At 41.2% G+C, this 144,179-nt stretch overlaps 1 protein-coding gene across 1 annotated transcript; it reads right to left on the bottom strand.

Moving 5' to 3' along the window:
* Window positions 1-52,930: 52,930 nt before the first annotated feature.
* On the bottom strand, window positions 52,931-141,937 carry LOC124776679 (cytochrome P450 9e2-like). Its single transcript, XM_047251782.1, has 7 exons — window positions 141,544-141,937; window positions 108,286-108,423; window positions 70,624-70,832; window positions 70,346-70,538; window positions 64,693-64,914; window positions 61,027-61,290; window positions 52,931-53,166 (listed from the first exon to the last, which is right to left on the bottom strand). Exons 1-7 carry the CDS (start codon window positions 141,935-141,937, stop codon window positions 52,931-52,933), a joined length of 1,656 nt encoding a protein of 551 aa, XP_047107738.1.
* Between the last annotated feature and the right edge of the window lie 2,242 nt (window positions 141,938-144,179).

Genomic DNA, 144,179 nt, shown 5'->3' with positions numbered 1-144,179 from the left:
GATATCCCTCATTTTGTTGCACAAAATTTGAACAGACTCTTGTACATTATTTGATGCATTAAACCTGTAGAAATTGGATAAAACATTTTTGGGTTGTTGGTTGCTATATGCAGCTTATCTCCTTTCCTGAAATTAGTCCTCTTTTTAGCTACATCTACCATGGAATTGAGTGCTTTTGTTATATAATCTGTTTTCTCACTAACAGTATCGAGTTTGGTAATGATAGCATCGTTAAAGACAATTTTATAGTCAACAGACCATGCTTTAAATTTTTCATTAAATTTCAATGTAATTTCTTTTATCTCAAATAAATTCTTTTCAGATGGCTCAGCTTCCTTTTCCTTATCAAATAATTTACTACAAAATGGATAAATTTGATCTAGCCTTACTACTTTTTCCTCTCTTGGTGGACGAGGCTTCTCAATAATATCATCATCAAATCTGTAAAAGTAATTTACATTTGGTACACGTTTTGGTCTTAATCTAGGTTTTTGAAATACATCTGGATGAAAATTAAACTCTTGTAATTCAATGGCATTAATTAACTCTGATTTCTTTAATGTACTGCACCCTTTAATACCAAGATCTTTAGCTTTATCTTTGAGCAACTTACTTTCAAATTTTCTAGAGTTCTTGTAGGAACTTGTGAATTATTTGAAATAATTAAGTTGATAAGACCATCCTTTCTAAGTGCACTATATTCTTGTAAATTATTCTTTTTGCAATAGTCACGAAGTTGAGCAAGTGTAAAATCTCTCAGAGAGTCTTTAATTTTTATATCTTTTGTTATAGAAAAATTTTCATTAGCTTTTGAAAAAATGGTTGTTGGTGGTGGTAAATTATTCGAAACAATTAAGTTGATAAGACCATCCTTTCCAAGTGCACTATATCCTTGTAAATTATACCTTCTGCAATAATCACGAACTTGAGTGACTGCAAACTTTCTCAGAAAGGCTTCCATTTATTAAAGATAAATTTTTAATAGATTTGAAAAAATTGAAGATTAACAGCAAAGATGACTTCTAATTTTTAGTAGACTTGCAAAATTGGAGAGCAGCAGCAAAGATAGTTCTAATTTATTAAAGATAAATTTTTAATAGATTTGAGAAATTGCAAAGATTGTTCTAACTTATTAAAGATAAATTTTTAATAGCTTTGAAAAATTGCAGAGATTGTTCTAATTTATTTTTAATACTCTAAGTATGTAGTTCATTTTTGATTTTTCTGTTTGTTTGCAAATGTTTTTGAGATCACTTTGAACTATTTCTTTTCCACCCTCACACACTATTTTTCTTTCTTGTCTATATTCTAGTTGACAAGTCTTACACTACTTGCAAGATTGTTACTAGATGTATGACTTACGTAAAAAGAGCCAAGATCTTTAATTTCTTGACAACCAATACATTTTTTAAAATGTATTACTCCTGTTGTTGTTGTTTGTAAAAATGAAAAAAAATCTGTCATATGCTTAAACATTGCCAAGGAACTCTTATAAGCAGATATAAACTGTTCAAAACATTCTTTTTTGTTATTGTATGTATTTTTTGTAATCGTTTTATGACATTCTTTACACATATATGAAACCTTATCCAATGAGTATCTGTGTTGATAAAAGTTATCAATTGATTTCCCTACTTCACAGTTTTTACACTTCTTGTGTGCTTCCATTTATTGAGATAAATTTTCATTAATAATTAAAATTTTTCCTTAATAAATGAATCCTCTTTTATGTTTGTGCATGATTGGTAGCTGTATAGATAAAATATTTACACTCATAATTTTCCTTCTCTCACAAGTATTTCTACTGATTGTTTTTTATTTTATTTATGAGTTTTTAGTACAATACACATTTCATGAAAAGGAAATTGTTATCTTTAATGACACTCTTAAGGAAGTTGCAGATGCCTGAAAAATTTTAATTTACTAATGTATTATTATTCTATGAAGATTTCTAATACTGAATGAATTGTTCACCTTAAGAGGCAATGAAAAATTTTGATTTACTAATGTATTTTCGTTCTATATAAATGGTCATTGTCACTGGTTCAGAATTAAACATTTGCGGATTCATTCAAGAAAGGTAGTATGAATTAAGTTTAGGAAGTTGGTTCAAAGACATTTGGGTTCCTTTGAGGATGTTTTGACCACAAATGATATTTTATGCTTTATTCACTACGAAATTTCCGGTCCTATGGTTGGAGGGCCTGAAATAAATAATAAAATTAAATCAAATTTTGTTAAATCTTTAACCACTTGAAATAATATAAATTTTCAACTATCTAAACTTTTACATACTTGGAATAACATAGATTTTCTGAAACATAAAAAATTTTAATTTACTAATGTATTTTCATTCTATGCTTCATATTTTTGATCTCGTTGAGAAAGGCAGGAAGGTTGCTTATAAGAAGTTTTTGTGATGCTTGATCAAGAAAATACTCTATGGTTCAAAGCTAAAGATGTTGCTGAAATATTAGAATTTACAAATCCTCAAAATGCAATTCGATATCATATCATTGCAAATTTTAATTTGAAGGAATCGTTCACCTTAAGAGGCAATGAAAAATATTTATGAATAAATTTTAACTGTGTCTGCTGTAGAATTTTAATTTACTAATGTATTTTAATTCTATATAAATGGAGGTAGTTATTGATCTAAAAATAATAAGCTCGCTTATAACAACCAAAGTATTTTTGTAATTATTGATGAAAATAATGACCCATGGTTTAAAGCTAAAGATGTTGCTGAATTATTAGACTGTAAAAAATGTAGGGATGCTATTAAACAACATGTGGATGATGAAGATAAACAAGGATTTAATGATTTCCCAGACACCATAAAACACGGCATTTACAGAAACAACTATATAAAATCGAAGATAGGCATCACAATTGTGAAGAGATAATAAGATTGAACTGTAATCCTAACTCAATAAATTTATATCAACGAATGAAAGAAAATTTGAGAATTGATTGCTATCGAAATTATTTCAATAATTTGGATAATTATACACAAAAAAAATTGGTTGATGATATAATGAATCTTCGTCAGACTGAATTGATGTAATTAATGTTTTTCATTCTATATAAATGCAGTCAATTGTAGATATGTTAAACAACTAGCTTACTTACATCAATAAGCAACTTGTCAAGATTATTGATGAATAAAATAATCCATGGTTTAAAGCTAAAGATGTTGCACAGATATTAAAATATAAAGACACAGATCATGCAATTAGAAAGAATGTAGATACCGATGATACTAATTTCTTAGAAAATTTGAGACCCGTCCGCCAGACAGGGTTAACTTATAATGAAAAAAGAACTATATTCATTAATGAATCAGGATTATATTCATTAATTTTATCTTCTAAAAAAAAGAAACGAAACCATTTAAAAGATGGGTTACTCAAGAAGTTTTACCATCATACCAAAAATTCAGCGATAACAGTTAAATAAAAGGAGCAACTCACCATCGACTTTCAAAACAAACTCGCGATAGAGTCAACTGAGAAAGAAGAATTAAAAGAGGAAAACAAAAGACTCGAACAATTCAACATGAACATGAAGATCTTTATCGACAAAGTCAATCAGAAAACAAAAAATGGTTACATCTGTATAGTTACTTCAAAAAGATATTCTTTAACCAACAATTTTAAAGTGGGAAAAACAGAGATCTTGTCTATTCAAAATTCGAATTTCAATTCTTCACACAACGAGCAAGATAAATTTTATATCTGCTTCTACGATAAAGTGTATGATGTTAATAAAACAGAAAAGATTATTTACGAGTTACTGGATGACTTCAGAGATAAAAAGAATAAGGAAATCTTCGTTTTACATTACACGCCACTGCTTGAGATTGTTAAATTGACGATTAAAAACATAAATGAGCCTTTCGACTACATTAATGATTTAACTAAAAATCACTTAGAGCAAGTGTATTCTTTAGACCCAATAACGCCTGAAGAAATAGAATTATTTGATGAAAAAGAATTGAAAGAAATATTCAATCAAGCTCTTGACGATTGCGTAAAAGAAAATAATTTAAGTTTAACTAGATCAGAATTGTTGGGTCAAGTAAAAGTTGAACATCACATTAACATTGCAAAGATTTGGAACTGCTTTAAAGAACTAAAGCAATGGGAAAGCAATAAAGAACTGATTACACATAAAGAAGTTAAAATTACAGTCACTTATTAATCGATCTAAAAAGTCAGTACTGTTTTATAAAGTATTCATAAACAATACAAATTTCATCACCATTGAGATTGTATAAATAATTCACACTTTCATCTGTTAATTGATTTATGAATGTAGAAATTACATAATAATCATCATGATAACATACAGATAGGAAGAATGAAAGTGTGAGTTACCTCATTCGTACTATTTGGTACAGTTATATAGAAAAATTTTTATAGATTTGTGATCAACTGACTATTACTTTATATTTATTTACCCAACTGTTGTGCGAGTTATCAAAACCTAACTATTAAACATAAACTTTATCTCCTTTCTTTCTTAAAACTTTTTCAACTAAGTATACATCTGGATTTTCGTTTTCTGTAGTTCTTCTTCATAAAAATTTCCTTTTATATCTTTTAATTTATACGTGATTGGATTAGAATGAGTCACATCTTGTATTTCAAAAATTTCTGTACACCAGTTAGCAGTGTAACCTTTCTCAAATAATCCTTTCAGTTTGCTTATTCTAACTTTAGCACCAATAGAATACTTTGCTTTAGCTGGATACATAACCATTGCATTAGGCTCATAATTTTTCTCATTAACTTCTATTGCCTTCATTTTTATAGTTCGATGTTTTATGTTATTATATTTATCAACTAATTTTGAGCCAATGTCTTTGCACTTGTAATTTCCTTGAATAGAAAATTGTTTCCACATATTTTCTTTTAATGTCCTGTTGAATTTTTCAACAACAGATGCTTTTAATTCTGAAAAAGTTCAATAATGATTAATGTTATATTTCCTCATTAGTTCTTTAAATTCTTTGTTATAAAATTCTTTACCATTATCTGTCCGCAGATTTTTTGGTCGCCTGGAGCTGAATTCTTTTTCGAATGCATCAGCCACATTCTTAGCTGCTTTGTCTTTAACTGGAACAGCCCAGACAAATTTCGAAAATAAATCGATAACAGTCAATAAATATTTATATCCTTTGTTTATTTTAGAAATTCCTTTCATCTTGCCCGAATCCATTTCTACTAAGCCGGTTTGCCATAAATCATCTATACCGAGAGAAATTACATTTATTCATGTAAAATTTTTTCTCATTAGTTTATGTAATTCATTAATAATTTCTTCATGAATATTATATAGACCTTTACCTACAATTTTTTTTTTGACGCATTTACTTTTCTTCTTTTTACAAACTGTGGAAAGACCTTCAATTCTTTCTCTTCCATTTTCTGTGGTTAATCTTTATGGATTATGTGTATCAGTAAATTTTTACACTTCAAGCAATAAATGTGATAGTCATGTGAAGTGTGGTTGTTCGTTTATACAGATAAAAAATTTATTAAAGTTTAAATTAATCGAATTTTTTCAATACTTCTAGATCATTACCTACTTTTGTGTCCAAGCTTTTTTTATTTTCGGATTCTAAAGATTTAACGTAACTTTCTACTGAATCAATTTTATTTAAAGCATTAATAAGATTTCTTTTAAAATCTTTTATTTCTTTATTATTATGTGCCATAACACCATCTATAATACCATTTCTTTCCTTTAAGTCTAAAACAAGCTTGTTACATTTTTCTTTATTAACATAGTTATTAAATTGCGTTAAAACACTTGTGTATTCTGGTTTTGTAACAAAATTTAATAGTTCATTAACAAAATATTGTTTGTTAGCTACATCTTTTACATCACTTGGATCATTTACATTAGCAAGTCTTCTGCCTTTAAAACCAATATAACCTTTAGTTACCTTAAAAATAGCATTAAATTCTTTTTGAAATTGTTTAATTGCATTAGTTGTCTTTGGATCAAATTGTTTAATCATATTTCCAATTTTTTCTTAATCGAATGTAGATGTATTAACTACATGTTCACTTTGATGTAATTATTTCCAAAAATGTCCATTTATTAAATCTAAAATATCATAAAATTATAATTTTCACAAATCAATTTTCTGTATTGTAATATAATTCGCTTTTTCCTAAGTAGTTAACTAATTGTTTTGGTATATTACCGCCAAATGAATCAAAAACCACTTTTGCATTTTTATTTTTGTAATAACAAATCCAATGTGTACCAGGATTATCAGATGTATCTAAATTTACTATGCCACATTCAATTTTAAATGGCTTATTTGGTAATTCATCAATCATATATATGGCACAAAACGTTTAATTTTTAGTTGTTTAGTAAGTTCCTCTATATCAAAATTACTTAATGCACTAGGATATTTATTAATTACTTTTTCGAATTTTTTTATTCCAGTTCCTGCTTTCTTTTCCATTTCTAAATATCATTTTTTTTCTTCTAATTCTTTATCAGCTTTCTTTTTGTTTATAACTGCATTTGCAATTGCTGCAGATCCATCAGCTAAAGAACCAATTGTTGCTAAATGTGGTAATGCAGCTAATAATAATGGTAAAAATCCGCCTTCATGTTGTGTTAAACCTTGACAATCTTTCTTTTTTGTTAAGTATTCAATAAATTTTTAACAACAGGAATAGCTAATGTTACAAGAAAATTCAACCAACTTTCGTTTCCTTTTTCCTGTTTTTGAACATCTGTTAAAAATGGTTCAATTGCATTTAATTGTTCGTTATTTAACTTTAATTTAATTGACTTTGGTTTTGTTTTGCCACTAGGTAGCAAAGTACAATGATGTAAAATTGTTCATTTATATAGATTAAAAATTTAATAAGGATTTAACTCCCCATCCATTGTCATCCACCCCTAAGCCCATTCCTAATTTACGTTTTCCATACATTACTCCTCTAACTGCTGTTGCTGCAACTTTTTCTTCTAAAGAAGCATCAATTGCATGCATTCTTTCTTTTGCAGCTAATTGAAGTTCTTTATCAGCTATATGTCTTTTTTCTAAATCTTTATTATCTCTATAAGCAATGTCATGTCTTTTGCAAGCTTCATCTAACGGATTTATTCCTTCATCTCCTTTAGCAAATCTTTCTTCAAGTTTAGTGAATGGTCCACAGTAATTATATTCTGGTAAATGCATCTCAGGCATTGGAACATTATTTAAAACCCAATTGACTAATCCTTTACCATGTTTTCCAAAATGTGTGAGGAAGATTATTCAAAATTTTAATGAAGTATGGAATTCCTTTTGGATTGTTGACAACGAAATCACTAAATTTATTAGTCAGCATTTGCATTATTCCAACTTTTTCATTGTGATAATTCTTATTTCCAGATAGTTCTTCACCATGAATTACAGCTAATCTATCAATTAATTGTCTAACATCATTCATCCAAACACATTCAATTGGTTTTTCTGTATATTTTTTAACTAAGCCTTCGCCAGTTTTTTCATCTGAATCTGATATGCCTTTTTTTTAAAAAAAATAAAGTTCAACAATCTCTTTTATCAAATGTTTATATTCATTACCTTTACTTGATCTTATTTTATTTGGATTATTGTCAGGATATAATGCTCCTGATTCAATCAATACAACTGCTTAATTTGACAGATCAGAACTTGTGAATAGTGTGTTCATATCAGCCATAGTTATTCGTTTTTTAGTTAAAAGATTCATTAATCCATCAGTTCCTTCATATGTTCTATTACCAATTGTTAATTTATCGCCTTCAAATTTTACAGGCAATCTACCAACAAATATAAAGGTACCAACAGGCTTTAATGCAAAAACTTTATCTTCACTATGATTAATGTATTCTAACATTCTTTCACTTATGTTTATTTTTTAATGTCTTTCTTCATCATAATTTTCTAACAACTTTGTTATTTCTGATCCGCTTAATGTATAATTTATTTTACCACTTTCATCATGTTTAATTGCTGGAACATCATTAAATTCAACAAAATAATAAGGAACCTTTTGTTTTTCAACTTCTCTATTTTCTTCAATTGCTTTCAAAACATTGTCACCAAAGCCTTCAATTCCTGATTTGACTTGTTCAATGACATCGATAACTGGTTGATCTTTTTTAAATTTTTCATACACTGTTCTTGGTTGTTTTTTCCATTTTCTAAACTCTTCTTGTAACTGTTCTTTTGCTCTCCTGTTCTGTCTAGCCTTTTTAACGATTTCTGGATCGTATTTTGCAAACATTTATTTAAGAATAAAAAACATTAATTAAAAAAGAAATGTTGTATTTTAGTTCTAAATTTACCTTCATTTGATTTTCTATTCATGTCTATTGTGAAAAATCCAAACTTATCATTCAAACATTTACTACACATTTCTTTAAAATTATCAAACTTAAAATGTCCACCAACAAACTCATGATAAATATGATTTAAATTTGTATCATCCTGTCTAAATATATTTTAAAAGTTTAAATTATCTCTAACTGTTTTGGTATTTTTGAATAAGTTTGAGCTAAGTAAAAACAATCTATACCTTTGTGTCTTCCTCTAGTGAAATATTCTCTAACAATGTCCTGATTCTCAAGAATAAAATCATTAAATATAGCAACCGAATTGTCTAGGCATTGATCTAATGGGACAATTTCTTCATTATTTCTGATGAATGTAGCTATTTTTCCTTCAATTTTTTCACATCCTTTCATAAATTCCAAGTATTTTGACTGATCTAAGCTTTTTGGATAAACATTTAAATCATTAATTTTATTCCAATTTAACCATAATGGAGCTAAAATATAATTATCAATCATTAATGTAGTCTTTCCACAACCACTTGGTCCAATTATTGCACATCTAATAGAATTTGGTAAAAGTTTACCATGTTCAATTTTCCACTTCTTTTCTGGAAGTCTTATTTTTGGTTCCCAATCTGCTTTGCTCATTTATTAATAAAAATTTTTAATAGTAAAGGTGTAGATTATATCAATTAAGTGGTAAGTCATCTGTTCTAAAAAAAAAGGTTAACTGTTTCAATAAGGGAACTGTTTTATTAGTTGGTTTTTATTCAACTTTCCTGACTCCAAATATTAGATTGAGAATTAATAAACTTTATTGTGATAGTGAAGTGATAGACATTCCTGTAGGTCAGTATAGTTTGAAAAACTTGAAAAAATTTATTCATTCGAAGAAGCCAAATATCCACATAAAGGCAGATGAAATTTTAAACAGAATTGTTATTGAAAGTGATCTAAAAGTGTATATGGATATAAAAGATACTATTGGAAGTGTGCTTGGATTTAGTAATCAAGTTGTTCAAGCTAAAGAAAAAGCTATTGCTAAAGAAATTCCTAAAATTATTCCGTTTGAATTAATAAATATAAATTTCAATCTTGCTGATGGAATGTATGTAAATCATACTGATCATTTTCACAGAGAAACTAATATCATTGCTTCATTCAAGCCTAATGCAGAATTTGGTGGACCAGTAATTCATGAACCGAATTATCCTGCGAATATTCCTATTTTTGATCCAGTTCAGGACTGTAACTGATGAAAACGATAATTTGATTGACTTTAATGGTGCTTGTGTAACAGTTATTTTAGAAATTTCTTAACATTTTTTATTCCTAAATAAATCATGAACAAAGTCGAAAGTTATCAGTTTTATTCATTCCCTGTGAATGAAAAGACTAACAATAATTAGAATCTCCCCAACAAGAACACAGAGATTAATATAAATATTGGAGATCGTTGGGTTCATCCAAATCATGCTCAATTGTACCTGAATTTCAGTATTATTCTAACTGATGGCAAAGATTATCCAACTTATGATGGAAAATCCAATAAAAAATTAATCGATAATTATGTAGAAAAAATGTTTGATGCTATCACCATAAAGAAAGGTAACAATATTTTATCTAGAATGGAATTTCCATTTATTTCTTCATCGGCTCTTATATGATTGACTTCAACTATAGCCAATGAGTTAACCATGGATGGTCATATTCTTAGTAATGGAAAGATAAAAAGTAAGAAAAATGGTCTTTATCCATTAGAATAATTCAGTGGATTTTTTAAAGATTATAAAGAAACAATGTGGGAAGGACACTTAACAGTTATTTTTACATGGTTATCAAGTGTTTTACTGTATGATTAAATGATGATGGCGTCCTCTTGGGTAAAATATTCTGGAGGCAAAATAGTCCCCCATTCGGATCTCCGGGCGGGGACTACTCAAGAGGATGTCGTTATCAGGAGAAAGAAAACTGGCGTTCTACAGATCGGAGCGTGGAATGTCAGGTCCCTTAATCGGGCAGGTAGGTTAGAAAATTTGAAAAGGGAAATGGATAGGTTAAAGTTAGATATAGTGGGAATTAGTGACGTTCGGTGGCAGGAGGAACAAGACTTCTGGTCAGGTGACTACAGGGTTATAAACACAAAGTCAAATAGGGGTAATGCAGGAGTAGGCTTAATAATGAATAAAAAAATAGGAGTGTGGGTTAGCTACTACAAACAGCATAGTGAACACATTATTGTGGCCAAGATAGATACGAAGCCCACACCTACTACAGTAGTACAAGTTTATATGCCAACTATCTCTGCAGATGATGAAGAAATAGATGAAGTGTATGACGAGATAAAAGAAATTATTCAGGTAGTGAAGGGAGACGAAAATTTAAGTGTCATAGGTGACTGCAATTCGAGAGTAGGAAAAGGTAGAGAAGGAAACATAGTAGGTGAATATGGATTGGGGGGAAGGAATGAAAGAGGAAGCCGCCTTGTAGAATTTTGCACAGAGCATAACTTAATCGTAGCTAACACTTGGTTCAAGAATCATAAAAGAAGGGTGTATACCTGGAAGAATCCTGGAGATACTAAAAGGTATCAGATAGATTATATAATGGTAAGACAGAGATTTGGGAACCAGGTTTTAAATTGTAAGACATTTCCAGGGGCAGATATGGACTCTGACCACAATCTATTGGATATGACCTGTAGATTAAAACTGAAGAAACTGCAAAAAGGTGGCAATTTAAGGAGATGGGACCTGGATAAACTGAAAGAACCAGAGGTTGTACAGAGTTTCAGGGAGAGCATAAGGGAACAATTGACAGGAATGGGGGAAAGAAATACAGTAGAAGAAGAATGGGTAGCTTTGAGGGATGAAGTAGTGAAGGCAGCAGAGGATCAAGTAGGTAAAAAGACGAGGGCTAGTAGAAATCCTTGGGTAACAGAAGAAATATTGAATTTAATTGATGAAAGGAGAAAATATAAAAATGCAGTAAATGAAGCAGGCAAAAAGGAATACAAACGTCTCAAAAATGAGATCGACAGGAAGTGCAAAATGGCTAAGCAGGGATGGCTAGAGGACAAATGTAAGGATGTAGAGGCTTATCTCACTAGGGGTAAGATAGATACTGCCTACAGGAAAATTAAAGAGATCTTTGGAGAGAAGAGAACCACTTGTATGAATATCAAGACCTCAGATGGAAACCCAGTTCTAAGCAAAGAAGGGAAAGCAGAAAGGTGGAAGGAGTATATAGAGGGTCTATACACGGGCGATGCACTTGAGGACAACATTATGGAAATGGAAGAGGATGTAGATGAAGATGAAATGGGAGATACGATACTGCGTGAAGAGTTTGACAGAGCACTGAAAGACCTGAGTCGAAACAAGGCCCCCGGAGTAGACAAAGTTCCATTGGAACTACTGACTGCCTTGGGAGAGCCAGTCCTGACAAAACTCTACCATCTGGTGAGCAAGATGTATGAAACAGGCGAAATACCCTCAGACTTCAAGAAGAATATAATAATTCCAATCCCAAAGAAAGCAGGTGTTGACAGATGTGAGAATTACCGAACAATCTGTTTAATAAGTCACAGCTGCAAAATATTAACACGAATTCTTTACAGACGAATGGAAAAACTAGTAGAATCCGACCTCGGGGAAGATCAGTTTGGATTCCGTAGAAATACTGGAACACGTGAGGCAATACTGACCTTATGACTTATCTTAGAAGAAAGATTAAGGAAAGGCAAACCTACGTTTCTAGCATTTGTAGACTTAGAGAAAGCTTTTGACAATGTTGACTGGAATACTCTCTTTCTAATTCTAAAGGTGGCAGGGGTAAAATACAGGGAGCGAAAGGGTATTTACAATTTGTACAGAAACCAGATGGCGGTTATACGAGTCGAGGGACATGAAAGGGAAGCAGTGGTTGGGAAGGGAGTAAGACAGGGTTGTAGCCTCTCCCCGATGTTATTCAATCTGTATATTGAGCAAGCAGTAAAGGAAACAAAAGAAAAATTCGGAGTAGGTATTAAAATCCATGGAGAAGAAATAAAAACTTTGAGGTTCGCCGATGACATTGTAATTCTGTCAGAGACAGCAAAGGACTTGGAAGAACAGTTGAATGGAATGGATGGTGTCTTGAAGGGAGGATATAAGATGAACATCAACGAAAGCAAAACGAAGATAATGGAATGTAGTCGAATTAAGTTGGGTGATGTTGAGGGTATTAGATTAGGAAATGAGACACTTAATGTAGTAAAGGAGTTTTGCTGTTTGGGGAGCAAAATAACTGATGATGGTCGAAGTAGAGAGGATATAAAATGTAGACTGGCAATGGCAAGGAAAGCATTTCTGAAGAAGAGAAATTTGTTAACATCGAGTATAGATTTAAATGTCAGGAAGTCATTTCTGAAAGTATTTGTATGGAGTGTAGCCATGTATGGAAGTGAAACATGGACGGTGAATAGTTTGGACACGAAGAGAATAGAAGCTTTCGAAATGTGGTGCTACAGAAGAATGCTGAAGATTAGATGGGTAGATCACATAACTAATGAGGAGGTACTGCATAGGATTGGGGAGAAGAGGAGTTTGTGGCACAACTTGACCAGAAGAAGGGATCGGGTGGTAGAACATGTTCTGAGGCATCAAGGGATCACCAATTTAGTATTTGAGGGCAGCGTGGAGGGTAAAAATCGTAGGGGGAGACCAAGAGATGAATACACTAAGCAGATTCAGAAGGATGTAGGTTGCAGTAGGTACTGGGAGATGAAGAAGCTTGCACAGGATAGAGTAGCATGGAGAGCTGCATCAAACCAGGCTCAGGACTGAAGACCACAACAACAACATCAAGTGTTGGAGATTGTATTCTTTGTTGGTCCGATACAAATGCTGCTGGTGTTGAAGATGTGACCACACTGCCAAAAGAAGGTAAAATTGTTGTAGAATCAATGGAAATTCGTGTTCCTTTTGTTAAATTTGAACGAGAATATTTGCTTGAATTAGAACAAGACAGACTTAAAAATACAAAAATTTTCATATCTTTCTTTGAACCACAGATTGTAGAGATTGCTGGATTAGATGAAAAAAGAAATTTTGAGTTAGATATTAAAAATTTCTATAGCTCTGCAGAATTTGATGTGCCTTATTTCATCTTTGTTGTTTTCTAGACAAAAAGGAAAAATAATCAGCTCACTGACTCTTCCTTATTAGATCATCTATATTAAAAATGGGAGAAACGAGATTTTTCCTCAAGAAATGTGGAATCTAGATCTGCCAAATAATTATTTAAAAGCTTATGATGCTTTCTTAGGTTTTAAGAGAACTACACAATTGAATGGTGATGTTAATGTGAGTCCATTCAGCTTTATTGAAAATTATCCTATCTATGTTATAAATATACCTGCAAGAATGAATGTATTAGCTACACAGAAAACTGCAATGAAGTCGTGTGCAAATTTTACTGAAAAAAATTCCGAAAGCTACGCTTATGTATGTAGTCATGTATGGTAAAAAGAATTTGACATATGATTCACAGCATAGAATTTTAGTAGAAAATTTTTAAAAATTTTCATGGTTTGAATCCATTTATAAAAAATTTTAGTAGCTAGTGTGCGCAGTCTAGCAGACAATGATGGATGCGTTAAAAAAATATCTACAACTGCGCTCAAGTGGCCCACTTACTACTGGTGTGAGAGGCTAGAGAGAGAGGTTGCTCAGCAGCGAGGCCGAATATGAGTGGCAGAATGGCACACAGTGTTTGATGTTCATAAATGTTTATAAATTGAGTGATTTAATTAGTAAATTCCAGCATTTAAGAACGCAGATGTTATCATTTAGTAGTTTTCACAATAACGCAAGTGGACAACAATGAGTCTCATGACAAGGAAGAAAGATATACATTATGCTAAAATAATAAAAATATAACTTCACCTACAGCATATGCGAATAATATAGTTCACTGCAAAACTGGGAGGAGGTTAGAAGCGTTATGCCTAGATATTTGATTTATTCAAGCAGCACACCACTACTGATGTATTCGAACGTTACAGGATTATTTCTGCTACTTGTTGGCATAAACCTACATTTTTCTACACTTAGAACAAGCTGCCATTCAACTCACGAACCTGAAGTTCTATCTTGTATCTTCCTGCAGTTACTCTTCGACGACAGCTTCATATGCACCACAGCGTCATTAGCAAACAGACGTGAACTACTGCTCATCCTGTCAATCAGATCATTTATCCATTTATGTTTATACGGAATTAGTGTGGTCCTATACCCTTCTCTTGGGCACTCTGGACGATACCGTTGTCTCTGATGAATACTCACCTTTGAGGAAGACTTACTGGGTTCTATTATTTACATATTCTTCGAGCCATTCACATTCCTGGGACCCTACGGCGTAATACATATGTTAGGACCTTCGTCAAGAGTCTGATGTTGGGCACCATGTCAAATGCTTTCCAGAAATGTGAGAGTATAGAATCTGCCTGGTGCCCTCAATTGGAAATTGGTGGTAAGTCCCTATGGAAGCAAACTGCTGAGGTCATCGGTCCCTAGGCTTACACATTTCCTAATCTAATTCAAAGTAAATTACTCTAAGGACAACATACACACTCATGCTCGAAGGAGGAGTCTAACCTCCGACGGGGAGAACCACATGAACCATGGCAACATTCCCTAGACAGCGCTGCTACACCGAGTGCTGTTGTCCTCCATCCATGGCTTGTAGGATATCATGTGAGGAGATAACACAATGAAGATTGTTATAAATTATACATGTACCACAGTACACGAACAGTACCAAGAATAAGTTCAATAAAAAGTGTTTGGTAACAGTAGATAAATAGAGAAATGAACATTCACGAAGTACTGCACTGAGGAGAGGTATCGACGTCTGTCGGTGAGACCTGATATGAAGTCGGCGTTCCAAAACATCCGAGAGGTGTTCTATAGGATTCAGTTCAGGGCTCTGTGCAGGTCAGTCCATAACAGGGATGTTATTATCGTGTAACCACTGCGACAGAGGCCGTGCATTATGAACAGGTGCTCTATCATGTTATAACATGCAATCTCGATCCCCGAATTGCTCTTCAACAGTGGGAAGGAAGAAGGTGCTTAAAACATCAATGTAGGCCTGTGCTGTAATAGTGCCATACAAAACATCAAGGGGTGCGAGTTCCTTCATGAAAAACACGACCACTCCGAATTCTACTGCTAGCACTACAGACGCTGGCAGATGGCGTTCATCGGGCACTCGCCATACCCACACCCTGACATCGGATCGCCATTTGTGTACCGTGATTCGTCACTCTACACAACGTTTTTCCACTATTCAATCGTCCAATGTTTAAGCTTCTTACACCAAGCGAGGCATCATTTGCCATTTACCAGTGTGATGTGTGGCTTATGAGCAGCCGCTCAATCATGAAATCCACGTTTTCTCACTTCACCGCGCGACTGCTGCGGTCGCAGGTTCGAATCCTGCCTCGGGCATGGGTGTGTGTGATGTCCTTAGGTTAGTTAAGTTTAAGTAGTTCTAAGTTCTAGGGGACTGATGACGTCAGAAGTTAAGTCCCATAGCGCTCAGAGCCATTTCTCACTTCCCGCCTAACTGTCATAGTACTTGCAGTGGATCCTGATGCAGTGTGGAATTCCTGTGTGATGGTATGGATAGATGTCTGCCTATTACACATTAGACCCTCTTCAACTGTTGGTGGTCTCTGTCAGTCAACAGACAAGGTCGGCCTGTACGCTTTTGTGCTGTATATGTCCCTTCACGTTTCCACTTCACTATCACATCGGAAACTGTGGATATAGGGATGTTTAGGAGTGTGGAAATCTCTCGTACAGACGTCTGACGCTAGTGACACCCAATCACCTGACCACGTTCGAAGTCTGTGAGTTCGCAAACGGCCCCATTCTGCTCTCTCAAAATGTCTAATGACTACTGAGGTCGCTGACATGGAAAACCTGGCAGTAGGTGGCTGCACAATGCCCGTAATATGAAGAACGTATGTTTTAGGCGGTGTCCGGATACTTTTGATCACATAGTGTACGTCGATTGAAAACGACGTAACGGCGTAGACTTCCACATTTGGTGTCATCATGGTTTAAATCTTTTTGGGTGCTGTACCGCCTCTTGGTAAACAAATTTAAGTGCTTGGAAGCGTATTTCACTAGGGGAAAGATAGATAACGCGTACAGGAAAATTGAAGTGGCTTTTGGACAAAAACGAAGCAGTGTATGAATATCAAGAGCTCAGATGGAAAACCATTCCTAAGAAAGAAGGGAAAGCTGAAACGTGGATCGAGTGAAGTCTAAACAAGAGAGATGGACTTGAAGGCAATATTATCGAAATAGAAGAGGAGCAGATGAGAATAAGGCGGGGGTTATGATACTGCGAAAAAAGTTTGACAAATCACTGAAAGAGCTAATTCGAAGCAAGGCCCCATGGGTTGACGACATTGCATTAGAACTACTAACAGCATTGGCAGAGCCAACCATGACAAAACTCTTCCATGTAGCGTGCAAGATGTACGAGACAGGCGAAATACCCTTAAATTTCAAGAAAAATCTAATAATCACAACTCCAAAAAGAGTAGGTTCAATAAGTGATGGTTTCAAAACACTAACAAGAATTCTGTACAGATAAATGGAAAAACTGGTAGAAGTCGACGTCGGGGAACATCAGTATGGATTTCGGAGAAATGATCGTACTAAAAATCTTAGATTAAGGAAAGGAAAACTTACGTTTCTAGCATTTGTAGACATAGAGAGAGTTTTTGACAATGTTGACTGGAATACTCTCTTTCAAATTCTGAAGGTGGCATGGGTAAAATGCAGGGAGCGAAAGGCTACTTACAGTTTGTACAGACACCAGATGGCAGTTATGAGGGTTGAGGGGCATGAAAGGGAAGCAGTGGTTGGGAAGGGAGTGAGACCGGGTTGTAGCCTATACCCGAGGTTATTTGATACGTGCATTGCACAAGAGTAAAGGAAACAAAAGAAAAATTTAAGTTAAAGAAAAGGAACAAAAACTTTGATTCGCCGATGACAATGCAATTCTATCAGAGACTGCAAAGGACTTGGAAGAGCAATTGAACGGAGTAAAGAGTATCTTAAAAGGAGGAAATGAGATGAACATCACCAAAAGCAAGACAAGGATAACGGATTGTATTCGAATTAAATCAGGTGATGCTGAGGTAATTTGATCAGGAAAGGAAACATTTTAATTATCAGATGATTTTTGTTATTTGGGCAGCAAACTAAGTGGTGATAGATGAAGTACAATGTATGTAAAATATATACTGTTGATGGCAAGAAAAGTGTTTCTGAAGAAAAGAAATTTGTTAACATCAAATGTAGATTTGAGTCAGGAAGACTTTCCTGAAAGTTTTCGTGTGCAGTGTAGCTATGTATGAAAATGAAACATGAACGATAAACATTTAGACAAGAACAGAAGCTTTTAAAATATTGTGATGCAAAAGAATGCTGAAGATTAGACGACTAGATGGCGTAATTTGTAAGAAGATTCTGAATAGAAATGGAGAGAAAAGAAATTTTGTGGCACAACCTGACATGAAGGAGGGGTCTGTTAATAGAACACATTCGGTGACATCACGGGATCACCAATTTAGTATTGGAGGGAAACATAGGGGGAGGGGGGAGGGCGAAAATTGTACAGGAAGACGGACAGTTCAGCACAGTAAGCAGATTCTGAAGGAACTAAGTGGCAGCAGTTATTCGGAAATGAAGAAGCTTTCACAGGATAGAGTAGCATGGAGAATTACATCAGATCAGTCTTCAGACTGAATACCAAAACAACAACGTCCACGTATTTGTGTAAAATACTTTAATTGTAAACTATTCGGCCATATTTCAACAGCCATCCTCAGAGCAAGACTGCTTTTGGAGAAGGCGAGCTGACTCTGTTTACTGAAAGTAGTCACTCTGTTTTACTGAAAGTAGTCCATATCAGTACATCACATCTGTGAAACTTTATTGGCCCTAGAATACAGAAGACTATTCATGACGAAAGGGAGAAGGTATGAATTTAGCTATTCGTGATCTGTCCGCCTTGTCAGTGATTGGCTACAGTCTGCAAATCACTGCTTGGTTTCTGGCGGGCACGTTTCTTCCTGATGTGGGACATGACTCACAGTTCCTCTCCAGGGTGGAAGGGAACAGTCTGAAAGCCGTTCAAGAGTGTTGCAGGAAGGATGCGCTGGGAAATAATCGTTGAGAAACTATTCTATACCCTGCGCCGTTTCTGAGTTATTTAACGTTGAAGTTAGTTAATCAAGTCGTAGCGCGCAGAAATTGAAGCTCTTGCTCGTGCTAAAATGCGGTAATGCACAGACATCTGCGAGTCTGTGTGTTACCACTTGTTGTTACCAGATAAAATGCGCTCCCGTCGGAAATGATTATTTTAAGCTAGGTGAGGAAACCAAATAAAGGACAAGAATGGAGACAACGCCTCTGGCATGCTGTTTGAATTTGCGCGCACGAAGATCTGACTGACTAACTTCAATGCTAAGTAATTTGGAAATGGGGCGACGAATCGGATTTTTTCTTCACAATAATTTATCAGCACAGCCTTACCTGCAACACCCTTGCAAGGTTTCAGACTGTTTCTGACCGTCCTATGTACACTGAAGCGCCAAAGAAACTTGTAAAGGCATGTGCATGCAAATACAGAGATATGTAAACAGGCAGAATACGGCGCTGCGGTCGGCGACCCCTATATATGACAACAAGTGTCTGGCGCAGTTGCTACATCGGTTACTGCTGCTACAATGGCAGGTTATCAAGATTTAAATGAGTCTTAACGTGGTGTTATAGTCGACGCACCAGCGATGGCACAAAGCATCTCCGAGGTAGTGATGAAGTGGGTTTTCCCACGTACTACCATTTCACGAGTGTACCGTGAATACCAGGAATCCGGTAAAACATCAAATCTCCAACATTCTGCGACCGGAAAAAGATACTGCAAGAATGGGACCAACGACTGCTGAAAGGAAACGTTCAATGTGATAGAAGTCGCGAGCTAACATCCCATAGATGTTCGGGCTCACATGCCGTTCCTCTTAGTCGAAATGCCTTGTCTCAAACTCGTCTAGGTGTTGAACCGCACGTCTTGTATTACACGCCCTAAATTAGACACTTGTGACCCTTTGGTTAAATTGTCTGGCTGATGGCAAGTTTGCGAAATACAAAGTTAATATAACATCTAGTAACTCTAATAATAATAGCGGGGACTAAATTAACGTCCCATAAATGATGTAGGCCACTCAGTTGCGATTTGGTTAGAATAATGTTTATTCAGAAAGCAAATTAATAGCGAAAGTGGTCGTATTTAGAATTACTATTACTCTCGAGCGCATATCCATTTGACACAGTTCGATCATTCACAATGTCATCACGAAATACAAGTCCAATAGTCCACCTCGTTAACTACGCGAGAAGGCGCGCGGCTGCTCACTGCTCAGGGACTAAGTCCCGCGATACCGCACAACGCGAAATTTTCCGAGTCGTCTCACTTCCTAGCTGCCTAAAGAGCGAAAGACCGACCACCTTCACGTCTCCACCAGCTCTGGACCCTTTGGTGTCTAGACCCGAACTGTCCATCCCCGGCTGCGTTTTCTGGGCGCCAAATATCCTCACTCAGCTGACTAGGGCAGTTGCCTTTCCTGATGCCGTCCATCTGACTGGCTACACCTTATTCTGTGTTATTTTACATTTAATACATTTAAATAAGCGCTTTATAAATAACATAACAATAATATCCATTACATAACATACATTTTATTCTTTTACATAAAACCAGTACAACTTCCTTCTTAGCTTTGAATGCCACGGCCAGCAGCCTTGCACTAATGCGCTTTCTGATAGATAGATAAATAAATAAAGAACTAACGCAACAATTATGCACTAATCTTTATAACAAATATTCTATTACCTAATGATTCAGTAAGGTGGCATGCTGTCATCGTTCAGTGTGTTTTGTGTGGAGGAAATGATGATGTGATGCTTCCTGAAAATTCTGATAATTTAAATTTACTATATCTTCTAAACAAATAACGTCACAGAGTTGATATTTACAAGGTTTATCATTTTAATGATGCGCTTCTATATGAAATGTCGATCGTTTGATCGGCCAAAGCCTTCAGATTTTAGCATTCAGGTCTCTGTTACAAAACTTGTTAATTTCATTTCAACAGTAAATCCTAAACTATTGTAGATATGATCAGTATTCAAGATTTATTGGGATCACCATTAAAATTTATGAAGGCTAGTAGATTAAAATTACTGTAGCGTCATTCCCTGAATTACTACAGAATTAAATAGTTTACATAAATGTTTCCCTTTATTGCCAATCTTTGATCCGCCATATTTAACACTGCTACGCCTCCCTGGCCACAAACAGTTTCCGCGGGGTTTCCCTATGACGTGGGTCCTCGTCTGTCTCTCTCCCACACTACAGCGCTTAGGCCTCATTCAGCACAACAGCCACCTGTGAGTTTCCCCACCTCGTGGCGAGTCTGCGCTCTTCGTGGCACGCAGTCCTGGACGACAGGGTTCGTTTCACATTTCCTTAAGGCTCACACTTTCAGCCATAAACTTAAATGAGAGCGAAATCCTCTTTAACTCACAAAATGCAACCCTTCCTCAAGATGCTGCAGATTTCAATGTTGGGCCATCAAGAAGTGCCAGCATGCTAAGTATTCAACGAAACATCATCGATATGGGCTTTTGTAGCTGAAGTCTCACTCGTGTACCCTTATGACTGGACGACACAGAGTTTTACGCTTCACCTGGGCCTGTCAACGCACTATATATGTATGAATAGTGCTAATATTAATGTTACTGAAGTTTTTAGTTCTACTAGTGCAACTACATTTACAGGTACAAAATTTCTTTTTTTTTATCTGTTCTGAAACAGAAACTCGTCCAGGGAATAGAAGGAGTTGTCTAAAAGAAACGCTTTTAAGCTAGATTTAAAACTTGATCTGCTACCTACCAGACACTTTATGTTGTTAAGCAAATGATCAAAGATTTTTGTTCCTGAATAATGTACTCCTTTTTGAGCAACTGACAGCTTCAATAACGCGTAGGAGAGGTCATTTTTCCCTCTAGTGTCGTACATCTGAACATCACTGTTCTAAGGGAATTGAGATGGATTATTTATAACGAATTTCAATAGCGAATATATGCAATCAGATGATGCAGTTAAAATACCTAACTGCTTGAACAGGTGGCTACATGACGTCCTCCGCTACGGTCGCAGGTTCGAATCCTGCCTCGGGCATGGATGTGTGTGATGTCCTTAGGTTAGTTAGGTTTAAGTAGTTCTAAGTTCTAGGGGACTTATGACCACAGCAGTTGAGTCCCATAGTGCTCAGAGCCATTTGAGCCACATGACGTCCTTGGCTGAACACCACTAATTATTCTCACTGCTCTCTTTTGTGCAAACAATACATTATGTCTGAGTGGTGAGTTACCCTAGAAAACTCTTCCGTACGACGTTATTGAGTGGAAATAGCAAAGTACGTTAGGAGGCTGATCTGTTTATTACCAAGACTAGCGACTATACGGAGAGCGAAAGAAGCTGAACTTAATTGTTTGAGAAGCTCAGGAATATGCTTCTTCCAGTTCAAGCTGTCATCAATGTGAACATCCAAAAATTAGGAGAAATCTACCTCGTTAACTGAGCCCTGTTCATATGCTACATCAATTGTTGGTTTGACTCTATTTGGTGTACAGAACTGGATATGGTGAATGTTTTCAAAATTAAGGGAGAGTCCATTTTCTGAGAACCACTCAATAATTCTTTGAAAGACATCCTTAACAATATCTTCAGCTGCTTTCTCTGGAATGGGATTTATTATAACACTCGTGTCATCTGCAAAAAGTACTAGTTCTGCTTGCTGAACGTTAAGTGAGAGGTCATTCACTTGAATAAGGAACTGCAGAAGACCCAAAAGTGATAACTCCACATTCACTAGAATTTACCACCCTCCCAACATTATTTGTCTTATTCAGAACAACTTTTTGCATTCTGTTCGTTAAGTATGATTCAAACCAGCTGTGTGTAAAGCCTTCAATTCCATAAAACCTGAGTTTTTCTAAGAGTGTGACATGATACACATAGTCAAGTGCCTTAGAAAGATCACAAAAAATACCAACTGGCGGTAATTTGTTATTTAGGGCTTGTACTATTTGATGGGTAAATGTGTAGATCGCATTCTCAGTCGAGTAACTCTTCTGGAATCCGAGCTGTGACATGCTGAGTAAATTATTTTCACTTAAATGTGTGACTACTCTTGAATACATAACTTTTTCGAATATTATAGAAAATTAAGTCAGCAATAAGATTGGTCTATAATTATTTAAGTCCCTCTTGTCCCCTTTCTTATAAATAGGTTTGACAATTGCATATTTCAATCTGTCTAGAAAAATTCTCTGTGCCAGTGAAGCATTACGTATATCACTAAGGACTCCACTTATTAAATTAGAATAACACTTCAAAATTATGTTAGAGACTCCATCAACACCACATGAGCTCTTGATTTTAAGTATATTTATAATTCCTTCAATTTCAGTGGGGGATGTTGGTGCTATTTCTAAAGGCCTAAAGTCCTGGGGAATGACAACGTTACCATATTCTTTTGCTTCGTCAATGGAACCCTTTAACCATATTTTTGCTGCTACTTTCAGAAAGTGATTGCTAAAAATACTTGCAACTTGTGAATTATCACTCACAACATCATCATTTAGCTTTATTGCTATGGTGTGCTGTGCACTGTCAGGCTGCCCCAACTCCCGTTTGACAATATTCCATATAGTTTTGATCTTATTAACCACATTATTAATTTCTGTCAGAACACATAACCTTCTCGACTTGTTAATGACTTTCCTTAAAATATTACAGTATTTTTTGTAGTAAGCAAGTAACGTCGGATCCTGACTTATTCTGGCCTATCCATATATTTCCCTCTTCCTCTTACACGATATCTTAATTCCCTTAGTAATCCATGGCTAACTTAACTTTGTTATGACTTTTATGGATAACGTTTCTGGAAAGCAACTCTCAAATATTGAGACAAATTTACGGCGGAATAAATTGAATTTGGCATCAGCATCATTTTTTGTGTATACTTCATCCCATTCTACCTCTTCTAGGGTGCTCTTAAAAGTCTGTACCCTGTTCGCATCAATAAGCCTCCCTGCCTTGTATGAAGCAGCCTGAAGCCTGTAAGGTGCTATATGTGTTATTTCCATTAACTGTGCATCATGATCAGATAGCCCATTAACAACTGGGTACACATTAATTGATTCTGCTTGAGCACTGTCTAGGACAACGTTATCGATAAGTGACCTATCCACCTGCAGACGAGCTGGAAAATTTACAACAGATACTTGATTGAAACAACCAAACAATGATTCTAGCTCATTTTTACTATCAGTATCTTTTAAGAAATCTACATAAATATCACCACAAACCACTAACTGCTTCTTTTTGTCAGACATGTAGCGCAATAGTGCCTCTAGAGTTTTCATGAATAGCTGAAAGTTATCTTGAAGGGATCGATATGCTTCTCATTTACGGAGAATGGCAACGAAATTCAGTGAGAGGTAGAGACTTATACGCTGAAAGATATCCTCAATGTACTCACCCTACATGTCGTACATTTACGTATGTGTATGATAAATTGAGAACAACTGGATTTTAACGTATCGGAAACATATCCAGCAAGGAAAGTTACTAACGAGGAAATGGAAATTGGTACTCTTGCCATCTACATCTACGTGGATACCCTGCAAATCACATTTAAGTGTCCGGCATAGGGTTCATCGAAACACCTTCACAATTCTCTAGTATTCCAATCTCGTATAGCGCGCAGAAAGAACGAACACCTATATCTTTCCGTACGAGCTCTGCTTTCCCTTATTTTATCGTGGTTATCGTTTCTCTCTATATAGGTTGGTGCCAACATAATATTTCCGCATTCGGTGGTTCGGGATCCTTGTTTTAGTTCGCCAGGGAATCTGGCATGAGCCAGAGTAGTGCTTCCATGTTCTGCATCTCCACAAATATCATCCTTACTATATCAGTATCCATCAAGAATTAACTGGTAGGGATTGTATGCGTCGCATTGAATTCTCCCGATGCGCTCAACTTCAGATTCAGAAGGATGACACATTTATTAATTTGATTTAATGTACTGACAGGGCTACTTTCACGAATCATGGAAATGTTAATTTCCATAAAATGCATTACTGGGCAACTGAAAATCCATGTGGGCTGCGGCAAGTTGCACAATAAAAACCGTGGTCGGTGAATGAATGAAGTGGAATTCTGGAGGACGGAATTATAGGCCCCTATTTCATCGAAGGAAATCCTAATGATAGAAAGTACACCACATTCCTGCAAGAAACATAAGGTCCGTTATTGGAAGAAATACCTTTAGGAACAAGGAATAGAATGTGGTATCAACACGATGGCACTTTTTCGCTGAAGGCTACAAATGAGTTGCAGAGACAATTCCTAAATCGTTGGCTTGGACGAGGAAGAGATGTGTCGTGGCCGGCTCGTTCACCAGACTTGATGCCCCTGGATTTTTTTGCTGTCGGAATTCGTAAAAATAGTTATTAGAGACGTTCCAGCTACACCTTAAGATATGCGCGAGAGAATTGTCAGAACACATGCTTCGATAAGTGCCGATGTGATAAGGAATACCACTCAATCCATGAAAAGGAGATTGCAGCACTGCACTGGTACCAATGGTCATCACTTCGAACACCTTCTGAAAATGGACCTTCATGCCGCGTTTGTTACCTTCGTTGACTTTCAAAAACCTTACTGTCACACATAAATGGATTCGTCTCGATAGCTGCTATCAGAAAATATGTACCAAACTATAGCATACCATTTAATAAAACAAAGTTGACCTTCATACCTCTGAAGCGACCCCATCCAGCATCAAAAAGCCATCATCATATTGTGGCCTCCATTGTCCCATACACCGTTTGTCCCACAAACGTTTCACCTCCTGTCATACTTTCGGAGCTGTTCCTGGTGGCAATAGTTAGTGACTCACCTTGTATACTGGTTTTCTTTGTCTATTAATGCGTGTATGTCACAGTAGTGCCCTAAGAAATTTCATTGCTGTCGCCTGTATATGGCTGGGGTCTTTCTGTCTTAATATCCGAGTTTCTAAAAATACCACCACTTGCAAAGTAGATTAGAAATTAGATTAATAATGTTGCTCACGCAGCATATGTTCGCTTTATCGGGCAAAAACTAAGTTATTGATTGTGGATGGTATCGTCAGAATAGAATCCATCAGTGGCAGCAGCAACGCAGCGTTTATCGATACCAGCACTGCAGTAACTTCTTTGGTGTGGCAGCTATATTTCCGTATCATGGTGTGTGTGGGGCAGTTGGTCGGTTGCGGCGGAGCAGCGAGGAAGTCTCTGCGGCGTGTGGTCACGTGGGGGCCGCTGGCGGCGTGCACGCACAGTCGGAGTAGTGTGGTACTAGCTGGGAGAGCTGCTCAGTTCGTCCCCCACTTCACCAGCGTACTGGAGTTGAGTAATCAGTGAACCTGTCACGAGAGCTCGACCGTTGTGACATCTCTTCATTGATTTCTTTTGTTGCTTCCTGGACTGTCCCCACAAGCAGCAACTTGATAGTATGTTGGATTGGGCAAATTCTGCAGCTGTCTCCTTGAAATGATTATAATTTATTAGGGAAGTGCACCAGCGGTATCATCTGCCTTGTGGTCGTTAACGTTCTGGTTACCTGCCCTGGTCGTTAGCCTCGTTTTGAGCCAGTGTGTTTTCCTCGCCGTGTTGATCCCATCTGGCACGGCATGTAGTTCGGCTGCTTGGTGTTGTTCTCCTTTTTTTTATTTTTTTTTTGGTGTTTTTTGTGCCTTGACTATGTTATATGCCAATTATTAAAATATAATCCTCCTGTGGTCCTCGCCTTCGCCGATAATTTTGGTTGTCTTGCTGTTGGTCAGGTGGAAGGGAATTGATTTGGTGGTTGGTTGGTTTGTCGGCCGTCCATAGGTCGTGCTGCAACCCGATTGTTTAGTGTTACGCTTGGCTGTCTGTCTCACCTAAACTGAAGTTAGAGTATCCTCCCCAGGCCGACCCTTGGTACACTTCTGAGCACCACTGTTTGTTGTTAGTGATTGTCATTTTATTTGGTCACAGGTACTATACCAGGCCTTCAGCCATGTATTAATGTTGTCTGTTTTATGTTTAGTATATGGCCTTCAGCAGAACTTCACAGCCACTTTAAGATTAGGCCTTCACCCATGTTTCATTTAAAATTCTTGTTGCTCTGTATTTAGGCCTTCAGCCGAGTTTGTTTCAGAATCTGTGGCTTTAATATGTAAATCCTTTCCTGTAAAGTTTCCCTTCTAATTATCTGGAATTGTTGAAACTGCCTTCAGCCGTGTTCTGCAAATGTTTGTTTTTAGGTTGTCTTTATTTATTCTTGAGTAATTGTTTGGGCCTTCAGCCGATAAGATACTTCAAGTTTTCGTAAGATGTTTTTCTGTTGTACTGTGTAAAAGCTTATCTTTAAAGCCTCTCTTTTATTATGGGAAGAACATTTTTTTATTGGGCCTTCAGCCGAAGAATTAACTTGAATTTTCCTTAATATGACCTTTAGCTGGAATTTGTAAATGCTTGGCTCTTAAAGAATTAGCTGATCTAAAGTATAATTTCGGCCTTTTAGCCTAGAAGATATCGCAATTTTGCTTAAGTAAGGCCTACAGCTGTTACTTTAAATCCTGGTGTTTTAAAAGCAATCATTCAACCTTATTCTAGAGAAGTTACTTGGGCCCTCAGCCGTGAATTGATCTTTGTTGTATTAAGGAGAAAACTGTGCACTGGTTTGAGCAATAAAGTTGTGTGTGTTCTTGTATAACTAACCGTAATTGACCTTGGCCCCTTTCCACAACGTGATCCGTTGTGTCCTGCAAAACCAGATTTCAGTTAGTTTTATGAATATTTCTATTGTTTTCATATAGAGCGTGATTCTTTACAACAAACTTCGTAAGAGAGTAAATGTACAGAGAGACGGTTGATAGTATGTGTCACTCTTTGAACAGTTGTCTACATAAAGTTCAGGGGTGGACACCAGACTGTTTCCTTAGAGCAAGTTTCTGGGCGACGAATTCTTAGTGCCTATGTGTCCGGATTTACACCAGAAATCACTCCATAAGATATCTATGGATGGAGGTATAAATAGTAAGGCAGTTTTCTAATACTTTCCTCACGACTATCAGCAAAAACACATAGAGCAAATGTTGCTGAACTCAAGTGTTTAAGATCTATAATATATTTCATCTTCCGATCAGTATACGTATTCAGTAATTCTGGACAGTCTGTTTTAGATATTTCTTTTACTCCTGATGCTGCATTGTTGTAGATAATATATATTTCATATATATTTCCTTGTGCCATCATTACAAAAGAGGACGATTGCTGAATTCTGCGGAACGCATGTAATATTTTGCCCCATTCAGAGAAGATTCATTATGAGGACTGTATCTGCTATCTGATCCTTTTGCTTCCTATCAGTTAAATTTGAACTGTAGCTCTTACTCATACCTGAGAAGCCATCAACCTTAAATCTCCCCCACAAAATTTACTCATTTTCCAATCCGTATGCAGCATTCCCCCTCCACAAGAGGTTGGGATGAGGAGGCAGCAGGAAGCAGAGTCCCAACAACTTCATAACAACCCATTCTCGTTGTGCACGGTGGGTTCGGTATTGTTTGCAACTCGTTACACAGTATGTGGTCATGAAAGATGTTGTACACCATGATACGGCATCTGCCAGGACTCACAGAGAACCTTCCTTGCCCTCCTCAACCAAAAACAACACAATCTGGCGAAACATCAACAGCTGTGCCGAAAACACCTTGAGGCAGGTGGTGAACTACTGTCTTATCTAGGGTCTTGAATGCAGATATGCACTTCTGATGCGGGGTTCAGGAGACATCATTCCATCACAGACGACCTGACGCCCCTGGAGGTGGCTTTTATTTTATTTGTTGGGTCATCAGTCTTTTGGCTGGTTTGAAGCAGCCCGCCACGAATTCCTATCCTGTGCCAACCTCTTCATCTCAGAGTAGCACTTGCAACCTACGTCCTCAATTACTTGCTGGATGTGTTCCCATCTCTGTCTTCCTCTAAGAGTTTTTGCCCTCTACAGCTCCCTCCACCCCATGGAAGTCATTCCCTCATTCCCATATTCTAATAGTCCCAAAGCCCATGTTTCATTACCATACAATTCTCTGCTCCAAACGTACATTCTCAGGAATTTCTTCCTCAAATTAAATCCAGTGTTTGACAGTAGTAGATTTCTCTTGGCTAGGAATGCCCTTTTTGCTGCCCTCCTTGCTGCCTAGGTGGCAGAATTCCTTAACTTCATCTACTTCGAGATCATCACTCTTGATGTTAAATTTCTAGCTGTTTTCATTTCTGCAACTTTTCATTACTTTCGTATTTCTTCGTTTTACTTTCAATCCATATTCTGTACTCATTAGACTGTTCATTCCGCTCGGCAAATCCTGTAATTCTTCTTCACTCTCACTGAGGATAGCGATGCCATAAGCGAATCTTCTAGTTAATGGAATTTTGTTTTCCCTTGAACCTTCCTATTGTTTCCATCATTTCTACTTCGGCGTATAAACTAAGCAGTAGGGGCAAAAGGCTACATCCCTGTCTCACCCCCTTTCTAATCCGAGAAGTTCGTTCTTGGTCTTCCACTCTTAATATTCCTTCTTGCCTCTTGTACATGTTGTATATTACCCTTGTCTCCCTATAGCTTATCTCTATATTCCCCAGAACTTCGAATATCTTGCACAATTTCACATTGTCGAACGCTCTGTCTAAGTTGGCAATCCTACGAACGGATCTTGATTTTTCTTCAGTCTTGCTTCCATTATCAACCGCCTCTCTTGTGCCTTTATCTTTCATAAAATTAAACTGATCGTCATCTTAAAAAACTCCCATTTTATTTTCTGTTCTTCTGTATATTATTCTCGTGAATAATTTGAATTAATGTGTTGTTAAGCTGACTGTGAGATAAATCTCGCGCTTGTCAGCTTTTTCTGTCTTCATAACTGTGTGGATGATATTTTTCACAAAAGTCAGATGGTATATCGCCAGACTCATGCGTTCTACACACAAACGTGAATAATCGTTTTGTTGCTACATCCCCCAATGATTTTAGAAATTCTGATGCTATATTATCTATACCTTCTGTCTTATTTAAACTTATGTCTTCCAAAGCTGTCTTAAATTCTGATTCTAATACTGGATCCCTGTCTCTTCTACATCGACTCCTGTTTCTTCTTCCATCATATCAGACAAATCTTTCCCCTCATAGAGTCCTCCAGTGTACACTTTCCACCTCTCTCTCCTCTGCATTTAAGAGTGGAATTTCCATTGCATCCTTAATGTTACCAACCTTGCTCTTAATGTCACTGAAGGTTGTTTTGACTTTCTTGCATACTGAGTCTGTCCTCCTGAAATCATTTCTTTTTTGATTAATTCACATTTTTCATGCAGCCATTTCGTCTTAGCTTCCCTGCTGTTCCTATTGTCACTTCTCAGCGACTTCTGTTTCTGTATTCCTGAATTTTCCTGGACATTTTTGTATTTCTTTTTTTTATTGATCAACTGAAGTATTTCTTACGTTACCCATGTTTTCTTCACAGTTACCTTCTTTGTTCCTATGTTTTCTTTCCAGCACCCATGACTGCCCTTTCTATAGGCTTCCCATGTCTCTTTAAGTGAACTGCCTGGTGAGCTGCTCCTTGTCGCAGGACATGGAGTGTCAGAGAACTTCAAACGTACCTCTTCATTCCTTATACTTTCGTATTGATTGTTCCTGACTAATCTCTTAAACTTCAGCCTACTCTTTATCACTACTACATTTTGATCTGAGTCTACAACTGCTCCCAGTTCAAATCAAGACATGACCTCAGTACAGTAAGATAGGACAAACACTTTGAAATATCAGCTATTGAATTAACATGGCATCATATCACCAAGAAATTAATCATTTTGAGTGTGTATAGATCTCCCAGTTGTAGTGTGGACACTTTTTTCAATAAATTAACAGAAATTCTACATAAAGTCTAAAGTACAAAGGTCAACATAATTCTGTGTGGGGATATTCACATCAACACTAGTATCATAAATGAATCCAGCAGCACCTTTATAAACATACGTCGAAGTTTTGGCATGTCCCTATTGGTCAATATTGCAACAAGGATTTCTTCAATGACTGCAATAGTAATTGATCATGTGGCCACAAATATGGACAGGGATAAATGCGATGTAGCTGTAAAAGATTTCGGACTATCAGACCATCTCCGTCAAATAACAACTGTAAAATCTGGCATCGAATCATTCCCTAAACTACGAGCCTACAAACGGCATCTATCAGAAATCAAATTAAAAGATTTTTCAAAGGACAAGAGAAAAAAAAGCTGGGATGAAGTGTATAAGGAAACCAATGTGAATATGAAATTCTCTAAATTCTCCATATTGTTTAAATTGAACTTTGAAAAGGCATTTCCAAAAGTATGCCTGTCTGTATCAACATCTCAGAAAACAGGTGGATAGCAGCAGGTATTAATAAGTCCTCCCAATCACATAAACACCTCAGTTCCATAAAAAATATTCACAATGATCCAGAAATTTTTTATCATAGATACAAAAAGATCTATAGGAAAGTGCTGATTGCTGCACAAAGATATTTAATGACAAAGTAATATATAATGCAGAGAGTAAAAGCAAATCAGTATGGGATGTTATAAAAAAGGAAATGGGGAGACGCAAACAAATACAGAATAACTTACTGCTGCGGAAGGGGATACAGTAATAAATGACCCACAACACTTAGAAAACAAGGTAAACGAGCATTTTTAAGTACTGCAGAGAAGTTACAGCACATCAGGCACATTTCTAGAGTAGTTAAAACAGCAAGAGTTGTATCTTTGCTTAAGAAAGGTAATGCAGAAGACAGAAAATTACCAGTCCACTTCTCTGCTGTGAGCTCTCTCAAAAATAATAGAAGCAATTATGAAAGACAGATTACTGAATTAGCTGAATAAATACAATCTTTTAAGTGAATAACTGTTTGGTTTCTGAAGTGGCAAAAATATGGGTTCAGCCATAGTAGAATTCACAAAAGTTGTACAAGATGCTCTTGATAAAGATGAGTGTGTCACAGGCACATTTTTGGATCTTTCTAAGGCGTTTGATACAGTCGACCATAAGATTCTATTAAATAAATTAGAAGCATTAGCAATAAGAGGAGTAACTAATGACTGGTTTCAATCATACCTAACAGACAGGGTACAAAGAGTAGTGATACCACATGCTTCAAATAGATCTAAACATTTAGTAAAACACCTATCATAATCAAAACACATTAATATAGAGGTTCCAGAAGTTTGCATATTTGGACCAATACTGTTTCTGATATACATCAATGACTTTCCCAAAAGTGTTACTCATAGTGAAAAAATTCTCTTTGTTGATGACAGCAATATTATAGTCACTGACAAAACAAGAGAACTCTTTGCTGAGGAAGCAAATGAAACTCTCAAGGAAGTTTGATTGGTCAATTACCAATAAAGTGACATTGAACCTAAAGAAAAGTAATGCCATGTATTTTAGTTTGAATAGGATAAATGACAGTGTTAAATTAAATGTAGATGGCACCTCTATAGACTGTGTAACAAATGAAGAATTTCTAGGAATGAATATTGATTCTCAGTTGAAGTGGTGTAAACACACAAAGATACCTGCAAACAGAATGTCATCAGCATGTTATGCCCTAAGAATCCCATCATCAGTATGTGAGATTCAGTGTCTTTTAGTTACACATTATTCATATGTACACTCAGTTCTTAGCTGTGGCATTCTCTTTCGGGGAACAAACGCATAAAATATGAACACAATTTTCAAACTCCAGAAAAGAGCCATAAATATAATAATAAGAAATACTAGTCAGGCTCATTGTAAAGATCTGTTCAAAACATTGGGGATTTTAACTGCTCCTTGTGAATACATTTACCAGCCAGTTGTGTACATCAGAAATAAGATTGGTAATTACGGCACAAACAGCTCTGTCCATGACCATGCAACAAGAGATAGACTCAACTTACATTTACTCAGAAAAAATAAACATAAAACTCAAAACAACATTTTCTACCAAGGAATAAAACTGTATAATAAATTACCAAAAGAGATTAAAGTAATTGGAAAAATACACTTATTTAAAAAACAGCTAAAATGCCCTGTTATGCAATACATTTTATACATTGATGGATTACTTAGATAAAACAGAGTAGGGGTTTGATAAGAAAAGTTATACAAATAAATAATAATAATAATGATTATAAAACATCCAACATTCCACGTAACACCTTCACTTTATGTTTCCTTCTTCCTTCCTAGAAATACTTACCCCCAAGCTATGCATAGCACAATACTAACACCTTTTCCTCTTTCTGAGCTCAACATCTCACTCATTATGGAGGGATGCTGACTCAGTTTTTCAGGATAGCAAATGGGAAGTTGCGGTACAGAAAATGACCCAGAGATCACCAGTGTGTGTGTGTGTGTGTGTGTGTGTGTGTGTGTGTGTGTGTGTGTGTGTGTGTGTGTGTGTGTGTGAGTGAGTGACATTGTGTTAGTGTGTAGTGAGTGAAGTGTTATGAAACAATGTGTGTATAATGTGTGCAGTGACTGATAGTGAGATATGAGTGTACAGTGTGTCATTACATTATTTAATAAGTTATTTCTAAACAAATTATTGTATCCCAGGAGTAAGTCTAATGACTGTCTCTAACTAGAATTCTGTAAATATATGAGTATATGAATTAGCTTATTTTAAATTGATCTAAACCCATAAAAACTTTGATATGTCCTACATGCTTGTAATAAGAGATCTATGGATTAATAAAGCTACTACTAGTAATACATGGAATCTAACTGACCTTTTCCAAGTATACCTCCTCCTCATGTGATTCTTGAACAAAGTATTCGCTATTACTAGCTGAATTTAACCGCAGAACTCAATTAGTCTTTCTCCTCTCTTGTTCCTAGTACCAAGCCCATATTCCCCGTAACACTTTCTTCCAATCCCTCCCCCACAAATGCATTCCAGTCCCCCATGACTATAAGATTTTCATCTCCGTTTACTTTCTCTAGCTCTTCATCATCGGCTTTTGACGTCAGGATTATACCTGAACAGTCGTTGTCGGTGTTGGTTTGCTGTCGATTCTGACAAGAATAACCTTACGAACTAAACTGTTCATAGTATCTGACTCTCTGGCCTACTTACCCATTCATAACGAATCCTACTCCCGTTATACCATTTCTGTTGCTGTTGGTATTACGCAATACTGATCTGACCAGAAATCATTTCAATTTCACTTTAATGACCCTTACTATATCTAGATTGAGCCTTTGCATTTCCCTATACACATTTTCTAGCTTCCCTGCCACGTTCAGACTTTTGACAACCCACTCGTAGAACGTTATTCTTTCCTTGGTTGTTATTAAAGCTTTGTCTCGTGGTAATTTCCCCCTTGGCAGCCGCCTCTCGAAGACCCGAATGAGGGACTATACCGGAATCTTTTGCCAATGGAGAGATCATCATGACACATTTTCATTTACAAGTCACATGTTTCTTTAATGCAGCGTTTTCCATTTCCTTCTGCATCCTCATGCCGTTTATCGTTGCTGATTCTTCCGCTTGCAGTGACAGTTTCCCACCCCAAGGGAAAAAGAGTGCCCCGAACCTCTGTCCGCGCCTCCGCCCTCTTTGACAAGGGCGTTGGTAGAACGAGGGTGACTCCTTAAGCTGGAAGTCTTCGGCCGCCAATGCTGATGATTTTTATTCAAAATCTAAGCGGGGAGTGGCTACAAATCTGAACCGGGGTTGTTTCAATTACTAACCCCTAGACCAATTGTGCAAACACTTAGCCAATGTGTTTTATAAGCTCGAGGAAACCTAGGATAGCACTTGGCTTCTGTCAAAGCCAACTTACGCCATATTTTGGACTATGCAGAATTGTATAGAGTTTCTAAAGAAATACCTTAGGTGTACAAGATGTGTAAAGGAAGCAATCACTTGAAACATAGAATTCTGTGTAGAGCAACGATGTTTGATCAAAGTTTGTTTAATGATTGGTGAACCCAAAGTGAATACTTTGCTGAAAGTCAGCAGGCATTCAAGGTGTAGTTCAGGAATACCTGCGGGAACATCATGGGGCAAATTTCATGTTCGACCTAATGAAGCACTTGTGCTATTTATCGTGTATTAAGAAACCACAAACGTGTGCTTTGCACCCACATGCGAATGACCGGACTGGCAAGGAACCCCTTGAGTGAGAGATTGCAAGATGTCTATGATGTTTACGGTTTTCGACGCCCCACATATTGTCACCCACGCAACCACAATATTGACTGCTAATGGCAACAGGAGCCAGGACCGGAGGTATTCATTGGTGAGCATAGCAAGAGGCTACAGAGAGTAGCTGACGTGTTTCGTCGATGAGTAACTCACAACGGTGCTACAGTGTTACTGTTGTCGATGCAAAGCAGAGCAATGGCAACGATAAACAATGGGAACATTGTCTTACATATACAATAATAGTATCCAAGAAAAAAACGAAGGAATTTCGCAAAATGAGAAAGACGTGGGAGATGAAATACTAATAAAATTATGAGCAGCCGACCGGTTGCAATGGATAAAGAAAGTCTTTACCTAAGTTTCGACAAATATAAATTTGTCTTCTTCAGAAGGTAGCAATTTTACATTAGTAAGGACTAATGTACCATCGCCGTTTTTACAATTGTCGGCATAGATCCATTTGTCAAAAATGAAAGATGCCCTAAAATTAGGGTTTGTCACGTAAATACAAAATAGTTCATGGATCTTGCAGAGTCGGTTGTGAGCCATCCTCCACCTTTTATTATTAATCATTGAATTCCTTGTGTTTATTGATGAAGTTCAACCAGCGATATTTTTCTGCCTTGTGGCCGCTAACGACCCAGTTACCCGCCCTGAGGTTAGTGTATTTTCGCAGCAGTGTACCTTTCCTCGCCTTGTTGCTGCTGTCCGGTAAGGCGTCTAGTCTGACACCCTCCTTGATTGTGGTTCGGATGTTTGCTTCTTTTGGACTACTTTGGTCGTAATGGGTCCTTCTGCTTCTGGATATTCTAACATCAGATTCAGAAGACGCAGTGCTGTCCGCCACTTCCCCCTTCCCTGGGTTATTCCATCGTTGTGTTGGTTATCAGACGTTAGGCAGATGTTGCAAGAGTTTAAACTGTCACTAGTTTGAGTTTCCATCTTGTTAAGTGAGAAAACTCCTGACTGCCAGTCTCATCGTTTACGAAATTGAGCGACTTTACCAGCTCGACCCTTGGAGCACTGTCTGAGGCCCATTCCTCTGTTGATTTGATCAGATTGTGATGATTGTCAACAAGGCCTTAGCCGTGAATGCAGTTTGTCTTAAGAACTTTTAATTAGATAGTCTTAACAGTCAAATTTGATAGTTGTTCCTTATTGTAAACATTATGTGCAATTTGTTCCAAATAAAGTGTACGTGATTGAAAAAAATATAAACCTGAGCAACTAACGGTAACTGAGCAAGGCGCTGTCCACACCTTTTCCTGCCTTCCCTGAGTAAACACGTCTCAAGTGAGTTCCTTTTCTGATACAAATGGATAATCATCCATCTTTTGAAGTAGTCCTTCCATATAGCGATAATATTACATGATGGATTTCTGTGTTTCTATACCAGCGCTCTGTGACACAAACCACTGTATACTTTAAAGATTGGAGCTCAACTTCAAATTACTGTATTTTAATTATCTGTTGATTCCATATTTCGATGATGGATTGTTAAGTCTGTGAAAACTCTCATTACGCTTTCTCCGATGGTATATTTTCTTTATACGTAGTTAGCGTGCAGTTTGGTATGTCAGAATTTGCGTTGTGAGTACTTAGCACAGAAATTTTTAGACTGTGGTGGAAACTCTTTATGCAGGGGAACATGTCCGGATTCATCCTAAACAGGACTTGCTTATCGTACCCACGATGCACGCCTCATATTTTACTGAATAAGTTGTACCAAACGTCGCTGCCCAGACTTAATTATGTGAGGGCCATACTTAATGGAACGTCATCTATCAGTGGTCTCGACTGGTAACGGGGCAGCATGCTCCAAATCGACAGCCAATCGAGCATTGATGATTCTTTTTGCAAATCTGTGCCCAAAATGTTACATTTATTTACGTTTATGGCCAACTACCAATCCCTGCATCAATCCTCTATCCTATACCTGTCTTTCTCCATTTCGCTACAGTTTTCAGACGTTGAAACTCTCTCGTAGGCAAGAGAATCGCTTCCAAACATCCTCAAGCAACTTCCTTTTGGCACTTTTCATTATTTTGGGTCGATTGCCAATTTTTCACCATGTAGATATCTTATAAAATCGTTTTGCATTTGGTTTCGATCTTCTGATGACCTCACTAGAAGATAGAACGACAGCATTATCTGCAAACAAAATAAGACTGTTCTCAGATTGTCGCATAAATCTTTTATGTACATAAGAAATAGTAGAGGGTCTGTAAGACTACCTTGGGGAACGCCAGAAATAAATTCTGTTTTACTCGATGACTTTCCTTCATTGCTACGAACTGACCTCTGCAACAGGAAATCACGAATCAAGTCGCATAACTGAGATGATATTCCATAAGCAGCCAATTTGATTACAAGCCGCTTATGAACAACGCTGTCAAAAGCCGTCTGGAAATCTGAAAATACAGAATTGATTTAAGATCCCCTTTTTACTTCTTGCGAATAAAGAGTTCATTGTGTGTCACAAGAACGATGTTTCCTAAATCAGTGTTGACTGTGTCTCAACGCACCGTTCTCTTCAGGTAATTCACAAAGTTCGAACATCCTCAAGGAGCTTCTGATGTGTTCCACTGGATCATCTATGTACTATTATCTGGTCGATTGCAGCTATTTTAATTCTCTACGTTCGTCGAATTATATCTCTTCCGGTGAATTTTCCGAGAAGAGGAAAAAAATTAGCATGTACTTACATTTTGGGAAATGATGCAGGGAGGGAAAGCCTAGGAAACACAGAGACACTTTCATTCATTACTCTTTTCCAGAGAGGGAACTGTCATAGGATGCATTGGCGGCACAAACCAACCACTTATGCTGAGGTGAAAAAAATCATGGGATACCTCCTAATATCGTGTAGGACCTCCTTTTGAACGGTTGTTGTTGTTGTGGTCTTCAGTCATGACTGGTTTGATGCAGCTCTCCATGCTACTCTATCCTGTGCAAGCTTCTTCATCTCCCAGTACTTACTGCAACCTACGTCCTTCTGAATCTGCTTAGTGTATTCATATCTTGGTCTCCCTCTATGATTTTTACCCTCCACACTGCCCTACAATGCTAAATTTGTGATCCCTTGATGCCTCAGAACATGTCCTACCAACCGGTCCCTTCTTCTTGTCAAGTTGTGCCACAAACTCCTCTTCTCCCCAATTCTATTCAATACCTCCTCATTAGTTATGTGATCTATCCATTTAATCTTCAGCATTCTTCTGTAGCACCACATTTCAAAAGCTTCTATTCTCTTCTTCTCTAAATTATTTATGGTCCATGTTTCACTTCCATACATGGCTACACTCCATACAAATACTTTCAGAAACGACTTCCTGACACTTAAATCTATACTCGATACTAACAAATTTCTCTTCTTCAGAAACGCTTTTCTTGCCATTGCCAGTCTACATTTTATATCCTCTCTACTTCGACCATCATCAGTTATTTTGCTCCCCAAATAGCAAAACTCCTTTACTACTTTCGACTGCTACGGTCGCAGGTTCGAATCCTGCCTCGGGCATGGATGTGTGTGATGTCCTTAGGTTAGTTAGGTTTAAGTAGTTCTAAGTTCTAGGAGACCTCAGTGTTAAGTCCCATAGTGCTCAGAGCCATTTGAACCATTTTTGAACCTTTACTACTTTAAGTGTCTCATTTCCTAATCTAATTCACTCAGCATCACCAGACTTAATTCGACTACATTCCATTATCCTCGTTTTGCTTTTGTCGATGTTAATCTTATATCCTTCTTTCAAGACACTGTCCATTCCGTTCAACTGCTCTTCCAAGTCCTTTGCTGTCTCTGACAGAATTACAATGTCATCGGCGAACCTCAAAGTTTTTATTTCTTCTCCATGGATTTTAATACCTACTCCGAATTTTTCTTTTGTTTCCTTTACTGCTTGCTCAATATACAGATTGAATAACATCGGGGAGAGGCTACAACCCTGTCTCACTCCCTTACCAACCACTCCTTCTCTTTCATGCCCCTCGACTCTTATAACTGCTATCTGCTTTCTGTGCAAATTGTAAATAGCCTTTCGCTCCCTGTATTTTACCCCTGCCACCTTTAAAATTTGAAAGAGAGTATTCCAGTTAACATTGTCAAAAGCTTTCTCTATGTCTACAAATGCTAGAAACGTAGGTTTGCCTTTCCTTAATCTTTCTTCTAAGATAAGTCGTAAGGTCAGTATTGCCTGACGTGTTCTAATATTTCTACGGAATCCAAACTGATCTTCCCCATGGTTGGCTTCTACTAGTTTTTCCATTCGTCTGTAAAGAATCAATCTTAGTATTTTGCACCTGTGGCTTATTAAACTGATGTTCGGTAATTTTCACATCTGTCAACACCTGCTTTCTTTGGGATTGGAATTATTATATTCTTCTTGAAGTCTGAGGGTATTTCGTCTGTCTCATACATCTTGCTCACCAGATGGTAGAGTTTTGTCAGGACTGGCTCTCCCAAGGCCGTCAGTAGTTCTAATGGAATGTTGTCTACTCCCAGGGCCTTGTTTCGACTCAGGTCTTTCAGTGCTCTGTCAAACTCTTCACGCAGTATCGTATCTCCCATTTCATCTTCATCTACATCCTCTTCCATTTCCAGAATATTGTCCTCAAGTACATTGCCCTTGTATAGACCCTCTATATACTCCTTCCACCTTTCTGCTTTCTCTTCTTTGCTTAGAACTGGGTTTCCACCTGAGCTCTTGATATTCATACAACTGGTTCCCTTTTCTCCAAAGGTCTCTTTAATTTTCCTGTAGGCAGTATCTATCTTACCCCTAGTGAGATAAGCCTCTACATCCTAACATTTGTCCTCTAGCCATCCTTGCTTAGCCATTTTGCACTTCCTGTCGACCTCATTTTTGAGACGTTTGTATTCCTTTTTGCCTGCTTCATTTACTGCATTTTTATATTTTCTCCTTTCATCAATTAAATTCAATATTTCTTCTGTTACCCAAGGATTTCTATTAGCCCTTGTCTTTTTACCTACTTGATCCTCTGCTGCCTTCACTACTTCATCCCTCAGAGCTACCCATTCTTCTTCTACTGTATTTCTTTCCCCCATTCCTGTCAATTGTTCCCTTATGCTCTCCCTGAAACTCTGTACAACCTCTGGTTTAATCAGTTTATCCAGATCCAATCTCCTTAAATTACCACCTTTTTGCAGTTTCTTCAGTTTTAATCTACAGTTCATAACCAATAGATTGTGGTCAGAGTCCACATCTGCCCCTGGAAATGTCTTACAATTTAATACCTGGTTCCTAAATCTCTGTATTACCATTATATAATCTATCTGATACCTTCTAGTATTTCCAAGATTCTTCCATGTATACAACCTTCTTTTATGATTCTTGAACCAAGTGTTAGCTATGATTAAGTTATGCTCTGTGCAAAATTGTACCAGATGTCTTCCTCTTTCATTTCTTCCCCCCCAACCCATATTCACCTACTATGTTTCCTTCTCTCCCTTTTCCTACTCTCGAATTCCAGTCACCCATGACTATTAAATTTTCGTCTCCCTTCACTACCTGAATAATTTCTTTTGTCTCATTATACATTTCATCAATTTCTTCATCATCTGCAGAGCTAATTGGCATATAAACTTGTACTATTGTAGTAGGTGTGGGCTTCGTGTCTATCTTGGCCACAATAATGCGTTCACTATGCTGTTTGTAGTAGCTTACCCGCACTCCTATTTTCTTATTCATTATCAAAGCTACTCCTGCATTATCCCTATTTGATTTTGTATTTATAACCCATTTGCTACTGAGCATCTCTCTTGCAGAGTCTTCCACTGGAGTTTTTTTATCATCTCCGTAACGCTTTCACGATTACCAAATGATGAAGTAACGAAGCACGCTGCTCTGCGTTGGATCTCTTCTATCAACCCTATCTGGTACGGATCCCACACCGGTAAGCAGTATTCAAGCAGTGGGCCAACAAGTGTACTGTAACCTACTTCCTTTGTTTTCGGACTGCATTTCCTTAGAGTACTTCCAATGAATCTCAGTCTGGCATCTGCTTTACCGACGATTAATTTTATATGGTCATTCCATCTTAAATCACCCCTCATGCCTACTCCCAGATAATTTATGGAATTAACTGCTTCCATTTGCTGACCTGCTATATTGTAGCTAAATGATAAAGGATCTTTCTTTCTATGTATTCGCAGCACATTACACTTGTCTACATTGAGATTCAATTGCCATTCCCTGCATCATGCGTCAATTCGTTGCACATCCTCCTGCATTAGAGTACAATTTTCCATTGTTAAAACCTCTCGATATACTACAACATCATCCGTAAATAGCGTCGGTGAACTTCCGATGTTATCCACAAGGTCATTTATATATATTGTGAATATCAACGGTTCTACGACACTCCCCTGTGGCACACCTGAAATCACTCTTACTTCGGAAGACTTTTTTCCTTTGAGAATCACATGCTGCGTTTTGTTATCTAGGAACTCTTCAATCCAATTACACAATTGGTCTGATAGTCCATATGCTCTTACTTTATTCATTAAACGACTGTGGGGAACTGTATCAAACGCCTTGCGGAAGTCAAGAAAAACGGCACCTAGCTGGGAACCCGTGTCTATTGCCCTCTGTGTCTCAAGGACAAATAGCGTGAGCTGGGTTCCACACGATCGTCTTTTTCAAATTCCATGCTGATTCCTACAGAGTAGATTTCTAGTCTCCGGAAAAGTCATTATACTCGAACATAATACGTGTTCCAAAATTCTACAACTGATCGACGTTAGAGATACAGGTCTATAGTTCTGCACATCTGTTCGACGTCCCTTCTTGAAAACGGGGATGACCTGTGCCCTTTTCCAATCCTTTGGAACGCTACGCTCTTCTAGAGACCTACGGTACACCGCTGCAAGAAGGGGGGCGCGTTCCTTCGCATACTCTGTGTAAAATCGAACTGGTATTCCATCAGGTCCAGCGGCCTTTCCTCTTTTGAGCGATTTTAATTGTTTTTCTATCCCTCTGTCATTTATTTCGATATCTACCATTTTGTCATCTGTGCGACAATCTAGAGAAGGAACTACAGTGCAGTCTTCCCCTGTGAAAGAGCTTTGGAAAAAGACATTTAGTATTTCGGCCGTTAGTCTGTCATCCTCTGTTTCAGTACCATTTTGGTCATTTGTCTGGGCATTTTGGTTTGATCCACCTACCGTTTTGACATTAGACCAAAATTTCTTAGGATTTTCTGCCAAGTCAGTACACAGAACTTTACTTTCGGATTCGTTGAACGTGTCTCGCATAGCCCTCCTCACACTACATTTCGCATCGTGAAATTTTTGTTTGTCTGCAAGGCTTTGGTAATGTTTATGTTTGCTGTGAAGTTCCCTTTGCTTCCGTAGCAGTTTTCTAACTCGGTTGTTGCACCACGGTGGCTCTTTTCCATCTCTTACGATCTTGCTTGGCACACACTCACCTAATGCATATTGTACGATGGTTTTGAACTTTGTCCACTGATGCTCAACACTATCTGTGCTTAAGATAAAACTTTTGTGTTGAGCTGTCAAGTACTCTGAAATCTGCTTTTTGTCACTTCTCCTAAACAGAAAAATCTTCCCGCCTTTTTTAATATTTCTGTGTACGGTTGAAATCACCGATGGTGTAACCGCTTTTTGATCGCTGATTCCGTGTTCTGCGTTAACTGTTTCATATAATTCGGGTCTGTTTGTCACCAGAAGGTCTAATACGTTATCGCCACGAGTCGGTTCTCTGTTTAACTGCTCAAGGTAGTTTTCAGATAATGCACTTAAAAAAATTTCACTGGAGTCTTTGTCCCTGCCACCTGTTATAAACGTTTGAATCTCCCAGTCTATATCTGGTAAAATAAAATCTCCACCCAAAACTATAACATGGTGGGGAAATCTACTCGAAATATTTTCCATATTTTCTTTCAGGTGCTCAGCCACAACAGCTGCTGAGCCAGAGGGCCTATAGAGACATTCAGTTACCATGTCTGAGTCTGCTGTAACCGTGACCTTCACCCAAATTATTTCACATTTCGGATCTCCGTCAATTTCTTTCGATACTATTGCACTTTTTATCGCTATAAAAACGCCTCCCCCTTCACTCTCCAGCCTGTCTCTGCGGTATACATTCCAGTCTAAGTTTAGTATTTCATTACTGTTTACATCTGGTTTCAGCCAAATTTCCGTCCCTTCTACCATGTGGTTTATTAATGAGAGCAGTTCTGGGACCTTTCTATAGACGCTCCTGCAGTTTACTATTACCACATTAATATTGTTATTCCCTGTTGCATTTTGCCTACTGCTACCTTGTCGCGTGTCAGGAGGCGTCTTGTCGGGCCTATGGAGGGAATTCTCTAACATAACAACCCACATGTGCACTCCACATGTACTCCACTACCCTTGTAGCCGCTTCCTGCGTGTAGTGCACGCTTGACCTATTCAGGAAGACCGTAGATTTCTCCACCCGATAGCGGAGGTCGAGAAATTTGCACTCCAGATCTGCGCAGAATCGTCTGAGCCTCTGGTTTAAGCCTTTCATTCGGCTTCAAACCAGAGGACCACATTGGTTCTGGGAACGAGCTCAGATTCCACCCTGTGAGCGAGGCTTTCCGCCTTCACCAACTCCTGTATGAACTGAGGATGACCTCTGAACCCAGACAGCAGGAGTCATTGATGCCGACATGAGCAACAATTTGCAGTCGGGTGCACCCAGTGCTCTCTATCGCCGCTGGCAGGGCGTCCTCCATTTCTCGGATGAGACCTCCTGGCAAGCAGACAGAGTGAACACTGGCCTTCTTCCCCGACCTTTCCGCTATTTCCCTGAGGGTCTCCATCACCCGCCTAACGTTGGAGCTCCCAATAACTAATAAACCCCTCCCGCCGTGTGCCTGCTCGTACCTTGCTGAAGGAGCGGCCACATGTCCACTCACAGGCAGAGCGGGCGATGCCACACGGCCAGCCTCCACATTGTCCCTCCGCCTCGTGCGACGCGAACGCCATTGAATCCGCCATTGCCCTGGGGAGAGGGTAGCCCAATTGCAGCCGGTAGCCATGGTTAATTAATCTTGTAAAAGTTTGCATTAAGAAAAAGGATTCCTTATACGATGTAGTATAATGTTGTGCATTGTAAAATAGATAACTGTGTTATATACTATAATGGATCATTATGGGTATTTATGACAAATAAAAATAATAAAATCACACATAGAAAATGTCTCTGTACAGTGCTGACCTATTATTTATTTAGCGTATGGCAAGTACAAATCACGTTTATAGAGAAATAAGCTGCTACAATAACGTTATAACTTTGGTACTAAAAAACAAGACATAAAGAATTAAATACAGTTATGTCATGAACAACATATATATAATTACAAATTAACATTTAGGTTTTTAATACACTCCTGGAAATGGAAAAAAGAACACATTGACACCGGTGTGTCAGACCCACCATACTTGCTCCGGACACTGCGAGAGGGCTGTACAAGCAATGATCACACGCACGGCACAGCGGACACACCAGGAACCGCGGTGTTGGCCGTCGAATGGCGCTAGCTGCGCAGCATTTGTGCACCGCCGCCGTCAGTGTCAGCCAGTTTGCCGTGGCATACGGAGCTCCATCGCAGTCATTAACACTGGTAGCATGCCGCGACAGCGTGGACGTGAACCGTATGTGCAGTTGACGGACTTTGAGCGAGGGCGTATAGTGGGCATGCGGGAGGCCGGGTGGACGTACCGCCGAATTGCTCAACACATGGGGCGTGAGGTCTCCACAGTACATCGATGGTGTCGCCAGTGGTCGGCGGAAGGTGCACGTGCCCGTCGACCTGGGACCGGACCGCAGCGACGCACGGATGCACGCCAAGACCGTAGGATCCTACGCAGTGCCGTAGGGGACCGCACCGCCACTTCCCAGCAAATTAGGGACACTGTTGCTCCTGGGGTATCGGCGAGGACCATTCGCAACCGTCTCCATGAAGCTGGGCTACGGTCCCGCACACCGTTAGGCCGTCTTCCGCTCACGCCCCAACATCGTGCAGCCCGCCTCCAGTGGTGTCGCGACAGGCGTGAATGGAGGGACGAATGGAGACGTGTCGTCTTCAGCGATGAGAGTCGCTTCTGCCTTGGTGCCAATGATGGTCGTATGCGTGTTTGGCGCCGTGCAGGTGAGCGCCACAATCAGGACTGCATACGACCGAGGCACACAGGGCCAACACCCGGCATCATGGTGTGGGGAGCGATCTCCTACACTGGCCGTACACCACTGGTGATCGTCGAGGGGACACTGAATAGTGCACGGTACATCCAAACCGTCATCGAACCCATCGTTCTACCATTCCTAGACCGGCAAGGGAACTTGCTGTTCCAACAGGACAATGCACGTCCGCATGTATCCCGTGCCACCCACCGTGCTCTAGAAGGTGTAAGTCAACTACCCTGGCCAGCAAGATCTCCGGATCTGTCCCCCATTGAGCATGTTAGGGATTGGATGAAGCGTCGTCTCACGCGGTCTGCACGTCCAGCACGAACGCTGGTCCAACTGAGGCGCCAGGTGGAAATGGCATGGCAAGCCGTTCCACAGGACTACATCCAGCATCTCTACGATCGTTTCCATGGGAGAATAGCAGCCTGCATTGCTGCGAAAGGTGGATGTACACTGTACTAGTGCCGACATTGTGCATGCTCTGTTGCCTGTGTCTATGTGCCTGTGGTTCTGTCAGTGTGATCATGTGATGTATCTGACCCCAGGAATGTGTCAATAAAGTTTCCCCTTCCTGGGACAATGAATTCACGGTGTTCTTATTTCAATTTCCAGGAGTGTATATTGAACTGCACTTCGAGTCGCATCCAGGAAGTCCGTTGTTTGACCTGAGTAGACTCTCAGAGGGCGCTCTGCAATGATGTGCCGGATCGTCTGCTTCTCAGCGCCGCAGTCGCACTTTGGGGATGGTGCTCTTCCCCATTTGTGCAGAGAGTCCGCACATCGGCCATGGCCCGTCCTGATCCTGTTGAGGATGGTCTAGGTTTTACGTGGTAAGCCAAAGCCTGGAGGTCTGTTCGACGGTTTCAGTAAGGTGTTTACCTGTGGTGGTGCTGATTCTTCCCATTCCACTTTCCAGCGTTCTTCAAGACAGAAACCATTTTCCTCCAGATCTTTAGCCCCTATAAGAGGTGGATGCGTAGAGCGCAACCTATCTCTGTCAATGCCATTGCTCATAGCGTGAATCGGAAGTTGCGGGTTGTCTTGTATTTTTTTAAATTCTCTGAGAAGCTCATGTTCTCTTCCTAAGTGAGGTGGCGGTATGTGGCTCAGTACTGGTAGCCAGTGAATGGGGGTTGAGTTTATTGTACCTGAAATAATCCTCATAGTATGGTTCAGTACTGTGTCCACCATCTTGGTGCGAGCGCTCTTTTGCCAAACAGGGGAACAGTACTCTGCCGCAGAGTAGGCAAGTCCCAAAGCAGAGGCGGAGGAGCCCCAGCTGGTACCACATAGTTTCTGAATGATATTGTTTCTAGTACGGATGTTTGCAGCGGTGTTGATGAGGTGTTGTTTGTAGCTCAGAGTTCTATCTGATGTCACTCCCAAGTATTTTGGATTTTTATTATAAGGGAGAATATTGTTATCAAAATATATCTTAAGACGTCTGTTAGCCAATTTATTATTCAGGTGGAAACACGTAGCCTCAGTTTTAGTTGGACTAGGTTGTAGTCTCCATTCACGAAAGTACGTTCCCAGCAAGGACAAGTCGCTTGTCAAGACAGTCTCAGTATGCTCCATATCTCAATGTTGTGTAGCTATGGCCCAGTCATTTGCATATCCAAACTTTTCAGATTTTGTATTAGGCATATCGGCTATATACATGCTGAAAAGTAGCGGTGCCAGGACTGATCCTTGGGGCAAGCCATTATTGAGCTTCATTGTTTTGCTCCTATAATTTCCAAGTATCACCTGGAATGGTCTGCTGCAGAGCATCTCGTTGGTGAGGTTAGCCATTTTCAAACATGGCACGATGCGGAGTAGTTTTAAAATCAGGCCTTGCCTCCATACAGTATCATAAGCCGCTGTCAGGTCTATAAATGCCACTGATGTTTTTTCTTGTCTTTGGAAGCCTGCCTCGAGGACTTGGTCTGTGCAGCTCCTGTTTGGCCGGAAGCCTGCTTGTTCCACAGGGGTACACTTTAGGATATCTGGACTAATTCTGTTACATATAAGTCTCTCCAGTAGTTTGTAGATCATGCTAAGAAGGGCAATTGGGTGGTAGCTGTTTGGTTGGTCATTCGGTTCACCTAGTTTCAGTATCGCTATGATTTTTGCTTTCTTAAGGGAATATGGTATTCTTCCAGTTCCCATCATGCTAGAGAAGAGCTATGCAAGCCATAATTTGCAAATTTACCGCAGTGAATCAGAAACTCTGGATGAATTCCATCAAAACCTGGGGCTTTCCGTGGCTTGATGTCTCTCAGAGCCAGTGTTATCTCTTCGATTGAGAAGGGCTGCGAGTGTAGTGAATTGTTTCCTACTAAAGATTACAACTTTTTAAGTTCCTTTTTAACTTTTATGGTATGAGCTCGATCCCCTGGAGCTCTAGAGGTTTTACTGATGTGCGCCGCAACTGTGTTTGGAGAAATAGAGCTGGTTGGTCGTTGGTTCCTGCTACTGCCACCAAGCTTCCGCAGTAGCGACCACGCCTATCTGCTTGATTTTGTGAAGTCCATTTCCTCAACAGTCTCTATCCATTTAGTACGCCTGGCAGCGTCCAGACTGTGCAATAAGTCATCTGCAGTCTCCCTGTCCACATGCTCTAGGAACTGTTTATAGAGGCGCTCACTCTCTTCGTACCACTCCGGCACGTATTCTTTTCCAAATCCCCGGGGAATGCTGTTCTTAGCTGAGCTGATGACTGCTCCCACAAATCTTTTGTAATTTTTATAAGTTGGAGGTATCCATCCAAGGCGTTTACCAAGTTTTTTTCTGAGAAAGTAGCCCAGTCCGCTTTCCCAAAGTTCCATCTGGGCCGAGGATATGAGGAAATTAGGGGGATAGTAAGGCCTATTTCTATGAGCACCGGACGATGTTGGGAGTGAGGCAAGTCCCCAAGTATTCTGCGGGAGGCTGGTATTGGTTTGTTATTAGTGTCAGCCGTAACAAAGCATAGATCAGGGTGGGTTTCAGTTCCCCATGCAGCTGACTGAAATGTACTTTGGTCTTTGGCGTCAAAGATTAGCTGTGTATTGCAGTCTTCAGCCCATTTCACCAAGTCTTCACCATTCTGGTCAGATGTGCGGTATTTCCACAGTTCGTGGTGGCTGTTGAAGTCACCCACATATATTGTGGGGTGAGGCAGGGGTTGTACAACTTGTGGAGGTCACGAGTGGCCTGGAGGTTTGTAGATGTTGTTTACTGTTAGTTCACCTACTTTTGCAGTAACTTCGTGGATATCACATGTGGTAGATGTAGAAATAAGGACTGCATCTTCTATGTCCTTTCTAATGTACGTTGCTGTACCATAATGCCTGTGATGTGGAGCACCTATCAGGTCATAGCCCGTTATTTTACCTCTTGATCTTAGCTGCTCATCGTTTTCTGTATGGGTCTCCTGGATTGCAACTATGTCATTGTTGTACAATGTTAACATTTTATGCATGTATTGGCATTTGGCTTTACTTATGCCTTCAATATTAAGTTGGCAGACTTGTACGATTGGTCTGAGCTGTCTAATCAAGTTGCCCTCAGAAGGACACTCAGCATTTCGTTTTCTGTGAGTCATCGTGATTTGATTATGACCAGGAGATCGTTTACCGATTGTCTGGTCGCCAGTATGGTGCTACTTCATTTAGCGTTACCCAGGGTGCACGTGAACTTTCCAACTACGGACGCAAACTAGCTTTACACCCCTGCTGACCTACTAAATATATTTATCAGAAATCAGAATACAATATTTTAAGAGAAGTAGCAAATCAAAGATGGGGTGAAGTGTGTAGGGAAACTAGAGTAAATTCGAAATTCTCTAAACTCTCACAAATGGGTAACAGTCAGTTTTAAGAAGCCCAGCTCAGTTCCAAGGAAAAGTGTCATAATGAAAGAGGGTGCTTAAAATTTTATCATAGGTACACAAAGATTTAGAGGAAGGCGATGTTCGCTGCAAAAATATCGTTTAATGGGAAAAAAGTATAAAATGCAGAGACTATATGCAAAGCACTCTGTGACGTCATTAAACAGGAAACAGGAAGAGACAAACGCATATTAACATGCCATTAAGTGGAGTGTTAGAGTTATAAGTGATCCACACCACCTACCAAATTATATGGATGAACATACTTCAAGTTATGTAGAGAAATTACAGTAAAAATCCGAAAAAATACGTAGCATCTTTTAACAACTATGCACTAAGTGTAGTGAGGTTTCTACCAGTCATAGAATAGAAAGACAGTAAAATTGTGCAATGTCTAAAAATAAAAACGTTTGTAGGTTTAAATAAAGTACCAATATGTGTGTCGACACAGGGTTCCTTCAGAAGCGTAATAAATGAGTCACTTCCATCTGGGGAATTTCCACAATATTTAAAATAGGCAACAGCGGTTCCCCCGCCAAAGAAATGTCATGCAGAAGACACAGATAGCTATTGGCTTGCCGATTTCCATGCTGTCATCATTCTCAAAAATAATAGAGTTAGTTATGATAGCTTAAAGAATTATTTGTACAAATGCAATCTTCTATGTGAATCACAGTTTATATTCAGAATGGTAGAAGTATGGAATCAGCCACTGTGGACTTCACAAAAGTGGTAGCTGATTCTTGTTTCAAGGATAAGTACTTCATAGCCATATTCTTAGACCTTCTTAATGCTGTTGACCACAAAATTCTATTAAATAAGCTAGAATCATTAGGAATAAAAGGCATAGGTAATGATTGATTATAATTATACACCCAGCAGATAAGGTACAAAGAGTACACACACTTATCACAAGGAAAATACATTAAATGTCCTCAGGGTAGAGTATTAGGACCAACACTGTTTGCGATATACATCAGTGAGTTTCCCAGTAGTTTTAGTTATGGGATCAAAATTCCATTTGTTGGTAACAGTAATATTATAATCACTCAAAAAACAAGAGAACTCCTAGCAGAGTAAGCAGATGAAACCCTCAAGAAGTTTACAACAGGTCAATATGAAATAATGTGACAGTGAACACAAGGAAAACAAATGCCAGGAATTTTAGTTTGAAGAGGAAAAAAAGACACTTAAACTAAATATAGGCGGCATCTCTACAGACTAAATAACAAACACAGAATTTCTGCGGAAGAATACCGATTCTCAGTTTAAGTGGTTGAACAGGCAAAGTTACCTGAAACAGGATGTCATCAGTATGTTATATCCTTAGAATCCTGTCATAATTATGTAACAGCTAGTATCTTTAAGTTGCAGACTATTCAAATGTACACTCAGTTCTTAACTATGGAATTCGTTTCCGAACAATAAAGACACACAAAAAAGAACACAGTTTTCGAACGACAGAAAAGGGCAATAGTAGCAGAGTTTATTGTAAAGATATGTAAGAAACAGTGGAGATTTTAAAGACAGCGTGTGAGTACATAATCAGTTAGTTGCATGCATCACAAATAAACTCGTTCATGATAATTACTGCACAAACAGCTCTGTCATGATCATGGAATTAGATCTACACTGAATTTACAATTACAAAATACCAATAGAAATCAGAAAACAGTTTTCTACATACGAATAAAATTGCACAATAGATTGACCAAGGAGATTAAAGAGATTACTAACAGTACCTTATTTAAAAAGGCGGTTAAAACACCTGTTAAGCAATGCGTTTTATACAATGAAGGATTACTTAAATAACTCTGGTTAGGGATTTGACAAAAAATATAACACAAGTAGACAATTATAACGATAATAATACTAAAACCTTATTTCAAATAACACTTATACACTAACTTTGTTTTCTTTCGTTCTTTTTCTTACCTGGAAATACTTGCTCTCAAAGGTGAACACTGTATAATACTAGTATTTCGTCGTCTTTCTAAGTTGAACATCTGACTCTATGTAGAAGGACAGTGAGTCGGTTTTTGAGGCTAGCAAACGAGTTGTCGTACACAAAATGGAAACAAACATCATCACTGATCTCATGATGTCAGCTGATACTGTGTACATTGTTAGGAAATAATGTGTATGTATTGTATGTAGTGTGCAAAGTGTGTAAGTGTGTGTGTACAGTCAATGAGAGGGAGAAGTAGTGTTGTACAGTGTGTAAATTATTAAATATCTTCCTTGAGAAATAGCATTTGTTCTAGGGATAAACCGAATAAGATAGCACTGCTTTAAACAATGTTTTGTCGACCACTTCTTTTCTGAATGAATTATACTTCTTAATTATTATTCCAATGAGTCTGAGCCAGTCTTGTACGTGGGAGAGTAAAAGATTTAGTCTTAATATTACCATCCAGATTTTGTTTGTCCTTGTTTCCTCCAAACAACTTCAAGAAAATATTGCAATAGTTCCTGCTCTCAGTTCACGACCAACCACTCGTCCCATCCCTGTCAAACCAGATCTGCAAGTATATAAATGTCTATACAAATAAATCTTGTTATTTCTTAAATTGTAATGCCACAATATGTCGAAACCCTTGTACAGGTGATCTAATACAACTACTACAATATCGGTGGTAAACCGCTGGAAACAGTACCAGCTGTAAGATACCAAGGAGTAACTGTCCGACCGGACAGACGCAAGTGGAACGGCCACATAAAACGAACAGTAGAGGAAACAGTTGCCAGGCTGAGAGTCACTGGAATAAAAATTTGGAAATAGAATTCATCCACAAAATAAGTGGCTTTCAGAACAATTGTAAAACGTTTTGTTGAATGTTTTTCGTGAGTCTGGGACCATTTCCAGGCTGTATTAATAGAAGAAATTGAGAAAATGCAAAGAAGTGTGTCACGTTTTGTTATGGTATCGTTTAAGAAGCGCGAGGCCGTTAGGGAGATGTTTAGTAAACTGCAAGATTTTACAAGATAAGAGTTGAGTATCGAGGAGAGGTTTGCTATTGAAATTTAGAAAACAAACATTCCAAGAGGAAACAGTGAACGTATTATTTCCTGCTATGTTTCACGTGAAATGACTACAACAAGATAAGTTAGATAAATTGGAGCCGTTACAGAGGTTTACTGGCTGCGGTTCTTCCCACTTGCAATACAGGAATGGAAAGGAGAAGGGAGAGCGAACGATAGTGGAGCCGCAACTACCTTCCACAACGCACCGTAAGGTATTTTTCAGAATATAAGTGTACTACCTAACCACGATATCATTGTACCTGGACTCCCACGGCTGTTGCAGGAAACATGCGGTGACGTCACAGGCACGGTGGTGGCCAAGGAAACCGCATCCCACAGTGAATGTGTTCGGCACAGCTGTGCATATATTATCAAGTGGTTTAGCGTATCCTCGTGAATTACCAGGGTAAAAACGCTCGATAAACTGACCGAAGGGCCCAAACTCCCAGGTGCAATAACACTGTGGGCGAATAATAGAGGCAGATTACATGCTTGATTACCAGAGGTGCGTAGGATCATTACTATAGCAGGTACTTTCCAAGAAGACTGATTTGAAAGCGGCAGACTAAATTTGTAGTTTACTGTGCGTATTCTGCGTGTAACTTGCATATTGCGAGGTGATGTAGTGGTTGTCGGACTCCACATGCCCGAGATTTAATCGTCAGGCGGTCTTCAGATTTCTCTGTTATCACAGCTTTCACCTCTGTTGATGAAGAAACTTCACTGTGGTGGGGAGGCCACTGCAGGTAATTCTGTAGCTGGCTAGTTATTTATCGAAAAATTGGAGAAGGGCAAAAACATATTCTCTTCAATTTAACAACGCCTAATAAAGCACTGCCGTGTTAAAACGATCCTTCGAGTTGGAGACAGCTCTACTTTCTTCTTAAGATTCTCGTAAAAAATGTGGGTCATTACTTATTTACAGACCTCGAATTTGTATGTCGCAAGTGCTGCGCGTCAGTTGAAAAGTTCTCCACGGACTACCTGTGATCCCCTTCTGCTCTCATATTCTACAGAACACAAGATTCTTGTACTAGAGTAGTACCAGTTACAAATTTCTCATTAACGCGCTCTCTCGAGAGCCCCCGAACGAGGCAACTTCGCTGTCCAATTGTGTTCGACGTCTGCGCTGCACCCCGAGCCAGCTGCCGCCCTTGATGGCCATCGTCAGACTGTTGGGGTCCGTCTGGAGAGTCGCCGGCGTTTCGGCGACGGCCATCAGGCTGAACCGCGCCAGCAGGTGCACCAGCACCAGCTTCACCTCCATCAACGCGAGCCTCTGGGCTGCAACAACAAGACCCCAGTCAGAAGCATATTCTGTGCTCGTAATTTGCTACCTACTGGTGTTCTCAAGGAGTTAGTATTAATTACTTTCCTATTATTCAGTTGTGTAGAAGACATAATTAGCCCAAAACGAACATGTGTATCTTTCAGGAGGTGCTTACCGATGTTTCATTCTAGTATATCTCTAAAGATTAGCTATTTGTAGCTCGTCATCGTCTTCATTTAAAGGAAAAATTTCTCGGTACACACCTATTACCTAGTTTCTAGGCTTCCACAAGGTGATCCTGTGAGGACCGCGGTTTAAACTATCAGTCGAACGTATCTTGTAATCACTTTTATTCGTTTCTCTCGATGCCGTAGCCATCCATAAAGTAAGAAATCTCGATAAACGAAACCGCCTCGGCTGCCCAAGCTCTAATTTATAATTCTGGACAATCACAATTAAACAGATGATCTCGCAGAGCCATTTACAAGTGTCTTCGTCAGAATGTGCAGTCTACACATGAAGCATATGCGACGACTTCACAGCCACAGTAACGGTGGTCCAGATCTTCACGGCTGGCTGGTTCCGCTTGTGCTTGTGCAGAGTGTTATAGGAGAATTTTGGCAACCGAGATGATTTCTTGACCAGAATTTCCTTCTTCAGTATACTCACTTAACGCTGCATGTGCTCGTACAGAGGTTGGACAAAAATATGGGAAGACTGCCAGAAATGCATTGTTAATCATAAATGCAGATGCTAGCCAAGCCTGCAGCATGCCTTGTTGTACCTGACCACAAATGGCAGCCTTGCTGTGTCCTGAGTACGGTACAAGGGTCAGTCGTGCCAACAGCGGTGTTCTGTATAGTTTTGAGTGCCTTGTGTAAGAGCTGAGTGAATTCGAACGTGGGCAAATTGTTTCTGCTCGTATGAAGGATGTTTACGTGACAAAGGGAGCCAAAGTGTTTGGTGTTTCAACAGTTCAACAGTCACTGTATCGTTTATACCATATAGAGGGAAAGGGAAAAAATATCATGCGCCAAGTTGAAACACGGATGAGACTGTGTGTTGAGTGATCGTCAGAGATGGTGACTGAAGAGGACTGTGACGAATAATAAGAGGACAACAGTAACAAGTCTATGCAGAAGTGGATGGCCCACTCGCGAATTATGTCAGCAGGACCAAACTAGAACTGCAAAGCCGCTCGTCGCTGGCGGAAATGCCTGTAACAGAAAACATGGTGTCGAAGCGATAAAACCTCTACCATGGGGCAATGGAAGAAAGTCGTTCGCTAAGAGGAGTCATTTTTCACACAGTTCCCAACTTCTGCCCGTCTTTAGGTCCCAGGAGTGAACCAGGTGGGCGATGATTTGGGCACCCATATCGTGACATCCCATGGGTTCCGTGGTTAATCCGGAAGGTCACGTTACTGCCAAGGTCTATATCACCTTTGGCTTATCAGGTCCATCCCCTGGTAAACCCCCCCCCCTTTTCCCCTCTCTAGTGGCGGTGCTTTGTTCCAAGATGACAAGACCTCTATTCACTAAGCTCACGTCGTCCAGGGCTGGATGAATTGTAGCATCCCCTGTGGCCGGAACAGACACCGTATCTAACATTACTGAGCCTTTGTCGCCTACTTTGGAGAGACGGGTGTGCCATCGTTTTCCACCTCCATCATCGTTACCTCGACTTGACAAAATTTCGCAGGACAACAAGATTCCCTTGAAAACCGTACGTGACCTGTCCTTTCTCAGACGACTGGAAGCTATTTTGAAAGGCAAATGGTCTCATACTGCATATTAGGCATGGCAATGTGTTGTGTTTTTGCTGTTTCCATATTTTTGGCGTACCCGTGTATATTTAACTCTCTCCAAGTTCACTATCAATCCTAGAAATTTCTAAACAGTTCGAAAAAAATCTTATTTTCTTAACAGTTCGAAAAAAAATTTTATTTCTGTGGACTGAACTCTCAAGCATTTCTTAACTGTCAAAGTTTCGCTGTTTTTTACTAACTCGGTACAGTCATTCTTTTGTAAAACATCTTTTTTTTTTATCTACATATCATGACATGGCAAGCGCTTTGGCTGTCTGCATTTTGGTTGTCCAGAAAATGTTCCAACTTGAAAATCACCTCGTCGTCATTCCGAAAATGCCTCGTAACCAATGTTTCCTCAAGTACTTACTGGATGCCATGTCAGGAGAATATAGCGGAATGATTCAGTTTTACGAGCTGCCGTCTACCAATATGGTTTGGTAGTTTTATCACACTACATAAATGGTGTAGTAAATGGTAGGACTACCGGCAGTTTTGGTAAGGAAGGAAATACAAATGGATGTGTAAGAGAGGATCTGGGAGCCAACAACTTCTCTTTGTTTGCCTGTTAGTTTTGTACACGCAGAATATACACTCGCATTTAGTAAGTAATATAAATCAGCTAATCGTGTAATTTCCGCGCTTTTATGTCTCCAAAGCAATTTCTTTTGATGCAGTCATAGTTTACACCCACAGACATAAAAGTATGTAATTATTGTTCTCATGTTGTACCCAGGGCAAGAAATTCCTGTTATTATTGATAAACGCGAAAGTTATTTATGAGTAGTAGAAATATATTTCATTTAATCGAATAAGTTTTGAAGCTAAGATTGACATAATTTTGTGTTGCAGCTTTTTTTATTTTACATTTTTGTTGCGAAAATATCGTTTTCTAACGCTGTATGATAAACGTGTTTGTTTTCTATATTTTTACTACAATAAAACCTAAATTAAACGTTGACAATTTGTGTTTTGTTATAAATACTGCTATTTTTAACTAACAGACAAGAGGACAACTATGTAGAAGAAAAATATTCCGTATGTTACACGGCCCTTTATAAATCCTCATTCAGTGTCCAGACGGTTCAGCGCTTCTGGTTTTTAATGGAATCTAGAGAGACGCCGATCGCACATGTAAAGAAAGCGACTGTGATGGGGTAACACACTACACGTATGCAACGCATCTAACGTACAGGTAACTGACCAACGCTGCTAGGAAATCTACTACAGTCTATGCTTAATTATGATAGTCTATGATACACTACGCCAATTTTACAGGTCTGTGTATAGTCCAAAGGAGAAGCACGCATAATTGTGTCCTGTGCAGAATGCTGCGGAAAATTGTTGTGGTTCAAAATCGGCCCCTTGGGAAGTTTACAGTGAGGAGATTTTGGTAGTATGCTACTGTTACAGTTTGCCCCTTATGAACATAATTTGTTTTGACCAAACCATGGCATCCAGCATCACCTGACTCTACGTTGGCTGGGTATCGCCCGTTTCGGCGGCGAAGAACCAACATGTTGTCACTGTTTTCTTTCGTCCTCTGTGTCGGGGTCATAATGTTGCATCTAGAGGCGTCTGAAGCCTGAGAACAGTCTTGACACAGCTGCAGCATATCCATCGCTGCCTCCGTTCGACGGGCTTTTTGAATGAGTGTCAAATTGAAGGAAGATTATGCTGCAACGTCCCGTCGACATCGAGGTCATTCGAGATAGAGGCTCTGAGCACTATGGGACTTAACAGCTATGGTCATCAGTCCCCTAGAACTTAGAACTACTTAAACCTAACTAACCTAAGGACATCACGCAACACCCAGTCATCACGAGGCAGAGAAAATCCCTGACCCCGCCGGGAATCGAACCCGAGAACCCAGGCGCGGGAAGCGAGAACGCTACCGCACGACCACGAGCTTAGGACATTCGAGATAGTGAATGGATGTCAGCAGTCGCGGAACACAGCAACCGGTGATATTTATTATGTTGAAAACGTCGTGCAAGATGTTGAAAATTCATCCATAAGTGATTTTTCACTTTTTCAGCTATTGCCTCGATTACGGCGCGCTTGTCTTTGAGAACGCGGGCCTCCTCTTGCGACTCCCGGGTCTTCACGCTGAGTTTATGCACCACTTCAGCAATTCAACTTCATCAACTCAAAAATGATCGTTCCAACGTTCTTCCCCTTAAAATGGGATGCGCCATTTTCTTTTCTAAATTTCAGTGGCGTGGCACGGTACAGCGATGTGAGGATTTCAGAGTTCACCAGTATTGCAGATACATAACTGCAACAACAAAAATAATGCAATAATTAAAACCTTATGACTACCCTCATACCTCCATATCCTAACAGAAACCTGTCTGTTGATGGCAAGTGGAATAAAATGCCCATATCTTGTCTTCGGCATTTACTTTTGTGTACCGTGACACATTGATTGAGCCAGCCTTCCTCTATACTTCGAGGGTCCGTGACGGTGTAACGTGTTTACTGCTCATCAGTTCTTGTTGTCCAGCACCGAAATGACACGTGATGCGCTGCATTGTGGCCTCTGTTAGAGTGTGCGACAGTTCAAGGTGGACCGTGAAACTAACACTTTGCAGCGCATGGCACATGGCTATGCCGACGACACACAGTTCACCCTCGATACGACGGTGTGCGGTAGTTCCAGTCCTTGCAGACTCAGAGATGGAGAGCCTGCTTACTGCGCCAGACAAGGCCTGCCAGTATCATGCGCCAGTCTACGTCTGACGATAACCCAATCACATGATATGGCGAACCACTGTTTTCCCCGTGGACCAAGAGGTCTGCAATACAGCAGCTATCGCTGATTAAATACCTTGTATTCATCATTATTGCCTGTTGTGTGGTCATTAGAAATTTGAAGATTGCCTCCTACTTGCGGATACTCATTGCTTTCGGCCACATAGCTGAAACACGTTATTCTGAACGCTGAGCGCTGATGTCATTTGTGTCGTTCCTCTTTTGAGACAATCCTTTTTTTTAATAAACAGCTGTATCTGAAGTTAAATCCCAACTAGCTCCGCAGATGGGGAGGACATCGAGGAAATACATTATGAGATAAAAGAAATTATTCAGACAGTCAAGGGAGCTGAAAATTTAATAGTTATGGGGGGACTGGAATTCGATAGTGGGAAAAGGAAGAGAAGGAAAAGTAGTAGGTCGAATATGGACTGAGGAAAAGGAATGAAACAGGAGGCCGCCTGGCAGAATTTTGCACAGAGCGTAATTTAGTCATAGCTAATACTTGGTTCAGGAACCATGAAAAAGGTTGTATACGTGGAAAAAACCTGGAGACACAGGATGGTTTCAGATTGATCGCATAATGGTAAGACTGAGGTTTCGGAAACAGATTTTAAATTGTAAGGCATTTACAGGGGCAGATGTGGTCTCTGACCACAATTTATTGGTAATAAACTGCAGATTAAAACGGAAGAAACTGCTAAAAGGTAGCAATTTAAAGATATTGGACCTGTGTAAATTGAAAGAAGCAGAGGTTGTAGAGAGTTTCAGACAGAGCATTAGGGAACGACTGGCAAGAACAGGGGAAAGGGATATAGTAGAAGAAGAATGGGTAGCTTTCAGAGATGAAATAGTGAAGGCAGCAGTGGATCACGCAGGTAAAAAGACAAGGGCTTGTAGAAATTCTTGGTTAACACAAGAGACGTTGAACTTAATCGATGAAAGGAGAAAATATAAAAATGCAATCAATGAACGAGGCGAAAGACAATAAAAACATCTAAAAAATGAGATCAACAGAAAGTGCAAAGTGGCTAAAGGACAAATGTAAGAATGTAGACGCATATGTCACAGGACAATTAAAGAAACCTTTGGAGAAAAGAGATTCACCTATACGAATACCAAGAGCTCAGATGGAAAAGCAGTGCTAAGCAAAGAATGGAAAACAGGAATGTGGAAGGAGTATGGTTTATACAAGCGGCAATATTATGGAAATGGAAAAGAACGTAGATGAAGATGAGAAGGGAGATATGATACTGCGTGAAAAATTTTACAAAGCACTGAAAGACCTAAGTCAGAACAAGGCCCCGCGAGTACACAGCATTCCGTCAGAGCTACTGATTGCCTGGGCAGAGCCTGCCATGACAAAACTCTTCCATCTGGTGAGCAAGAGATGTGAGACGGGCGGAATACCCTCAGACTTCTAGAAGAGTAAAATAATTCCAATTCCAAAGAAAGTAGGTGCTGACAGGTGTGAAATTTACCGAGCTATTTATTTTATAAGTCACAGCTGCAAAATACTAACATGAATACTTTACAGCAGAATGGAAAACTGGTAGAAGCCGACCTCGGGGAAGATCAGTTTGGATTCAGAAGAAATCTAGGAACACGTGAGGCAATGCTAACTCTACGACTTCTCATAGAAGATAGGTTAATGAAAGGCAAACATACATTTATGTCATTTGTAGACTTAGAGAAAGCTTTTGACAATGTTGACTGTAATACTCTCTTTCAAATTCTAAAGATGACAGGGGTAAAATAAAGGGAGCGAAAGGCTGTTTACAATTTATGCAGAAACCAAATGGGAGTTATAAGACTCAACGGGCACGAAAGGGGAGCAGTTGTTGAGAAGGGAGTGAGACAGGATTGTAGCCTATCCCCGATGTTATTCAATCTGTATATTGAGCAAGCACTAAGGGAAACGAAAGAAAAATTTGGAGTAAGAATTAAAGTCCAGGGAGAAGAAATAAGAACTTTGAGATCTGCTGCTTCATTGTAATTATGTCAGAGAAAGCAAAGGACTTGGAAGCGGAGTTGAAAAAAGCATATAAGATGGACATTAACCAAAGCAAGACGAGGATAATGGAATTTAGTCGAATTACATCAGGTGATGCTGAAGGAAATATATTAGAAAACGAGACACTTCAAGTAGTAGGTGAGTTTTGCTGTTTGGGAAGCACACTAACTGATCATGGCCGAAGTAGAGAGGATATAAAATGTGGACTGGCAATGGCAAGACAAGCGTTTCTGAAGAAGAGAAATTTGTTAACATCGAGTACAGATTTAAGTGTCAGGAAGACCTTTCTGAAAGTGTTTGTACAGAGTGTAGCCATGTATGGAAGTGAAACATGGACGATAAACAGTTTAGACAAGAAGAGAATAGAAGCATTTGAAATGTGTTGCTACAGAAGAAAGCTGAAGATTAGATGGGTAGCTCACGTAGCTAATGAGGAGGTACTGAATAGAATTTCTCTTATAAATTTGTTGCACAAGCTCGCTAGAAAAAGGTTTCGATTGGTAGAGCTCTTTGTGAGGCATCAAGGAGTCACCAATTTAGTACTGGAGGGAAGCGTGGGGGGGGGGGGGCGGTTAAAATCGTAGGGGGGGGGGGGGCAGGAAATGAATACAGTAAGCAGATTCAGCGGGATGTAGGTTGCAGTAGGTACTCAGAGATGAAGAGGCTTGCACAGGATAGAATAGCGTGGAGAGCTGCATCAAACCAGTCTTTGGAGTGAAAAAGACGACAATAACACGACAAGGGCCCGAAGCAATATGTTAATTATATTTACGTTTGTCTAAGGAGCGTCATTCTGTTTACGAGAAAGTTATTTGACCTATGTGTTCTTCCTGCATGGTCAGTGTATTTACTTTCAATGTACTCCGTGTACTGTGCAATGAAAAAGTCACAATGCAAGAGAATATAACAATCATTTTTTAATGTGGGTAAAAAGACTTCGGCAAACAGCGCCACACTACTGCAACCCTTATCCCTGGAAGTAAACCAGTGAACAAGCTGAGGTCACCAATATAAACAGTGACCGGACGATCAAGAAGTTTCACTAATAAAACATTCTCGGGTTTCAAGCCGCGTCAAGTGGTTTACTGCCCACGAGTTTTCGGCAGAGATATCGTCTGCCATTGTCATCAACTTGACAGTGGCAGAGGAGATCTCTGCCGAAAGCTCGTGGGCAGTAAACCACTTGACGCGGCTTGAAACCCGAGAATGTTTTACTAACGGATGTCGCCGCGAAAACATGCATTCGTACAAGAAGTTTAATGTCCCAATAGTTGGTTGCAACACGAGAAAAATGCTTACCAATGCACATGCGAGGCCCAGATCCGAAGGGGAAGTAAGTGGACTTGTTGATGCTGCGCCTGTTCTCGGGGCTAAAGCGCTGCGGGTCGAAGCGCTCTGGCTGTGGGAAGTACTTGGGGTCGTTGTGGATGGCGTGGACAAACACCCAGACGTCGTCCCCGGGCCGCAGTTCGACTCCCCGGCAGTGCTCTGTGGCCGGCAGGCGGTAGGGTCGCACGCACTGGCGGTCGAGGACGAAGGCAGACGGGTACATCCGGAGCGACTCTGCGAACACATAACGGGTGGAACTGTTCTCGTCAAATACACGTAGACACTTTTGGAAGTTACGGGAAGGCCACGAACCACATATTTTAAGCAGAAGTAGGATAAGGTTAAACAGCTGCCTCGGGAAGGAGAAAGGATGTTACGCTGACCGCGCTTGTTTGTTCAAGCACTTCTGCATCGCCGTGCAGGATGTTATCAGCTACGACAATGACGTATGTTACTATTATTTAATTTAAAAAGATCTTACCAGAATAATAATGTAATTACAAGAGGGATACGAGTAAGTAAAGAAGCAGAAATTTTAAGAGATGATCAAAATTTTTCGTATTGTTTTCCCGCTTACGATCTAAGTAGCGAGGACCATTCATTTTTTTTTTGCGCGTACAGGATTGTATACATATTTTCACATGCCATTTATTTACAGGTGATGGATTTACGACTCACCCGAACACAACCTCTTGCGCACCTCTACGACGTAACCATTTTCAGCGAAGACACAAAACAGCGATGCAAGAGAGTCCAATTAGTTTACTGTGTGTCTGTAACTATAGATAAGCGCCCCCTTGCACTCAGTCAAGTAAACAGATCTGTGCGTCTTCAACGAGCGACAGCACTCGTTCTGATCACAACTTAACTGAAGTTATCACGAACTTCTCTGAACTGCGGAATGTTAACAAACTACAGATATTCTTCAGACTAGTAAATCATAGGATTCCAAACATTCATCTGTCCATCGAAAGATAAAAAGAAAACAACATAAACTCGTTTAACAGCAGTGTATGCGATAGCGTACCCATGTTTTGGAGAGCCTGTTCTTCCAGCAACACGAACTGAGTGAGGAGGTCCAGTCATTGTCGCTGCATTCGCACCGTCCAGCCACCTGGATTAGCGTTTCCGCGATTTCCTCAACCGCTTTAACAAATGCCTTGACGAATTCTTTGAAGAAGAAACTCCCGGGATCCTTCGTCATCATTCCCCAACCCGAGCTGCGGCTGCGTCTCTTAATGACTTCGTCGCACGCGATTTCAAATCTTACTCTCCCTTCCCCTGAATTTATGTAGCTTACGCGCTGAATTCTGCTGTTGCTGCTATTCTGTCGCATTATGGTTGTAAACACCCTTTATTTTTCGCTTTCTATCAGGTGAAGAAGCTGGAATATAACTGCACTAAGGCACTACTATAGAAAATTGCTTTGTCTCACATCAACTGGTTCTTAGGAGGAAGAGAGTTCATGATAATGACGGAACATATTATGTTTAAATGGTTGCTGAATTTTATGTACCCAGTGGGCGATATGAGTCAGTGAATTCCAGTTGAAGAGAATGGGTTGTCACACAAAATCTCTAATAAAGGAAATAGCGTGGGTAGTTACTCAAGAACAGCGTAATTTTACTCAAGAATAGTAATATAATTTGTTCCCCGGCCATTGTGTAAAGTAAACAACGAGTAAACAACGAGTAGCAGAAGAGTCCAAACGTTGTAGTGAACAAGTCGTAAATCTGATGTTCAACAATGTAACTCCTACAAGGCGAAGATTAATTTGTGTAACGTATGATCCTCTGGAAGAGGTGCACGAGACTTTTGCAAGAGTAGACTTAGGAATTATTCGATCAATACCTAAGAATAAGAAGGGAACAAATACAAGCACGTTCGATCATTTCTCGACATACTAGGATATCAAACATCTGTTAGAATGACAAAACGTTTGAAAAACTGTACGTAAAAGTTTAGTCACAAGTTGGGTTCATCGTCTTGATTAATTATTGATCAATGGAGGAAATTTATCAGTTTTAATTTATATTGATGATTCAGCGAGAAATACCAGAGACGATGGAATCGTCGAGTGAACACGCTGAATCATTTTTAAGATTTATAACAATAAATACTAGCGAGAACCATGAAAACTTGGATTTTGGTCTTCTGCATGCAATACGACCGTAAGACGAAAAAAATGGGTGCTTCCACTGGCCTGAGACCTTACCAAGTCATCTACGGCAGGAGGGTTAATCCATATGTGGACTTTGTCCAGTCGATCTATAATATCAGTGTCATGAGCAAATGAAATAAAGGCACATACCTAGCACATATATAGCATCGTGTAGCATTCCCCTTCGCCGTGAAGGTAGCGACGACGTGTCGTGCTGTGGACTCCTCGAGACACGAAAAGCAATGGGAGTAATCGTAACCCATGCTCACTCCTGTGACGCTCATTACTCTAGAATGTTCTTGCTATCACTGTTCAGATTACTTACATCTCGCTCGATGGCGTCCAATGTGTCTCAGTATACACTCATGGGAATGGAAAGTGTCACAACATGTAGCAAAAGTCTGATGTTTGTGAAACATTGTAGAGGTGTTCATCACGTAACGGTTATTAGACGATTAAACTTCCATTCTGTTCGGGACATATTCATCAAAACTAGTATGAACTGGGTCCCCCAAGTACACGAATTCACTGCAGTATTTGTTGTGCCACGGAACCAAACAGCCTCCGAATGTCATCTTGAGGAATTTCTAACCATGCCTGAAGCACATGCCAATGATTCATGGTGATTGGTGACTCAAAGCTCCCACGGGAGCACACGTCTTCCCAGAAAGACTGTATGGATGACAAATCGCGGGCTCGTGTAGGACAGTCAGAAGCCAGTACTTTCCTTAAGTCATTTCTCCTGTGAAATGAAGTATGGAGTCTTTCATTATCCTGGTTCAATACGACATTTTCTATCCCGGAATTGAAGGGTATGACAACAAGGAACTAGCTTCCCTTCCCTACAACGTCAGATTTGATTCTCTCTCTAAAGCAGGTTATTTTATGATTTTCGACATGATGTATATTTATTTTGTAACTATACTCGGCCTCCAGTTTGGGATTATAATAATCGTATTCAAGTCTTAAGTATTGATCCTCACCACGACTCCCACCTGGTGGCCTAATCGCCCTCCTGTACGGCGCAGTTACCGCAATCATCCGGCTTGGCATATTGTCTTACGGAAAAGATGGATGAGTCCATACCTACAAGTGATCACAAAAATCTTAGTATGTTTTCACACTGTATTTTGGTACATTTTTTCTCTTTGCTTTTAATGGTCAGTAACTACTATTATGCATTATATATTACTTGTGGTTCCTTACGGACTTTTTCAGATTAATCTGATGATGCATAAATCTAAAAGCATAATTAAAGAAAATGGTGACAACACAATTTATGACTTCCATGTATTTTTATAGGGTTCATAATGCCACGGATACAACCCTCAAATCGCTTTGCATTTAGTCACAACTGGTTTAGCAGGTGGTGAAACTCTCATCGGTATACTAGTTGACAAAATTACGCAAATGATAAGATACAAGATTAATGACTTCGAAAATAATGTCAAGGTCCTATGAAGAATTCCGCTTACCGGAGACGACCATGTCGAGGTACTGGCTGGCCATGACCTGCTCGTAGCTGGGCTGCCCCCCGCTCTTCCGCATCAGATCGTCCACCTCGTCCAGCAGGCGCCGCTGCACCTCCTCGTGCGTAGCCAGCAGGTGGCTGCAGAAGGCCAGCGCTGTTGACACGTTTTCGAAGCCACCGAAGAAAAATATCAGAGCCTGCGCCGCGATGTCGTCGTCAGTCAGAGCTGCCGTCGGAAAAGAAAAACAAATAAAGATGCGCAACGGCAGGTCAAGAGTGCTGCCATCGCCAGGACGCAGTACACTGAGGTGACAAAAGTCGTACACAGATGGCCATAGTATCACGTGTACAAGGTACAAAGAGGGCAGCGCACTGGTGGGGCTGTCATTTGCTCTCAGGTGATACAAGTGTAAAGGTTTCCGAGGTGATTATGAGCGCACGACGGGACGTAACAGACTTCGAACGCCGAATGACAGTCGGAGCTATACGCGTCAATAGTGCGCCGAGATTACCAAATTCCAGGCATTACAGTACCTCTCATCACGGACAGTGCCGTGGCCGAGGCCTTCGCCGAGAGTAGCGGCGTGTGCGTAGAGTTGTCAGTGACAATAGACAAGCAACATTTCGTGAAGTAGCTGCAGCAGTCAGTGTGGCACGTATGATGAACATATCCATTAGGACAGAGCGGCGAAATCTGACGTCAACGGGCTGTCGCAGCAGACGACCGAGGGGAGTACGTTTGCTAACAGCTAACTGAGCAAGCTGGTGGTCGCTTTATAATGGTGTGGGCTCTATTTGCGTGTAATGGACTGTATGCTGTGGTCCAACGCAACTAATCATTGACTGGAAATGTTTCTATTCGACTGCTTCGAGACCATTTGAAGCCATCCACGGACTTCATGTTTCCAAGCAAAGATGGAATTTTTATGAATGACAATGGGCCATGCCAGCGGGACAGAATTGTTTGCGACTGGTTTGAAGAACGTTCTGCAAAATTCGAGCGAATGACTCGGCCACCCAAATCACCCGACATGATTCCCATCGAATATTTATAGGACACAGCAGAGCAGTCAGTCCAGTTCCTGATCTACGCTGAACGACACGAGATCCGACACGACTTTTCTCACCTTAATGTATTTCAAGACTATCCCAAAAGACGTGAGGCACAAATTACACTCGTGCTCATAAATTAAAGTTAATTGCGGAATGTGGTGCCACACAGCGTGGCACCACACAAAACTGGCTCTAATAGAATAGGCACATAGGGAACACACACGACACAGATCTGTAAGTCCACGGTATTGGTGGTAAGTTGAGGAAACCGTCCCGAAACACATGTGCTACAAAACGCCACTGTTTCCTGCGCATGTACCCCGACATCGATATGGGACATGATCACCATGCCCACGTACACAGGCCGCACAACAGGTTGGCATACTCTGGATCACGTGGTCGAGCAGCTGCTGTAGTATAGCCTCCCATTCTTGCACCAGTGCCTGTCGGAGCTCCTGAAGTGTCGTAGGGGTTTGAAGACGTGCAGCGATACGTCGACCGAGAGCATCCCAGAGGTGCTCTAAGGGGCTTAGGTCTGGAGAACAGGCAGGCCACTCCATTCGCCCGATATCTTCTGTTCCAGGGTAACAGACAGGCCACTCCATTCGTCAGATATCTTCTGTTTCTGGATACTCCTCCACGATAGCAGCTCGGTGGGGCCGCGACTTATCATCCATCAGGAGGAAGGTGGGACCCAGTGCAGCCCTGAAAAGGCGGACACACTGGTGCAAATGGCGTCCTTATACACCTGACCTGTTACAGTTCCTCTGTCAAAGACATGCAGGGGTGTACGTGCACCAATTATAATCCCAGCCCACGCCATCAAACCACGACCTCCATACAAGTCCCTTTCAAGGACATTAAGGGGTTGGTATCTGGTTCCTGGTTCACGTCAGATGCAAACCCAGTGACAATCATTGTTCAGACCACACCTGGTCTCGTCCGTGAACATAACGTGGGACCACTGTTCCAATGACAATGTACTGTGTTCTTGACACCAGACTTTACGGGCTCTCCTGTGACCAGGGGTCAGTGGAATGCACCTTGCAGGTCTTCGGGCGAATAAACCATGTCTGTTCAGTCGTCTGTAGACTGTGTGTTTGGGGACAACTGTTCCAGTGGCTGCGGTAAGGTCCCGAGCAAGGCTACCTGCGGTACTCTGTGGCCGTCTGCGGGCACTGATGGTGAGATATCGCACTTCTTGTGGTGTTTTACACTGTGGACGTCCCGTACTGTAGCACCTGGACATGTTTGCTGTCTGCTGGAATCGTTGCCATAATCCTGAGATCACACTTTGTGGCACACGGAGGGCCCATGCTACGACTGGCTGTGGTTGACCAGCCTCCAGTCGCCCTAGTATTCTACCCCTCATAACGTCATCAGTATGTGTTCTTTCTACACACAGTCACGACCGAAAACGTCTGCACACTTATTCGTTGCACCGTACTCTGACATGCACCAACACACCTCTGCGTATGTAGACTGCTGCCAGCGCCACCGTGCGACGACCGCAGGTCAAATGCACCGCATGGTCATACCCCGAGGTGATTTAAACCCGAATACCGCCCACCAGAGCGCTGTTTCACCATGTATCAGCATTATCCTTAATTTATGAGCATGAGTGTGTATTAAATTATTTTCTTGTTGTATCTTTAAATTCAGCAATTCCACAAGATATCGAACTAGGTATTTCTTCGAAACCTGGCAGCCACTTGACGTGTGGCAAACCGACAACCAAAATTATTAACAAGAAAAACAGAACAGGATTATGAATGCAGCTTAAACAATGGGTGCAATTGGAGGAAAAAACAAGATACATAAAGGGAAAAACTTAAACTGAAATCAGCAAAGTTACGAACACATTAGACATATAGAAGTGCAGATCAAAAAAGACTTTCATACCAGAGAAACGAAACGAAACGTGATGAAAACACAGTTATCAGCCAGACACAAAAATGTCAAAATGGCCTACTATCAATAACAGAAGAAAAATATCTGTATAATAGTTTCACAGATTATCAATTCAAATATAATAGCTCTGCATATATTATAAAGATTGTTACAAGCTTTAATATCAGGTACAAAGAGCATATCAGAACCCATTCCACATATTCAGAAGACCTAATTTAGGAAAACCATACATTATATTCAGTCGGCAGTAAGTCAGTTTATCACACAGATATACAGGAACTCGGATCTCTGAAATTTAACCATGTTTGTTTCCACACAGGTTGTATAGGCAATTCAAAATTACTCATCTGTTTCTCCACTTCATGTGTATTCTTTTGAAAGTTTTGCATTCTACATTCCTATTTACACTAGCGATGGGTCGCTCTAATTTTATAAATGCCGCAACACAATCCTGTGCTACTTTAGAACAGCTGCTATGGGATTTTCAACTTGTTTAAATAAGATTATTGTTACACGAGGGTGCGCTGGAAAGTAATATTCCGAATTTTTATCTGAAAGCTCTTAAAAACATCTTAAAGAAAACCAATGTTATTAACATTCTATATATTTATTCTTTATGTCTACATATTTGCAGCCCTATGCTGCTAGAGGAATCCGAATTGTAGCGTGTAACAAGGCGGCGTGTAGCGTAACTAGGTCTGTGGTGTAACTACGTCGGTGCGTGAGCATCAGCGTGCTGTAACGGAGTTTCAAATTCGAAGAATTCGTCCACTCGTCCTCTCTTTCAGCGTGACAATGCCAAACGACAGACGAATGTCGCGACATGTGTAACAACCCAACCCCTCGAGTTTGCTGTCATCCATCATCCTGCATACATTCCCGACTTGGCCCCATCAGATTTTCATGTTTCCAAAACTTTGAGAACACCTTCGAGGACTTAACTTTGATGGTGATGAAGCGGTCCAATCACAGATTTACAAAGTTAATAACGCTTTTTTATTTGAAATGCTATAAGAGTTTTCAGGTAAAAAATTCAGAGATGTTAATTTTCAGCATGACCTCATCCTATAAACTCCCAGGTAAAATCGTTTCAGAGGAACAAAATGGCTAGCGCATAAATTCAGTTAGAAGTAACAGACTCACAAACCTTGGTCTCCTTCTTTTTTCATTCGCTGTCGATAACGTAAACATAACATAACTCTTCTGTAACTGTAATTACTCCATCATAATTTTATTCGTTGTTTTGAACACATTCTACCTATTGACATTATGGAAAGCTTCCTCTACATCCATAAACATTATTAATGTGATCTACTCATTCCTCACAAAGGCAGAAAAGCTTAATTTCTTCTTCAATAGTATCTATTAAACATTGCAAGGTCTACCGCTTCTTCCGGTCGCAGGTGCTGACAAAGATATTTATTTAATGACAGATATATTTAGATATACAATAAATACAAATAAGAAATTTCTCGCTGACTTGAAATGTTAAGCAGTTAACATTAGGAAATTAGTATGTAGCACAAATTATTTGTACCCAGAGTCTAATTAGGTCTTCTCAAAACAGAACTTTTCTTGGAGACTTGGGATACAGTCTTTTTAGCTGCATCGTTATTGTGAGACTCTCAGCAAGAGTGGAAATTTAGCAGCTTTACAAATACACTAAACAGCTTCGGAGAAACCATAGTACGAGGGTTATTCGGAAAGTAAGGAACGATCGGTCGCGAAATGGAAACCAAAGTGAAAATCCGATGACGTTTTGCACAGGTGTGTTGGAGAGTGCCTCTAGTATGCCCGTCGATCACATTACGTCTTTTTTTTTAGTTCTGAGCACACAGGGAGCATATAAAGATACCTAGAACAATAGTGTCTCCCGCCAAGTACGAGAGTCTGGTGAGAAATTTCGCCTGAAGCTATGTAGCCAACATTACACAACTGTCGTGCGTTTTCTTCTTCAAGACAATTCTCAGCCGCATTCTGCAGAGACAATGAAAATCCTCCTGCATCGTTTTCAATTGAAATGTTTTATTACGCACAATACAGCCCGTAATTGTCTCCCTCTTGAGTTTCATCTCTGCTCAGACGAACCGCACGGCACGGACAACGAGCTGTAGGCCAGCGTAGAGAATTGGCGGAAAGCACTGGCGGCTGCCTTCTGTAACGAGGGTATTGGAAAGTTGGTACAACGCTACGACAAACGTCTAAGTCGGATCGGCGACTATGGAGATAAATAGCTGGACGTTGTAGCTAACTGTTGAAAATAAAACAGTTTTGATTTGCACTGTGGTTTCCATTTCGCGATGCATCGTTCCTTACTTTCCGAATAGCCCTCGTATATGTGAAATTTCGATTTACTCGTAGTTTATTAACCTTGTGTGTTTTACTAGCGTAAAGATATAATTGATGTTTGCATCTAGCGGTGTGAGGAAGCAGCAGTTTGTAGTACAATTTCAAACTGGTTACTTTAAGTTACTGAGAGCAGGTACTTCATTATAAATCTAAACTCTTCTGCGACCTAACACACGTAAAGGCTTGGTGACACGAGGAATGAGCTACATTTACTTAAAAGAACAGCTGTAGCGAAAATTTTACTCAAAATCTCAAGAAAAACTCCAAAGCATAGCGAAAAACCTTGTGAACTCAAGAGCTGTCACTCTGAGAAGGTGTTACGGTAGTTGCTGCTATGTACTTACTCATAACATCGCGTTTTGTAGGTCCGATCTTCTCTTGCTCCTCAGAGTTTACGTCACCTCGGCGTGCTTGCAGTAGCAAATTTATCACGTCCGGACGAACGATACCCTCCCTCTTTCTGGCCTGAATTGCGTCCCTTACCATTGACCTGAAGAATTGCACCGACTTTCGGTCGAAGAATGGGATGCCCAGCACCTGCAATAACATTGTAAGACAAGGAAAGTCGGAAATCCGTGTAAGCTCGACTAAGGCAGCTCAGTAGAGCACTCGTCGAACCTACCTGCATGATCCTCGGCGATACGAAGTAACCAGCAGCGGTAAGGGGGTTTACCTTCGTCAGTCTGCGGCCCATGCGGTAAAAACTGTTGTCGCGGTCCATCAGCGAATCCACCTTGAGACCAAAAGCCGTCGTTGCAATTATGTCGTTCGCCACCCGGGTGAAGAGGTCCTTCATCTCTACGGTGAAGATGTCTTCCTTTCTTGAGGAAGCTTGGACAAAGTTATAATTAACTGTCAGCAGGTGGATATAATTACTGTAAAGAAATGTGGAAGACTGTTTTATTTTCAATCACTTTAATGTATAATTCGAAATACACTTGTGTGCAAAACTTAAGAATAAAACTTATCTTCGTACGACGTGACACTGTCAAGTAGTATAGCTTGACGAAACTTGGACAATACATAGAAAGAACTGTTACTATATAGTACAGCAGCTAACGCAAATAATTAATCAATGAGACGAACAGGAATGACACTTTTATTTACCGACAATAATTACGCTGAAGTCATCGCGACTCTTGATGATTCCCTGGGCATTACAAAACGCGGGACACGGTTCTTAAAAGCGTGTGTGTTCAGCATGGCCGGCAATGTACTCTCTGCAGCGTGTCCCACGCTGACCCAATGACCGGTAAGCGCGTTCCGCGCCTCCCCCATCGTGGATGACAACCGCTGTGTGGTCTCGGTGCGAATGAAGTTGCTGCAGTACGTGTTCCCAACGGATGCCTCGTGTACTCGATGTGACTTAATTCGGGGAAGGGAAGGACAGTCCATTCTACGACTATCCTCTCGTTCCAAGAGCTCCTCCATTTGAACTGTTCGATGCTGTCACGCACTGTCAGTCATAAAAAGATGCAAATGGGGAAACAGTACAGTGTCGGAAAAACGATGACCGGTGAGTGTACCGATTTGGAGGTCAGTAAACCCATGCAACGTACTGCCTCCCCGCACCATAACACCTGTACCGCCAAAGCGACCATGTTCGGTAATACACGAAATGTATTCTCAGTTGCGAATATGCGCAACCATCATTTGTATAGTGGATCGACGACTGTGAAAGTGTGTAGCGGACCGGCACTCGAACCCCGATTTCCCGCTCGTTGCGAGCAGCCGCCTTACCATCTGGCCATCCGAATGGGACTCACGGCTTGAGCCAAACTACCATTTGTCGTCAACCATGTGTCTACAACTTGTACATCCATTACGTAAATTCCCGTCCTGGGGAGTCATTCTACTTGAAAGTCGCCTGCCCGGTGTCGGCGGGTAAATACGATACTGCAGTGCCTATTTTATTCCAGAGTACAATGCACTGCTCCTTCGGACATGCATCCAAGTCGAGAGGAACACTGGCTCGTAATTCGGAATAACACAGACACTGCAGTATCGCCTTTTCCATAGTGCTCCTGGATGCATTACTCGTTGGCACCTCGCGCCATATAAGGGTACATAATGCACCCAGGAAAGGGTGCATACTGCACCAGGTGGTATATTGTCGGGAGACATAACGTTACATGGGCGTACTGACCTCCAAATCTTTCAATGCGGAACACTAAACGGTGAGATTGTGAGACTGTATTCCTTCTCAATGTGCGTCTTTTCAGGGGTACATTCGGTCCTCACTTAATTTTTTATTTATGACAATGCGTGACGAGGTGGAGCAACTTCTTGGAACTAGAGGATATTCTGTGAATGGACTGGTCGGCGCGTCCCCCAACTTCAGTCCCACGGATGTGTTGGGGAGACGTCCAGCAGTCAATCGCGCTGGTGGAGGGGTGGAGTGTCCCACCACAGGATCCCTCACCACACTTGCGGCCAGCGTGGCAACTCGCTGGACATCAGGCACTGCCGTCCGTGGTGATCAGTGTAAATCTTGTCTCTGAATAAAGTTGTCATTTCCGTTTGACTGCTTAATTCTTTCAGTTATCTTCTGCAGTGCAGCAGTTCCTTCCACTTACGTTCCAGGTTTCATCAGGTTGTTATTTGACAGTCCGCCCCGATAGCTGAGTGATTGCCGGCACGGTAGCTCAGCGTGTTCGGTCAGAGAGCTGGTTAGCCTCTGTAATTAAAAAAAACTGAGTGGAAGGATTAACAAACGAACTTTAACGGATGTCATGTGATGTCCGCAACGACCAAACCCAACGATCAACAACGAACAAGGAAATAAAAAAAGTGGCTAGCGCGGTGGTCTGACACGGCAAGGGACCCGCGTTCGATTCCCGGCTGGGTCGGATATTTTCTCCGCTCAGGGACTGGGTGATGTGCTGTCCTCATTATCATTTCATCATCAGTGGAAGGCAACGGGAAACCACCACTGGGATCACTTCCCTAGACACTCATGCGGTGGATCTCTCTGACGTGGCTTCCCCAATGACAACACCTGCCGTAAGGCACAGCACAAAGTTTTTAAAAGTTACTTGACAGTGACACATCATTCTACAGTTAGTTTCCGCCTTAATTTTCGCACACCACTGTATTAGTTAGTAGAATTATTTGTGTCTCACTTACAACTCCTAGACTGAGAAAAGTATTTCCCTATCACGAGTAATTCATGAATGTGTTTCACAAATTTCGTAATAAGATTCTGAAGGTTCAAATACAGAATATATTTTAAGGCAACTGCAAGGATTCTTTGTGCTATAGTTCACTCAGTTTCTAGTAAACGTTGGATCTGATTTGAAATTGAAATCTAAAGAGTGGTAAGTATTGAGTGAGTGCAATCTAGCTGGTTTGTTAGTGAATTGTTTATGTGTTCCATGGAGTTTCATTTCCTTTTCTCATTACGATACGGAATGCATCAGGTTATCACTTTCCGCATAGTTTCTCAATTAAAAATACGGTAACATGGTGATCAGTTACATGGTTGTCTTAATATACCATTTCTTGTTACTATTTTTCGAATATACTATGTTAAATTCTCTCTCTCTTTCTCTCTGTCTCAATCTGAGACACACACACACGCGCGTAAGCACGCACGCACAGGCACATGATGTTGTTAAACATACAGACACAGGGAGCTCTCAAGCAGATATAATTGCCATTTATGTTTTAAGTAATATAATTATCTAGTAGATCCTTTACATCAATGAGTAAATGATCAAAGATTTTTTATTTGCGAATATCTCGCTTCTTCCCGTGCCACATGAACAAAGCGGAATGAAAGACAGTGTAAATCATTTCTTCTTCTGGTATTATTTATAAGAATATGGATGTTAGCTTTTTTTCGAGCTGTAACTACTTGCTGCCAACAAGCTTCATAAGGGATAAGTGTATTGTGAAGCTGTTGTAGATATGTCCAGTTATTTTAAGAGCTCTCTATAAGTCGTTGTATACAGTACACCATATATTGTCGTTATTAAAAGGTTCTGTGCAACGAAAAATCTCTTCGTCAGTGACGAGTTACCCAAAATACGATACCATAAGATTTTAGTAAAAATAGTAAAAGAAAGTCTATTTCTGAAATTTCTATTCCCAAAATCTGCTGGTATCCGTAATGTAACAGTTGCACAGATTAGACGTTAATGACCACTTGTAAAAAGGGCCTACCAGTTCAGTTTATTGTTAATGTCAACACATAATACTTTAAAATGTCCTACATCCTTTATTGAATTCTCTTCATGCAATATTTCTAATGGAGTGGTCCATCCTTATCCGCTACAGAACTGCAGTTATTGGAAACACAACTTACAGTTTCATAAATCATTAGCGTTCTATATTACGCAAGGTAACGAAGAAAATATCCGATTCAAAACTATTTCCACAACATTCGAATCTTTCCAGTTCCTGAAATGTATTTCGACATTCATGCGTTCGGTCTGTCGACCAGTGAGAAACATTGTCAGAGGCCCAAATCTGGGAGAGATAGTGTTAGAAGTTCCACGTCACCACAACAATCGAGTTGCTAAAAATCGCACAGACGAATACTCGGTGCCACACACGTCCGTGTGAGCGACAGGCATCCACTGCGCGTAGCTTGACAAAATTTTCATCCAGAGCTCCACGGAAAAATGACAGCGCTGCTTACACACTAGTAACCTCCTGTTAGATCACGACAAAATGTCAGCCTGGTGCAAAGACCGAGAGTTATTTCTTACAGTAGAGAGAAGCAGATTTGTGATGTCCATAAAACGTAAGAGTGTGGTACTTCCGGATTACTGAGACATTAGAATTAGTCACGCCATATAAGTATTTGGAATTAGCATTAAATAGGTATATGAAATGGAGAAACCACCTAATCCCAGTTATCAGAAAAGCAAATGGCAGTCTATGAATCATTGATAGGAAAAATTGTCTACAAAAGAGAAGACATATATTACTAAGGTTGACACTTTAGTACTGCCCAAAAGTATAGTAGTCTTATCATGCTGGATTAACAGGAGACTTACAGCGTATAAAATGAAGCGCTATGCCAATGGTTACAGGTCTGTTTGATTGCCGAGAGCGTTTAACAGATATAATGAACCATTTTAACTACAGATAGTCGAAAAAAGACGCTACACATCTCTCGAGAACCCTCTTAGAGAATTTAAAGAACCGTCTTTTCTGACTACTGGTTTGCACGTAGTGGTGAGAGTCGGTGATACTTGCAATCAAATTTGTTAGGCCCAACTTACGGATGACTGGGCTCATTGATACTCTGATGAGCAAAGTGCTGCTGTGACGAGACATTAGATTCGTATTCGGAAGAATGGCGCTTCGGGTCCCCACCCTGCCACCCACAAAGTGGTTGCTTACATGGTTTTCCTTAACAATTTAAATCAAATGCCGAGGTTGTGCCTTTGAAGAGGACATGGCCGATTTCCTTGCCCATATATCCTCAAGAAACTATTCAGACTTTAAGGGAGCCGAAAATTTAATAGTCATGGGGGACTGGAATTCGACAATAGGAAAAGGATGCGAAGGAAAAGTAGTAAGAGAATGTGGACTGGGGGAAAAGATTTAAGAGGAAGCCACCTGGTCGAATTTTACACAGAGCATAATTTAATCATAGCCAACACTTCGTTAAAGGATCTTGAGAGAAGGTTGTATACGTGTGGAAGAGACTTGGAGACACTGGACGGTCTTGGATTAATAATATAATGGTTATACAGAGATTTAGGAACCAGATTTTGAATTGTAAGAAATTTCCAGAGGCAGATATGGTCTCTGACAACAATTTATTGGTTATGAACTGCAGATTAAAACTGAAGAAACTGCAAAAAGGCAGGAATTTAAGGAGATGGAACCTGACTAAACTGAAAGCACAAGAGGTCGTAGAGAGTTTCAGAGGAAGCATTACGCAACGATTGACAAAAACAGGAGAAAGGGATACAGTAGAAGAAGCATGGGTAGCTTTGAGAGATGAAATAGTGAAAGCAGCAGAGGATCAGGTAGGTGAAGAGACGAAGTTCAGTAGATATCCTTAGGTAACACAAGAGATGTTGAATTTGATCGATGAAAGAAGGAAATTAAAAAAATGTCACAAATGATGCAGGCGAAATTAAATACAAACGTCTCAAAAACGAGCTCGACAGGAAATGCTGAATGGCTAAGCAGGAATGGCTGGAGAACAAATGTAAAGATGTAGAAGCATATATTACTAGGGGTAAGATAGATACTGCCTACAGCAAAATTAAAGAGACCTTTGGAGAAACGATAACCACCTGTATGAATATCAAGAGCACAGATGGAAAACCAGTCATAAGCAAAGAAGGGAAAGCAGATAGGTGGAAGGAAGGGAAAAGGAAACGGACACAGAGGAAGATCAGAAAAGAGATATGATACTGCGAGAAGAATTTTACAAAGCACTGGAAGGCTAAGTCGAAACAAGGGCCCAGGAGTAGACAGCATTCCGTTAGAGTTACTGATCGTCTTGGGAGAGCCAGCGACGACAAAACTCTTCCATCTAGAGAGCAAGATGTTTGATACAGGCGAAATACCCTCACACTTCAAGAAGATTACAGTAATTCCAATCCGAAAGAAAGCAGGTGTTGACAGGTGTGAAAATTACCAAACTAGCAGTTTAATAAGTCACGGCTGCAAAATACTAATACGAGTTCTTTACAGAGGAATGGGAAAACTGATAGAAGCTGAGCTCGAGGAAGATCAGTTTGGAAAACGGAAGGCAATACTGACCCCACGTCTTACGTTAGAAGACAGAGTCGAAGGACACGAAAGGGAAGATGCGGTTTGGAAGGGAGTGAGACAGGGTTGCAGCCTATCGCCGATGTTATTCAGTCTGTATAGTGAGCAAACAGAAAAGGAAACAAAAGAAAAATTTGGAGCAGGATTCAATGTCCAGGGAGAAGAAATAAATACTTTACGGTTTGCCGATGACATTGTAATTCTGTCAGAAACAGCAAAGAATTTGAATGAGCAGTTGTATGGAGTGGACAGTTTCTTGAAAGGGGGATATAAGATGAACATAAAGAAGAACAAAACGAGGATAATGGAATGTAATCGAATTAAATCAGGTGATGCTGAGGGAATTAGATTAGGAAATGAGACACTTAAAGTAGTAAATCAGTTTTGCTATTCGGGGAGCAAAATAACTGACGATGGTCGAAGTAGGGTGGATATAAAATGTAGACTGGCAATGGCGAAAGAACCATTACTGAAGAAGTGAAACATGGACGATAAACAGTTTAGACTAGAGAGAATAGAGACATTTGAAATGTAGTACTACAGAAGAATGCTGACGATTATAAGGGTAGATCACATAACTAATGAGGCTAGAAGAAGGGGTCGGTTGATAGGATACATTCTGCGGCATCAAGGGATCACCACTTTAGTTCTGGAAGAATGCTTAGGGGGCAGAAGGGGGGGGGTATAGGGGTAAAAATCGTAGAGATGAGACCGAGAGATGATGCTTGCACAGGTTAGAGTAGCATGGAGAGCTGCACCAAAGTCTTTAGACTGAAGACCACAGCAACAACATTTCCTCAATCCTAGATCGTGCTCTATTTATGATGACCTCATAGTCGGCTAGTCGTTTTAGTCTTCCTCATGTTTCCGATTCTCGACGGCGTAGTTAAAGTAGACTTGGCCACTTGTAACTTCTCTCTGTTAGTTCTCTAACACGCAGACATCTCCACAGACTGCCCAAAAAGTCCTGAGACCGATTTTATTCCTAGCGTATGAAAGACGTCAGCGAAATAACCCACCCATGAACTAAGGAATGTAAACAAGAGATATGTATTCGACCACTCAGTTATGAGCCGACAGTTTTAATAGTGGACGTGCGGACGTAGTGTTTCAGCGTTGCTATGTCACAAATCGCAGTCCTGCAACACCTCCAGAACTTCCTTAAAAGAGCAGAGTGTGTGCAAAATTAGTCCCCCATACCATGACTCCGAAACAAAACAACGACGCGTGGACGGCAGTCGCGACATGATTGAAATGCCAAACGTGGACAGTAGTTTCCTGATAAAGAAAATCGTTGTGGGTGACGAAACTTGGTGTTATCAATAAGACCCTACCATAAAGCGACAAAACGCAGAAATTCAGGTCTACGGTCAACGCCTTGAAATTGACAATCGAGACAATGTGATGCACGAGTTCAAAAACATCACAAAGAACTTTTCTAGGAGTTTCACGTAGTTTTATGAACATTCTGCGCCTTTTGCGTAAGTGGGACGGGGGGGGGGGGGGGGGAGCAGACTGTATCGTTCGAATTCATTCGATTCTCCCTGATGTAAACCCATCCCCAACAGTGGTCTAGGACACAGTCTGAATTCCGCAGAGGACGTTTTGCTTACGTCCCGTCTGCACGGTCGCGAGTGCCCGTAGTTGTTTACTACTTCGGCGCCGCTAGTTCAGAGTCCATCACTACCGACGCAATATGGCACATTCATACAGACAAACCACCATCAAAATCAGTTTTCAGCCCGATCATGCACAACCGCGAGCTTTTGAAGTGGAATGTTTTCTGTGTGACGACGTTAAAACTTAACCGCAGTACATAATTGGTATCCATCTCTGTATCACGAGCAGTGTTGTCTACGTCAACTTAGTAAGTGACGAGGTGTACACCAGAATCGTGTGCACACATGCGAACGATCTTAAATTCAAACATTCTGATGGCCATATTGGGGCGGTCTCTATCGATCACACGGGGCTTGGCCTCCGTACGATACGCGTCTTCGAACTCCCTTTCGAAGTACCACCGGACGTAGCCACCGCGGCTTTGCTTTCCAGCCTTACGGTAGAGTGCTCAGCCACATGGCCGGAAAATGGACACGTTTACAACGTACCCGGTTCTTAACGGAGTGCGACAGATCAAAATTGAACTGGCCAAACATGTACCATCTTATCTTGTCAAAGGCGGATGCAGGGGGATCATTATGTATGACGGTCAGCCAGACACTTGCTCCCGTTGTGGCCAAGAAGGGCACGCCAAGTCTCCGACGACGGCTTACTTAAATTCCGATGGGTGAATCTATGCCTCGTCGGCGGGGTGGCCGAGTGGTTCTAGGCGCTTCAGTCCGGAACCGCGCGATTGCTACGGTCGCAAGTTCGAATCCTGCCTCGGGCATGGATGTGTAGTTCTAAGTTCTAGGGGACTGATGACCTCAAATGTTAAGTCCCATAGTGCTCAGAGCCATTTCAGCCAATCTATGCCTCCTTCTACGGTGACGACCGTTCCTCTCAATTACGCCGAGATTGCACGGGCGGCAGCCCTTTCCAACGCTAACCACATTCGTCCGATAGCCGCCCTCGATATTGAGGCCATGATGGAGTCTACAGTACCGGATCCGGCCTCTACAACGGCTGCCCCTCCTGACGATAATCACCGACCGACCTTGCAAGAAAGCATGGATGCCAGGAGAGCGTAACAATTTTCTTTTAATGTCTTAACTGTTGCTGCAGGCAGCGCGATGACGTCAGCGGTGGTCCGCGTGGACGATGTGTGAAGTGAATCCTGGTTCGTGGTGTGAAGATAACGATGGATCCTCCTGTTTCATTAATACTCCAGTTACGGCGGTGATCCATGTCTCCGTTGTAGTCGAATCAGCTGGCAGCACTGGCGTGATAATAATAGTTCCAGTGTGTGCCTTGTCGTTACGTGCGCGACGTTTTATTATTAAAAGTTTATTAATCACACGGTGCGGGTGGGTCGGAATTATGCAATGTCTTTAGTATTTACGATATATAGCCGGTTAATGCCAATACCTCGCACAGTTCTTTCACCGTGTTGCCACAGGAAAACAGTCACATGTGTTTATAACAGTCCGGTAAACATCCGTTCAATATACGTCGTCGTCTTTAAGACAGTTTGGACGATATAATAAATGTTTCTTGATCAAATCACAGCACTGTTCCTTTACTTAACATTTTGGTTTGTTCCACTTTCACGCAATTCTAACAGTTAGTGTCTCCACGCGACAATGGTGTCTGATTCACGCCTAATTGTCACAAGTTCACACAGTATGTAAAATCGTCACCGCAAACACTCGATATACTTTTCAGGTTTTACTGTTCATTTAATAATGCACGATCTCCTATTGACACAGCGGACGCACTGTAATTAATTGTCCCTCCGCGTATCACCGTCTTTCACGCCGAACTTTGCCACGTTTTTCCACCCACGAACCGGCCACGTACCACAACAACTCGCACGCTCTCTATCGATAGTCGTTCGCTCTCTCTCTCTGACACAGTACTTCTGCTAGCCTAACCAAAGTTTTACAAAGCATATAGAACCAGAACATTCATATTCGTACAATATAAAATATAAAACAGTAGAAAAATGAACGAAGAAACAATGTGACGTATTAACAAATAAAGAATTGTTGAAATAAATGATACGTACATACTACGACAAGGTAATGCACAAAAGAAAAAAAAAATATTATCGAATTTCGGGGAATGCAATTTCTTTACATATGCTTCCATTTTATCATGAGATGTTCCACAGTACATGTCCTTACACATATAAGCCATATGCTACAAGTGATTTGTTTATCTTTAACTTTGGCACTTTGTCAATTTGCGTTATAAATTGTCAATCAATTTTAAAAGAGATGAACTTATCTAACAGCAAAAAAAATTTACATAACTTTCACATATTAAGCAAAACATATCTCTCACTGAAGCAAATAACTAATTCATTACACAACGGAAATTTGACCATAATGAAATAGAAGAAAAAACATTATGTGTTCAGTCCAAGAAAAATATATATAGCTACAATTATACACTATGAACCTGAATATATACACATACGCATTCGTATTCTGCCTATGCAAAGTCTTGTCATTGTATTGCTGTTTTTTAAAGCTTGCTCCCTCTCTCTCTTTTCACATTTTAACTATAGCGTCATATTTTTTATTTACCCTCACTATCACAGATACAAAATAAATATGGTATATACTGCCTGTCAAATATAAATTGAATATATTTCATATATATAATCTTTTGGAGTGAGTATTCCCTAACTGTGTGTCATATCATTCAATATAATTTGCAGAATTACAGATTATTACATCATATTGTCTGTGTTCTTTGACATAAATTGGTTTAATTTGTTACAATATGGTCACTATTTAAAATTTCATCCACACATAAACTTTATCGTCTTACGATCTCATTAGCATTTGACTCTGTTCAGCAGTTATAGGTCATATTCTACTTCTCACAAAATTATTTACAAACCAAATACTCAATTAAGGTTTCAGATTCCTTGCCCTATAAGGCTTTAAATCCACTACACTTTTAAGAGCAAACTTCTTTTTCTATTTTGGGTAAACCAGATAAAATGCATTCGGGTGGGGTATACTAGCCACCTCAAATGGACCTTTGTACACATCAAAGAATTTAGAAATCTCACTATTTATTTCTTTAGACTTCTCATATGTTTTAACTAAAACTATATCCCCTCTTCTTAATTCAAGACTTTTTATTTTGCCATCATGTCCTTTCTTCCTTTTCAACAGTTTCTTCTCTACCGGCTCTCTTACTCTTTTCTTCTTTTCGTCCCAATTTAATTCCTCCTTAGTAGGGAAAGATAACTTTTCCTCCACCAAACTTTTCTGTCTCTCACCTTCCATAATCTCCTGAGGAGTAAACCCTGTTACATAATGATCAATAGTATTCATAACCTCTTCAATATTTCCTACTATATCTCTCCAAGAACTGTGGTTACTGCTACTGTAGGTACAGCAGAATCTGCAATCTCCATCATACAACGTACTATGGGGTTCCCCTGTGGGTGATATGTTGAAGTGTAAATTACTGTAACTCCCTGATTAGTAAGAACTTCTTTCCACTTCTTACATGCAAACTGTGACCCATTGTCAAACAATATGGATTTAGGTTTCCCAAATATCACAAAATAATCACCTTCCAACGTGCTCAAAACGGCTTTCCCAGTAGCTTTAAGTAACGGATAGAGTTTTATAAGTTTATAAAATACTTCTAAGACTACAAAAATGTACGCAAAACCTCCCTTAGTCTCCAGCAATGCACCACAAAGATCCACAGATAACGGTTCCATCACATGATTCGGTTTAATATTTTGTATAGGAAGCTTGCATGTTTGATTTGTAACTTTTGCTCTTTGACATTTGTCACAGATTTTGATTCGGTCGTTCACTCTCCTTACCATGTTGTCAAAAGACACACTTTCCCTTAACTTCTGTACACACTTGTTAGCACCTACATGTCCAAAACTCAAATGTATATAATCTGTTATCTCATCTATATATTCCTCAGGCCAACACACTCTCCAATCATCAGAATTTTCATCAGTAATATTTTGGCAATTTGCTGTTACTATCCTTCCTTTCCAACTCACATTTCACCATCTTCTATATTTCATCCTGATTCTGGTACCTTCTCATGTTTTTACAAATCCCTTAAATTTTTTCCCCTTGAACACCTTTTATATAAAATAATGTTACATGTTCCTCATCCATATCATACCCCACCTCATTACCTTCACTCAACAGTAACCCGGATAAAGCATCTGCAGTTTTGTTCTGTGTACCTTTAACATACTTTATTTAAAAAGGAAACTGTTGTAAGAACAAAGTCCATCTTGTCAACTGTCTATGTACCAGGTGAAACGTTTTGTAAAATGTAAGGGCTCTGTGATCAGTATAAATGATAGTTTTATTTCCCCATAGGTAATCTCTAAACCTTTGGAATCCTCAAACTATTGCCAATTCTTCACATTCAGTCACAATGTAATTTCTCTCATACCTGATCAATGACCTACTTGCAAAGGCTATCGTCCTATGAACTTCATTTTCCTCATCCCCAAAATTTTGAAACAATTCCACTCTAATACTGTACCCACTCAAATCAGTCCCCAAACAAAATGGTTTACTAAGATCAGGATGGTGTAAAATCTTTTCCTCTTTCAAAGCTTCCTTAAGTTCATTAAAGGCTTTCTGACACTCTTCTGTCCAAACATAGCTCACTTTAGGACTCAATAACTTCTTCAAACATGGGTTGTTAAAAACTTGCCCTGACACAAAATTACGGTAAAAATCACACATACTGTGGTGTGCGTACTGTAAGACCATCGGTACACATACCATCAGATTGTTTGACTTGTCGCTCTAACGAAGTAGGCGAGTGTCAGCAATATGTCTTGTGGTCTCATCGTGGCGTGTTTATCTTCTGCCATTAGGTCAGATGATAGAAATGCCACTTGCACGCTTAGAGTAGCAGATTGACGGTTACCAACTTTAAATAGAACTTGATTAATTTTCACACACATTTATTAAAATAATAACAAGCACAAAAATAACTTGACTTGGTTCTGGATGCTATTTACAATTGACATTCTGAAGTTCCTTTGGCCTTGGTACGTTAATCTTATTCACACATATCTCTGATACTTGACAAACTGTCTATACATTTCTCTTCATGGCTATGTACAGGAATATGGTAATTTTATTAGGCGCAAACTGAAACTTGACTACAGACTAATGCAGACTAATGCAGACTGGTACAGACAGGTGCAGGTAAATGCAGACTCGTACAGACTAATGCAGACTGATTAATCGGAGGTCTGTACACTCGTTACAACACCTCACGCGTTCAGGTATCACTGCGCGAGTGTGATCCGCGAGGAGAAAAGGTTCTACGTTAGCAGCAATCTCATTGGCTGCGTGACATATTGATACGCGGATCGGCGGAAGTATAATTTGGTCCGTCTCTATGAGAGCGCCATCTCGTGGTGCGGAGACGGACGAGCGCTGCGCCTGCGCTGTTGTGCTTAGCGGGGCGCGCTCTACTGGGAAAGTTGTGTACGCGCTGACTACGCAGAACTATGTACACAACACATACCCATAAAGATTTCAAATCTTTTCTACTCCTCGGGGATGGACACTCTTCAATTGCTTTCATTTTGTCTGGATCGACTTTAATACCAGTAGTAGACAAAATTCTACCCAAAAACTTTATCTCCTTGCGAACAAACTCACACTTTTTGAGTCTCAGGATCATGCCCCTTTTCCTTAAGGCTTGAAACAACTCATTTAATTAACAACAATGTTCTTCCCATAACTCAGTGGCAACTAATAGGTCATCCACACATATTGTTAGTTTTGAACTCAACTCTGGTCCTAATACTTGATCAAGGGCTCGTATAAAAACAGATACACTAATATGCGGCCCAAATGAGACAACAGTGTACTGATAACACTTCCCATTTACCAAAAATGCTGTATACTTCCTATATTCCTTGGCAAGTGGCACCTGCCAGTATCTGGACGTCAGATCGAGACTACTAAGATAGTTTACTTTGTGATACCTCTGTAACATCCACTCCATATTTTCTGGCCTATCAGTTTCTCTCCTTACCACTTCATTTAACATTCTGGCATCAATAACTAGTCTCACACTACCATCTTTCTTGCCCATAACGAACAAATGTGAATTATATTCACTCTTCCCTCGCTCTATAACACCACAATCCAACATCCTCTCAATCTCTTTATTCACCGCTCCTCTCTGCACGAACGGTGTGGAGTATGGTTTTTTCGAAAAAGGTTCATGCGGTTTGATATCCAACTTACATTCAATATTCTTTACTATTCCCGCTTTATCAGAAAAATCTTCTCTATTTACCCACAACACTTCTTTCAGTTCTCCTTTCTGGCATTCACCTAACCCTTCAACTTGAGACATTTGGTTCTCCAGTTCGTCTATCAGTCCATTTGTATCCTCCTCACTTCTATTATCCACGTTCAGCTTAACATTACCCAAACTAGTCCCTACAGGCATCATCTTCACTTTCAAATGCCCTAATAAGTTGTCCTTGTCTATAACCAATCCATCAAACTTCACACTGATCCTTGATCCATCACCCTCAAAATTAACAAAACTTTCCCCACAATTTATCTCTGCTTTGCACTCTCTCAACCAACCCATGCCCAATATAATATTCACTGTTAACCCAGGTACTATGAAAAATATTATATACTAGACCTATGTACCAAATGTCAAATTCCAGAATTATTTGATGTTTAAGAACCTTGCTTAATTTCCCTGTAGCACCCACTATCTTCAAACCTACTACTGGTACATTCATCACTTCATTATGCTCCTTTATGTTATTAAATAAACTTTCAGCAATAGCACTAATTTCACTACCTGCATCCAAAAGAGCTTTTTCTTCCCAATCATACATTCCAATTCTCACAAAAGGTTGCTCAATCCTATCCTCCTCATCACTACTTTCTTCACGTAACAAATCCTGCTCAATTTCTCCATGAACCCAGTCATCACCATTCAACTTTGAACTTTCATTCCCTTCTAAACATTTCTGAAGAGCACAAACACTTACTTCCTGCTTATCATCATCTGCTATTCCTACATCTCTATGAATACTAAAAACATTAAGTTCTTCCTCATTAATTACTCTCTCTTTATGATTCAAAGCATGTGTATTCATCACTTCTCCATTGACCTCCGAAATTGACCCTTCTCCTAGCTTAATATCTTTTCTTAAATCATCACATTCATGCAAAGCACGCACCCTTTTCACTACTTTCTTTCTATCCTCCCCTACTGCAACCGTTACTTATATTCTTCCTTTCACTATTATCACTAGCATTTTGCAATATCTTCTGTTCCTTTATCTACCTCTTTTGCTGCCCTTCATATTCTTTAACTCCCTCATACACCTGGGACAATATTTCCATACAAGGGTCCCTTAATTCCTTACCACCTTCACCATTAACTTCAGGTCCAATTTCTTCAATCACCAGACCATGATGACTACATACCCTATCACCATAATCATTACTAATACTATTACACATCACTGTATCCCTTACATTACCATGGTAATTTGAAAATTCAATAGGCCCTAACCTATGACCCGCACCAGCATGGGCGATCACTGTAGTGGGGTTCTGTTTCCCTCTCGTGACTCCCCTACTGTCTGATAACCTTGGCTATTTCCTCTGAAATTTCCTCGGCCTCTTCCTCTACCTCTAACATTTACTTGGTTCACTCTTCCTATTTTATCCTGATTCTCATGATGACCATCTACATGCCTGTTCTCATTAAATGAACAGCCCACTTGCCAACTGTCTACATCCCTCACTCTGTTCAGAAAATCTTTAATAGTATTAACATTTCCTATCAACCCACATCTTGTATTAGGAGGCAACTTCCCTATCAATACATCTATAGTGTCTTTGTCACTCCATGGGCTGTCCAAATATTTCAGTTTACTGGTGCACTTCTCACAATATTCTCTCATATTCTCCCTAATCCTTCTTTCATACCATGGAGCCTTCTTAAAAGCTTCTATGACAGCACTTTGTTTTTCTTTTGACCAGTACTCTTTCAAAAACGCTGACACAAAATCCTCAAATGTTTCATATTTTTCTGGTGCATCAGCTCCCCAATCTAAATCTTCCAAGGCCACTACGACCATCTGGTTTTTGGAGGTGACTACAATTGTGTAATGACGCCCAGAGACCAACTCCCATGACATAATCCATCTCCGGAAATTGAGACGCTAATTCGAGACCTGCAGATGGTGGACACTTGGGAACATCTTCACGGTCACCGACCGGGATTCACACACTTCACGAGTCACTCTTCCAGTCACATCGACCGGATTTATGTCTCACGCTGTCTTGCCGCTGAGACACAGGATGTGGAACTGTGGCCTGCAGCTTTCTCGGACCACTCAGCTTACATCTGTGCCGTCACCCTGCGGCGGCAGCAAGTGTGGAGAAGCTGCAGCCCGTGGAAACTAAACATCGCTCACCTGTCGTACCCGGATTGTCACCAAGCCGTTGACGATATGTGGCATTCGTGTGAAAATCGCCTCCGTGCATATCCCACAACGATCCGCTGGTGGTTGGACTGCGCCAAACCGGCACTGAGGCGAACATTGATAACCTACGGTCGCGACCACGCTGCTTGGCATCGACATAAACTCGGTTTTTACTTCAGGGTACTGCGTGACTGCGGTGCTATGGCGCCGTCTCCGGAACGGCAAAGGGCGGTGTACCGTGCTAAGGCTCAGATCATCGCTAATATGCGACACCACCCAGAGGGGGCGGTCATCCGCTCGAGGACGAAGGATCGGATACCGAGCCAACGACCGTCGATGTTCCACGTACCTCGTGAACGTAAACGACGCCAAAGAGCGCTGATACGCTTCATCGATACGGAGGACGTTCGTTGCCTCAACACGCAGCAAAACATAAACACAGCGTTCTACGATCTCAGACGATTTACGGCACCGTCACCCCCGGCAATGGAAGCGGCCTTGATGGAAGAAATTACAGAAGAAGAAGTGATTTACGCCATTAGAAAAGGAGCTGTCAACTAGTCTCCGGGTCCTGATGGCATCCCCTTGGAATTTTACCGGACTTTTCAATATTTATTAGCCACTCGATGGACGGACATCTGTCGCGAACTACTATCCCTGCGGCCCTTGTGGAACGGATGGTTATTCCTATTCACAAACCGTCCGGTGGCTCACGGCTGCAGGGCTACCACCCACTGACGCTATTGAACAGCGACTTTAAGATCTTTTCTCGACTGTTGGCGGCGTGCACACACCAGACCTTACGACACGTCATCTCACCGGATCAAACGTCATTAGGAGGCGACAATAATATTCAAACAGCACTCAGTGAATATCATGACTTGATGTCGTCTGAAGGGTGCGCTGGTGGCAATCGATTTCAGTCAAGCTTTCGATCGCGTGGACCACGTCTGTTTGGAAGCGGTCCTCCAACATATGCGGTACCCACAGCCATTCTTCACTGTCGTCATGCGACTACTCCGTGGCGCGGCGTCCAGGGTGATCGTCAACGGCCGACCTACGCAGCCCCTCACAGTTTCTCGGTCGATACGCCAAGGCTGCCCTCTGTTCACTTTACTTTACGCTGTGGCCATGGAACCACTCCAATGCGGCCTGCGCCAACGACTAACGGGTATGACGTTACGAGGACACACTTTCCAATGTAAAGCATACTCTGACGACCTGGTGATTGTCACCCGCAACGGCGACGACACCGCCAGCGCACCGAATTGGATAGCGAAATATAGCATGGCCACTGGTAGTCATATCGACGTCGCAAAACCGGTGGCGATGAACATCAAGGTCGGAATGTCGGAGGGCAGAGTCACTCCCTTACAGCTCAGCGATACTTTGAAATGTCTCGGCATTGATTTCACAGACGATATACGACGAACCGCTGCTCACAACTTTCGACGGCTTTTACGAAATGTTCGGACTGGGATAGCCAGCAACCGCCTACGAGCCCTGGACATCGTCCAACGGACCCAGTATATCAACACTCAATTAGCGTCACGCATTCTGCACATCGCCCAGATATTACCTATACCGGTGATGTTAGCTCGCCGTATACTTGCGGCTTTTGGGTCCTTCGTGAGTTCAGGAATGCTTTTCAAGATCAAATATGAGACTCTCACCCTTCCCCCGGATCGGGGAGGGCATGGCCTTTATCACGTTCATGACAGAGCGGTCGCCCTATTTGTGAGCACATTAGTCAAACTATGGCACCGCCGTCCGGACAGTCTGACGAGTTTGTTAATAGAAGAACTAGCACCGCCCTCCCTGTTGCCACCTGTGCCGATACACCACGTCCCCTCCTCTCTCTTCTACATCGGTGTCTTTTACCTCGAACTACGTTACGTTCGACTTGCCTTACCAGCGATTCAGCGTGACGACAAATACGGTTTATCGGGTCCTGCAACGTGAACGACCCGATAGCGTCGTGGAGAGGAAGCACCCGGACGTCAACTGGTGAGTAGTGTGGAGGACAATTCACCACGTAGCACTGGACACTGACGTCACGGCGATGTGGTATATCACTGTCAACGGTAAGCAGGTGACCAGATCAAGGCTACGTGCGATCCACGTGGTAGACTCACCCACGTGCACGAGCTGTGGCGTTCAAGACGACGATGAACACCGTCTCAGCTGTGGCGAGTCTGCGGCAGTGTGGCACTTAGTGAGGCAAATGTCAGCGTACTTCCTTCGAGTGACGCCGAATCATATCGACCCCAAGACTATCTTGTCCCCGATGAGACGTATTACCCACCCACGAAAACTAACGCCATGACGCAGCTTCGTGGACATGCAGTGCATTATTTGTTTCCAGACGGCACTAAGGACCCTTTAGACTTTTGGAACTACTTGCAGGAACGATGTTGCAAGATTCTCCGTAGCCCAAAGTATCGACAATATTTTTCCAATTATTTGTGGAGTACGTTCCACGACCCTCCACGTAGCTGGAACATCACGGGTAAGAGAAGCTAAAATTACAAGACTATGATAGAACACTACACGGTACAACGTGGGCTCTATCTTGGTCATTGCGAGAAGTCATACCTGGATGATGCAGCAGACAGAGAGTGTCATCGTGCCCCCTCGCACTGTGTAGCAGTATTTGCCCCATTTCCTCTTTTTGTCCCCGGTGCGAAACGTTCTTCGCAGTTTTTGTTTCCCATCCGGTGCAAGATGTAGTATCGTTTTTGTTTCATGGCTTCCTTAGCCTCACACTTCGCTCTCTTTCTTTATGCCCTTTGCTGCAACTATAAGCATGTTTTCAGTTATGTGCGATCGCACCTCGACGCAACTGAGTGTGCTTACTAGTTTCAGTTACTTTCTTACTGTTAGAAAAGAAAAAAAGTAAAAAGAAAAATAAAAGCCAAATGAAATAGCAAAAAACGTTCAAAACAATACACCCATTGCATCCTGTGTACCACATCACATCCCCAGGATGGGAGGGAGGAGACGTCGTGGCCAGGCCTCGGGTTGCGACCCCTGCCCACCTCGCCTCCGCCACCCCACAATCTGATTCATTTCGATAAAAATAAAATAAATAGCAGACGGAGATACGTCTTTCATTCATAACCAAAACGCCTGGGGTCCCAGGTTCGAATCTCGCCGCTGCTGTAATTTTGATTAATAATCAGCATTGGTGGCCGAAGACTTCCGGCACAAGAAGTCGCCCTCATTCGGATCTCCGGGAGGGGACAGCCAAAGGGCTGGCGACCATGGAAAAAAGATTGAACAACCAGCGAAAGGATAACGTTCTACGAGTCTGGGCGTGGAATGTGAGAAGTCTGAATGTAGTAGAGAAGCTAGAAAAGCTGAAGCGGGAAATGCAAAGGCTCAATCTAAATATAGTAGGTGAAATAAGAAATGGAAACAAGACAAGGATTTCTTAACAGATGAGTACAGCGTAATATCAACAGCAGCACAAAATGGTATAAGGGAAGTAGGATTCGTTAAGAATAGGAAGGTAGGGAAAAGAGCGTCTTGTTGTGAACAGTTCAGTGAAAGGGTTGTTTTTATCAGAATCGACAGTAAACCGACACCGACAACGATAGTTCAGGTACACATGCCGATGTCTCAAGTTGCAGGTGAAGAGAAGGATTGAATGGCTCTGAGCGCTATGGGACTTAACTTCTGAGGTCATCAATCCCCTAGAACTTAGAACTACTTAAACCTAACTAACCTAAGGACATCACACACATCCATGCCCGAGGCAGGATTCGAACCTGCGACTGTAGCGTTGTAGGAGGAATGAGTAGAAGAAAAGGTTACAGGAGAACATGGGCTTGGGACAAGGAATGAGAGAGGAGAAAGACTAATTGAGTTCTGTAATAAGTTTGAACCAGTAACAGCGAATACTCTGTTCAAGAATCACAAGAGGAGGAGGTATACTTGGAAAACGCCGGATGATACGGGAAGATTTCAGTTAGATTACATTATGGTCATGGTCAGACAGAGATTCCGAAATCAGGTACTGGATTGTAAGGCGTACCCAGGTGCTTACATAGACTCAAATCACAATATAGTCGTGATGAAGAGTAGGCTGAAGCTTAAGACATTAGTCAGGAAGAATCAATATGCAAAGAAGTGGATACGGAAGTACTAAGGAATGACGAGCTACAGTTCAATTTCTCTAAGGCTATAGATGCAGCAATAAGGAATAGCTCAGTAGGCAATACAGTTCAAGAGGGATGGACATCTCTAAAAAGGGCCATCACAGAATTTGGGAAAGAAAACATAGGTACAAAGTGGGTAACTGCGAAGAAACCATGGGTAGCAGAAGAAATACTTCAATTGATCGATGAAAGGAGGAAGTATAAAAATGTTGCAGGAAACTCAGGAATACAGAAAAACAGGTCGCTGAGGAATGAAATAAATGGGAAGCGCAGGAAAGCTAAAGCGAAGTGGCTGCAGGGAAACTGTCAAGAAATCGAAAAAGAAATCGTTGTCCGAAGGACAGACTCAGCACACAGGAAAGTCAAAACAACCTTCGGTGACATTAAAAGCGAGGGTGATAAAGGGAATTCCACTGTGAAATGCAGAGGAGAAAGCGGATAGCTGGAAAGAATACACTGAAACCTCTATGAGGGGGGAGATTTGTCTGATGTGATAGAAGAAGAAACAGGAGTCGATTTAGAAGAGATAGGGTACCCGGTGTTAGAATCAGAATTTAAAAGCGCTTTGGAGGACTTAAGATAAAATAAGGCAGAATGGATAGATAACATTCCATCAGAATTTCTAAAATCATTCGGGGAAGTGGCAACAAAACGACTATTCACGTTGGTGTGTAGAATGTATGAGTGTGGCGACATACCATCTGACTTTCCGAAAGGCATCATCCACACAATTCCGAGGACGGCAAGAGCTGACAAGTGTGAGAATTATCGCAAAATCAGTTTAACAGCTCGTGCATCCAAGCTGCTTATAAGAATAATATACAGAAGAATGGAAAAGAACGTTGATGATGCACTGGATGAGGATCAGTCTGGCTTTAGGAAAGGTAAAGGCGCGAGAGAGGCAATTCTGACGTTGCGGTTGATAGTAAGAGCAAGACTGCAGAAAAATCAAGACATATTCACAGGATCTGTCGACCTGGAAAAAGCGTTCGACATTGCTTGATGGTGCTAGATGTTCGAAATTATGAGAAAAATAGGGGTAAACTATAGGGAGCGACTGGTAATATACAACATGTACAAGAGACAAGAGGGAATAATAAGAGTGGATTACCAAGAACGAAGTATTCGGATTAAAAAGGGCGTAAGACAGCGATGTAGTCTTTCGCCCCTACTGTTCAATCTGTACATCGAAGAAGCAACGATGAAAATAAAAGGAAGGTGCAGGAGTGGAATTAATATTCAAGGTAAAAGGACATCAATGATAAGACTCGCTGATGACATTGCTATGCTGAGTGAAAGTTAAGAAGAACTACACGATATGCTGAACGGAATGAACATGTAATGAGTACAGAGTATGGATTGAGAGTAAATCGAAGAAAGACGAAAGTAATGAGAAGTAGTAGAAATGAGAACAGCGAGAAACTTAACATCAGGATCGAAGCTCACGAAGTAAATAAAGTTAAAGAATTCCGCTACCTAGGCAGTAAAATAACCTGTGACGGACGGAACAAGGAGGACATCAAAAGCAGACCGGCACTGGCAGAAAGAACATTCCTTGCCAAGAGAAGTCTACTAGTATCAAACATAGGCCTTAATCTTGAAGAAGAAATTTATGAGGATGTACGTCTGGAGTACAGCATTGTATGTCAGTGAAACATGGACTGTGGAAAAACTGGAACAGAAGAGAATGGAAACATTTGAGATGTGGTGCTGCAGACGAATGTTGAAGATTAGGTGGACTGATAAGGTAAGAAATGAGGAGGTTATGCACAGATTCGGAGAGGAAAGGAATATGTGGAAAACACTGATAAGGAGAAGGGACAGGATGATAGGACATTGTAAAGACGTGAGGTTCAAAAATGGCTGTGAGGACTATGGGACTTAACGTCTGAGGTCATCAGTCCCCTAGAACTTAGAACTACTAAAACCTAACTAACCTAAGGACATGACACACATCCATGCCTGAGGCAGCATTCGAACCTGCGACCGTAGTGGTCGCCCGGTTCCAGCGCCTAGAACCGCTCGGCCGCTCCGGCCGGGAAGACATGAGGAAATTACTTCCACGGTGCTAGAGGGAGCTGTAGATGGCAAAACCTGTAGAGGAAGACAGAAATTGGAATACATCCAGCAAATAATTGAGGACAGGTCGCAAGTGCCGCTCTGAGGGAAAAAAAAAAAACCTGAGTGAATACTCTCTCTGTAGTGACGAAAAAATTTCCAGAGATGGCGGAATAATACCATTGTACCTGGGTAGCAAACCCAAGTCCGGAAACAACTATCAACAGCTACGAAGCGGAACGTATTGTGGTATCACTGTGGTAGATGTTGGAAGTGTTCCAAAAATGAATAGCATAGAGACAGAAGTAATGACACTTTCTGCAGGACCTGACCATAATTTTGCAGGACAATGCTCAAGCACGTATAGTGCAAGCTGTTGCTGATTTGTTTGACAGATGGGGCTGCTAAGTGCTATACCACCTACTGCACTCCCCTGACTTAAGGCCTAGTGAGTTCAACTCGATTTCTAAACTGAAAGAAGCACTTCACGGCATTCGCTTCAGAACTGCTACAAATTCGTCGGGCAATAGACCGCGCCGCTCGAACTGTCAACACAACTGCCACTGCTAAGAGTATCCTACGACTTCCACATCGCTGGCAACGGGTTATACACAATGCTGGTGACTACCTTGAAGGTCAGTAAAACTTTGAAACACGTATCTATTTTGTGCGGGCTATAAATAAATAGTTGCCATTATTGAAGTTCCAACCCTCATAAAATATGTGACCACTGACGCCTTATTGGCTGACATTTGGACCTGTGCTATTTTCGGGCGAGACTATGCCTTTTGAACCCAGTCTGTACTCTTGTCTTTTCACTTCACGGTCACAACTATAGAACCAAGATTCATCGGCAGTTATGATGGCTTCCATCAATCGTCCCTTTCATCTTGGACACATAGTTTCCAAAAGTATCAAACGTCAACTGTGTTGTACTTCTGAGCAGGACTCACTATTCTGGGAATCCAGCAAACACACAGTCGTGACACTTTTAAACGGTTCGTCAGACTGGTTTGAGCACATATCGCCGGAATTTCCTGCATTTTTAAAAGTTGTCTAACAATCACAAGAGAGTCCTGATACATGATTGCTGTCGCATTGTTGATTTTGGTGTGAGTTAGGATAGTCGTGGGGGCTCTCTCTTTTCTTTTCAACTCACAATGCCTGTTCCATTTTTGAAAGCCTTATGCCACCGGAAACAAGCAGCAAAACACGTTGTAGACTCACCATGAGCTCTGGGAAGATTTTGAAGCGTTTCTGAAGCAGTCGTCTTCAGCAGAACTAAAACGTTATTTGCGTAATGTTGCTGTCGACTTTCTTCCGTTGTAAACTTTACAGTCCGCTCAAGGTACAACCGCATTCAAGACGCTACTGCCGAAGAACGGTTGAGATCAGGCAGGTGTGGCGCCTGGTGGCAGTTGAGGATACTCAGCAGCTGCTAGATGGCAGTGCCTTTCAAACACCTCTAAAAATTAGGCTCGGTCTTTGGTGAACAAAACTGGTAGATGGCTGAGTGTGGTGCGCCATGCCTTCTATACACGTTGTAGAGTTCGCTTTTATGCACCACCACATCACGAAAGTTCATTCGCGGTGTAGTCATGGGATCTTTTCTACAATTCCTTCAAGTCGCCACATCAAAACGTCTTACTGCACTGGTTCCGTGCAGCGGACTGGTACATACAACTTTACTGCCCTGCCTTTACGTTAGCGGTAGAGTGTCACAAATCCATTTACACACCACGCTGTCTAAGATGCCTTCCAACGGTTCACGCGGCTACCCCCGCCAGAGGTTCGAGTCCTGCCTCGGGCATGGGAGTATGTATTGTCCTTAGAGTAAGTTAGTTTAAGTTAGCGTAGGTAATGTATGAGCCTAGCGTCCGATGACCTCTGCAGTTTTGTCCCTTACGAATTTACCACAAATTTCCGAATTATCACGAATAACCATTTACACGCTCAAACCATGGAGTTTAGAGTATCGCTCGTGAACATTTAACGTTCCCACAGAGATAGCTGGGAAGAGATGATCCTGCTTTCTGGTCAACTTGTACACCTAATTTGATTGTACTTCATTTGCTGTTAAGGGGCCACGTGAAAAGTTTTGTGCGCAGCAAAACTGTCGAAAATTCAGAGGATCTCCTGACAAGAATTCTTGCTGCCTGTGGTACCGTTCTAACATCATCGGCATTGTTCCAACGAGTACAGCAGAAGTTTGTGCTATGATGTCAAGCCTACGTAGAACTTAAGAGACGTAACTTTGAATAACTGTTGGGAATGTTACACCTTGTGTAAATTGTGCAGATGGTAAAATTAATACGAAAATGAGTCTTCTTGTGTTTTTATAATTAAGGACGACCAAGAGTAAACCATTACCATTTTTTAAAAATTTCGCTTACAACTTTCGAGGCAATCGTTTCTGGACTTGGAGCTCTACTTCAAATTGATACACTTGTCCTTCGCCACTGGAATCTTTTATCACGTTCACTGATACATCTCGCATATTCTCTAAGGCATGTCCCTACGAGACAAGTGCACGTACACTGGAATTTTGTTACACAGATGACCACATACAATGCAGGGTGTCTCCTCTTAGGGTCTCCTGGAGACACAGACACAGAGGTCTACCTTGAGAGAGTAGACGAAGTTCCTCCACATGCGTCCTGAACCCCTGCAAGTTCCACTTAAGTATGGGAGCCATCTATGTCGGGGGTAGCACCTTCATTCTGTCTCTCCGACGGGGTGGGGAGACTGCAGCAGGTGGAGGGGCAGTCGTAGGGCGAGATGATTGCCCCACACATAGGTCGCACTCCATCAGCTCTGGGGAAGAGCCAGATGAAACCATCCATCTTACTCTCCTGAGCTACGAGGCTATACACTCCGCAAAAAAGATGACCTGCGTGGAAAGAGAGGTAGAGGAGGCGTAGGTATTTTCGCCAGGACGGACTACCACTCCTCGCCTCTCCCGCTTACGACGAGTTTACAGGCCGTCGCTGTGTCCGTGCACGTGCGTCATCCATTGACCGTGTGTTCGCTTTACTTGCCCCCACATGATGCACTTGATGAAGCGGCCCTCACCGACCTACTTACACAGCTCCCCCAGCCGGTCATTATTTGTGGTGATTTTAATGCCCACAGTGTACTTCGGGGCTTTGCAATTACCTGTCCCAGGGATAGAGCAATCGTGAGGCTTCTCCTGTCATCCTGTGCCTACTTGCTCAATGCACGACAGAGCACTCGCTTCTGCACAGCGACTGGGTCGTTCTCTGCCATTTATCTCTCGCTTTGCTCTCCAGCTCTTGCCGCCAGTGCTCAATGGAAAGTGCTAGCTAACTTGCACGGCAGTGATCACTTCACAATCTGGATTCACCTGCCAGATGGCGTGGGCCCTGAAAGGAGACCACCACGATGGGTGCTCAGTGGGGCCGAGTGGATACTTTATAGCCAGTTGGCCCAGTTCGAACACTGTGCGAATGTTGAGGCGTGGGTGTCGAAAGAGACAACCTGTCCCTTGGTGGAGTGCCGAATGCCGTTCTTCAATCAGGACCAGGCGTGCGGCTCTGCGTAGGTTCCAGGATCGGCCGACTGCTGAGAATCTTGCAGCCCTTCGGGTGGCGAGGGCAAAATGTCGCCGCGTTATTCGAGAGAGCAAGAAGAGGTCGTGGCAACAATTCCTGAGCACCATTAATCGTTCCACCAAAAGTTCCATTGTGTGGGAGACCATCAGGAGAATTTCTGGGAGAGGAGGGAGGTGCCCCATGGATTCCGTAATGGTTAACGGCACTCTCCACACGGATCCGCGAGACATTGCCCAGGCTATGGCAGAGTATTTTATCATGGTTACTGGAACAGCCAGTCAGGATCCGGGTTTCCAGCGCCATAGAGCGTTTGCTGGGATGTGTAGTCTGGACTTCCAGTCCACCTCTAATGAAGTTTACAACTGCTCATTTTCTATGTGGGAGCTGGATTCCGTTTTGTCTGCAGCTCGTGACACATCCCCTGGTCACGACAGGATCCATTACAGTATGCTACAGCACCTCACAAGGCGCAACAAAGAAATCCTCCTCGCACTTTTTAATGCCATTTGGGCGTCAGGTCACTTTCTTGACTCGTGGAGTGAGGCAGTTTTAATTCCTTTTTTAAAACCTGGGAAAGACCGCGCGAGCCCAAGTAGCTACCGTAGTGTTGCCCTCATGGGAAAGACCTTGGAGCGGATGGTCAACCACCGCCTTGTCTGGATGTTCGAGTCACGGCAACTCCTTAGTCGCTTTCAGTGTGGGTTCAGGAGGTTTCGTTCCACCTGCGATAACCTTTCCCTCCTGGCTTTCCTACGCAGTCATCACCTTCTATGTGTATTTTTTGACATCGAGAAGGCCTACGATACCACTTGGAGGCGTCTCATCCTGGAGCAGCTTCACGAAGGGAGTTTTCGTGGTTTTATTCAGTCTTTCCTCTCACCACGATATCTTAGATACAGAATTGGTGACGTCCTGTCTGACTGCTTTGAGCAGGAGAACGGTGTCCCTCAGGGTAGCGATTTAATGTGACTGTCTTTGTCATAGCTATTAATAACATTACCTCTATAGTGAAAAGTCCTGTCTAGTGTTACTTGTTTGTGGATGATTTCTCTTTGTTTTGCTCTTTTTCAAGCCTCGCAGCGACACCACGTCAGTTGCAACTTACTCTTAGACTTTTGGATAAATGGACGCAGAAGAGTGGCTTTAAGTTTTCCACCGAGAAGTCCGCGTGTGTTCTTTTTCACTGTTCGCGTTCGATTTCAACGTTTCCTGAGCTGAGGATGAGGGACACTGTCCTTAGTTTTAAAGACACGGTGAGATTTCTGGGACTCATTTTTGACTCGAAGCTTACGTGGTTACCTCATCTTAAAGACCTGAAACGACGGTCACTTAAGGCTTTAAGTATTTTAAAGTGTCTTAGTCGCAGTACATGGGGAGCCGACAGGACTTACCACCTCCAGTTTTACAGGGCGTTTGTGCGACCTCGGCTCGATTACGGGTGCACGGTGTATGGGTCTGCGAGGCCTTCTTGCTTAAAGATGTTGGACGTTGTGCACCATGAAGGGCTTCGGTTGGCCACTGGGGCATTCCGAACTAGCCCCATACCAAGCCTCTGTGCAGAGGCTGGTGAACCGCCACTTCATGTGCGGCGGCGGCTACTTACGGTGCGCCAGGCGTATAAAGCTTTGTCCGCACCATACACACCTGCACACCATACCGCTGCTCAGCTTCCTCTGGCACGGCTATTTCATAACCGGCAACGAGCGACGCGGCCCTATGGAATTCGCGCACAGGATTGCCTCTCTGCAATGGATATGGCTGGCCTTCATGTTTTCCGTCGTGGTTGGAGTAGATTTCCACCTTGGCTCCTCCAGAGACCCAGACGTATTTTAGATTTGACTAATTTTAAGAAAGATAGCACACCAGATTTTACATTCCTATCTCAGTTTTTTAACATTTTAGATGTGCATCACGGTTTTACCGCCGTTTACACTAATGGCTCCGAACAGGAGAATTTCCTTGGCTATTCTGTAGTGTTCCCTGATCATGTTACCCGTATTCGCCTCCCTGATGAATATACCGTTTTCGCAGCGGAGCTCCACCCGATCCTGGAGGCACTGGAGCAGATGAATCGTGTTCGGGGCAATCGATTTCTCCTCTGCTCCGAATCTCTTAGTGCCTTACAATCACTGCAGAATCTGTACACAACTGAGGAGATGGTCCAACTGATATATGACTAACTGTACTTGCTCCAGCGGCGGGGTAAAGAGGTGTTCTTCTGCTGGGTGCCTTGTCATGTCGGAATATGGGGCAATGAACAGGCCGATCGGGCTGCCAAGGAGGCCTGGAGAGAGCAGGATGTGGTCCAGTGTCCTATTCCCTTGCAGTGTGTCATCTCTGCACTCCACAGGAAGTGCATAGAGTTGTGGGAGGAAGAATGGCTGGCGGTGGCGGACAATAAATCGCGGTTGGTGACGTCAACAACTCGGCCGTGGTGTTCCTCCTGCCGGTTGTTCAGGCGGGAAGTAGAGACCCTCACGCGTCTTCGGATCGGGCACCGTCCTCTCACACGTAGCTTTCTATTACGGCGGGAGGATCCTCCGTTTTGTGAGGCTTGTGGTGTGCACATCTCTGTCCGGCACATTTTAACGGACTGCATTTTATACTCTGATGCAACGGCAGAAGCACAAGTTGATGGGGATCTGCCCTGTGTTTTAGCTAATGATGAGACGTGTGTGTCTAGGGTTTTAGAGTTTTGTAATGTGTCTGGACTCTGGCCTAAACTTTTAGGCTGGAGATTTTAGCGTATTGCAAAGTGGCTGGCTCCTCCCTTTCTTCCTTGCCTTCAGCCGGCCACTTCCATCTGCTATATAGTTTTAGCTCCCTCTACCACTTTCTTCTTGTGTTGTCCATGTTTTACTGCAGTCGGCATGCTTTGTCCCACGTTTCGGTGTGGGTAGGCACATATTTTTGCAACCTTGTTTCCTGTGTCTTACGTTTTGTTTTATCTTACTGTTCTGAGTATTTTCTTGACACCAGTCTGATTCTGTTACTGAGCGGACGCGGAAGACCTTTCCGTCGTGCGCCCATACAACCCTCTCCATCTCCATCATCATCACCATCATCATCATCATCCACTAAGGGTCGTCAGGAGCAGTTCTCTGTTATAGTCATAAAGCTAAATGATGATAGTGAGTGATAATTCACAAGTTGCAACTATTTTTAACACTCACTTCCCGAATGTAGCAGCAAAAATATGGTTAAAGGGTTGAGTTGAAGAAGCAAAGAAATATGTTAAAAATGTCATTCCCCAGGACCTTAGGCCTTTAGAAATAACACTAACATCCCCCACTGAAATTAGGGGAATTATAAATATACTGAAAAACAAGAGCTCGTGTGGTGTTGGTGGAGTCTCTAACACAATTCTGAAGTGTTACTCTAATATAATAAGTGGAGTCCTTACTGATATATGTAATGCTTCACTGGCACAGGGAATTTTTCTAGACAGAAACCATGGACCTTGCCGTTGGTGGGGAGGCTTGCGTGCCTCAGCGATACAGATAGCCGTACCGTAGGTGCAACCACAACGGGGAAACTACCGCCGTAATTTTTCCCGAGGGCATGCAGCTTTACTGTATGATTACATGATGATGGCGTCCTCTTGGGTAAAATATTCCGGAGGTAAAATAGTCCCCCATTCGGATATCCGGGCGGGGACTACTCAAGAGGATGTCGTTATCAGGAGAAAGAAAACTGGCGTTCTACGGATCGCAGCGTGGAATGTCAGATCCCTTAATCGGGCAGGTAGGTTAGAAAATTTAAAAAGGGAAATGGATAGGTTGAAGTTAGATATAGTGGGAATTAGTGAAGTTCGGTGGCAGGAGGAACAAGACTTCTGGTCAGGTGACTACAGGGTTATAAACACAAAATCAAATAGGGGTAGTGTAGGAGTAGGTTTAATAATGAATAGGAAAATAGGAATGCGGGTAAGCTACTACAAACAGCATAGTGAACGCATTATTGTGGCCAAGATAGATACGAAGCCCACACCTACTACAGTAGTACAAGTTTATATGCCAACTAGCTCTGCAGATGACGAAGAAATTGAAGAAATGTATGATGAAATAAAAGAAATTATTCAGATTGTGAAGGGAGACGAAAATTTAATTGTCATGGGTGACTGGAATTCGAGTGTAGGAAAAGAGAGAGAAGGAAACATAGTAGGTGAATATGGATTGGGGGACAGAAATGAAAGAGGAAGCCGCCTTGTAGAATTTTGCACAGAGCACAACATAATCATAACTAACTCTTGGTTTAAGAATCGTGAAAGAAGGTTGTATACATGGAAGAACCCTGGAGATACTAAAAGGTATCAGATAGATTATATAATGGTAAGACAGAGATTTAGGAACCAGGTTTTAAATTGTAAGACATTTCCAGGGGCAGATGTGGACTCTGACCACAATCTATTGGTTATGACCTGTAGATTAAAACTGAAGAAACTGCAAAAAGGTGGGAATTTAAGGAGATGGGACCTGGATAAACTAAAAGAACCAGAGGTTGTACAGAGATTCAGGGAGAGCATAAGGGAGCAATTGACAGGAATGGGGGAAATAAATACAGTAGAAGAAGAATGGGTAGCTTTGAGGGATGAAGTAGTGAAGGCAGCAGAGGATCAAGTAGGTAAAAAGACGAGGGTTAGTAGAAATCCTTGGGTAACAGAAGAAATACTGAATTTAACTGATGAAAGGAGAAAATATAAAAATTCAGTAAGTGAAACAGGCAAAAAGGAATACAAACGTCTCAAAAATGAGATCGACAGGAAGTGCAAAATGGCTAAGCAGGGATGTCTAGAGGACAAATGTAAGGATGTAGAGGCCTATCTCACTAGGGGTAAGATAGATACCGCCTACAGGAAAATTAAAGAGACCTTTGGAAATATGAGAACGACTTGTATGAATATCAAGAGCTCAGATGGAAACCCAGTTCTAAGCAAAGAAGGGAAAGCAGAAAGGTGGAAGGAGTATATAGAGGGTCTATACAAGGGCGATGTACTTGAGGACAATATTATGGAAATGGAAGAGGATGTAGATGAAGATAAAATGGGAGAAATGATACTGCGTGAAGAGTTTGACAGAGCACTGAGAGACCTGAGTCGAAACAAGGCCCCCGGAGTAGACAATATTCCATTGGAACTACTGACGGCCGTGGGAGAGCCAGTCCTGACGAAACTCTACAGCCGTGTACCGCAAGTCTCTAGAGGAACGGAGGGTTCCAAATGATTGGAAAAGAGCACAGATAGTCCCAGTTTTCAAGAAGGGTCGTCGAGCAGATGCGCAAAACTATAGACCTATATCTCTTACGTCGATCTCTTGTAGAATTTTAGAACATGTTTTTTGCTCGCGTATCATGTCATTTCTGGAAACCCAGAATCTACTATGTAGAAATCAACATGGATTCCGGAAACAGCGATCGTGTGAGCCCCAACTCGCTTTATTTGTTCATGAGACCCAGAAAATATTAGATACAGGCTCCCAGGTAGATGCTATTTTTCTTGACTTCCGGAAGGCGTTCGATACAGTTCCGCACTGTCGCCTGATAAACAAAGTAAGAGCCTACGGAATATCAGACCCGCTGTGTGGCTGGATTGAAGAGTTTTTAGCAAACAGAACACAGCATGTTGTTATCAATGGAGAGACGTCTACAGACGTTAAAGTAACCTCTGGCGTGCCACAGGGGAGTGTTATGGGACCATTGCTTTTCACAATATATATAAATGACTTAGTAGATAGTGTCGGAAGTTCCATGAGGCTTTTCGCGGATGATGCTGTAGTATACAGAGAAGTTGCTGCATTAGAAAATTGTAGCGAAATACAGGAAGATCTGCAGCGGATAGGCACTTGGTGCAGGGAGTGGCAACTGACCCTTAACATAGACAAATGTAATGTATTGCGAATACATAGAAAGAAGGATCCTTTATTGTATGATTATATGATAGCGGAACAAACACTGGTAGCAGTTACTTCTGTAAAATATCTGGGAGTATGTGTACGGAACGATTTGAAGTGGAATGATCATATAAAATTAATTGTTGGTAAGGCGGGTACCAGGTTGAGATTCATTGGGAGAGTGCTTAGAAAATGTAGTCCATCAACAAAGGAGGTGGCTTACAAAACACTCGTTCGACCTATACTTGAGTATTGCTCATCAGTGTGGGATCCGTACCAGGTCGGGTTGACGGAGGAGATAGAGAAGATCCAAAGAAGAGCGGCGCGTTTCGTCACCGGGTTATTTGGTAACCGTGATAGCGTTACGGAGATGTTTAATAAACTCAAGTGGCAGACTCTGCAAGAGAGGCGCTCTGCATCGCGGTGTAGCTTGCTCGCCAGGTTTCGAGAGGGTGCGTTTCTGGATGAGGTATCGAATATATTGCTTCCCCCTACTTATACTTCCCGAGGAGATCACGAATGTAAAATTAGAGAGATTAGAGCGCGCACGGAGGCTTTCAGACAGTCGTTCTTCCCGCGAACCATACGCGACTGGAACAGGAAAGGGAGGTAATGACAGTGGCACGTAAAGTGCCCTCCGCCACACACCGTTGGGTGGCTTGCGGAGTATCAATGTAGATGTAGATGTAGATGTAGATCTGGTGAGCAAGATGTATGAAATAGGCGAAATACCCTCAGACTTCAAGAAGAATATAATAATTCCAATCCCAAAGAAAGCAGGTGTTGACAGATGTGAAAATTACCGAACTATCAGCTTAATAAGTCACAGCTGCAAAATACACTCCTGGAAATGGAAAAAAGAACACATTGACACCGGTGTGTCAGACCCACCATACTTGCTCCGGACACTGCGAGAGGGCTGTACAAGCAATGATCACACGCACGGCACAGCGGACACACCAGGAACCGTGGTGTTGGCCGTCGAATGGCGCTAGCTGCTCAGCATTTGTGCACCGCCGCCGTCAGTGTCAGCCAGTTTGCCGTGGCATACGGAGCTCCATCGCAGTCATTAACACTGGTAGCATGCCGCGACAGCGTGGACGTGAACCGTATGTGCAGTTGACGGACTTTGAGCGAGGGCGTATAGTGGGCATGCGGGAGGTCGGGTGGACGTACCGCCGAATTGCTCAACACGTGGGGCGTGAGGTCTCCACAGTACATCGATGGTGTCGCCAGTGGTCGGCGGAAGGTGCACGTGCCCGTCGACCTGGGACCGGACCGCAGCGACGCACGGATGCACGCCAAGACCGTAGGATCCTACGCAGTGCCGTAGGGGACCGCACCGCCACTTCCCAGCAAATTAGGGACACTGTTGCTCCTGGGGTATCGGCGAGGACCATTCGCAACCGTCTCCATGAAGCTGGGCTACGGTCCCGCACACCGTTAGGCCGTCTTCCGCTCACGCCCCAACATCGTGCAGCCCGCCTCCAGTGGTGTCGCGACAGGCGTGAATGGAGGGACGAATGGAGACGTGTCGTTTTCAGCGATGAGAGTCGCTTCTGCCTTGGTGCCAATGATGGTCGTATGCGTGTTTAGCGCCGTGCAGGTGAGCGCCACAATCAGGACTGCATACGACCGAGGCACACAGGGCCAACACCCGGCATCATGGTGTGGGGAGCGATCTCCTACACTGGCCGTACACCACTGGTGATCGTCGAGGGGACACTGAATAGTGCACGGTACATCCAAACCGTCATCGAACCCATCGTTCTACCATTCCTAGACCGGCAAGGGAACTTGCTGTTCCAACAGGACAATGCACGTCCGCATGTATCCCGTGCCACCCAACGTGCTCTAGAAGGTGTAAGTCAACTATCCTGGCCAGCAAGATCTCCGGATCTGTCCCCCATTGAGCATGTTTGGGACTGGATGAAGCGTCGTCTCACGCGGTCTGCACGTCCAGAACGAACGCTGGTCCAACTGAGGCGCCAGGTGGAAATGGCATGGCAAGCCGTTCCACAGGACTACATCCAGCATCTCTACGATCGTCTCCATGGGAGAATAGCAGCCTGCATTGCTGCGAAAGGTGGATATACACTGTACTAGTGCCGACATTTTGCATGCTCTGTTGCCTGTGTCTATGTGCCTGTGGTTCTGTCAGTGTGATCATGTGATGTATCTGACCCCAGGAATGTGTCAATAAAGTTTCCCCTTCCTGGGACAATGAATTCACGGTGTTCTTATTTCAATTTCCAGGAGTGTACTAACACGAATTCTTTACAGACGAATGGAAAAACTAGTAGAAGCCAACCTCGGGGAAGATCAGTTTGGATTCCGTAGAAACACTGGAACACGTGAGGCAATACTGACCTTACGACTTATCTTAGAAGAAAGATTAAGGAAAGGCAAACCTACGTTTCTAGCATTTGTAGACTTAGAGAAAGCTTTTGACAATGTTGACTGGAATACTCTCTTTCCAATTCTAAAGGTGGCAGGGGTAAAATACAGGGAGCGCAAGGCTATTTACAATTTGTACAGAAACCAGATGGCAGTTATAAGAGTCGAGGGACATGAAAGGGAAGCAGTGGTTGGGAAGGGAGTGAGACAGGGTTGTAGCCTCTCCCCGATGTTGTTCAATCTGTATATTGAGCAAGCAGTAAAGGAAACAAAAGAAAAATTCGGAGTAGGTATTAAAATTCATGGAGAAGAAATAAAAACTTTGAGGTTCGCCGATGACATTGTAATTCTGTCAGAGACAGCAAAGGACTTGGAAGAGCAGTTGAATGGAATGGACAGTGGCTTGAAAGGAGGATATAAGATGAACATCAACAAAAGCAAAACAAGGATAATGGAATGTAGTCTAATTAAGTCGGGTGATGCTGAGGGAATTAGATTAGGAAATGAGGCACTTAAAGTAGTAAAGGAGTTTTGCTATTTGGGGAGCAAAATAACTGATGATGGTCGAAGTAGAGAGGATATAAAACGTAGGCTGGCAATGGCAAGGAAAGCGTTTATGAAGAAGAGAAATTTGTTAACATCCAGTATTGATTTAAGTGTCAGGAAGTCATTTCTGAAAGTATTCGTATGGAGTGTAGCCATGTATGGAAGTGAAACATGGACGATAAATAGTTTGGACAAGAAGAGAATAGAAGCTTTCGAAATGTGGTGCTACAGAAGAATGCTGAAGATTAGATGGGTAGATCACATAACTAATGAGGAAGTATTGAATAGGATTGGGGAGAAGAGAAGTTTGTGGCACAACTTGACCAGAAGAAGGGATCGGTTGGTAGGACATGTTCTGAGGCATCAAGGGATCACCAATTTAGTATTGGAGGGCAGCGTGGGGGGTACAAATCGTAGAGGGAGACCAAGAGATGAATACACTAAGCAGATTCAGAAGGATGTAGGTTGCAGTAGGTACTGGGAGATGAAAAAGCTTGCACAGGATAGAATAGCATGGAGAGCTGCATCAAACCAGTCTCAGGACTGAAGACCACAACAACAACAGATTGAAGTACGCAATTGTCAAACCTCTTCATAATAGAGGGGACAAGAGTGACTTAAATAATTGTAGACCAATCTCATTGCTGACTTCATTTTCTAAAATATTCGAAAAAGTTATGTATTCAAGAGTAGTCTTACATTTAAGTGAAAATAATTTACTCAGCATGTCACAGTTTGGATTCCGGAAGGGTAACTCGACTGAGAATGCTATCTACACATTTACTCATCAAATAGTACACGCCCTAAATAACAAATTATCGCCAGCTGGTATTTTTTGTGATCTATCCAAGGCATTTGACTGTGTGGATCATGTCACAATCTTAGAAAAACTCAGGTTTTATGGAATTGAAGGCTATAAACACAGATCGTTTGAATCATACTTAACGAACAGAAAGCAAAAAGTTGTTCTGAATAAGACAAATAATGTTGGGAGGGTGGTAAATTCTAGTGAATGTGGAGTTATCTACTTTGGGTCTTCTGCAGTTCCTTCTTCATGTGAATGACCTCTCACTTAACGATCAGCAGGCAAAACTAATACTTTTTACAGATGACACGGGTGTTATAATAAATCCCATTCCAGAAAAAGCAGTTGAAGATATTGTTAAGGATGTCTTTCAAAGAATTATTAAGTGGTTCTCAGGAAATGGACTCTCCCTTAATTTTGAAAATACTCACCATATCCAGTTCTGTACACCGAATAGAGTCATACCGACAATTGATGTAGCATATGAACAGGGCTGAGTTAACAGGGTAGATTTCTCCAAATTTTTGGATGTTCACATTGATGACAGCTTGAACTGGAAGAAGCATATTACTGAGCTTCTCAAACAACTAAGTTCAGCTTCTTTCGCTCTTCGTATAATCGCTAGTCCTGTTAATAAACAGATCAGCCTCCTAACGTACTTTGCTATTTCCACTCAATAACGTCTTATGGAATAGTTTTCTAGGGTAACTCACCACTTAGACATAATGTATTGCTTGCATAAAAGAGAATAGTGAGAATAATTAGTGGTGTTCAGGCAAGGACTTCATGTAGGCACATAGCAGTTAGGTATTTTAACTGCACCATCAGAGCACATATATTCGCTAATGAAATTCGTTATAAATAATCCATCTCAATTCGCGAAAAACAGTGATGTTCATTCGTACAACACTAGACGGAAAAATGACCTTTCCTATCCGTTATTGAAGCTGTCAGTTGCTCAAAAAGGAGTACATTATTCAGCAACAAAAATCTTTGATCATTTACCCAACAGCATAATGTGTCTGGCAGGTAGCAGATCAAGTTTTAAATCCAGCTTAAAATCATTTCTTTTGGACAACTCCTTCTATTCCATGGACGAGTTTCTGTTTCAGAACTGGTAAAAAAAATATATATATATATATAAAAAAATAAATTTGCTCCAAATGTAGTCGCATGTGTAGAACTAAAAATTTCAGTCATATTAATATTAGCACTATTCATGTGTGTATATATATCTTGTAATCTGACTTGTTCCAACATCACATCGATAAAATAATATTGAAAATGAACTACGGAACATGACATAACTAAACTAAACATCAGGTGCTCTATTAAATACTTGCAATCTGTTTCTGCGTTGTCTAGCAGTAGTCAGCTCAAGCAAAGTGTTCATGTCTTCCATGCAACGCCGAGTATCGACGGAGAGCGTCGGCTTGTTTCGCGTTACAGAGAAAATTATTTTTAAAGCAGAAGTTTACATGCCCATTCGATAGAGTTGTCCCAGTTTAGTCTAGAGCGAGATTCTCTCTATCAGCTTGTATCAACAATGACAGTAAGAGTCGAAGAACAGCCGAGTACCCCAACAGCGACCGCACTGCCCCCTGGCCCGCGCTGACTGCTACCAGCAAGCGTGCAGCGCCACTCAGCCGCTGCTGGACGGCTGCTCACTTCTCGTGTTTTACTGTCCCTGTTAATACATATCGATAAAACGAATATCGGACTAGACTAATTTCGGAGAGTTCTAGCGAATGGACACGTAAACCTCCGATTTAAAAATAATTTTGTTTGCAGTGGGAAACAAACCGACGCTTTCAGTTGACACCGGGAAGCGCTTGAAAGACGATACGAGCGGTAATTGTTTGCGCTGACCTCAGCTACACAGTGCAAAAACGAAATTGCAAATAACTGCCGAAACACCAGAGAAAATGCTCCTGACGACTCCTGACCCGGTATAAAACAGGAGAGTTTGCTATGCTATGAAAATAATACTGTTCTCTGATTGTATAGTTACTTACCTGGATATTCGGCAATTTTCTTGTCTAGATAATCAGTCATCTGTTGGCAAATCTCTGACATCGGCATAAACATGCTCTTCATCTTCACTACGGAAAATGCAGGAGTTAATATGGTCCGCATATCACGCCATTCTGTTCCTAAAAAGTATGAAATAACTATAACTACTTAATATTTGTTTACAATGTGCGAAACACAAAATACAAAAAATTCTGATACACTTCCCTCCTCTCGCAGAGTTAGTATGCGGACAAGCTGCGGAGAAAAATTGTACATGTCTTTATTTAGGTACAATTTATGGCGAGTGATTCATATGTTTGAAAAACTGTATAATTAACATATAGTAAAATTATCGACAAATATCTGTTGGGTACACGATACATATCTATTAAATAAACGAGTACGTTAGTTTTTGTGTATTTAATTATCAGGTTCCGTAGTACCATGCAACCCAAAGCAAAATTACGATACCATAGGAGGTAATAGAGGGAAAGCAACCAAAGCAAACAAGCCTTCGGCTAGAGGGTGAGAGGCAATACAGATTAGTGCTACAGTAAAGATGACGTCCTTCAACTTCCATGCAAGGTCTTGACCGTGTCATCTGCAAAAATCTTTTCATCTACCCTCACTCCCAACAATTTAAAATGTCAGATTTCAATGATTGTTACACTAGCTTGGGGTACTAACATTTCGCTTTTATGGGAGTTTCGTTTCAGAAGCTGAAAGAATTGCGTTTTGTTGAAGGTAAGCATTAAATTGTTCTCTGAAAGCCGTATGGTGATTTTACCGAATATGGGATTAAATATGTCATTTATATTAGGTCTAAGTTTCTTAGGATAACAGTTATCTCATCTGCAGACGGAAAAGTTTTGCGTCACCTGACACGTTTAGTGGCGCGGATATTTATCAAGAAAAATAATGGATCCAAAATGGAATCTACTGGCACCCCACTTTTCATGACTCCAGTCAGTTTCAAATCTCTTTCTTATTTGTTGACGATGGAGAACAAAGTTCTGCTTTCTACCTCCCAGAAGTGAACTGAACGATTGTTGAGCTTTCTCCATAATCCCACAAAGTTTCAACATATGCAAAAATATTGCCTAGTCCACAAAGTCAAGTACTTTTCTTAATTAAAAAATTCCTACTCTCCTAAACTCAGCCGTCAGCGCTACTGGTGCATGACACTTACAATAATAAACTGCGTTGTCTGTGACTACAAGAGTCTTCCACCCAAGCAACGAGTCTGCCAACAAATTGTGTATACTCAGAATCCCCCCCCATGAACCATGGACCTTGCCGTTGGTGGGGAGGCTTGCGTGCCTCAGCGATACAGATGGCCGTACCGTAGGTGCAACCACAACGGAGGAGTATCTGTTGAGAGGCCAGACAAACGTGTGGTTCCTGAAGAGAGGCAGCAGCCTTTTCAGTAGTTGCAGGGGCAACAGTCTGGATGATTGACTGATCTGGCCTTGTAACATTGACCAAAACGGCCTTGCTGTGCTGGTACTGCGAAAGGCTGAAAGCAAGGGGAAACTATAGCCGTATTTTTTCCCGAGGACATGCAGCTTTACTGTATGATTAAATGATGATGGCGTCCTCTTGTGTAAAATATTCCGGAGGTAAAATAGTCCCCCATTCGCATCTCTGGGCGGGGCTACTCAGGAGGACGTCGTTATCAGGAGAAAGAAAACTGGCGTTCTACGGATCGGAGCGTGGAATGTCAGATCCCTTAATCGGGCAGGTAGGTTAGAAAATTTAAAAAGGGAAATGGATAGGTTAAAGTTAGATATAGTGGGAATTAGTGAAGTTCGGTGGCAGGAGGAACAAGACTTTTGGTCAGGTGAATACAAGGTTATAAATACAAAATCAAATAGGGGTAATGCAGGAGTAGGTTTAATAATCAATAAAAATATAGGAGTACGGGTAAGCTACTACAAACAGCATAGTGAACGCATTATTGTGGCCAAGATAGACACGAAGCCCACGCCCACTACAGCAGCACAAGTTTATATGCCAACTAGCTCTGCAGATGATGAAGAAATAGATGAAATGTATGACGAGATAAAAGAAATTATTCAGATAGTGAAGAGAGACGAAAATTTAATAGTCATGGGTGACTGGAATTCGTCAGTAGGAAAAGGGAGAGAAGGAAACATAGTAGGTGAATCTGGATTGGGGGGAAGAAATGAAAGACGAAGCCGCCTTGTAGAATTTTGCACAGAGCATAACATAATCATAACTAACACTTGGTTCAAGAATCATAAAAGAAGGTTGTATACCTGGAAGAATCCTGGAGATACTAAAAGGTATCAGATAGATTATATAATGGTAAGACAGCGATTTAGGAACAAGGTTTTAAATTGTAAGACATTTCCAGGGGCAGATGTGGACTCTGACCACAATCTATTGGTTCTGAGCTGTAGATTAAAACTGAAGAAACTGCAAAAAGGTGGGAATTTAAGGAGATGGGACCTGGATAAACTGACTAAACCAGAGGTTGTACAGAGTTTCAGGGAGAGCATAAGGGAACAACTGACAGGAATGGGGGAAAGAAATACACTAGAAGAAGAATGGGTAGCTGTGAGGGATGAAGTAGTGAAGGCAGCAGACGATCAAGTAGGTAAAAAGACGAGGGCTAATAGAAATCTTTGGGTAACAGAAGAAATATTGAATTTAATTGATGAAAGGAGAAAATATAAAAATGCAGTAAATGAAGCAGGCAAAAAGGAATACAAACGTCTCAAAAATGAGATCGACAGGAAGTGCAAAATGGCTAAGCAGGGATGGCTAGAGGACAAATGTAAGGATGTAGAGGCTTGTCTCACTACGGGTAAGATAGATACTGCGTACAGGAAAATTAAAGAGACCTTTGGAAATAAGAGAACCACTTGTATGAATATCAAGAGCTCAGATGGAAACCCAGATCTAAGCAAAGAAGGGAAGGCAGAAAGGCGGAAGGAGTATCTAGAGGGTTTATACAAGGGCATTATACTTGAGGACAATATTATGGAAATGGAAGAGGATGTATATGAAGACGAAATGGGAGATAAGACACTGCGTGAAGAGTTTGACAGAGCACTGAAAGACCTGAGTCGAAACAAGGCCCCGGGAGTAAACAACATTCCATTAGAACTACTGATGGCCTTGGGAGAGCCAGTCATGACAAAACTCTACCATCTGGTGAGCAAGATGTATGAGACAGGCGAAATACCCTCAGACTTCAAGAAGAATATAATAATTCCAATCCCAAAGAAAGCAGGTGTTGACAGATGTGAAAATTACCGAACTGTCAGTTTAATAAGTCACAGCTGCAAAATACTAACGCGAATTCTTTACAGACGAATGGAAAAACTGGTAGAAGCGGACCTCGGCGAAGATCAGTTTGGATTCCGTAGAAATGTTGGAACACGTGAGGCAATACTAACCTTACGACTTATCTTAGAAGAAAGATTAAGAAAAGGCAAACCTACGTTTCTAGCATTTGTAGACTTAGAGATAACTTTTGACAATGTTAACTGGAATACTCTCTTTCAAATTCTGAAGGTGGCAGGGGTAAAATACAGGGAGCGAAAGGCTATTTACAATTTGTACAGAAACCAGATGGTAGTTATAAGAGTCGAGGGACATGAAAGGGAAGCAGTGGTTGGGAAAGGAGTGAGACAGAGTTGCAGCCTCTCCCCGATGTTATTCAATCTGTATATTGAGCATGCAGTAAAGGAAACAAAAGAAAAATTCGGAGTAGGTATTAAAATTCATGGAGAAGAAGTAAAAACATTGAGGTTCGCCGATGACATTGTAATTCTGTCAGAGATGGCAAAGGACTTGGAAGAGCTGTTGAACGGAATGGACAGTGTCTTGAAAGGAGGATATAAGATGAACATCAACAAAAGCAAAACGAGGATAATGGAATGTAGTCAAATTAAATCGGGTGATGCTGAGGGAATTAGATTAGGAAATGAGACACTTAAAGTAGTAAAGGAGTTTTGCTATTTAGGGAGTAAAATAACTGATTATGGTCGAAGTAGAGAGGACATAAAATGTAGACTGGCAATGGCAAGGAAATCGTTTCTGAAGAAGAAACATTTGTTAACATCGAGTATAGATTTAAGTGTCAGGAAGTCGTTTCTGAAAGTATTTGTATGGAGTGTAGCCATGTATGGAAGTGAAACATGGACGATAACTAGTTTGGACAGAAGAGAATAGAAGCTTTCGAAATGTGGTGCTACAGAAGAATGCTGAAGATAAGGTGGGTAGATCACGTAACTAATGAGGAGGTATTGAATAGGATTGGGGAGAAGAGAAGTTTGTGGCACAACTTGACAAGAAGAAGGGATCGGTTGGTAGGACATGTTCTGAGGCATCAAGGAATCACAAATTTAGCATTGGAGGGCAGCGTGGAGGGTAAAAATCGTAGAGGGAGACCAAGAGATGAATACACTAAGCAGATTCAGAAGGATGTAGGTTGCAGTAAGTACTGGGAGATGAAGAAGCTTGCACAGGATAGAGTAGCATGGAGAGCTGCATCAAACCAGTCTCAGGACTGAAGACCACAACAACAACAACAGAATCGACAAACCGCTGATAGCCCAAGAAGATATCAAATTTCTTTACCCTCCGAAAAAATACATACAGAGTTGTTGAAGACTTGTAATGATTCTGTTTATTCATTTTAAGAGTTTAGAAATCTGACTATGAAATGGGAACGATGATTAATGGTTTAGTGTACCGTCGACTACAGGATCATTAGAGAGAAGCACGACGATGTCTTTTTTAAGAAAATCGTCTCATAGTTCACTTTAATAAAATTTAGGGAAAGAATCGAAAACCTACGCCAAGATATCCCTAGATGAAATTAAACATCACTTCTCTTAAACACGAGTCCCGTCTAATAAGCCATGTTCCACATGTTTTGGTATTGAATCTTCAGAATTCAAACGTGTCTGTACTTTTTTAGACAATCAAAGAAAACATGGAAAAGCACCCGCCTCATTAGCTGAGGTCGCTGTCGTACGCCTGAACTGTGGCGCTCGGCTCAGAGGTATTTGGTTTGAATCTTGATGGTGGAAAAAATTGCACCATGGGAATTTGACAGGCCAGCGGAGAATTGGTGGCGTAAGGTTCCCAATCGCCAGACTTTTCCTTAATGTCCCAGGTTAAATTCCAAGCCTCTCCGCAGTCTCTCGTGGCGTGCGCTGTTGCTGGTGGTACATCTGTCGGATGGAGACGTTAAGTTCGGCGACACCTTTAGTGCTGTTCGAGAGGACCTGGCTTCTCCCATCACCATACAACACAAATATGACATTACACTACATAAACTTATCACACTCAATAAGACAGGTATCTAGTGTTTCGCCCCTACTGTTCGATCTATATATCGAAGAAGCAATGACGGAAACAAAGGAAAAGTTCTAGAGTGGAATTAAAATTCTAGGTAAACGGATATCAGTGATAAGATTCGATTATGACATTGCTACCCTCATTGAAAGCGAAGAAGAATTACAGGCTGTGCTGAATGGAATGAACAGTCTAATGAGTACAATTTATGGACTGAGAATAAATCGAAGACAGACTAAAGTAAGGAGAAGTAGCAGCAATGGGAAAAGTGCGTAACTTAACATCAAGGTTGGTGATCGCAAAGTAGATGAAGTTAAGGAATTCTGCAGCCTAAGCAGTGGCAAAAATAGCATTCCTGCACAAGAGAAGTCTGTTACGTTTGGAGTACTGCATTGTACGGTAATGAAACATAGACTATGGAAAAACAGAAACGGAAGAATTTCGAATCATTTGAGATGTGGCGCTACAGACTAATGTTAAAATTAGGTGGACTAATAAGCTGAGGAATGAGGAGGTTCTTCGCGGAAACGGCGAGGAAAGGAATGTGTGGAAAACAATGACAAGAAAAAGGGACAATTCTTAAGGACATCTGTTAAGACATCAGGGAACAACTTTCTTGGTACTGCAGGGAGCTGTAGAAGGTAAAAATTGTAGAAGACAGAGATTGGAATACATCCAGTAAATAACTGAGGACGCAGGTCGCATGTGCTGCTCCGACATGAGGAGGCTGGCACAAACAGAAAAAAAAAGAAAACTCACTAGATACACTGACAAATCTCACACACCGCAAGGAAACAAGTCATTTAGGGCGGAGGAAGAACCGACCCATGTGGATCGCTCAACCAGCACTGCCTTATGATTCTTCCTCTCTTTATCGAAAAAAAATGCAATAGTTAATTGTCCGTCGGATACTCAACATTTATCATATAGCTGACGTCATTAATATATATATAAATTATATTTATGATAAATTTACATTATACTTTCTGACCAAAATTAAGGAAAAAATTATTAGTAGTGTTTGGGCTTCTTTAATAACATAATTGAAAGAAAACAGCCCTCGCTCACTATTTTTAACGAAATTAACCAGGTTTCTACACTGCTAGGAGTGTCTTCCTCAGGATTTAAATCAAAGAATGCTCTATAACATGGTCACAGAATTACGACTAAAAACGTATGATACAGAGTATACGTACAGAATCATCGTGAAAGATTGGCAGTACTTATATGTCATTTAGAAAATAATAAATACGCCATGAGGGCATTAGTTACAAAGAAATTTAAGATAAAAAATTGTGATGGCGAGCCACTAAGGTCTGCTCGTTACTTGCGTGGTTACGGGTTGCAAACGGACTGAAGGTGGCCGCGTTGACAACTGCGGCCAGGAGTACACGGCACTGCAACGAGCGCGCCATCTGGTAGCCGTAGAATAAACTTCCTTGATCTGACGCTTACCATAGAAACAAATACAATTTATTTCAATATATTTCGTAAAGTAACATATACCGACCAGATCGTTCCTGCATCTTCTACACATCCACAATCGCATAAAAAAGGTTCCTGTCATTCTTCTGTTCACAGAGCCATTTCCATCACACTCTCTAAAGAAAAGTTCAACGACGAAATCAGTTTACTTAAAACAACAGCAGTTAACAACGAATATAAACCTAACATAGTAGATGACGTCCTTAAAAAGAAAACTGCTAAAATAATTACTACGCTAGGCACTTCTGTTAACTGGTGTAACTCATAAAAATACTTCTCTATTCCTTTTGTGGGGCCTATTTCTTATCAGATCCAACGCATACTTCGAAAAAACTACGATTGCAACGTTGCTTTTTCTACTAATAACAATTAGAAAAAACTTTATTCATAATTTACATTCTATTCGTTCCTCTTTAGAAAATTCTGGTCTCTACAAAACTGTCTGTGATACTTGCTCCTCTTTTTTTGTGCAGGTTGCCGAAATGTTCTTTTCTTTCTAAGGTAGTCCTGTGTTTTCCAATTATCAAATGTTTCTTGGCTGTATTTCACGTCAATATTGGTTTCTACAAGTTGTTATTCAGTCATATCTACAGTTTCATGAGAATGTTTTATGTTTTATTTTACTGTTACCGGTATAAGCTTCGATGTAGACAAAATTTTACGTTGTATGCTACTATTAAGCAAACATTGCTTCCTATTATGTACCAAATACTGTTCTTTTATATTCTTTTCTGCCTATATTTCAATGTGAAATAGCCTAATCGTATCTACGGCTACTAGATGGCGCGCTCGTTGCAGTGCCGCGTTCTCCTGGCCGCATTTGTCAACGCGGCCACCTTCAGTCCGTTTGCAACCTGTAACCACGCAAGTAACGAGCAGACCTTAAATTTCTTTGTGACTAATGTCCATTTGGCATTTTTATTATTTTATAAATGACATATAAGTACTGCCAATCTTTAACGATGATTCTGTACTTATACTATGTATCATAAGTTTTTAGTCATAATTCTGTGGCCATGTTATAGACCATTCTTTGATTTAAATTCCGAGGAAGACACTCCTAGCAGTGTCGAAACCCGGTTAATTTCGTTAAAAATAGTGAGCGAGGGCTGTTTTCTTTCAGTTATAACTATTCACGGTCTCTGAACGTGCAGCCATGTACAAAATTTTCTTTAACAATAATCTGATTTATTTTCTGACCTATTTTGGTACTGTGGAAGAAACATGCGTTCACGACCTAGCATCAGAAATAGTTTTGCAACGGATAATCATGTACTGACACGGATACAGGAGAAAACGTAAGGTTCGGAGGCACGGTCAAGGGTGGTAAAATACTAGGGGTTACCTGTGCCACAGCAGTATCATTTTTAAGTTAGAGAGAACAGAAAAAAAAACAAGTTTTAAGATTAAACCTTTAGTTTGAGAGAGATATCTAATACACTGCACCAGTGCAAACAGCTGTTCGCTAAAAATTTTCAACAATCACCAGAAATTTTATTGACACCTATTTGTATCGATGTGGAATGCTATCTATTTTACTGGATCAGAATATTCGTCGACTGAGTATTTTGCTAGATCAGAATATTCGTGGACTCAGGAGTGAAATTAGTGAACTACTTATTTCCACTGATTAATCAAAGTTGTTAATCTGCTGTGTCTCTGAACATCATGTGGCCATTCATATACGATTGTTAAGTGCTACAAGATTTAGTTTACCATCTAACTTTTGTAAGGCGAAAATAGATAAAGTAAGAAATTTCACTTTCATCAGGAATTATTATAAATTTAAGAACGTATGTGTGTTTAGAGCAGCATATGGAAACATGTGCAACAGAAGTACTATTTCTTGCAATCTTTTAGAATACTGACTGTATACCAAACACCTGCAGTTGATTGTAATCTGTTCATGAATCAGATCGAAGCGCTATTGGCCTCTTTAATTGTAAAAAAATGAAGAAATAGTTTACTACAGATTTTTTTTAAATCCCTTCAAGTAAGAATTTATTGTAATCAGTAACATCAACAGTCAGCTTAATTCATTCTGTAAACTAACCAACTACGGTGACAAACGCTGAAGACCTTGATATTCAATTTTTACATTAAAAATTAGAAAAGATAAAAATCGGTTTCTTAACCATCTAATTACAAATCATATATTGTCAAAATCGCAGTATGGATTTCTAAAGGTTTCCTATATTTACAAAGTTTATAGCAAGTATTGTATGCACTTAGTTCGTTAACTAATACACTACACGTTATTGGTATAGTCTGTGATCAGTCAAAGCCATATGTGTAAATCACAACATCCTTTTAAGTAAATTAGTATATAATGGTGTTACAGGAAATGCTGCAAAACGTTTCAGATCGTATCTGTCTGACGGGAAACAAAGAGTATCAACGGGGAAGAGTCTTACATTAGTAATCAACGAGGAGCTAATTACATATAATGTCCCACAAACTTCCATCTTATTCCTCTTACCTTTTCTTGTTTCTATTAATAACTTATCAGTGACTATTACCAGATGCCAAGTCTGTTCTGTTTGCAGATGATACAGACATTGCAATAGCTATGAAATCAAAAATAGTTTTAGAAAGATTCGTTAACGGAATTACTAAAAGCAGTGTTGAAATTGCAAGAGGCGCCCCCCAGAACAAGACCAAAATATGATAAGAAGGAGGTAAACGAAGCTAACAGTGTTAAATTCTTGGGTTTACAACTTAGTCGTAAATTCAATTCGGGAGGATCATATCAAAGAAACAACTCTTCATGTGAATTGCAGATGTGGTCGAACAAAGGTAACATAAAAATAAAAACGCTAGCATACTTCGCTTACTTTCATTCTTATTTATCTTATGTGACAATTTTTTGGAGAAACTCAACACGCCACGCTTAATTTTTCCCAATCCAAAAGCGTTTAGTACGAATTACTTGTAGTGCGAACTCAAGAACATTCTGTGAAAGTCTGTTCAAGAAACTTTTGATACTTACAACCACTTCCAGACATAATTATTCCGGTGTGAAATTTGTTAAAAAGAATATGGCTCTTTTTCAAACGAACAGATTATTTCATGGAATCTATACTAGAAATAAGAATAATTTTCTCAAAGATTTAAAGTCTCTTACTTTGGTCCAGAATGATGTTCATTATTCGAGGACACACACTTTCAGTAACTTGCCAATACCCATAAAAAGTTTGATTAGTAATAAAGATCAGTTTAAGAGGAGCCTAAATGGTTTTTTTGATGGCCAACTCCTTCCATTCTGTTGACGAATTCGTTAGTAGGACCAACTGGTGTGTGCATATTATTAATAATGTCAAGTAATGTGAAGGTTGCGTAAAATCTGACTTTCGCACATTTTCAGTATAGAGACGTGATCATGTAAATATCTGTTGTAAACTGATTTCCCCTTCCACGATGCTCAGCTACAGCAGCCAAATAATTATTTTATGCACCTCAGCGTACTGTATATTTACATATTTTATTACAAGTTTCTCATTACCTTTTAAATGAAAATACGTTTAAGATTTTTTGACTTACTTCACATCAGTCAGGACCACTTTTCTTGGAATGTGTGGAAGGACATTAGTATACCGTCCTATTTTTTAAATATGTATTAAAGCTTTTTTATTTTTAACGTCTCCTCTTTCTGAATCTGTGGAACAAAACGTGCTTCTACTCTAATGTAATTAAAGACTGTTTAATTTGCCGGCAGGACTGTGGCTACTTCTTTCGGGAAGCAAAAGCTATTTTCTTACGGATTACCTCGAAAAAGGTAGAACAATAACTGGAAAATATTACGCCTGGATTTATGAAACGCGTCTCTTATTTATCGGGTTTAGCACTCTCTAACGCCAAAGTAAATTTGGAACTGGAAATTATTATCAGTTTGATGAAGCTGTTATAACAGCTGCAGATGACTGTTCACATGCTTTCCAGACTCGTACAACTGTGATGGAATCTATTCACTTGAAAAATGTTAAGAGTATCTGCATTGGCAGAAGATCATTCGAAATGGAACACACTCTTCTGTTACTTAGGCAAGTACAGGTTGTAGGGAGCAGCGATTGTTGATTGTTTGTGAACAATTATATCAGTACGGTGACTTGCTGCGCATCATAGAGGTACGAGGAACAAGTCCTTTGGCACGTGGTTAAAGTTGACTCTCCTTATTCAACAACGTTCGCAGCTATTAAGCACAATTTCTTTTATCGTTCCTTCTTGGCTCTAAGACTGATTCAGATTTTTGCACACGCGGCATCATAATTATATTGTCAGAGTTTGCAATGAAACGTGGCCGAATAACTAGTCTACATCTACATCTACATCTACATCCATACTCCGCAAGCCACCTGACGGTGCGTGGCGGAGGGTACCCTGAGTACCTCTATCGGTTCTCCCTTCTATTCCAGTCTCATATTGTTCGTGGAAAGAAGGATTGTCGGTATGCTTCTGTGTGGGCACTAATCTCTCTGATTTTATCTTCATGGTCTCTTCGCGAGATATACGTAGGAGGGAGCAATATACTGCTTGACTCCTCGGTGAAGGTATGTTCTCGAAACTTCAACAAAAGCCCGTACCGAGCTACTGAGCGTCTCTCCTGCAGAGTCTTCCACTGGAGTTCATCTATCATCTCCGTAACGCTTTCGCGATTACTGTTCCTTCAATAAGCTCACAGACAACTCCATATTTTCCGGGGGTAAACAATACCCGTTCTCATAGCAATATCAAATCCGCTGTAGATTATCAGAGACTCTGTAGGGAAACATTGTCACAGTAGAAACGTACACAACTCTTGGCCAGGCCAATACACCGAGAGTTTTATTGAAGAGGTTCCGAGCAGGTGGTCAAACTGGGGATCTTATATTCGAATTAGCGCTACGATTTTCTCTTACTAAAAGCTGTTTTCGAAACGTTGTTATGCATCCGACATTCGAGACTGAGTTATAAAATTTATAAGCCTGTTACCTTTTTACTTGCCACTTCCTGTTACAGTTACGACTTCATCCATCTTCCGATTATCTGGAAACGTAGAATGGCAATACACTTGTTAAAAAAACTCGGCGGCGATCTCTTCCGTTCCTAGCACTCTGTGCTCTGTAACTTTCTTGTTTAGCAGCATACGCAGAATCGCTGTTATTTAGAGTTCAGAGAAATTATACGTAGCTATATCACCGTAATATTATTTTAGGTGCCTTCGTATGATGTTAATGCAGTCGTCTGTCTGAAGCCTAATAAGAAATGAAACAAGATAATGTATTTAAGATTCGCACGACCGCACGAGAAGCAAATTCGCTTTTTTACTATATGAAACGTTTGCGTCAAGGCTATAACGGCAGATTACTGCTTATGTAATTCTTCTGGGTTTTTGCTTCTCCAACAATAATAATTTGACAGAGTCCTGTTGTGAGTGAACTTTGGCTTTTGCGAAGACGAAGTACAGTCAGTCCTGCATTTGGATCGTCAGTGTGAAGCACGACAGTGAATGGCTGCCACCTGTCTATGTTATCAGTATTAATATCGTCGTTGTCCCTAATATTCGGCCTTAATCAGTTCCTCTTTTCTTTATTAAAAACGAAAGTGGTGCCAAATTAGCATGTATTTCAAAATATTGTCTCTGCATACCAATAAATTACAATCCATAAAGTGTGTGGGACTTACGTCACACAGCTGTTCTACAAATATCTAAGCAATAGGTTACTTAAGGAAGCGAAAAATAATTCGACAAACACTATCAAACACGCTGGAGCTAACAGAAAAATGCCGGTGCTGTGACGGACATTTTTCCCGTTTTAACTAGCGTTGTATATATTTTTCGTAATCCAAGACATTATGTAGGTTCAAATGTCTTTTTATACAAATAATATATGTATAAAGGTATTTTTGTTGTATTACATGTATGATAAAATGTAAAATTCTGTGTAAATATCATGTGTAAGTAGAAAATGCTATGGACCACTAGAATAAAGTTTGGTGAGGGAGGTGCGAGTTGGTCATTACCGCATTCGGAGCAGTTCACATTCGGAAATTTCAGAAGGGATGAGCTTATTTCAAGTCAAATTTCGACAGCAGCCAACAGCGTGAGACTAGATGGAGGCAAGATTTTAAAAAGCTTAGAGACTCAAACAGTTCAATGGAAATCATTGCAAGAGCAATGAAGAATCTTCCAGAGATATTAGCTTTGTAAATAAAAACCGCCTTTTCTTTCTGCAATATATTTTATTCTCTCCCGGCGCATTTCGCCTTTCACTTTAAGGCGTCTTCAGTGTAACGTAGAATGATGCGGTTTTGATATACGATATTTGTAGATTGTAAAACAGTTCACATCTTGTATTATACGCCAATAAGTGCTTACTTACAGTTATTCGCGCCTGTGGCTCGCGACTGCGTCTCTTATCAGCAGGTCACTTTCTGGAAGTCACACTATAACTTCACTTACGAAACAAAGGTGCGTTCTCATGTTACGAACTTTTTTCTTCACAATTTTCATATTTTTTGCGCTAATTGCCGTGGAGCACTACTAATCTTTCGTCACTAGTTGTAGGTATTGATAATGGTGTCATTGTAACGAGTCGTTAAATTTAGGGACAACACATAGAGTGTCGAAATTTCGTCGGAGGAGAGAACCTGACGAGGAAAGATACAGAAAATGAAGGACATAAGAACCGAAGATTTAACAATTAGAGAGATGCTGAAGATGGTGGAAGAATCGAAAAATCCAAGACATCAGATGGGCAAGAATTGTGCGAGTTTCATCAAAGAAACGAGAATGAATTGCACGTAGCAGCGACTTTGTACTTAGATGATAGCAGCTATTATTTTGACTAAGACCAGCGGATGAACAGTTACCGCGGATGTGCAGACGGTACAGCAGTAACTGTTCAGCGAACCTTACGCCACTGAAACTAGTCTTGGAACAGTGCAATGTTTGTTAAAGTGATGTACTGTGAAGGCCATAGCACACGTTGATCCTAAAATGTAAACTATAAATAAGGTGACGCCACGACATTCAAATAAATTAATGTTACCCAACCTAAGAAAATTCTAAATCTTCCTGCAATGTTGTATCTGTTTATCTACCAGTGACTGAGTGTGTGTAAACTCTGGTTCGAGTTGCAGGCGTAGACGTGAGACGTGGCCACGGATAAGTTCCTTGTAGGCATCACTCAGTTCTGATTTATTTTGACGAAACAGCGGACAGTTGTAGAGACATCAATTCAAGTGTTGTTCGTTGACAGTTAGTGATAGAGCAGTATTCAAGTGTTGTTTATCAATCAGTACAACATTTATTTGTAATTAAGCAGATTTGGAAATGTCCATTATTGGATTTGATCCTCTTATATCTCGCAGGTGACACCCAATAATGGCGATAAAATAGATGAATGTCATAAAAATGTCTCGGCCAACAAACACGTTAGATATGCCCTGCCGTGCACCGTTAATAACCATTCGGATCTTATGACAGGCATATCTTAAACACTTCGCACACAGCACCAGGTACAGTTCAGAGGCAATGTGAGCTCAGATGTGGCAGTAAACAGTTTAATCGGAAATGTCTTTTCTTCTGATTGGCTAACAGGTTAATCTTGTATTTTTTTACGTAAAATGCCCAGAAGGAGTAATGAGGACTTTGTGCTTGTCGTGCGACATACATACTTTATACACTGCGGCGCACTGCAACATTAAGTAAAGTAACAAAAAGTACTTCTTTTTTCGTCGTCAGCCTTATGGTTCGTTTAATGTGGTCCGCCATGCCTTCTTCTCTTCTGGCAATCTTATTATCTCAGTTGAGCAGTTACAGCCAAATCCCCAGTTATTTGTTGGCTATATTCCGATCTACAGTTTCTTTCCCATCTACGAGTCCTTCTAGTAATATAAACATCATTCCCTGATGTCTTACCAACACCTATCATCCAGTCTCTATTTCTAATCAGTGTTTTCCACATATTTCTTTCCTCGCCTATTCTGCGGAGAATTTCCTCATTTGCTGCGAGTCGACCTAATTTTCAATATATTTCTGCAACGTCACGTAGCTGAAACACTTCGATTCTCTTCTTTTCTGGTTCTCGCAACGTCCATGATTCAATTCGAAACGCTGTGTAAGCCCTCCTCCGTAATTTTAGAAAGATCTAATGTTGGGTGAGAGATTTAAGTTCAGCCACGAACGCACAGAAAAACTAAGCTGTAGCCCAACTTTCAGTCCGGAACCGCGCTGCTGCTACGGTCGCAGATTCGAATCCTGCCTCGGTCATGGACGTGTGTGATGTCCATAGGTTAGTTATGTTTAAGTACTTCTAAGTCAAGAGGACTGATGACCTCAGATATTAAGTCCCATAGTGCTTAGAGCCATTTTTTGTAGTCCAACTGTATTTGGCGTAACTGTACTTGCCTTAGAATTAGCAATAAGGGCTGTTCAGGTTTATCTGAAATAAAAATGGCTTCCTTTAACTTGATTTATTTAGCTTCAGACAAAAGAGAAAGCTCCTAACTGCATCACACTCATTCCTTTGACGATATTGACATATTTTAAAGTCCGTGTGTTCCAAAAATGGCCACGGACGATTCAGCGTTGCTGTTCCCACTAAATATTTCCCTCAACGCGCCACTGTACACTTAATGACATTCAATTTAGCGTAATTACGCCTCACAGCTCTTTTATTACGTGTTCAATCAAGCGCGGACCGAGTCTTCCTCTCTACTGCCATTGCGCCCACGCTACTAACTGGCATTGTTGACACAGAAGAGGTATATAATCAACAGAAAGAGACATTAACAGCTCTCTGGGTAGCAGCAACAAGCAACACTGCCTTATTTTGTAACGCCAAGACATTGAACATATTAGTTACATGTGGATGGAAGAGAAGCTTCCAAAGTGTAACGTAAAAGTATTTTCTGAGTCATAAATTGTCGTCTCCGGCCCACTCGCCTAATATAGGGTGCCTATGAAGCTGTTTTCTCGGATAGCTAGACAACAATTCAAGCAAATCATATTAATGGAGTTTACTACAGTAAATTGAATTGACAATACGTAACTTAAGCGGAGCTACAATGCGGTGCCGCAAGCAAATGGCGGCATGCAAATAATCAATGTCCTTCCACATACACGGTTTCCATACAGGCAAACAACAGTGTCCACAGGTCACGTCTCATCTTCCAGCGAGCCGCCTCTCGTGCGGCCGCGGCCTGCTTCTTGTAGAGGCCGCTGCTGTCGTGGTGAAGTACCAGCCGGCGTACTTTTGGCTGACGCAGTCTCACAGCCTTCTCTAGGCTGTTACGTTCCAGGCCGACGTGCCGGCACTTGGCTTTACGCCGGAACATTAATCATGACCGGTTCATGTTCGAAAAGGCAAAACGGATTTTAAGAAATCGTCAAACTTTATACCTTTATGTGCTGAGACAGTCGGGACGAGACCAAGTTTATTTACTGGGTTTGATCCTGGTATGGCCGAGCGGTTCTAGGCGCTACTGTCTGGATCCGCGCGACCGCTACGGTCGCAGGTTCGAATCCTGCCTCGGGCATGGATGTGTGTGGTGTCCTTAGGTTAGTCAGGTTTAAGTAGTTCTAAGTTCTAGGGGACTGATGACCTCAGATGTTAAGATGGCTCAGAACCATTTTTTATTTTGATCCCGTAACAGTATCCTCTGAATTTAGACAGGAATGTCATTACTGCAGTCTGATAACGTTGCAGTTAAAACATTACATCACTTGCAGGTTACATCATTTGTGCAAAACTAAATCATTGGAACATCCGATGATTGTACACAAAGTTAATACTGTTTAAATGAAAATAATAGGTCTCTCTTGTACGTTGGCCTACTTAACGTAGAAACGTAGTCTCACCAACATTTCAGCGTCGAACAACTGTAGGCAGTAGCGGTTCGTGAGTATACATTCTGGGTGTTCGCGAATTTTTAGATTCAGATAAATCTGAGAGTGTGAAATTAATTGCATCTGCTGTATAACAGTCATGCTTTTCCAGGACAAAGTCATAGCTAAACATGAACAGACTTTTTATTCCGCATGTTACATGAAAATACGAAAGCATTTTGTCATTATTTTGTAAAGGAAAAACTAATTTTTGTTTATTTTCTTTTTGCATGGATACGAGTGCAACAAAAGGCATATTATATGAAAACGAGGAGCAGAGAATTAAAAGAACCTATTTATCCACCAGCGGGAGAGATTGACTATGCAGAGAAGATAAGAAATTTGCGCAACAGCTTGCATGATTATGCTTAGTAGCGTCTCTCTTGGCGTATTTAGCTTTCTTTCCTTTTTCCACACCGTTTCCCTAATAGAAAATTTATTAATCGAAAGGACTCAAAAACCATACCAAACTTAGACTCATCAGTATAGTGTAAATTATTACGAAAAATTCAATCATTTGCGTCGTAATACTTTCCTGCAAATTGACAGGAATTTATCGAAACGCGATTTCAGGTGTAAGATTTATTTGCATAAAAATGTTTATACTGATTTTTATTAATTTTTGGCAGTTGCTAGCAGGATCAAAATGGCTGACCACAAATTACCCATTGTTGATCGTAACGCAAAACGTGCTATCGGCCAAGATGGTGATGATTTGCACGAACAGATAAATCAAAACAAAGCGCCAACCGAGCAGCTAGCAGAAAGCCGACATACTCGTAAATCAGAGATATCTACCACTGAGCTAATAAATGACAGCACAGATACACCGACAGATTATGACGATACTATGACGACTATCGATGAGACTATTTCACAGATCCACAAATATCAAGAATCTTTGTACCGGAATGTTCTGTAACTCTATATATACCGTATGTGTTCTGGCCGGGGGCAGTTCGCACCGCGCTCTTGTATGTGCAAGTGCTGAATAAACCTTCGTTAAGTGAAGCTAGTGTTCGTCATTCATCTAATTACAGATTCTCCTACGTGACATTATTCTGGTGGAGGCGCCGGGTATTGGAACTTGTGATGGCGCACGTTATCGACGACACAGTGGCTCCCATCAGGCCGCGACAGAGCCGCCGTTTACGCGGAGAGAAAGCCGAGTTTGAGTCATATTCAACAGAGCCCAACCTGCCGGAGACAGAAGAAGAAGAGGACGTTACGACGACAGCAACTGTGTGCCACCACATGAGACATCCTTCCGGGTTCTCTGGTGACGATGGCCAAGATTCAAACAAGTGGCTGAAGGTTTATGAGCGCATAGCCAAATTTAACAAATGGGATGACACCGTGTGTTTGGTTAACGAATTTTTCTACTTGGATGGCACTGGCAAGCAAAGGTATGAGAACAACTAGGAGAAGTTCACAAGCTGGGAAGTATTCCAGGCGGAACTGCGCAAGTATTTCGGCGACACACAACGACAGAAGTGCAAGGCTGAAGATAAATTAAAGTGCCGGGCACAGCGTTCAGGAGAAACTACGGCATCCTACATTCAAGACGTCTTGGAGCTGTGTAAAATAGTGGATCCTAGGTTGAAGGAGGAAGGTAAGGTTGCACATCTCATGAAGGGCGTTGCTGAGGACACGTATCAAACCCTTCTCATGAAGGAGGTTTCGACAGCAGACGACTTCATAAAATGGAGCCAGTAAATCGAGACACGCAAGAAGTTTGAACGGCTTCCAAACGTTGTATCGGTGTCTGTGATGCAGGAAGGAACTGATTCCACAAGTGTTCTTCGTCAGATAGTGAGAGAGAAAGTTCAGAAGGCACATGGATTGCACGACGAGCAAAAAACCGAGACGCTTCAAGAGGTCACAAGGGAGGAAGTGGAACAGACATTGAACCCAATCTCTCGTCCTTCATTTCTCTTTAAAACGGCGAAAAAGTCGAGTCCCAGGTGAAGTTACGTTCCTACAATGCCGCATGAGGAACCTGTTTGGGCACCTAGGAAGACTGACGTCTGGAGGACCCAGGATAACCAACCAGTATGTTTCCACTGTGGGCGACCGGGGCGCTCCCCAAAACCCCCATAAAGGTCTCTATCGCCGTTTAGAAGCTTCAGCCGATCACCTACCTAGCCGCCGCAACCTGGAAAACTAAAACGTGCGACCTTCCTTGGAGGTGAGGCAGCTGAAGAGAAAAATCCTCCGCCGTCGATCACTACAAAAATGATAGGAAACTACGTCGATACCCTCATGGATGGCCGACCAGCCCAAGCTCTTGTGGACTCTGGAGCATCATATTCAGTCATTTCGGAGAAGTACCGTCACCAGTTGCAGAAAACCGTATCGTCGACAGCAAAACATCTCTGCTGAAGGTGGCTAATGGGAAATATGTAAAACCTACAGGAGGGTGTGTCATTCGTACGGGTTCAAAAATGGTTCAAATGGCTCTGAGCACTATGGGACTCAACTGCTGAGGTCATTAGTCCCCTAGAACTTAGAACTAGTTAAACCTAACTAACCTAAGGACACAACAAACATCCATGCCCGAAGCAGGATTCGAACCTGCGACCGTAGCGGTCTTGCGGTTCCAGACTGCAGCGCCTTTAACCGCACGGCCACTTCGGCCGGCCCGCCTCGTACGGGTATAAGCGACCATACACAGCCCTTAGAATTCATCGTCTTACAAGAGTGTAGTCTTGACGTCATTATAGATTGTGGTCACTCGAAGATTATGCTAGACGAGATGAGATACTGTAAACAGAAAGATGCGCATCCGAGTGTGTGGAGATTATGTGTTCTGGATGAAGTGACCATTCCTGCAGTCAGCCGAAGAAAGGTAACTGTCATGTGTCATGCCATGGCCGGCCAGGGTAGCCGAGCGGTTCTAGGCGCCACAGTGTGGAACCGCGCGACTGCTACACTCGCAGGTTCGAATCTTGCTTCGGGCATGGATGTATGTGGTGTCCTTAGGTTAGTTAGGTTTAAGTAGTTCTAAGTTCTAGGGGAGTGATGACCTCAGAAGTTAAGTCTCATAGTGCTCAGAGCCATTTGAACCATTTTTTGTCATGCCATGCATCAATCAATCCATGGATCTTCTAGTGGAACGTAAGACAAGCATACCACTGAAGAATAACTTGGTCATCCCAGACTCTGTCGTCTCGTTTAAGAACGGATTCGGTGAATTGTGGATAGTTAACTGTCGCCAGAGAACCGCAGATCCTTCCAAGACGCATGTGCGTACCAAACGCTGAGCCGTAAATTGCAGAACAGCTGAGCGTCATAGAAACCTCCCATGCCGAGTATGTGGGCGAAATTAGCGCTACCACTACGAGGCAAGATCTTCTAGCTCGACTATCACCAGGTCTCACTAAGGAACAACAGAAGAAGCTTCTTGCCACTCTTCAAGAGTTGCAATAATGACTGTGTGGACGATGCGGCCTGTTCTACACCTTATTTCAGATCTGTATGACGATGTTATGCTGATTACATTTATATGTTTTGACGATGCCATTATGGCCTTATCACTTTAAGACATGGTGTAAAAAAGATGTGAGGATGGTCATTACGGACTGAAACCGGTCATCGTCTAAAGAAATCATATTGTTATCAAAGACTGAAATAAAAAACATTTGGCAGAATTGGATCACTGTTTGTATACGCGACCATGTCGCAGTTGGTGATACACTAGACTGTCTGAAGGGGGCTAAGTCATTCTCAACAATGGACATACTCGGAATACTGGCAAATCGAAGTAGATGAGGCTGATAGTGAGAAAACTGCATTCATCATCCCTGAGGGCCTGGATGAGTTTAAGGTAATGCCGTTTGGTCTGTGTAACTCATCAGCAACCTTTGAACGGATGATGGATAATTTTCTAAGTCACCTGAAGTGGACGATGGTTCAATGGCTCTGAGGTCATCAGTCCCCTAGAACTTAGAACTACTTAAACCTAACTAACCTAAGGACATCACACACATCCATGTCCGAGTCAAGATTCGAACCTGCGACCGTAGCGGTCGCGCGGTTCCAGACTGAAGCGCCTAGAACTGCTCGGCCACAACGGCCGGCGAAGTGGACGATGTGTCATTGTTATTTAGATTACATTATAGTGTTCTCAGAGACATTTGATGAACACACAGAAGAAGGACGCCAAGATATCTCAAATTATGCTTGCCTTAAATCGGTCAGAGGATGTGAAAGGACAATTTAAGGATTACTTTGCAAAAGAACTTTGATCCGTTTGGAAAGATGTGGCTACCAGTGATTCCTAAACACGTGCGGTTAGACGTCCTACTGAAATTCCATGACACACCTGAGGACGGACATTTAGGATTTATTGAGACGTACGATAGAATCCGCAAGAGATTTTTGTGGCCATGTATTTTTTTAGGAGCGTCCGTCAGTATGTGTCGTGCTGTAGAGAGTGCCAGAGGAGGAAGGCAGTTCCTCAGAAACCACCTGACCGACTCATACCAATTCCACCAACCCAGACCCCTTTCCAGCGTGTTGGGATTGACCTCCTCGGACATCTGCTAGTGGCAGTAGATGGATTATTGTTTGCACTGATTATCTGACACGCTATGCCATTACAAAAGCCGTGAAAACAGCCGAAGCATCCGAGGAAGCCACATTCATCGTGGAAGACATTGTATTAAAACACGGTGCCCCAAGGTCGTTAATTACGGATCGAGGAAAAGTTTTTCAATCGAATCTCGTGAGAGAGATAAACCGTGTGTGCAACATTACTCCACATGACGAATGCCTACCATCCGCAAACTAACCGGCTTACTGAACACCTTAATAAGACAATATTCTTCTCGGGTGTGCAGCCGGATCATAACATCATCTTGACAGTATCAAGTTGTCGTTATGATCCGGCTGCACACCCGAGAAGAATATTACAAATAATTACGCCGGGAAAGCCTTCGCAGTCAGGCCTTAATAAGATCTTGGCCGACATGTTATCAATGTTCGTCAATATTACACTGTGTTTCCGTTACATCCTGATGACGTGGACGACGCTTACATCGGCCAGGTGTTAACCAGAGCTGAGGAAGGTCGACTCCGCGCGCTGCAGGCTCAAGAAAACGATCGCCGAAGGTATGACGGGAGCCACTGCCCTGTTGTGTACCAGCCTGGTGATTTCGTCTGGACCTTCACTCCTGTTCGGAAGGTCGGTCTCTCTGAGAAGCTCCTCAGGTGCTATTTTGGACCTTGTAAGGTTGTAAGACAGTTGTCTGATGTTACTTATGAAGTTGAAGATTTCGACCCCGACACAAGACGACGAAAGATCAGAGATACGGTTCACGTCCTTCGAATGAAGCCCTATAAGGATGCTGGAAGCCAGGGTAAAGTCGAGTTCCAGCAACAGGCAACAATCGGAAAGGTGACGAAGAGCGTAGCGGCAAAATAAGTTCTAAAAAGATCACCGCCAGGGTGAACATCAGTCATCGGGAGTCGGAGTACGCAGGACCGATGACTCGTTCCCGGGCTAGGACGACGTAACACCGAGACCCTGGTCTTTTAAGGAGGAAGCAATGTCGCAGAAGAAACTGAGTAGCACCGTCGGTGTGGTGTAGAAGTTATGATACTAGACTGTTACATGGAGGGTCGTGAGTTCAAAAGTCAGCTGAACTATAAAATTTTAATTTTGATGTCCGGTTCTAGGACTTTCTAGAAGTATCCACAAATATCAAGAATCATTGTACTGGAATGTTCTGTAACTGTATATACACCGTATGTGTTCTGACCGGAGGCAGTTCGCTCCGGGCTCTAGTATGTGCAAGTGCTAAATAAACCTTCGTTAAGAGAAGTTAGTGTTCGTCATTCATCTAATTATACCTTCTTCTACGTGACAATATGAAAACAAATTTCAATACAGTTACACAACAGCTTGGTAACTTGAAAGAAAATTAACGATTTGTCACAAGGTTTTTCACACTTCAAAACAGAGCAAAAACAGGTGTTGGAAGATTTCCAAAACAGTGTCACACAAAAATTCAATTATCTGACAGAATATCCACACACAGAGATATATGAAAATTAAAAAGAAATGAGAATACAATTAAAACAGGAGGATATTTCTGACGTTAGAGAAAGTATTGACGTTTTGAACGAAAAGGTAGGTTCAATTAGTGACAATGAAGAACATGTAGAAAGTGAATTAAAGAAAATCACGGACACGAATGATAATATAAGAGCAAATCAAAACCAAATGTGTAATACTAGAAAGAAAGTGATCACTACTGTCAACAAGCTACACAAGGACTATCAAGGTTTACCATTGGCAGTAGAGGAGCTAGCATTAAGAGCTGAAAGCTAGGAATTAGAGTCTGACTGTGCCAGAAAATAAAGAACTGAGACAGGGAAAAATTTAGATGATAATAACCAAAAGAGCAAAAGCAGGTACCTTAGGACAAAGTAGCGAAGTATATGTATGCGCAGTAGAAGAGGCCATGGGGAAAAGTAGGTCAGGCTGCTAATATTCAACTACCTGTGCCCAAGACGGATGCGTGTAATAGTTATCCACATCTTGTGACAAGGCCGACATCGAGCGCAAGTGAAGACTACAAAATTCGTAGCCGGCCGCGGTGGCCGAGCGGTTGTAGGCGCTTCAGTCAGGAGCCACGCGACTGCTACGGTCGCAGGTTCGAATCCTGCCTCGGCCATGGATGTGTGTGATGTGGTTAGATTAGTTATGTTTAAGTAGTTCTAAGTTCTAGGGGACTCATGACCTCAGATGTTATGTCCCATAGTGCTCAGAGCCATAGAAAATTCGTAATTTAACTACAGCAGTACCTACAGCACTTGCTCCGCACACATGTAACAACATACCGGTGTCAGATAATGCCGCATGTTTAACGTCCATCTTCGCTGTGGAAGGGTTGCTTACACATGGGTAGTTTCCCTCGTATTCGGCAGATGGAAAGTGGATGAGCCCGGTAGTTTTTTCAGTGCGTTCCGCAATGTATTTCCGCGTAACCGCAAAGAGGCTCAAAAGATAAGATTTGTTCTCGGTTGCACCCAAGATGACGTTCTTTTGGGGGTCACTGAAATGGGAGAGCGTTGTCACAGTTACGAGCAATATGAAGGTACTTTCTTGAACAACTACTGGTAGGAAGCCGTTAAGACGTAAAATCTTTAACCCGCCTCCATTTAATAGGCAAACGTGGAAGCTTGCGGGGTTATTTCGAAAAGTATTTAAATAAGGCCAGATATTGGACCAACCCCATATCACAAGTGAATGTATTGAAGATATTAAAGAACAGACTTCTGTCATGGATAAGGGAAAAATTAGTAACCACAGTTTAGGTTTCCATTGACCTCATTTATGAAGAGGCACCGTGGCAACATAAAGCGGCAAATAAACAAACACCTCAGCCCGTCTTTGGAAACCAACCTGTAAATAATAATGTTGCTACACAACAGGCATGGCAACCGTATCCGACACAGTACATACAAAAAGGGAATGGATATGGTAATGAAAATGGGACGAACAAAAGATTTAAGCGAGGTTATCAGAACAACAGGAACAATTATAACGGACAAGCGAACTACGGTCCCCCAGTACAAGACATCCGTCGCCCGCCAGTGGTAACAGTCAGCCAGTGCAGTGGCAAGCGGTCGCCAACAGTCAAATGCCAGAGCGGACTTTAATATCGCAACTACCAACGGAAATTCGCGCGAAGATGGGTCACGCGCCGCCTATGGTTCAAATGGCTCTGAGCACTATGGGACTTAACATCTATGGTCATCAGTCCCCTAGAACTTAGAACTACTTAAACCTAACCGACCTAAGGACATCACACAACACCCAGTCATCACGAGGCAGAGAAAATCCCTGACCCCGCCGGGAATCGAACCCGGGAACCCGGGCACGGGAAGCGAGAACGCTACCACACGACCACGAGCTGCGGACGCGCGCCGCCAATGGCACGAACTGGCGGAGCACAACGGGCTGTACAGCTCTCTGAAATCACTCCGGCCACCGAGGTCAACGCTCCAGCACCGGCGGAAGACTCCAACCAGGCACAGAGACGCCCACGCTGCTGACAAGGGAAGGAGTGGGGGCAATACACTTACAAACACACGTTTTGGGAGATACGACGAACAAGATGACATGAAAGATGATTTATACCGACTTGGGGAGGAAGTTCAGGAAAACTTGTACGAAGAGCAGGTACAGGCAGTTACGAAGACAACGATATTTGACATGGAAGTACACTTAGTTCTAGTCACAGGTGCAACGACAAACTTAATGTCAACTGAATTTTTCCAAGAATTAATGAAAAGAGGTAAAATTCCCAAGTTCCCAGCGCAAATTGTAGAATACGGACGGCCACTGGAAACTAACCAAAAGTATTGGTTACAAGCACTTATTCCATTGAAAATAGTACACTTTACAGTCAAACGTAATTTCCTCATCACTGACAAATTAATAGCAAATTGTTCGATTGGAATGGACACGTTTAGGACTTATAAGACGCAAATTGGCACTGAAAGTGGTAAATGCTACTTCAGTGAAAATGAACAGGTATTTTCTGCCGGTTTAATAAAAACGTTAGACAAGAAGGTCAAGCAGAAGGAGGAGTCTGATGCGACAGTTCAGTTTGTATTTTCTACTGTATTATTTGCAAACACTCAGCATAATGAACACATGCCAGAATTGGATGTAAACTATGAAATGGTGGAGCAAAAGGTAAGTGAGTCCAGCACCTTAAGTGAACGGGAGGAACAGGATTTTACAGATGTGTTTTTTTAAGTATGTACATGTATTTGCAGAACAACCCGGAGTTTTCAAGGATTATCAGTACAATATGGATGTTTACCCAAGTGCAACTTTATGTGTATCATCATATGCCATTCCTTAGACGTAAAAAGAGGCTTAGTTAATGCAAATACGCTCAGTCTCACCGATATGGAGAAGGATTTCTGTCTGTGCAGAGACGCCTCCTCGCATGGTCTGGGGACGTGTCTGTTCCAGATGAGGCTGAAAAGGACTGTACATGGTGTACATAATAATAATAACTTAATTTCAGTTTTATTTTAAATACTAGTGTTAAGGAAAGATGTTTAGAAATATAAGATTTTTACTTATATTTTGATATATATGAAGTAGCAGGTAAGTAAAATTGAGAGCGATATTAGACAATAGAGCGCTTCAATAGAGCGCTTCGCTTGATGCGAAGAGCGGCGAACCAGAGTAGAACTTGCGACACGCGCTGTGGAGTAATCGTAACTGTGAGATACGTCAGCAGACGAGGTGAAAGCAAGAAGTCGCGCGCATGCGCGTGTAAACACTGCCGCAGGAGATTTAGTTCTTTGACAGCCGACATGGTAGACGACTGCCAGCGAACGCACACACGTATTTATAGGAATTATATACATATAGGAAGAAAGAAGGAATAATTAGAAACTCTCAACACTCAGTTGTCTCTTTATGATATGTGTATGAACGTGATCATTATAAACAGCATTATCATTTCTACACGTCGAATGACAACATCTACGGCAATTAAACACGTGTCGTGAGTACTTAAATTAGACGTCGTCTTAAGTAAACAATGTCTATTTCATGTAGTAGGAGCATAACAAGAATCTACCATGAACAATGCTGATTGAGAGTCTTCTTGTAACACGGTTTGAGTCATATACCTTTTCCTTAGGAATCCGATGGGCCGGCAGTCAAATAGATTCCTTCCTTCTTTCCTAGAGGTGATGCTAAGCGTAGTTAGACAAGCGTTCCCTAGAATTTAGAACTACTTAAACCTAACTAACCTAAGGACATCACACACATCCATGCCCGAGGCAGGATTCGAACCTGCGACCGTAGCGGTCACGCGGTTCCAGACTGAAGCGCCTAGAACCGCTCGGCCGCACCGGCCGGCCGAATGTATTAAATCTAATTTTGTTAATAACAGTAGGTTTAAAGAGTAACAGCATAGAAAATCAGACACTTTATGCAAAATAAGTAAGTGATTAATAGAGTTGGACGACAATTCGGCAAGGGACCTGTGTAAAAGTGATTTTTTTTTTCAAAATTGAACGATTAGTACTCGTATGCAAACCTACAAAAATTTTTACTAAACTATGTTCACCTCTGAATAAATGGAGAAGTGTTTTATTAGGAACTTACCTTATCGTTGGGTGCTCGTCGAAGGATTTCCTCTCTGCTCAATCAGCACGTTACGACAGGTAAACAATGGATCCCGGGGCGTAAAATTGGAGTCTTCTGTCACTGCATCGAAATTACCGCAAGCAAGCACACCGTTTCCACGAAATGAACAAATACTTGTGGAGGAATACACTGTGAGACACACGGCGACTTCGCTGTTTCACTCCGCATGAAATGGACCCGCACGAGTTAAAAGAATTCAGCGAGGACGCAACCGTTACAGTGCCACTGCCATGCCGCTAACTACTTGCCACGCAAGTGGGCGCAACAATGAACAGGACTTGACCAAGCGTTGTCGAATACGCACAGTGTTCACCCCCTTTTTATAAACCGTTTTCCTTGTAATTATTTGTATTAATATATGTAGATATAATGTAAAGCTGACGTGTCCACTTAACATGACATTACTCTTTCTAAAAGACCGAGAAATAAAATGCTTAAATGGCTTTGACCCCTCCCCCCCCCCCCACATCGCTACTGGATAGCAACCGATTAATCACACGATACTGCCTAGCACTGTACACCCCCATACGATGTCAGGGTACAGTGGGGGGCAATTGTGCAACGCCACCGCAGAAGACGGCAAAGATAGGCTTTCAAAATTCTCTTTGTAACAACAGAGCACTGTCCGGGGAATATTCAATTTTTCAACAATTTTTGTCTCAATTTCGCTTAAGAGTACTTGTGTTTTAGATCTCACACGAAAAGGATGTGTAATTTTTACTCCTGCGTCAACAATGAGTGTAGTGTATGCCATGTGTGGTAAAAATCCAAAATGGAAAAATACATATACATTAAGAGTTATCATAGATGCAAGAGTATATATATATATATATATATATATATATATATATATATATATATATATGCACGAACCGTCAAGATTTAATGGTTGGACTGTATAATCGGCAACCACAGAAAATTAGAGGTAAAGTCAGCGCAACTTTATATATATATATATATATATATATATATATATATATATATATATACAGGGTGAGTCACCTAACATTACCGCTGGATGTATTTCGTAAACCACATCAAATACTGACGAATCGACTCTTCCACAGTTCGATCGTGTGTACCGGAGAGCACCGAATTACGTAGGGATCCAAAGGGAACGGTGATGGACCTTAGGTACAGAAGAGACTGGAACAGCACATTACATCCACATGCTGACATCTTTTTATTGGTCTTTTTCACTGACGCACATGTACATTACCATGAGGGGTGAGATACACGTACACACGTGGTTTCCGTTTTCAATTACGGAGTGGAATAGAGTGTGTGCCGACATGTCAGACCAATAGATGTTCAACGTGGTGACCATCATTTGCTGCACACAATTGCAATCTCGTCGTGGTGCACGCCGCAGCACATCTGGTGTAATGTCGCCGCAGGCTGCCACAATACGTTGTTTCATATCCTCTGGGCTTGTAGGCACATCACGGTACACAATCTCCTTTAACGTACCCCACAGAAAGAAGTCCAGAGGTGTAAGATCAGGAGAACGGACTGGCCAATTTATGCGTCCTCCACGTCCTATGAAACACCCGTCGAACATCCTGTCAAGGGTCAGCCTAGTGTTAATTGCGGAATGTGCAGGTGCACCATCATGCTGATACCACATACGTCGACGTGTTTCCAGCGGGACATTTTCGAGCAACGTTGGCAGATCATTCTGTAGAAACGCGATGTATGTTGCAGCTGTTTGGGCCCCTGCAATGAAGTGAGGATCAATGAGGTGGTCGCCAATGATTCCGCACCATACATTTACAGTCCACGGTCGCTGTCGCTCTACCTGTCTGAGCCAGCGAGCATTGTCCACTGACCAGTAATGCATGTTCCGCAGATTCACTGCCCCGTGGTTTGTGAAACCAGCTTCATCGGTAAACAGGTAGAACTGCAACGCATTCTCTGTTAATGCCCACTGACACAATTTCACTCGATTATTAAAGTCATCACCATGTAATTGCTGATGTAGTGACACACGATACGGGTGAAAGCGGTGACGATGCAGTATGCGCATGACACTACTTTGACTCAGTCCATCGGCTCTCGCAATCTCCTGTGTACTCATGTGTGCGTTCATGGCAACAGCAGCTAACGCACCAACTGCACCCGCTTCTCCTGTGACGGGCCTGTTACGGATCCGTTTGCGTGCTACGACCATACCTGTTGCATACAGTTGGCGGTAGATGTTTTGCAATGTGCGGCACATTGGATGCTCTCTGTCCGGGTACCGTTCTGCATACACTCTGCGGGCTTAAGCTGCATTTCGTCGACACTCGCCATATACGAATATCATCTCCGCCTTTTCAGAGTTCAAATACACCATGGTCACAGTTCCTACAACACTGCACTATCACAGACGTCTGGTAACACGGTGTACTACAGTTGGTCTGCGTGCGGCGACGAATGCAGCAAGCGCTACATGCGGACACTGCGACAGCTAGTCCAAACCACAACAGTGTACTACAGCCACACTCGTAAACACGGTCGTCATCGTAAACATGTCCCTGCAGATGCTGCTCGCCGACCGTGGCCCGTGTTTGTTACAACACACAACTGAACGTCGGAGGTTTCAAGCGTCAACTTTAGGTTACAATATCTCCGGATGTAATTAACATTTTACAACGCAACAAACGGCACTGATTACTTATTTCTTTATATATTCAGATGTGCTAACAAAACTAACGTGGTTTCATTTTTAAAAAACGTAGGTTTGTGTTAAAAAACATACTTCCGTGCATTTTTGTATGGTTTGTATTAAACAATTACACTAGCCCCTCTCCTCACGTTCGGTCTGTGGAATCGGACCGTCAGTATTTGATGTGGTTTACGAAATATATCCAGCGGTAACGTTAGGTGACTCACCCTATATATATATATATATATATATATATATGTGTGTGTGTGTGTGTGTGTGTGTGTGTGTGTGTGTGTAATAATCGAACAACTGACTTTTTGTTAGGCATCAAGTAAGCTGCAAAATATGGATTGTGTAACTTCAGTATTGGTACGTTGCATCGTATTTTTCTTCGGCTGCGAGGAAGACTGTTCACGGAACCAGATTTAGTTTCAACACGAATTCATGCTTTAATTCCAGTACTGCAAGTAGTAACTATCTCTCATTACATAAATTTCATGCCGTTTCATATTCTATGTATTAGCTGTTGGGCTGCCTTCCAGCACTGTTAATCCAAAATGGGCCAACAAAACTAACACAAGCATTAATAATAATAACAGTATAATTATAACAATAATAATATGTGTAACTTGTCTGACAAAAGAAAGAATTGTTTTTGTGGAATTTTGTTGGTTTGTATATAATTAAGTACAGTTTAGGGCAATATCAAAATAATGTGTAAGCTTTCGCAACTCTCCGTTTCGCATGCGTGTAAGTGGGAGTTTTCGTGCTTTTCCATTTTTTAGGATAAATGTCCAAGATTCCTACCGGACGGAGACTCGACCCTGGGACCTTTGTCTTTCGCGGGCAAATGCTCTACCGACTGAGCTACCCAAGCACGAAGCACGAACCGCCCTCACAGTTTTATGGTTCAAATGGCTCTGAGCACTATGGGACTTAACATCTGAGGTCATCAGTCTCCTAGAACTTAGAACTACTTAAACCTAACTAACCTAAGGACATCACACACATCCATGCCCCAGGCAGGATTCGAACCTGCGACCTGGCGGTCACGCGGTTCCAGACTGCAGCGCGTAGAACCACACGGCCACACCGGCCGGCTCACAGTTTTACTTTTCTGTTAGCATTTAAAATAGATTCAACACAGTTCATGTTTACACTGCACATGAAAGCTGATTCCTGCACTGTAAGCAATCAGCTCCAAAGAGAAAGTGCCATTTGTGGAAATGATGAAACTGAAGTAGTAATGTCTACCAACATGGTCACTTGAGTAAAATACAAATGAGGCGTTGAGATCCGTAAGAGCCTAAAGCACACCGCCGTCGATCCCACATTTAAGCAAATATGAGAGAAACCAGTGATACAGATTTTCCTGAATTTTCATATATGCAATATGGGCCTACAGCACAGGTAACCCTGACTCACTGTAAAATCAACAGTTTTCAGAAGCATTAATAAATGCTACAGTCTCACAATCGACGCCGATGTGCTTTACGCCCTTATGACTGATTCTCAGCGCCTCAAATAGATTACTGTACGACAAAATTTATAACATAGGTTACATTCAGTACAACTTTTAACATATACCGACGTCCGATCTATAGCATATAGTTAGTGAATCAGCATGCCTGAAAAGTTTGCTTTATCATATAACAGGATTTATGTCAGGGGAAAAGGGAGAAACGTCTGCCGCAGTGTTCTACCATCTGGTGGCACTGACGTAAACTTCTAGTTGAGTGGCACATCGTGAGGCGTGCATGTTGTTTATCAAATCCCTTTGTTTTTGACCCTTAGTGCAATTACGTCACGCGAGTTGCGCATGCGCAAAAGCTCACTAAAACGTGCACAGCTGAGGGTGTGCTCACGACCCTGTTACCAAGTTTCACGAAGCCTAGAGGAGCACTAGCGCGTTAGATTTAAGTGCCGTGTACCGCGCTAGAGTGGCCGCGCGGTTTAATGCCTCATGTCAAGGTTCGCGCGGCCCCTCCGCCGGCGATTCGAGTCCTCCCTCGGGCACGGATGTGTGTGTTGTTCTTAGCACAACTTAGTTTAAGTAGTGTGTAAGTCTAAGTACCGGTGACCTCAGCAGTTTGGTCCCTTAGGAATTCACACACAAGTGTTGTGTGTTTCAGAGTGCAGCATCTGTGTTACGTTTAACAGCGTTCAAAGGAAAATAACTAATAAATCCGCAAGGTGTCGAAAGTTAGGGTGTTCACGTGCTCTTGTGCTCATACACAGCAGCCGCCACTGACATTATTAAACTAGTCAATTACTGTACTGCATAAACGTGTTTTATTTACTTTCTCTTTATTTCTGTTAGCTTTTAAATAGAAATATTAGATTGTCAGCAGCGATTTGTTTTTAATTCAGTGCACAACGTACAGTAATATCATTCAGTCTTACTCATTATCAAATGGTTCTTGAAAGTCTGCGACTGTAAAAACAAAGATTTTGCTTGTTAAGCAGTAATACTTCCGTTTACACAATGACAGCAGCAAGCTGAGATCAGATTTGTGGTGTCGGGTAGGATGCTGAATCATCCAACATGTTACACAAACGAATGAATTTTCAACCTCAATGATCTGATGATAGGGGACGCGGTAGTTGCTCTTATCCGAGAAAGAAATCTCCAAACGCAATGAGAGATAAAACAATCAGTCCTGACTTCTGTTAGGGCTGCTCAAAGGCGCACGAAAACAGCATAACAAAAAAAGGCTAGATCTCTGGAATTCTCAACAGCAATGTTAATTAAGCCTTCTAACTACATTTCAAAATTGCTTGTTTACCCGACTATTGTTTGCTTTCACTATAAATAGAAACTGTCTGTTAAACGTACCTCTGAAAAATATCCAAGACAGTGCTTCCGAGCGTGAAATGTCGTTCGAGTTACCAGTAGAATATCCGAATGTAAATCAATAAAGAAATTCGCCTGTATCTACATGGAAATATACATCGGCAATTACAAAACTAAACTTGTTCACATTACAGTAAAACCATGAAAATAGTGTAGCAGCTCGCACCTCGTAAATATCACGCTTAAGATGACACATGACAAGATAAACACACCTCACAATGGGAATCATTTCCAAACGAGTCGCTTCTGTGAGTGACAGGAACAAATACCGTTGATTAACAAACACACGATTCCGTGCTAACAGGCGGCTAGTACCACCCAGCACGACGTTGCAAGGTGAGGCGGCTAGGTTTCCAGTTGGCTTCAAATAAGATGGCGCGTTGGCCAATCTGTGTGCTTACGTAAACCATTGTTAACGCAACACTACAATGCCCGTCCGCCGAAAAAGGCGGGAGACAGCAAAAAGTTGTAGAGGCTAAGGCTCGCCAGCTAGCAGCTGCTGCTAAGTAGTTCGCTGCCAAGATATCGATCACTGTATCCTTACGACCGATTTTAAACAAACGTTTTTGTAAATAAATGAACAGGCCGTGCAAAACATTATGCCTGGCGTTTTTGACCACAGGACGTTTAACTGTGTGAGTACTATTTTGAACACTCTACTGGAATAGTTGGTCAGTGAATACAGGGTAGATGTCATCGATTCTCACAGACAATACTCTCAAGAAGTCACGATTCTACAGCACGACAGACACAAGCTCAAACTCAAGGTGCAACATGGTTATTTTCAGAAATTTCCCTAACTATAACCAACTCTACCACTGTTGTTAGAGAACTAGATGCTATGCTCTACGTGCAGACATTAACCCTGAAAATTTCACCATACCTTTCAGTGCGAGAATCATTCGCTGCAGTAGTGGGTTGCACCCGTCGACGCTCATGAAATCGGCGTGATCGGTGAAATGGTCAAAATCGGTGGTGGTGATGGCGTGGACGATTTCGGGATCCCTCACCAGCAACACTGGGCTCGCTAAATTGTAGACCCCCGCATAAGAGTAGGGCTCCAGCTGTCGGTACAGACGGGCAGCGACGTCGACGAAGGACCTCCTGCCCAGCACCACGTCCAGCATGTTGCCCACCAGCGGCAGCGGGGGGGCCCAGGGGACGCCGCGGCGCGAGAAGAACGTGCAGTAGCGCCGCCACCGGTACAGAGCCAGGGAGGCGGCCCCCACCGCCAGCAGCAGCAGAGCAGCCGCAGGCAGCCACCACGGGAGCACCATCTCCTGCCGAGTCCAGCCAGTCGCTCGTTCCGTTACAGGTCTCTCGACAGTTGGCGGCTTACGCAGGCCGTACTAATGTCTCGATCAACGTAAAATCAACGCGTCACAAAGAAGCAAACGTAAATAATGAAGCTACCGGTACCACAGGTCTGCTTTAACCATGACATCATTAACATGGTGCAAATAAACACTCATCGAAACCAAAACATTCGTAAAATACGTGCTATAACAATAACTTCACAAGACCTGCCCCAGAAGTACTAGACCTAACAAAGAAAATACAAAAAGTCTGAGATAAACACATCTTTATTTTCCTGCATAGTCTCCTTTCAGCTCGATAATTTCCCAACAAAGTTCAATAGCTTCAGTACCCTACTCACAATGAGGTGGTAAAAGTCGTGGGATACCTCCTAATATGGTGTCGGACGTCCTTTCGCCCGGCATAGTGCAGCTACTCGATGTAGCACAGACTCAACAAGCCATTGTAAGTCTCCTCCAGAAATGTTGTGCCCTTCTGCCTGTATAGCATCCATAACTGCGAAGTGTTAGCGTCAGAGGATTTTGTGCACAAACGAATTTCTCGAATATGTTCCATAAATGTTGCATGGGATTCATGCCGGGCGATATGGGTGGATGTTCTTTAACACTCGAACGCCCAGAGGGGTCAGAATGACTGTTTTAAGTTTTCCAAGTGCAAGCTGTGTTTTAAAGACTGATTCAAGCGACATATACTTTCGTGTCATTTATTTATTTCGCATGTGCTCTCATTATATTAAAAAAAACAGTGCATTTCGCCTAACTGATTATCACCTTCTTCCAGTTTCACCTTTAACGTCGGGAGGGGTCGTGTTGACCTCTTTAGAAAACAGCTATAATTTTGTTTATATTTATGCCATACATTTACCTCTTGCATCCTTAAGCCTCGGCTACTTTACTCTGTAGTGCAATAATTTACTTTCGTTCGTCTTATTGCCGAATGAAATTACAACATTGGACTTGGTTCACCGTTGTTCGTCATTCTCTTGTAAGAATCAGTCTTTCAAAGGTGACTGTGAGCTGAAGATTAAAATGAATCAGAAAGAATATTTACGGGAGGAAGAGATTCTTGCAGAGTTACGAAGAGGAAGAGTTTTTACCGCAGACATTGAGAGAAGATGAATCATCTAATACAAATGATTCTGATTCTTCAGATACAGATAATGGAAGTTTACAGTCTCGTCAGTATATTATTATTATTGTTATTATTGCTACTAATTTATAATCATCATATTCTTATCTACATATTGTGCTACTGTACTTAAATTAGATTTTATGGTAGCTTTCTTACATTTGTTCTATTATTCGTGCTCTGTAGATCGAGAAGAATCATGTAACAGGAGATAATTCTGTTCCTCTGAGTGTAGACTAAGACACTGCTGCTTCATCGTCTGATGAAAGACGTAACATGCTCTGAAGTCCTTGAAGAGTCCTCTGTATTCCACAAAAGTATTAAAACATGATGATATTTCCTTGACAGTCTATCAGCGAAAGAAAGCAAAAAATTTGATAGTAATGGCTTCTCTTTATCCTAGTGTTACCATGAGAAAAAAAACTCCGAAAACTGTAGGCCTATGTTATGACAACAAAACTAAATTTGGGGTTGACACAGTAGACAAAATGGCGAGGCAGTATGGACTCAAGGCTTCCTCAAGAAGATGGCCAGTGCACTCCTTCTACAATATCCTCGACCTAGCAGGAATTAATGCATATGTAGTATTTAGGGCCGTTACTGGGAAGAACATCAAAAGAAGACATTTTATTCAGCAGGTTGCAGATGATCTACGCTCTGAGTATGGGAAGGGTCGCTTTCCTTGTAAGACAACAGACAAGTATGAAAATAATGAAAATGAAGATGAAGACGAAATGTGACAGAATCGCCGTAAATGACAAGTTCTGGAATTCTGCAAATGTAATAAAACTATTTCCAAGTGCAGTGTTTGTAAGAAGGTGGTCTGAGGAAAATGTACAAAGGAAACTGAATACAAATGTGTCCATTGTGTAAAACAATGTAGTAGCTGATGAAAAATTCAATTTTTTATGAATTTAGAACAAAGTAAAGCCTGTGACTTGCTAACACTTGTTTGAGTATTACCAGGTTCAGTGAAATTTGTTTACATGTCAATAAATAATATAATTTCTGTCTGTTCTTTTTATTCACAACTATGTGTGTAAAATGACTATAAATCTTTTAAGTAATAAAATA

The sequence above is a fragment of the Schistocerca piceifrons genome, chromosome 2 (assembly GCF_021461385.2).
Source record: "Schistocerca piceifrons isolate TAMUIC-IGC-003096 chromosome 2, iqSchPice1.1, whole genome shotgun sequence".
In the NCBI taxonomy this organism is placed as follows: Eukaryota; Metazoa; Arthropoda; class Insecta; order Orthoptera; family Acrididae; genus Schistocerca; species Schistocerca piceifrons.
Note: the sequence above shows the minus strand (reverse complement) of the source record. Positions and strands in the feature narration are given on the sequence as shown.

Coding starts and splice junctions, on each gene's coding strand:
- LOC124776679 (XM_047251782.1), bottom strand. CDS start 141,937: ATGGTGCTCCCGTGGTGGCTGCCTGCGGCTGCTCTGCTGCTGCTGGCG. Junction 70,539..70,623: donor TATCGCCGAGGATCATGCAG/GTAGGTTCGACG, acceptor ATGTTATTGCAG/GTGCTGGGCATCCCATTCTT. Junction 61,291..64,692: donor CCTCGACATGGTCGTCTCCG/GTAAGCGGAATT, acceptor ATGTGTTCGCAG/AGTCGCTCCGGATGTACCCG.